This window comes from Myotis daubentonii, chromosome 9 (assembly GCF_963259705.1).
Source record: "Myotis daubentonii chromosome 9, mMyoDau2.1, whole genome shotgun sequence".
NCBI classification, from domain to species: domain Eukaryota; kingdom Metazoa; phylum Chordata; class Mammalia; order Chiroptera; family Vespertilionidae; genus Myotis; species Myotis daubentonii.
Genome location: NC_081848.1, coordinates 7,571,770 through 7,715,948, shown reverse-complemented (window position 1 = coordinate 7,715,948; position 144,179 = coordinate 7,571,770). Strand labels below are relative to the sequence as shown.

The 144,179-nt window shown below is 43.9% G+C and overlaps 1 protein-coding gene and 1 pseudogene across 12 annotated transcripts; both read right to left on the bottom strand.

Annotated features, from left to right (window-relative positions):
- Window positions 1-2,804: 2,804 nt before the first annotated feature.
- Window positions 2,805-4,597, bottom strand: LOC132241710 (protein FAM118B-like; annotated as a pseudogene).
- A 45,746-nt stretch (window positions 4,598-50,343) lies between these two features.
- Window positions 50,344-122,832, bottom strand: USP28 (ubiquitin specific peptidase 28). Of its 12 annotated transcripts, XM_059707826.1 has the most exons (27): window positions 122,667-122,802; window positions 101,213-101,277; window positions 99,820-99,897; window positions 98,963-99,095; window positions 93,207-93,312; window positions 90,751-90,910; window positions 84,256-84,342; window positions 83,174-83,311; window positions 82,243-82,316; window positions 80,542-80,621; window positions 78,749-78,897; window positions 76,852-76,979; window positions 72,697-72,792; window positions 70,484-70,663; window positions 64,036-64,250; window positions 63,222-63,292; window positions 61,634-61,862; window positions 59,776-59,967; window positions 58,822-58,961; window positions 58,476-58,655; window positions 57,363-57,458; window positions 56,511-56,689; window positions 56,316-56,394; window positions 55,465-55,544; window positions 54,815-54,938; window positions 52,841-53,036; window positions 50,344-51,518 (listed from the first exon to the last, which is right to left on the bottom strand). In XM_059707826.1, exons 3-27 carry the CDS (start codon window positions 99,886-99,888, stop codon window positions 51,343-51,345), a joined length of 3,357 nt encoding a protein of 1,118 aa, XP_059563809.1. In that variant the 5' UTR covers window positions 99,889-99,897; window positions 101,213-101,277; window positions 122,667-122,802; the 3' UTR covers window positions 50,344-51,342. The 12 variants fall into 12 exon arrangements, with proteins under 12 accessions (XP_059563809.1, XP_059563808.1, XP_059563806.1 ...); XM_059707825.1 differs by lacking the exon at window positions 101,213-101,277 and having other exon boundaries at window positions 59,776-59,964; window positions 122,667-122,831; XM_059707823.1 differs by lacking the exon at window positions 101,213-101,277 and having other exon boundaries at window positions 122,667-122,830.
- Window positions 122,833-144,179: the final 21,347 nt, after the last annotated feature.

Here is a 144,179-nt window from a genome sequence, read left to right as displayed (position 1 = left end):
CAACTCTGTAGAAACAGATATACCAAGACTAAAGTTACTAGTGAGAGGGGCTCACTCCTGCCTCTGGATACCAGTGAGACTGTGCAGTTTACACCAGATGATATTTTTTTTTCTTTCCTCTAGAGCAGCGGTTCTCAACCTGTGGGTCCAACCCCTTTGGCAGTCGAACAACCCTTTCACTGGGGTCGCCTAAGACCATCCTGCATATCAGATATTTACATTACGATTCATAACAGTAGCAACATTACAGTTATGAAGTAGCAACGAAAATAATTTTATGGTTGGGTCACAACATGAGGAACTGTATTTAAAGGGCCAGAGGTTGAGAACCACTGCTCTAGATTCATTAAGCTTCCCTAGAGACTCGCTCACCATAGACCTACATGTGGGACCATTTTCTCTAACCACATCTACATGCACATTTTTGGGACCCAGAATTAGGATGGCTATATAGATAAAAGTCAACTTTTTTTCAGACAGAGAATGATTCAAGAATACATACTAATATTCCTAATGCTTGAGGAATCTGCAAGTTATAGAAAATACTATGAGGGTTAGATCAAGTTATGCAACTTTACATGGATCTTTTTTTTTTACTCTTACTGAGTTAAAAACACACATGCACAACAGATACAGAACAGGACTTGAGTCAAAGGTCAAAGATCCTAAAAGAAAGTGTAGTGGACACCTGTAAAATCAAAGGAGCATTTCATGGAGCATGTACCTCCCAAGTACTGTGAATTATACATTCTCAATCCATTGAAGGAAATTGGTCTTGAGAAAAAGGAAATTGGTCCACCTTCCAGTTTATAATAGATCCTACCTAGAATCCTGTTACCAGCGGGACAGATTTCATCATAGCCAACACCCTCCAAAATAGATTCTGTCAAACCGTAGGCGTAGGAAGAGATATTAGGAAGAGGGGCTCACCCCTTCCTATGGACCCCAGACAACTATCATTTCAAAATGTTGTCTCCTATCAGGGTATCAACACTAGCCCACCACATTAAGGGCCCTTTTTATGTCGTGTATATTGTATATTGTCAGATTCTCACATCTGAATTTGATTTTAAAAGAAAGCAACATTTCTATATAACATATTGGGGGCCTTAAAATAGCAGATGTTTAGACTTCAGAAGGTGCCTACAGATTCTGAGATGGAGCTAGGGGAACATGGAACAACTGTCAGTACCTTTGTGGTTGCTGATCATGAATTACTCAGGGAGCTTCCATAGGTGCGAACAAGGCACTGGGGTGTGGGGGTGGTTAGTGAGTGACTGCTCAGAGGAACCCTACCCCATTGATTTTACCTGGAATGTTGGTACCTAGAAGAACAGATTTCATCATCACTAACACTCTTCAAAATCAACTCTGTAGAAACAGATATATCAAGACTAAAGTTACTAGTGAGAGGGGCTCACTCCTGCCTCTGGATACCAGTGAGACTGTGCAGTTTACACCAGATGATATTTTTTTCTTTCCTCTAGAGCAGCGGTTCTCAACCTGTGGGTCCGACTGCTGGGCCATTCTTCTGCGTGGAAGAGGGACGACAAAGGAGAGGAGCAGGAAGGAAGTGATACAAAAGGGTCTTTGTACAGTTTTCTCTTACTTGTGGGAAATTGAAAAAACGACAGTTATTTCATCATGAACCAAACTAAAATTTGAATTTGTACAGTACATTCAATCCAAATAGGGAGTGTTTACCCTATTGCTTGGCAGAGCATACGTTTTTCAAACTCATTGATGGTATATGCTGCCTGCTCCTGGGAAACCTCCCCCATTGGTCCTACCTGGAATCCTGTCACCAGCAGGACAGGTCTCATCATACCAACACCCTCCAAAATAGATTCTGTCAAACCAATGGCAGAGGAAGGAAGTTAGTAGAAAGAGGAGCTCACCCCTTCCTCCAGACGCCAGTGAGGCCATGTTGGCTGACACCAGCTCACCTGCTCTTAGCCCTGGATTCCTAGCACTTCCCTGGAGACGTGCTGGCCACAGCACTACTCGTGACCACGTTTTTTCTCACCACACTCTCATGCCCATTTCAGCACCCAGAATAAGGTGGCTATTTAGATGAAACACAACTGAGGTGTTGTTTTAATTCTTCCAGTGAGTGGTTCCAGATTATAGACAAGTATCCCTGATGCTTAACTGCATCTGCAATTGCAGGAAAGAAAACACTAGAAGGGTCAAATCAAGCTGTACATTTTACACAGGCACTTATTTGAACTTGCTCGAGCACCTGCACATGCATGCATGTTTGTGCATGGGAACAGAGGCACACACATGTGCTCACTAAGGGGAAGGACTGGGACACTGGGTCTTTTAGGGCGTGCCCCCTGAGGGGAATGACTGCTGTTTATTCTTTTTCATTAAATGAACAAGCTTTTAATACAGCTCAGGTATGTAAAATACTGCACACTGTAAAAGGTCTAGAAAACTAGAGCGTCACGTCTTGTTTTTAAAAAGCCATTAAGCTTAAGTGAAAAACCAAGAATGGAGTACAAAACTGTAAGAAGGGCCATGGTGGTTCCGCAGTGTCTGCATCCAAAGTCCTTTACTGCAGAGCAGCAACCTACTCAGTGGATATCACACTGATCTGTGCGTGGACACAGCCATGTCCAGCCTAAGGGTGGGGTGGGGAGCTGCGTTGTCAGTTGGGTGTGCTCGAACTGGAACAGACCTCATAAGACCAAGAACCAGCCTGCATAAAGGATTAAATTGGTGATCACACACACACACACACACACACACACACACACACTCCATGTAGGTTGGCTTCTGGGTTTTGATTTTGGTTTTTCCTAGGAGCTGTGACGGGTTCTTGTAAGTTTACTGGTAAACAATGTCCATGGTAGGGCCTTACTGCTTGGTCTAATGTGGTGACTTCTGTAGCACTCTGTACTGTGGCCTCTCCTTTCACTGTGCACTGCAGATGAACCATTTAGCTAACCCTCTCACCATCCCCAATCTACCCTTCGTGGAGAGCTCACAGGTCAGTCGCTTGAAATGTTCTGGAAGACCAGCATATTTATTTCCATAGCAGATGACCTTGATCCCTTTGTCCAGCATGTTTTCTTGAACTCATCTACATCTCCTCTCCAAACAAGCATGAAACATTCTAAGATTTATACCTGACAGCCTCCAGAAAAGGGCTTGGAAAATGGTGTCATCCAAGGTCTGGCCACAATCCAGGGAAAGAAATGACTTTTTTCATAGAGTTTCTGAACCTCTCTCGTAACTTCAGTGTTCCTGAGCACATTCCGGTGCCCAGCCGGATGAAGGACAGTGCATTAGGGTTGGTGTAGCTCCCATGGATGTGTACCACGCTCAGTTTCCGCTTCTGTAGAGCCCACTGTAGAACCTCTTGTTCATCAGTAAGGTCAAGGGACCCAGGCTGTTTCCCCCGCTATGCTGTGTACAGTGCCAGGAGACTGTCGAAACCTGGAGTCGATTCCAGGGCCCCATTTTCCATCAGGTAGAGAACTGACTGAAGTAGCTCCTTTCCAGAGTCTTCCGTCTTTGACTCCAAGTCATCGAATACTTCATATAAACAGCCCTTGAAATACGTGGATCGAACATTGCTAGCACAAGGAGAGAGGTTTCTGAATAAGGTCATGGGCAACATGAACAAGATTCTTGTTTTCATGGAGACATTCCTGAAAATTTTTTGCTCTCCTTATCTTCTAGAAGATCAAAGTCAGTGGCAGCATCACGAAAGCCTGAATTAACTGTTAGGGTTTGGCCAGTGACTTGGGCTGTGAAATAATTCATAACTGAGAGAAGAGATAGATGCAGGGAGAAAATTTATTTTACTTTCCAAGAGAGGAAAGGGCCAAGTATTGCTCATCAATACAGGATGGGGGAAGAAAGAGTGGTTTTCGCTTTTAAAGAGCAACTGGTTGCTGTTGCTAGATGACAAGGAAGGGAGGGAGTGATTGTGTTGAAGTTGAGCAGATACGGGGGTGGGGTGTGTCTTAAAAAGTTAGTTTGTTTGCTTTTCAGGAGATAGTCTGGCAGATGTCCTAAGGAGATGTCTTATCAGTATTTTTCCCAAGCCTGTAAAACAAGCTTAGAATAAAAGTTATGAAGAGTTCAAAAGAGGTTTGAAGGGGAGAGAGAAGGGAACTAGAGAGTCCTTGATGTGAATTCTCCCTGATTGTGAAGACAGCAAGGAGCAGGAAGATGCAAGAATGCAACCTTATCTTGTCCCAAAGTTTGAACAGAAGAGCTGTCTGAATCAGAGGAGCCAAACCTCTTGGGGTTTAATTACCAGGTGTTTTTCATAAATTGTGGAAGGTCACAGCAAAGATGAAGAAAGACCTTTTTCTATCCTTACATAACCCCTTCCAGGATTTCAGGGCTGGAACCTGAGGTGCAACCATCGCACTGATGTGTGTTTTGATCACCAACACAACTTCCCAAGGCTTCTTACTTTTTAGAAGCAGCGTCCTGGGCTTTTTTTTTTTTGAGGGGGGAGGGAAAGGGGGTGTGGGGAGAGCACCATCACTGAAGGATCCAAAAATCTTCGATCCAAAAATCTTCTACAAGGAGCCAATCCTCCTATCTCAGAGGATTGGCTCCTTGTAGAAGCCATCCAGTTTCTGTTGGAAGCATCTGACAATTCCATTCTGATCTCCTCTGGATGCTGTGTATTCCTGGTTTTCCACCCATCCCTCCAGTGCAGCGGTCGCCAACCTTTCGGACCTCACGGACCACCAGTGGTCCACAGACTACCCTTTGGCAACCGCTACTCTAGTGGAAGGTCTTTTTTTTTCTGTTCATTCTGTGTCAGCTCCAAACAACCCCACTCTAACTTTATTTTTTAGAAGTCACTATTTTACTATAATAAATCCTTATTTTTCTTGTGATTGTCACCTTTAAAAATTAAAACTGGCCCTGGCCAGTGTTCTCAATGGTTAGAGCGTCAGCCCACATATTGGGTTGTGGGTTGGCTCCCTGGCCCGGTCCAGGCACGTGCAGATGCAATCAATCAATGATGTTTCTCTCTCTTTCTCCCTCTCCCCCCCCCCTCAGCCCCCACCTTCTCTTTCACACTCTCTAGAAATGAATGGGGATGATGTTTTCATACCTTGGATACTTTTATAGATTAAACAGAATCTGACATTTCCTCTGCTCTCACCACCACTTTTGATGCTTCTGGAAAGGATCTTCAGCTAGAGGAGCCACTAGTTTTATCTAGTAATGGGATTGACTTTCTCAGAGCCCTTTGAGATAACCAGAACACCATGGAGTCAGTATTTAGTTATAAATTGTATGAGAACTTGTACTTTGCAAAAAACACATATTATCTCCTTGGAATTATTTGCCTCTGTTAAGTGGTGTCTGCCTTGTTCTCTGTCTAAATTGTAAACTCTGGGAAGAAGCCCTGGCTTATACTTATGTATCCATCATTGAAAAACTGAAAACACTGAGTAAAAAATAAATAAATAAATAAATATCAATGGGGAAAAAATATCCTCAGGGGAGGACAAAAAATTAAAACTAAGTAATTGCCTTTACTCCATAAATGAGTAATAAATGGATAACATTAGCATGATTTTAATGTTTTTAGAATTACAAAAGCTATGCACTTTATAAAAAATTTAACCACCACCTAAAGGAGAATTGATTTGCAAGTCTCGCCTTCGGAGGTGACCATCATGAGTGGTCTGGTGGTCTCTCTCGGGCTCTCTTCTTCTCATTCTGTCTTTTTCTGTCTCTCACGTGCGTTCACACACATGCATGTCCGCCTGTTGAAATCGCATGTTATGTTGTCTAGCAGGTGGGCTTCTGGATGCAGACGGTCCGCATGTCTCACCTAAGAGAATCACTGAGGTCTTTTTCTGCAGCCCATAGGGACCCCTGCACCTCCTTTAACAGCTGCTGCGCTCCACTCCTCCACGTGAAACAGGGCGGATAAAACCCCGACCCCCCTACATGACATTTCCAGAAGTGTTTTTCCAATCCCCGGCTATTTCACCAGTGCTCTGGTGGGTGGTCTTGAAAACACATCTTTTAAACATTGTGCAAGTATTTCTGCGGGGTCACCTCCTGGAATGAGCATGGCCAGGAGAAGGTGAGCGCCCTGGGGGAGCGTGCAGGGTCCTGCACACTGTCCTTTCAGAGCTGGGCCTTTCCGCCTCTCTCTAGGGGCTCCGCTGGGCCTCTGTTTTCTCACTGTGTCCCAGGGCTGCTTGCCTCCTGACTGCCTGTCTGAGGGACAGTGCTCTCCCCCGGTGTTCACAGGGAGTGCGGGCCCACTGGGAGGCCGGTGTCTGGGACAGTGCGGGAGTGTGCACCACCTCGCACTGGAATGCGTGTGCTTGCTCTCTGCCCACATTTAACCCACTGCCTTCGGGGCGTTTCCTGCATGGCAGGGGTGTGAAACCTTTCTCTGGCCGTGGGCTGTAAGGAACGCTTCTCAGTGTGTGGTTTTTCTTCCCAGCTTCTTGCATTTTTCTTGTTTTTGTTTTGGGCACAGGAAGAACCAGACGTTTCCCAGCTGGCTCCTGGCTCTGGGGCCTCTCCTCTACCCTGAGATTACGCACATACTAACGAAAAGGCCCTTTTTTTTTTTTTTTAGATTGGATCTTTAATTCATCTGGAATTTCCCCTTCAAATAACAAAAATCCTCATGCAAATAAAAACAGAAAACAAATTACTAAAACAAATTAATCTGTCCCTTCTTGAAATATGTGAGCAGCCACAGAAAGGCAACTGTGGTGAGATCCCCTTTATAGGAAACATCCGGAATAGGTAAAGGAACACAGACAGAAAGCAGATGAGAGGTTGCCAGGGGTGAGGAAGGGGGGGATGGGCAGTGAGTCTTTGGGTGAAGGGTTTCCATTTGGGGAGATAAATATTCTGCAAATAGGTTGTAGTGATGTTTGCACAGCCTCGTGCATGCACATAATGCTCATGATTTGCACAATTTAAAACAAAAACATTTTATGACATGTAAGTTACAACTTGAAATAAGTTAAAATATACAATAGTTAAAACAAAAATATTAACACCGAAACAAAAGCTCAAAAAGGGAGGGTAAAGGGAGTTCTGGGTCGGGGAGCAGTTCAAGAGGCTCCATAGCTGGCACTGAGGAGTTTTCTAAAACCAGCTCTTTTTTCAGGGGTGGTGGGTAACGTGCTGGATCCATTGCGGGTGCCGGCGACGGTTCTACCTGCGGAGGGACGGGTGATTTGCCAGCTCGTGGGTACCGGTGCAGGTGATGACTCTCCCAGTGGGTGCTGCGGAATGTGGTGCACATGCCGCCTCCCTGCAGGCCTGCTGATGAAATGGGTGCTGGTGCTGGCTGCAGCTCTGGAGAGGCCGCTGGAGTTGATACTCCTCCCGTTTGGGAGCCGCCTGTACTTATGCACTGTTTTCTGCACCTGTATCTGCTCCTGAGGAAGTGCAGGCACTGGAGCTGGAAGAGGAGGGAAGATCATCCATGTGCCGGCCTTTCCAGGTAGCCCCCAGAGGCAGAGCACAGCCGGAGCCCGCCAGAGAAGCCACAGCCAGGACTCACCATAGGACATCCTCCTCCAGAGGGGTGGTCTGCAGCCAGACTTTGTTCCCGGCCCAATGACAGACTCCAAGTTTCCATTCTGTGTGTCCAGCCCTGCCCCCTGCCTATATGCTCTCATGCACCCCACTGCCTTCTCATGGTTGGCCTTTGCCTCAGGGGGCTCCAGGTTCTCAAATCAAATCCAAGGGAGTGGGCACAGTGCTCCAGGTCAGGGCTGCACATGAAGAAGTACACAAAGACCTTGGGTGGGACCTGGGAAGCACCCAGGGCAGCCTCTGGGCCTGCTCCACCCGTGTCTGGGCCCTGTTTCTGGAGACCCCTCAGTAGCCAGTCAGCCCAAGCTTTCACTGACCCTTGTTGGTTGCATGGTACACCTGCCTTTCACCAGGGGAGATGGAGTGGTCGTCCCCACTGACCACTTCCTGAAGGACCTCCTGAGTGTTGCTCTGCAATGAGAATGGCCATTAGCCCATCTGGAGGCATTAGAGCCTGGGGGACATGAGATCCCCTCTAGGGCTCAAGAGAAACCCCAGGCAGAGGATAGTGCTCTATACTTCACATCCACCCAGCCAGCCTGGACCTGTGGTGTGAACGTGACCAGCCCACCTGGCTTCTGACACCTCCTCAACCTACACTTTTTTCAGGGCAGGCCCTCCCTATGTGAAACCCTCCTGCTTGTCATGCACACGGGGAGGAACCTAGAGGTGTCCTTGTGGGATCATAGTGGTTGTCTGGCCTGGACTGGACCACACCAGGTCTTCCTGTTACCTTTAAGTCCTTCCAGGAAAAAGAACAGACATGCCTGGGGTGAGATCTGACTCAAAGTCTGCAACTTTCCTGAGGCCAAGGCCATGAGACCTGGGGATGCAACAAGTAAACATGCTGCTCTCTGGAGCATCTCTAGCTAAGTGAGCTGGGTAGACGCTTACATAGAATGTGGCTGCCTGGTTACCAGGGCTCCAAGTTCCATTGGGCTCTTTCATGAGGAAGTGAGTTACCTGCCTGGGTTCCCCTACCTGAGCTTTCTCCTGAGACAAGACCCCCAAGTCTTGTCCCTCTGGGCTGCTGACTGCTCCCCTGCACCACACACCACACACAGTTACACAACTGTCCCTACATAGAGTCTGACCAAGTGAAGGGCTCAGTTTACTTTTTTCACGTCTTTGCTGTCCTTTACTCCTTGACATTCGGGAACCACCGGGGCTCCTCTGTGACACCCTTCTCAGGATGTTGAGTGACACCCCTTGGTCCTGACCCCAATGTCGTCCTTCATGCTTCAGAGTGAGAAGCTCACCAAGCAAAAGCCAGAAGTGAAACTTCGAAGGTGGTTGCAGAACCTGCACGGGCCTGTTGGTGACCTGTCGTACCTGCCCCTCACTGGTGCAGGCGGCCGTCCCCGGAGACCGTCTCCCCCTGATATCCTGGGTAGAGCTCTGCAATGACAGCGACTGGCAGCGGGACCGGAGGCAGCAGGGCCAAGTCAGTTCGTTGTCACAACTTCTTTTCAATCTTCTGCTCTCAGATCAGGCCTGGACCTGTGTCTGCCCCGACCTCCACCAGGGGGATGAAATTCACCTCCAGGGATCAGGATAAACCTCGGGCAGAGGGATCCGCCCCACACTACAGACCCATTCTGCCAGACTCGACCTGGAACGCGAGCATGACCAGCCCACCAGCTTTGAAACCCTCCTCAGCCTGCTCGTGCTCAGGGCAGGCCCTCCCCAGGGGAACCTCTTTTCCTACACACACACACACACACACACACACACACACACACACACACGGAGGAGACATTGAGATGCCCAAGCGGGGTCAGAGTGGCGGCTTCGCCTGCTGGGCCTCCATTTGTTTCTTACCCTGAGGGTCTCTCCAGGGAAATAGCCAGAGGCTTTTGGTTTGAGATCTGATCCAAAGTCTGCAACATCTAAAGGGCCTGTCATCGTGGGCTTTCCTCAGACCACGGCCTCAGGATGTGTGGACGCTCTATTGAGCTTCTCCAGCAAAGTGAGCTAAATAAGGGCATCTCTAGAATGTGGCTGCCAGTTCCCAGGGTTTAAAGTTCTGTGCCTGGGTTCCCCGACCTGAGCTTCCTCCTGAGGCAAGAGCTCTCCAAGGCCCCTTTGGGCTGCTGACTGCCCCCCCTGCACCACACACCACACACAGTTTACACCAAAACTATACAGAGTCTGACCAAGTGAAGGGCTCAGTTTACTTCTGCTTGCTTTCTTTTAACCCCCTGCCATTCAGGAACGCATGGAGCTCTTTCTGCGACACCCTTCTCAGGATGGCAATGCTGAGGGATGCCCCTCCCTCCGACCCCAAAGCCATCCTTCCTGCTTCAGAGTGAGAAGCTCACCACGCAAGAAACCATAAGTGAATCTTCTAAGGTGGTTGAAAGCCTCATTCCCAGCCATCTTTCTCCTCAGGCCGTCGCAAGGTGTCCTAAACCTGTTTGCTAATTACCCGCCTGCCTCCTTGAAATGTCCTCGAGGCATTTCAGTAATTGGTAATTACCTCTCTGTTCCTACAACACTGAGACTCCTTTTCCATTCAGTGTGTTCCCCCCGCTAAGGCTGTGCTGACAGGGGATGAGTCATCTCTCCTAAGTCAGCCAGTAGCTGCACCGTCAACCAAGAGGAGAAAGGAGAGAAAATGAGCAGGCCATGCACACTGGGTAACAGAGAATTAGATAAGTATTCCTCGCTGAAAGCATCTTGCAACTTGCATTCAAAAATGAAGATATTTGGCAAACAGATTGCTGATGTCAGGTAATGGGTAACTCTATTTCAGAGAAGTAGCTCAGTGGGGAGAGCTTGGTCATCCTGGTTTGATCCAGCCTCCTCACCTGTCTCCTCCCTTCAGAGTTTTCTCCTATTATCTGAGTTCAGCCGCATCACCAGCGAGAACATTCCCAACACCATGCCACCTTTTTTTTAAGGGGTCCAAAATGGCAGCAGAGTAAGTGGAAGTGACATTCACTCTCTCCTAGGACCAAACTGGAATTACAACTAAAATACAGGAAAAAAAAAAATCCTGAATAATCAACTGAAGGCTAGCTAGAGAGCGTCCTGATAAGCAAGGATGTGAAGTGGAGGCTGCATAAAGCCGGCTAGGAAGTATGGAGGCGCGCGAGGGCTGGCTGGGCTCCCACAGAAGGCAACTGAAGTTCCCAAGGTATATCTCAGCTGTGGGGGTTCCCACTGACAACTCTGGGGTCTAAACCCCAAGCTGGACTCCTCAGCCCAGAGCACCAGAAAGGGGAAAAGTGCCCACCTAACATCTGGTTGTGAAAAGCAGCAGCGTTGCTGTCTGCCAGGGAGAGATGGCTGGAAATGCAGGCACCCTCTTAAAGGGCCAATGCGCAAAATTTTGTGTTCAGCCACTCACCTTGGGCTCTGGCAGAGGGAGGGCAGCGTGGCCTAGAGCTGTGTGAGGAGAGTCCAGGGTTGGGGGCTCTGGGGCTAGAACTCGGAAGGCAGCCGCCCGGTTTCCTGTGCTGAGTTGTTCCCCCATACTGCGGAGCACGTCTTTCTCCGCAGGCATTTCACTTCCAGGCAGCTTTTGCTTGGGGGAAAGCAACCACCCCACCCTGCAGACCCTGAGGCTCATCAAGAGACTGAGAATAACAATCAGCCTGTAGGCTGAGGCGGATCTCTGGAGGGTTTGAGTCTTTGCCTGATCTGCTTCTGGACCAGAGGCTAGGAAAGCATCTTGGTCCTTTCCAAAGGCACCCGGCCCAGCAGAGGGAACCACAAGGTGTGGGTTGCTGATAGCTCCAAACACGGTGCTCAGGGCCAGTCACAAGCAGCATCTGACGTTGTCCTGCACCAGAGACCTTACAAAAGGACTGGGAGTCATAGCAGATCTACATAATACATAGAAACAAATCCAAATAGGCAGCCAAAATGGGGAGACAAAAACACAAATTCCAAAGTCAAAGAACAAGAGAATTCTCTAGAAGAAGAGCTAAATAAAATAAATATAAAAATTAATCAGCTATAGATTTCAGAATAGTGATTACAAGAATGCTCAACAGTATAAGAAAAGATAGAAACTATGAAAAATGATCAGTTGGAAATGAAGAATGATATAGCACTAATAAAGGGCACATTGGATGGAATACATAGAAGATTATGGAAATCTGAGGATTTGATCAGTGAATTAGAAGACAGTGTAAAAAAAAATCAACCAGAATCAGAGAGTAAAAAGCAATTAAAAACTAGAAGGAAAGCTTAAGAGAGCTGTGGGATGAAATGAAATGTAACAATATTCCCATCATAGGAGTTCTAGAACAGTGATGGCGAACCTATGGCACGCATGTCAGAGGTGACACACGAACTCATTTTTTTGGTTGATTTTTCTTTGTTAAATGGCATTTAAATATATAAAATAAATATCAAAAATATAAGTCTTTTTTTAACTATGGTTGCAAATATCAAAAAATTTCTATATGTGACACGGCACCAGAGTTAAGTTAGGGTTTTTCAAAATGCTGACACACCGAGCTCAAAAGGTTTGCCATCACTGTTCTAGAAGGTGAAGAGAGTGAGCAAGAGCTAGTTGAAGAAATAATGACAGAAATCATCCTTAAGCTGGTGGAGGAAAAAAATCACACAAGTTCTGGAAGCACAGAAAGTCCCAAGCAAGAAGAAGCCAAAGAGGTCCACACCCAGACAGATCATAATTAAAATGTCAAAAATTAAAGACAAAGAGAGACTCTTAAAGGCAGCAAGAGAAAAGCAATCTGTTACCTACAAAGGAGCTCCTATAAGGCTGTCAGTTGATTTTTTTCAATAGAAATTCTACAGGCTAGAAGGGAATGGCATGAAGTATTCAAGTTAATGAAAAGGAAGGATCTGAAACCAAAACTACTATAATCCAGCAAGGCTATCATTCAAAATAGATGGTGAAATAAAGAGCTTCTTAGACTCCTAGACAAAAATTAAAAAAAAAAAAGCTGAAGGAGTTTACCACCACCAAACCACTATTGTAAGATATGTTAAAAGGACTGCTGTTATAAGAAGAAACAGTGAGAGAGAGAAATATAGGCCTAAAGAATTAAAATGGCAATAAATAAGTACCTATCAATAATGTTAAATGTGAATGGATTAAATGCTCCAATCAAAAGACATAGGATAACTGAATGGATAAGGAAACATGATTCACATATATGCTGTCTACAAGAGACCCACTTCAGAACAAAAGAATCACACAGGATGAGAGTGGAGGCATGGAAAAAAATTTTTCCATGCAAATGAAAACAAAAAAAGCTGGAGTAGCAATACTCATATCTGGCAAAATAGACTTCAAAATGAAGGCCATAACAAGAGATAATAAAGGTCATCACATAATACTAAAAGGAACAATCCAACAAGAGTATATAACTCTGATAGACATATATGTACTGAATATAGGAGCACCTAAATATATTTTTAAAACTTCTGGAGGACTTTAAAAGAGAAATTGACAGGAATACAGTCACAATTGGGGACTTTAACACCCCACTGACTTCACTGGATAGATCTTCCAGACAAAAAATTAATAAGGAAATAGTGACTCTATATAACACACTAGATCAGATGGGTTTAATTGACATTTACTACAGAACATTTCACCCGAAAGTTGCATAACATACATTCCTCTCAAGTGCGTATGTGTCATTCTCAAAGATAGACCACATGTTAGGACACAAACTAAGTCTCTACAAGTTCAAGAAGATTGAAATCAGATAAAGCATCTTCTTGGATCACAGTGGAATGAAATTAGAAATCAACTACAGTAAAACACTCAAAAACATTCAAACACATGGAGGCTAAATAGTATGTTATTAAACAATGAATGGGTTACCAATGGGATCAAGAAAGAAATCAAAAACTTCCTGGAAACAAATGAAACTGGATACACGGCAACACAAAAATCTACGGGACACAGTGAAAACAGTCCTAAGAGGGAAGTTCATGGCACTACAGGCAACCTCAAGAAATAAAAATTATTCATAGACTATTAATCCTGCAACATAAAGAATTAGAAAGATAATAAGAAAAGCCCAAAGTAAGTAAAAGCAAGGAAATAAAGATCAGAGCAGAAATAAATGACAGAGACTCTAAAATAGTAATAATAATAATAATAATAATAATAATAATACAAAAGATCAATGAAACCAAGAGCTGTTTCTTTGAAAAGATAATTAAGATTGATAAACCAGTAGCCAGACTCATCAAGAAACAGAGAGAGGACCCAAATAAAATCAGAAACAAAAGCAGCAAAGTAACAGCTGACACCACAGAAATACAAAAAATTGTAAGAAAATATTATGAACAACTATATGACAAGTTGGACAATATGGACTAAATGGACAAATTCCTAGAAAAATACAATCTTCCAAACCTGAATCAGGAAGAATCAGAAAACCTACATAGGCCAATAACAACTGATGAAATAGAAGCAGTAATTAAAAAAAAAAACTCCCAGCAAACAAAATCCCTAATCCAGACGGCTTCCTGCTGAGTGGGGGCATTGTCAGGAGCCCAGCAGTCAGGTTTCTGTCAGGAGAGGATGACCTAGGGCCGCAGAAAATTGGATTGTCCGTGGAGGCTTTCATTTCCAGAACCATTTGTAGCTTGATGGATTCTAAGCAAGAGGGTATGAATTGAGTTAGATGGTTGAATATATAGGGGCCAAACAATAGTGCTAGGAACAGGCAGGCCAATGGTTCTAAAAGGGGTAAAAGCCATGAAGTTAACGTGGGAAGCATACCACGGATTTGGGCCCAGATCTCAGGGGATAGAGAGTGCGATGCCTCTTCCCTTCATCAGCCTATTTAAGAATAGCCTGTGTTGTAGTTTCTCTTCAAAAGAGCTATTGACATATTTACAGCAAGAAGTAATGGCAAACATTTAAGAAAACGAAATACATCCAGGGTCCAGTTTAATTCATCGGTGAAAAATAAAACTTTGAAGACAATTAATTGAATGAAAGTCTAATATTCACAACTGTGTATTAGTCTATTGAAGTACAATTCCCTCCCCCCCTCCTAAAATCATCCACATTGTTACTAAAGAGCCAAATTAAGATCAATTTATTTACTGTATTAAGTCTAGTTTCAATTTGGCCTGGTTGCTTGCATGAACACAATTGATTGTATGGGCTCTTTTAAAGTCTGCATTGCATGACTGAGCCTTAACTAGCCCCTCAGTGCAAAGGAGCTGAGCCACCTAGTTGCCAACCAGGTTTTCCTGTAATGCCTACTACACACTTGGATGAATTCCTCAAGTTCTTGAGGTTCCCAAAATGTTGTGAGGTTCCTTCCTTGCCATCTCTCAGGAAAGTAACGCTCGCTCCTTACCTGGAAAGACTGCCATGAACCGTGTGACCGAGCAAGGTACTGCCTTTCTCCAAGGGGCTCTTATTGGCTTCCTGAGGCCTACTGGCAGCATCCAGAGTCCAGGTGTGTCTCTCAGACATGACACTCCAGGAAAGGCTTGGTTAATAAAACAGCAATTGGAAACTGGTCTTATCAAATTCATGCACTCTGCTGGGGCTGGGCGCCAAATAAACCAAAATGAGGTTTGTTCTCCTAATTTGTCCTTGGGTATGGTCAGCAAATAACACTCATTGGATCTTTGCTATCCGTCTCCCCGAGTAGGGTGCTTTACGCCAGCGGTCGCTAACCTTTCGGACCTCATGGACCACTAAATTCATAATTTTAAATCCCGCGGGCCACTAATATGATTTTTTTTAAAAAAAGATAAATACATTTGTAAAATAATGGTCAGAGAACTTCCATTTTATTAATCCGAAATGCACCTATTTAATATAACAACATTATAAATACTTATTTAATCACTAGGGGCCCGGTGCACGAAATTCGTGCACTGGGTGTGTGGCGGGGGGGGGGGGGAGTGTCCCTCAGCCCAGCCTGCCCCCTCTCACATACTGGGATCCCTCAGGCGTTGACCCCCATCACCCTCCAATCGCAGGATTGGCCCCTTGCCCAGGCCTGATGCCTCTGGCCTAGGCGTCCGGCCCGGGCGCGGGGACCTGCAGTGGCAGCGGGGGGGCGCCGCGATCGCGCGGGCTCCGCCCCTGCCCCTGCAGGATGCCTCTGGCTGAGGCGTCCGGCCCGGGCAGCGGGGACCCGCAGCTGCAGCGGCCCCGCGATCGTGGGCTCCACTTTAGGCCCAGGCAAGGGACCCCTAGCTCCCGGGACTGCCAGCTTCGACCGTGCCCAGCTCCCATCGCTGGCTCCACCCCTACTTCCTGCTATCACTGGCCAGGGCGGAAAAGGCGCCTGATTCTCCGATCATGGCTGGGGGGCAGGGCAAAGGCGGCCCCAGCTCTTAGCTCCCCCCTGGGTTTCTGATCACTGTCAGTGGCAGGGGGCTTCTTCCTGCTTTTCCTTTCGCCTCCCTGCATTGTGCCTACATATGCAAATTAACCGCCATCTTGTTGACAGTTAACTGCCAATCTTAGTTGACAGTTAACTGCCAATCTTAGTTGGCAGTTAACTGCCAATCTTGGCAGTTAATTTGCATATAGCCCTGATTAGCCAATGAAAAGGGTATCGTCGTACGCCAATTACCATTTTTCTCTCTTATTAGTGTTGATAACAAAATCTTCAAAGGTTGTTTAATTGTAACAAATTTATTAAAGTAAGCTTAATGTTTACAAAATAATTGAAACTTATTTAAGTATTACACATTTTTAGAGTGCGATATTTGCTCCTATTTGCTTGAAGTAAGTTTATGGATTTTTGGCTCCAATGACGTTACTGCAAGACAGAGAGCCATATTTATTTCAAGCCGAGAATGGTACCAAGTTTTAATTGCTGTGACAGATGAAAATGTTTTTTCGCACAAATAAGTTGTTGAAAATTGAATCAAAATTGTCATTGCTTTTTCACTCCGCAATGGGTATTCACTTTTAATGGAGATCCAAAAATGAGGTCTTATAAGGATGACGAATTTAGCTTTGAGTCTGTCGTCGGATGATAGATCAATGAAGCCTTCTTTTTCATTCGCCCTTAAATTGCTGTCTTCAATGTTTGCCGCAAATGGATCTATTACCCACGTATTCCATGTCTGGGATCTTCTTCTTTGGGTAATAACGACCAAAAGGTTCTGTGAGTGACTGTAGGTGCTGTTGAACCAGGGTTACTAGTACCACCTGCTGGTTGACATCTTTCTCTCTCATATATTCATCAAAATATGAAAGCATATGCAGACCTTCAGCCAACCGCGTTGCCACCGTAATATTTTCTTTTGAAAAGCATCCATTTTACCTCATAGTGTGAACACACCCTTAAGTTGTCCTTGCAAGGATATGTTTAGTTCATTTAATAATGAAAAGATAACTGCCAGGTATGCAAGTGTGGCTACCCACTCATCGTCGGAGAAGAGTTCTTGTAATTTCGGGTTATTGAGCCGCTGGAAACATATTTCGACTTCTTCCCGCAGGGCAAACAGTCGGGTTAGGGTCTTGCCCCTTGACAGCCATCTCACCTCAGCGTGAAGAAGAAGGTGAGTCGACTGGGAACCCATTTTTTCACAAAGTGCCTCAAATATTCGAGAATTGAGAGCTTTGGGTGGAATTTCATTTATTATTTTAATAACATCTGAATACTTCGTGTAGTTCTGGGGACATTTTTTTTTTTCACCGCAAGTTGCTCAGGACGTACAATGCAGTGTGTAGACAAAATGTCTGGGTGACCAACATTTTTCACCTTTGCAACAATTCCTGAAAGATGTCCAGTCATGTTTGCGTCACCGTCTGTACACATCCCAATACATTTTTTCCATTCAATCCCGTCTTCCAGGAAATAACTATGAAGTGCTTCAAAAATCTCACATCTAGTTGTTCCACTGGCAAGCTGAGTGAACAAAGTGGTTCTTCCTGCAACTCTCCTTCACACTCAGCCCTCACAAAAACAAAGAAGTGCTTTGTTACTTACACCCGTTGATTCAAGTTGAATTGAATAAAATGGTGAATTTTTCACCATTTTTATAACTTGATTTTCAACATCTTCAGCCATGTCTTCAATTCTGCGTTGGACAGTGTTAGCAGGCATAGGAATTGCTTTCAGTTTCTGGACAGCCTGCTTTCCCAAAACCTTCCCAGGCTTGTAACATGCAAGACTTAATTAATTCTTCTCCAATCATAGGCAGCTTTTTATTTTTCGCGATCTGAAGTGCTATCAGGCAAGAAGCCTTTAGTAAGGATTTATCTCCAACGGTCATTTTTGTTAGAGCAATTACTTGCTTCCCTTATTTTCACGCATTCTTTGAAAATATTCAAGTGGTTTTTTAGCTAAATCCGGGTGTTTTGATTGCAAGTGTCTTTCGAGTTTTGAAGGTTTCATGGCATCATCGGATAAACTCTCAGAACACACAACACACAGCGGCCGTGGATTCAGCTCACTACCAGGTTCTTGAACAAATCCAAATTTCAAGTAGTTTGAATCATATTTCCTTGATACTTTGAGTGTTTTCTTCTCTCCGCCTCCAGTTCAAATGTTCTTCAAATGTTCTAGTGGTGCCTGATGAGGACTGTGGAGACTGATTCATTGATCAGCTCACGGCTAAATGAAGTACACATATTACTATTGTTACTACTATCGTTAGTTACATTATCTTTTGTATTACTAACGAAATGCAAAATATTCCTTTGCTTTTTTTCACTTATTATGGGTTTATTTCATTTGAATCTAAAACCAAACAAGAAATGATCATTATTAAAGTCAAACTATTTGATGCCATTAAATATAACAGTTAAAGAAAATACACAGTTACATACAATACACAAATAAAACAATCGGATGAGAATCGGTAATCGCAGAGCAGGTGACTGCTGTAATGGTTGAAACAATACTGAAGCTGCTTGCACCTCTCTTGTTTCCCCCTCTCTAGTTACTAGACAGGGGAATTCACGAAATGTACTAGACTCTAGTACTAGTACATTTCGTGAATTTAGTGCAATGTAAAGGCGGAAATTGTCAGTCAGAATATAAGAATTTCTTAGAATATTTTTTATTTTATTATTTATTAGGATTAATAAAACATAAAAAATGCAAATAATGCCCAAATTTTTCTACAGACCACCAACTTTTTCTACAGACCACCAAAATTTTCTTATGGACCACCAGAGGTCCGTGGACCACCGGTTGGCGACCGCTGCTTTAAGCTATTTAGCCTCTGGCTGTGGAGGAAAAATGAAAAACATTTTCTCTTAAGTGTCCCTGGTTTAGGGAAGATAAGATTTAGTATATGGCTACAAACTGCTGTTTAACTATCTCCTATTCCACCATCCTGGCTTACTGGCCTGTGTCATTTATATAACGTCCTTTTAACATTTTTCTTTATAAATCTATTAGAGGCCCGGTGCATGAAATTCGTGCATGGGGGGAGGGGTCCCCTCAGCCCAGCCTGCACCCTCTCCAATCCGGGACCCCTCTCACAATCTGGGACTGCTGGCTCCTAACTGCTCACCTACCTGCCAGGCTGATCACCCCTAACCACCTCTGCCTGCCAGCCTGGTTGCCCCCAGCTGACCCCTGCTGGCCTGGTCGCCCCACACAGCCTGCTGTTCAGTCGTTTGGTCATCCCTCACTAACCCCCCTGCCGTCCTTTGTCGCCCCATGCAGCCTGCTGTTCGGTCATCCATCCAGTTGTTTCGGTCGGTCGTGATGGCCCCTGGCTTTTTATATATTAGGATGACTTTCACAAATCTTTCTACAACTTTCACAAACCTCTTTACATATTCAAAACAACCAGCTTTAGAACAATTCTCTTTCTTTTTCCTTTAAAATATATTTCCATACCTTCTATCTTCTAGTATCAACCATACAATTTCTTTCCAACTAATTAAAATTCTTAACTCTTAGAAACTTCCATTTTTAGTGACCACTGAAATGTAAGCAGTTAGCATTTCTTAGATTGACTTTTATGAACACATTTTAAACATTCTGTTTCAAGAAACACACCTTCACTGAAGCACAAGACATTATATCAACACTTGCAAATCCATTTTATAGACTTTATGCAATAAAAAGCCAAAAGCTGGGTCCAACCCCAGCAGGTCCAGGGGTTCCCAAAAGTGTAGACGGAGTTGGCAAAGAAGGAATGACACAGAGACAGCGTTCACTTGATCAGCAGCCTAGCCAGGATCTCTAGCCAGGATCTCCAGCGAAGTTCTGGTTAGGATCTCCAGCCAGGTTCTGTGTCCATGTTCTCTTGCTAGGTTCTCCAGCCAGGTTCTGTAGCCATGTTCCCTTGCTAGGTTCTCCAGCCAGGTTCTGTCCAGGTTCTTCAGCTAGGTTCAGTCACCAGGTTCTAGTCAGGTTCTCTTGCCATGTTCTATCCAGGTTCTGTAGCCAGGTTCTGTCTCTAGGTTCTTCAGCCAGGTTCTCTCGCTAGGTTCTGTCTCTAGGTTCTGTGGCCAGTTTCTGTCCAGGATCTTTTGCCATGTTCTCTCGCTAGGTTCTGTCTCTAGGTTCTGTCTCCAGTTTCTGTCCAGGATCTTTTGCCATGTTCTCTCCAGTGAAGTTCTTCTGTCTCTAGGTTCTGTGTAGGTTCTGTGCCTAGGTTCTGTCTAGGTTCTGTGTCTAGGTTCTGTATCCTGTTGTCTTGCTACATCTGTATTTATACCAGTTGATTCCAATCCTATCAATCTCTATTCCAAAGGTTAGGGCGTTTCTTATCTCCATTCCAGGGAGTAAAGATTATGTAGCTTAAGCATGATTGTTTGTAGTTAAAGTGATTAATTACCCGCCTGGCACTTAGTTAAGGGGTTTTATTCCCTCCCTAACTTCAGGGGAAAATCCCTACCTGGGGAAACAACCTTTCTCAGAGAGGTGACCTTGGTTAAAACACATAGTGCCAAGAAGGTGAGCAAACATATTAAGAACAGTATGCCATATATGCCAGGTCCCTTGAAACAGCAATGATGGACCGGCTCCCGGCAGGGGCCCTGACCAGAGTACGCTGGAGGTTAAGGCCCACTCACCATAGGCATGTGTGCAGGCACTGACATGGAAGTATTGCTATGTTAAAGGCCCCTTTGCCCTACACATGCGTGAGGGCAATGACTCCGCAGTAGCACTATATGTACTGTGCAAGCACACCCTTATATAACCTGCTTATGTTAATGTAGCACGGAGTCACTAATTGGCACAAGGCCTCTTTTGTTTGAGCGTGTATATAAGGTGCCACTGACCAGCCAGTTGTTGGCTGCTTTGTTTGTGAAAGTTACAGATTTGTAATAAAGCATGCCTCACCTACTTATGGTCACTCGTGTGTTCTTCCAATTTCCTGCACCCAGAGGGCTCAAGTCCCTGGCTGAGGAACTTGCACCCAACAATGAGTGTAGTCGGCAGGATTCTGGGGTAAGTACCCCATCCATCCCGCCAGAGGGCATGTGGCCTCCGACTGGGTTGTGGTATCAGGTAGCGGCCACCCTGATACCTTGGGAAGCCCCTTCTCCTCCCCCAAGGACTGGGAGCAGGTTGAGGTAACGCAGGAGGCGTTAAAGAAGACTTTGTCGTCCCTGATGGACCCGAGTCCCAAAGATCAGCGGAAGGCTGCCGGGCAGGTAGGCTGGTTGCTCCTAATGGCCTTGAAACTGCAACACCGTGAGATGCTGGCTTGGGACACTAAGATACATGAGTTACAGAACCTGGAGGAGGCATTAGAGGCTTGGGTATGCGTGCGAGAGCAGAAGGTAGCCTCCTTGGGACTGGAGGGACCAGGAAAACAAGCACCAGGAGACGGCTCAGAGGACAGTGTTATCACTGGTGTAGTGGCCCTTGTCTTGCAGGCGCGGCCCATTGTGAAATGGCCTCTGGAGCGCAATCAGCCTGTGGCGCCAGGAGGTGGAGCTCAAGGGCTGCTGACAGCTTCTGAATTAACCAGGTACACCACCTCTACCCCACAGAACTGAGAGAATTAGGAAAACAGAGCAGGCAGAGGCCGAGGAGCTGGTTCCAGTGTGGCTCCTAAGGTTGTGGGATGACGAGCAGATAGCTTGCAGCTGTCTCCACCCGAAATGGAGAATTAACCTCCATATGATCCATCCTTCCTAGTGGCAACGACTGCAGATCAGTAGCTGTGTGAAAGTTGGGCCGGGAGATCCTTCCCTGATGGACTGGCTAATGGCGGCATCTCAAAGCATTTGGCAGGATGCTGGAGAATTGCCAGAAACCACGAGTAAATAGACTACGTATGTAGATTTAGTGCAAGTTATATGGGGAATGGGCATGAGGCAAGCCATGTTTAATTTGAATACTCATGGTCCTGATGATGAGTGTTTTGTAACGCGTATGAAAGACTTGATTCTCGCTGCAGCCTGTCGGGCGGCGTTGGGCCCACTAGCAGCCGTTTTGACCCCTTTTGTGGACCGCCATGTACATGAATCACTACGGCCATGGCCAGCTTGGAAGTCAAGCGGCGAGAAAAGGGGGTGGTGAGACCCATGGCTGTTCATAATGCAGAAACCGAAGGTATGTAAGGCGTGTCTAAGACAGCGGGCTCAGGATCCAGAAAAGCAGCGGGGACAGAGCCGGTGAAAATATCCTGCAGCAAATGTGAGTAGACCTGCTGGCTGTAGGGGTTAAGAAAGAGAAAGGACCAGCAGCCCTGTGACGTGCTGCTGGCCCTATAGAGGCGATTGCTGCAGGACAGTGTTTCCAGTAGCTGCCGAAGAAAAGCAGTTCCCCTAGACCCGTGGTCGACAAACCTCGGCTTGAGAGCCACATGCGGCTCTTTGGCCCCTTGAGTGTGGCCATGAAGTTTCAATCATACTGTATGTGCATGCCCGCACGTGGTATTTTGTGGAAGGGCCACACTCAAGGGGCAGTAGTTTGCCGACTACGGGCCTATACCATGTATATCTCTCCCACACCAGCATACATCTTGGGAATGGATGTGCTGAAAGGGGTAAGGATTGCAATGACCCCAGGTGAATTCTGCTTGTGGGTTCATGTGGGAAAGCCCATCCCAAGAGGACACCTGCATCACGAAGCCATGAAACTGCCTAACCCCTGCTGGGTGGTGTGGGTGTGGCAGTACCGCCTCCCAGGAGGCCAGGACGCAATTGGACAGATAATATTGCAGCTGGAAAAGACAAAGATCATCCATCCCATGCACAACCCCTACAATTCTCCAGTATGTCCAGTGAGGAAGCTTGACGGCACCTGGCGAATGACTAGATTACAGAGAACTGAATAAAGTGACTACCCACTATGCTCTGCAGTGCTGGCTATAACGGATCTCCTAGACCGCCTTACACTGACGTCGGGGTGGTACTACTATGTGGTGGACTTGGCTAATGCTTTCTTTTCCATAGATGTAGCACCAGAGAGTCAAGAACAGTTTGCTTCCACCTGGGAAGGTCAACAGTGGACTTTTGTCGTTCTCCCTCAAGTATATTTGCACAGCCCTACCATCAATCGGTCTGGTGGCACAAGATTTAGCGACCTTGGGCAAGTCTCCCACAGTGACAATGTTCCGTTATATTGATGACATCATGCTAATCTCTGATTCTCTTGCAGATCTGAATGCAGCTGCCAGTAGCCTACGGCAAGCTTTCGACTCATGGAGATGGGCAGTGAACAATTGCGAGGTCCAGGGACCTGGCTTATCTGTCAAATTCTTGGAAGTTGTCTGGTCGAGTAAGACCAAGGTGATACCTGGAGCAGTCATCGACTAAATGCAACCTTATCCCAAACCTACAACAGTGAGACAGTTACAGAACTATCTTGGTCTTTTGGGTGTTGGCGAGTGTTCATTCCCCACCTGGCACAGTTGTTGCAGCCATTGATTCAGTTGCCCTGAAAGGGAGCAACATGGGACTGGACTCCAGAGATTGAGGAGGCCTTTCTAGCTGTCAAGAGGGCGACTGCCTTGCAGGTGTCGACCTGACACAACCATTCCAATTGAACATAATTGTTACTCCATTGGGGTTTGGTTGGGACCTGTGGCAACAGTATGGGTGGAGAAGGGTACCTATTGGGCTCTGGTCCCAGCTGTGGAAGGGGGCCAAAAGTCAGTACTCCCTCACTGAGAAACAGTTGGCAGCCACTTATGCGGCCTTGTAGGTCTGTGAGGCAATCACGGCACAAAGTAAGGTGCTCCTGAGGACCGCCTATCCTATAGCCAGTTGGTGTATGTCCTGCATGACCACGCCCAAGTTGGGAGTAGCACAAACCTCAACTTGAGCAAAGTGTGGGGCCTATTTGGAACAGAGGGCAACAGTGAGTATCGGCCCTCTGTCACAGGATTGCAAGGTCCCATGACTTATGAGACCCTGTGAAGGGATGAGACTCCTATAGAGGAGGTACTCCCTATCCATTCCGAGAGCGTACACCACCCGTCCCAGAGACCACGTGGTACACGGATGGGTCTAGTAGAGGAAGCCCCGCTACATGGATGGCAGTGGCTGTCCGTTTGGATACAGACAAACTGTGGTAGATTCTGGTACTGGGCATAGTAGCCAAAGGGCTGAATTGCAAGCAGTCTGAATGGTTTCAACAAAGGAGCCTGGCCCTGTGGCCATTGGAACAGACAGCTGGGCTGTCTTTAAAGGCTTGACTCTGTGGTTGCCGCAATGGCACAAGCAGCAGAGGATGATAGGATATCGGCCCCTGTAGGGACAGGAAATGTAGAAGGATATATAGGAAGTAGGGACTTCCAAAGAAGCAACAATATACCATTTGATTGGCCATCAGCCCCTAGGAATGATAAGGCAGGTGCCTTGGCAAGGGTCCCAGAGGTAGTACCTTCCCCTGAAGATCAGGCTTGGTGGCTTCAATAGAAATTGGGGCACGTGGGACCACAAACAATGGTGCAGGTGGCTAGGCGGTGGGGCCTGGCCCTGTCCACAGGGGAAGCCCTCAGTGCATACGAGGATGTCCTCACTGTGCTCAGGCACACCCTCATTGATACGGCCTCCAGGGGAAGGAGGGCCATGTCCTCAGAGGAGGGGGCCCCCCTGCAACATTGGCAGGTGGATTTCACTGGGCCTCTCCCTCTGTACCGGGGTTGTAAGTATGCCCTTACGGCTGTGGATACTACCACTGGCCTAATCTTTGCTTACCCTATGAGGAGGCCACCCAACAGACAGTTGTCTGAGGTTTGGAACATTTTGGGGCCACCTATGGGTGACCCCTTAGCATAGCAAGTGATAATGAAACCCCTTTCACAGGGAGAGGTACAGAGCTGGGCCAAGCCAGGACATAGTTTGGCAATCTCATGCTCCATATGATCCTCAAGCTACTGGGGTGATTGAACAGTGTAATGGCCTGTTGAAAGACAAGCTCCACCCAGGGGCAGACCCACCCAGCCCAAAAGGTTGGGCTAGCCAATTGGATACGGCCGTCAGATGGCTGGATGAACAGTCCAGGAAGACAGGTGCCTTTCCCTTAGATTTGATGATGTGGAGGTCTCCTTCGACACTGTGTGTGCAGGTGAAAACAACAGATGAACTGTTGTGCCCCAAGGTACACCCATCTGGAACTTTGCTGCTACCTACACCTGCCCCCTTGGCAGAGAGGGAAGAGGCAGTGTGGATCTGGCCATGGACTGTTGCTAGGGAAGGGCTGTTTCTACCCCAAGTATGACCACCTGATCAATTCGTGAGGAGGTAGGGCTAGCCATACCTTCCACACACCCATAAGTATCCTGGGATCACATATCTACAGGTTTTGTTCTGGTATAACACTTCCCTTTTTAAAAAATATATTTTATTGATTTTTTTACAGAGAGGAAGGGAGAGGGATAGAGAGTTAGAAACATTGATGAGAGAGAAACATTGATGCCTCCTGCACACCTCCTAATGGGGATGTGCCCCCAACGAAGGTACATGCCCTTGACCAGAATCGAACCTGGTACCTTTCAGTCTGCAAGCTGATGCTCTATCTACTGAGCCAAACTGGTTAGGGCGGTATTACACTTTCTATTCCATTGCTGCTGGACCTCAACATTAGTGGTTATGTTACGTCACAAGTCTGGAGGCAGCCAGCTGACAATGAGATTCTTATCCCATCGCTGCTGGGTAGCTCTCCTATCCCCCTGGGGAAGCGGGTACAACTACAAGGTACAGTTGCACCCCTTGATCCAGCCCCGGGCAGTAACTGTGCAAGTCCAAGCCAGAAAACAAGGGACAGGAACGTTGTTAAAGGGGACGTGCGCTGTTGCCCTCTGGCCAGTGCCCACATTTCCCATTGCTTCCCCTGTGAAACCGGGCCCCTATGAAGGAGGGATCCCATTTGGTATCACCGGCCAGGTCCTCTGATTACAGCCACAGTGCTGTCTAGAGGAGACACAGTTCCGTGCATCTTGCCCTAAGGCCGTGATCTCCCTATGATGGTCTCTCTTTGTCTCTCTGACCAGGGTGAGCTTGGCTCACAGCATAGTCATGTGGGCGCGCACCTATGCTCGAGTGCATAATGTCCCCCATTGTTGGGTGTGCACAGAAATTCCCCCAGGAGCGGCCGGCGGATTTCCAAGGCTCATCCATCTGGCCACCGCTGCCAGTTGAACATGGGTTGCTGCTCAAGACTTTGGCAACATCTCCTGGGACCCTGTACGCCGAGCCATTGAGGCTCTGATCCAGCGGGACCATGGCACTACTCGGCCCTTTACAGGTGTCAGAGCAAGTTCCTCCTTGAACCCTGCTCACTGTGCTAACTGTTGGGAACTCAGTTCCTTCATCCTGCTCCAGTACACCAACTGTGGGGTCTGAGCCCCTCTGCCAAGGGCTGGCCTTGTACACTGGGTGGTAGACGGAGAAGCCATGAGAAGTTGTGGGTGTATAAGAGAATTGTAGGAGCTAGGGCAGCCGTGGGCAAACTACGGCCCGCAGGCCAGATCCGGCCCATTTGAAATGAATAAAACTAAAAAAAAAAAAAAAAAAAAGACCGTACCCTTTTATGTAATGACTAGAGGCCCAGTGCATGAATTCATGCACAGGTGGGGTCCCTCTGGGTGGCCTGCAGTCCAACACCGCCGGCAGCTCCTACTGCCGTTCTCGCTCATCCCGGTCCCACTGTTCCTGCTGTGGGCTTGCGCTCAATCAGTCCTGATCAGGAGAGGCTCCTGTTGCCACAGCAGAGCTCATCAGCCATGAGCCATGCACCTGGCACCCTCCCAAGGGGAGTGGCCTGAGGGATTGGGATGAAACCAGATCTCCAACATCCCCCAAAGGGTCCTGGATTTCAAGAGGGTGCAGGCCAGGCTGAGGGACCCCACTGGTGCACGATCAGGCTGGAGAGGGACCGCTGGAGGGCTCCAGGATGTGTCCGGCCCATCTTGTTCAGTCCCTATCAGTCAGACCCCAGCAGCAAGCTAACCTACCAATCGGAGCACCTGCCCCCTAGTGGTCAGTGCACGTCATAGCAACTGGTTGACCAGTTGACTGTCTGCCCCCAGGTGGTCAGGGCATGTCATAGTGAGCAGTTGAGCAGCCTTAGCATTTCATTAGCATATTACACTTTGATTAGTTGTTCAGTTGTTCTGCCGTTCGGTCTATTTGCATATTATCCTTTTATTATATAGGATGTTTACTTTGAATTTATATTAGTTCACACAAACACTCCATCCATGCTTTTGTTCCAGCCCTCTGGTCCAGTTTAAGAACCCATTGTGGCCCTCGAGTCAAAAAGTTTGCCCACCCCTGAGCTAGGGGCATATAGCCATTGCTAACAAGGAGTCACTATCCAAAACAGTTCTTCAAAGCAAAGTCCCATACAGCAGGTAGCTGCACGCTGGCCAGGTAGCAATACTTCTTTCCTACATAGTAGCAGTAGCCCCTGTACCCACAGCTATTATCTGAGCAGCCGCGCCTGCTGGTCATGGATGCATCTTCCCCATAGTTCAGCCCCACATAACAGCAGCCTGCCTTACATAGGAGCAGCCTCCCCAAGCAGCTGCACTGGCTGGTTAGTAATCATTATACTACTGAGACAGAAGAGGCTTTTTTCCAAATTGTGACCTCTTTTGGCTTATAAAAGGGAACACTGTGTCCTTGCATCTGCGTATAGCATCTTAGCCTTGAACACCCTGATTAAGATTCCCAGGCTTAGAGTGGCCTTGAACACCCAGCATATCTGAATAGGGCCTTAACATTCCAATTGGCCTTGAGCATCTGGCATACCCTACACAGGGCCCCACAATAGGTTCTACAGTTTGGAACAGATGGGGATAGTTGTTCAAGGAACAAGTAGAATTAAGAGAACCCACAGACATGTGTATAGAACAGCAGCAATGCAATAAGAATTGCATTGTCAGCTGGTTGCCTCCAGATTTGTGCCGTAACATAACCACTAATGTCCCTAACCCTCAGCTGGGAATTTAACTGTCTCTCTGTAGATGAGGAACCAATCCACCATGCCCCAAGCTACCTGTTGGGTGAAATTTGACCTGAGTCCCTCAAGCTTCTTTTGCAACACAGCCTGGCCCCACTATAAAGTGGACAAGGGAGAGGTTTGGCCAGTTAATGGCACCATTAATTTTAATGCTACCCTGCAGTTACACCTGGTTGGCCATTCCCAGGGAAGTGAATGGAGAACGAGGCCTCCTTAGATCAATGTGTCTTTTCCATACAGGCAAGCCCTTAGGATTCTCAGAAGTGACTCTCAGCTACATGCTACCTGTAAACTAGATCTCTCAGTAATTGCTACAGATCTTGAAAGAAAAATATACCCAAATGGAAAGAAACATTCCAAAAAATGGATGAATTAATTTGTTAGTCCTTTGCCAGCACTTGCCCATCCTTAAGGTGTCAAAAATGATTGTCTTACTGGCTTACTGGCTGGTCAGTGGCATCTTATATACACACTCAAATGAGAGAGACTTCATGCCAATTAGTGACTCCGTGCTACATTAACATAAGCAGGTTATATAAGGGTGTGCTTGCACAGTACATATAGTGCTGCTGCTGAGTCATTGCCCTCACGCATGTGTAGGGCAAAGGGGCCTTTAACATAGCAATACTGCCGTGTCAGTGCCTGCACACATACCTATGGGGAGTGGGCCTTTAACCTCCAGCGTACTCTGGTCAGGACCCCCCACTCCATTCCTTCTGCTGGTACCTTGATTTCAACCCAGTCAAACCCACTTTGGACTCTAGTTCTGCAGATTGCAAGATAATAAATTTATAATGCTTAAACCACTAACTTTGTAGTAATTTGTTGCAGCAGCAATATTAAACCAATGTATAGCTCTCTTCGCTTTATAGTATTTTTTTAAGTTTCCAAAATATTAAATATAAAAATTAAAACAGAAGTCCTGAGACAGGCCAGGTGTAATGCACTTCAACAATAAGACACTTTTCATATGAAATGAATCTCATATATACGAGATTTAATTCTAACAGTGGGGAATGATAGGGGAAGGATGTACAGTAAGAATAGAATCACAGTTGATTAATAACTATTCCCTATATTAAATATAGATAAGAGCTTTTCTTACCCTGGGAAACTATGGGGATGTGTTGTAAGAAGAAAAACAGAGTCATAAAGACAAGTCGACCTTGAAGCCCAGGTGGCGCCATCACTCAGAGAGAAGGTAAATTTTGAAAGCAAATCAAGGACAGGTCACACCTGAAGGGAGACAAGCATCTGGGCTACCCTGTATGAGGGCAACGATGGAAAACAGACCACTGAAACTCAAGTAGTTTTGGAGTCTTCCCCACCCTCCAACCCTACCCAATGGCTGGCTTGAGATGAGATGTTAGGGTGGTGTTTCAGGGTTCTCTCGGATCACTGGCATCTGGATGAAAGCAGCTCAAAGATTCAACTTTGTTTCTACTTATCGACTCTGGTCCGTCACACTGTTTTCAAATTTTGGTGACTCTGTGTGGAGAACAGCAAGACTGTGGGGTGAGTGATTGGTAACGGTGGGAGTCCAGCTGGCTGCCTGGACTGGGGAAGGGGCGGAGGGGCGGGGGCAGAATTGGAGTTCTTTCTTTCAGGCTGCCAGGAATTTCTCCTGCAGAACTCCCCTCCTGGCTGTGATGCTCCTTCCCCTCCCCCCTTGCCTTGCTAAGAGTTGATTTTGGTGCATTAAGGGGTTTTATTTGTTTGTTTGTTTTTCTCTCTGAATCTGAAAGTCCTGGGCTGAGGCTAATTGGCTCCAGGTCACAAACGCTTTTCTGGTTGCAGGGGCCTGTTCAGTTTAGAGAGGGCACAGGAGCCGAGAACTCCATCTCTGGTTGCACACAGCATACTGCTCTAGGCTTCTATATTTCCGCCACACTGTAACATTGCTTATAGATATACTAGAGGCCCAGTGCACAAAATTCATGCACGGGTAGGGTCCCTAGGCCTGGCCGGTGATTAGGGCTGATTGGGGCCTTCCTTCATTTTGCGCCGCCCCCTGGTGGTCAGCCCATGTCATAGTGAGCAATAGAACTCCCCGTCTCCCAGTCGAACTCCTGAGGGGACCCTTTGCATATTAGCTTTTTGTATATAGAGATATGTGTAATGTTTCTGTCTGTTTTGCTAGTTCCTAAGGGAAATTAATAAGATAGGCAAACACCTCAGTTCCTGAGAATAGTCCCTTGGGATGGATTTTATCTGAATGGACTCAATATGCTTGTCCTCCCATGACTAAGAGGATGATGGTATTTTATTGTAAGAGCCTGGGCTGGGGGGGCCCAGCTGCTCCTGGAAGACTGAATCCATCACAGGGACTTCAGGGATCTCCCAGCAGCTGCCCAGAGGTCTTTATCTCAGGGACTCTCCCTGCTCTCCCTCTCAAGACATCAGCCATCTAAAATGTTTAGCTGGTGAAAGGAAAACTGTGAAGCGCTTTTAAATCCAAGCACAGGGCCTGATATTTCCCCTGCCTGCTCTCCAGCCTCCTAAAAATGGCAAAGCACCCTAGATGAGTAAACAGCTCACGTTTAAGTACATTGAAGGGATGCAATAATCACCAGGAATCCAAGTGGGCCATTTAAGTTTAATTGATGTCCTTTAAGTTATTGACATAAAATGTAAATTTGTTTGCCTGGATTTGCAAGAATAAATTAATGTTATTTATCTCTGTTAAAAAAATTTGTCAGGGTAATAATTGGCTTTAAAATTTCATAAAGTTAAGAACGAATAAGTGGATGTAACTAAAATGAAGGGGTTTAAGAAAGCTTTTCAGTAATAATTATCTATACCTAAACATAGTTTCCCAAAGTCTTTGATAACTTGGAACTTTGGTGTTTTACTGGGTTAAGTGATGAAGATCGTTGAATATCTAGATATCTTAAAATAACAGCTAACCGAAATATTAATCCAAGTTTGCCTACTTTTGGCTTATTGCAGAGAACCTGGAGGATGGATTTAGATCTGTTAATGAATATATCTTGTATTTTATTTTAAATATGTTTCTTGAAAACGTGAGTGTATTTGCCAATGAAAGAACCTGTTTCTGGAAGTTCTATAATGTATTTGCCAATCTGAGGAATGTTACTTACTTATCACTAAAAAGATCAAAATTTCTAAGAATTAAGAATTCTAATTAAGCTGGGAATTGCTTCAATGTTCGGTGAGGTATGCAGATGACTCTAGGATGGCTCAATGGTTATGACTGGGATCAGAGTGTACGATTACAACACAAATCACAGCAACTTTGTAATAGTGTGTCTTCATCCTGCTTCACCCATGTGTTTAAAGGGGTGGATAAACTTTTTTCATTTTATATTGACAATTTTTTTCACTCAAAAATACTTTTTGTCTAATTACTCAGTTCTAGCTCTTTCCAGGGGTTTGAGTGCCACAGCAGTGAAACAATATTGTCTAGTCAGTGGTCGGCAAACTGCGGCTCGCGAGCCACATGCGGCTCTTTGGCCCCTTGAGTGTGGCTCTTCCTAAGCCTTAGGAATGCCCTAATTAAGTTAATAACAATGTACCTACCTATATAGTTTAAGTTTAAAAAATTTGGCTCTCAAAAGAAATTTCAATCGTTGTACTGTTGATATTTGGCTCTGTTGACTAATGAGTTTGCCGACCACTGGTCTAGGTCATGGGCATCTTTGGGTTTTAATCTGAATCAGTGTTAGAGAAATTGAGATGATGTTGTCTGTAAATCATTCAGTCAAACACATGAAGTACAGGCATTAGTACAGAACTCTGAAATTAAAAACAAGAACTTTGCTAGAAATATACATATATAATTCATTACAGTTTCTGAATGCTATTGTAATGACATTTGTGGATTAGTTCTCCAAGAGAAATAATGATAAAGCAGGTAGAATAATAGTAGCACATAGTAAACGCCACAGAGGGATCTGCAAAGTAGTTAAAATAATTAATGAACTGTGAGTAGTTGGCTTAGGCAAGAGATCTGGGATACTGTGTCCTCTCCCCATCCCCTTCCTTGCAAGTTCAACGCCCCTGCACTCTCCAGACTCCACCCCATCCTAAAGCACAGCCCATACCTTGTGTGGGGACCCATTCGCCCTGGTGTCCAGTTTTAGAGCTGTGGCTTCCTGGATGTATCCTGGGAGGGCTGGTGCCCGCGATCATCTTCCTCGGGGTGGAAGAGCAGCAAGAGAATAATACAAGTCTCTTGTGGAAGACGTCCCTGTGCATTTTTTAAATGTTGAAAAATCATTATTGTTGAGAGTATTACAGATGTCCTCCCCATTCCCCCACCACCACCGTTTGCCCCTTCCACCAGGATCCTGCCCCACCCCAGGCCTTCGCCTTCCTATTATTGTCTGTGTCCATGGCTAATGCATGTATGCATGTAATAAGTTCTTTGGTTAATCTCTCCCCCCGCCCCCCCCCCCACCCCATGTCTTCCCTCTGATATTCGTCAGTCTGTTCCACACTTCCACGCCTCTGTCTCCATTTTATTCACCAGTTTATTTTGTTCATTAGACTCCTTGTTCATTTATTTTGATTTTTAGATTCAATTGTTGATGATATGCATTTACTGCCATTTTCTTGTTCATATTTTTTATCTTTTATTTTTTCTTCTTCTTCTTAAAGAAAACCCCTTAACAATTCATCTAATACTGGTTTGATGGTGATGAACTCCTTTGGCTTTTTCTAGCGTGAAGCTCAGTTCTATAATAGCTTTGCTGGGTAAAGTAATCTTGGTTGTAGGTCCTTGCTTTTCATCATTTGAATATTTCTTGCCATGCCCTTCTGGCCTGCAAAATTTCTGTCAGGATATGGGCTCTCCCTTGCAGGTAACTGCTTTTCTCTTGCTGTTTTTAAGATTCTCTCTTTGCCTTTAACCTTTTGCATTTTAACTATGATGTGTCTTGGTGTGGGCCTTTTTGTGGTTCCTCTTGTTTGGAACTCTGTCCTTCTTGGACTTATATGTCTATCTCTTTTACCAGGTAAGGAAAGTTTTCTGTCATTATTCCAAATATGTTTTCAATTTCTTGCTCCCTCTCTTCTTCTTCTGGCACCCCCATGATATGAAAGCCAATATGCTTGAAGTTGTCCCAGAGGCTCCTTACACTATCTTCATATTTTTGAATTATTTGTTTATTTTGCTGTTCTGATTGGGTGTGTTTTGTTGTTGTTGTTGTTGTTGTTTTTGCTTCCTCATATTCCAAATCGCTGATTTGATTCTCAGCATTCTCTACTCTACTGTTGATGCTCTGTAAATTATTCTTCATTTGAGTTAGTGAATTCTTCATTTCTGACTGGTCCTTTTTTATGTCATTAAAGTCCTCACTAAGTTCCTTGGAGTTCTCATAAGTTCCTTGAGCATCCTTATAACCACTGTTTTGAACTCTGTATCTGGTAGTATTTTTGCTTTCATTTCACTTAGTGTTTTTGTTTTTGTTTTTCTGGAGATTTCTTCTGTCCTTTTATTGGCAACATGTTTCTTTCTTAGGCTGATTCCCTGTGTTTGTTCTATGTATTAGGTAGAGCTGCTATGTCTCCTGGAATTGGTAGAGTGGCCTTGTGTAGTAGGTGTCCTGTAGGACTCAGTGGCTCAGCCTCCCAAGTCACCTGAGCTGGGAGCTCTAGGTACAACCCTGCGTGTGTTGTGTGCATGGTCCTATTGTAGGTGAGCTTTGATCTCTGTGTGGACCAGCTGTGACTAAATCAGAAGAGCTGCTGCGCAAGATACACCACAGTGGAGATGGACTTGCTTCAGTGGGGCTTTGGTGCTCAAGGAGTCCACCCCTTGAATGTGTTAATCATGGATGTGGTAGGTTGTAATCTGGGTTAGTCTGAAGCTGACCACTGGGTGCACTGGCTCTGGGGCCTCCTGGAAGGTGCAAAGTCAGCTACTGCCTATGCCCTGCCTGGGAAATGAGCTACAGAGCAATCTGCAGATGGCTGCAACTTGTGTTGGGCTTGGAGGTGCCCAGCAGAGGCAAAGCTATGTGCCAAATCAGGCTGCTGCTAGTGCCAGGCCTAGGACCACTTCTAGAGAGGTATGGGGCACGCTGAGGCCAGTTGCTGCTTGTTTGAGAGATTTAGGAAACTCTGAAGCCTGAGCCAGGAGGAAAAGCCACTGCAAAAAGTTGGGTGGAGCTGCAGTTGGGGTGGGGTCTCAGGGAATCACCAGGGCAGGGTGAACAATGTGGGGTAGGTTGATGGAGACTCAGATATGGCAAAGGCCTGTAGGTATTATGGCAGGGAGGTCTCATTAAAGGAACAATGGGCTCTGCCAGCACTTTTGTCTGGGAGAAAGCTGCCCCCAGCTCTTGCCCTGATGCCAGGCAATTTAGTTCCTCCCCATCTGTCCCTGGAGCCTTTCAAGCTGCTGCCCCAGTGCTGGAGCTCAGAGGGAGTGAGTCCAACTAAGTCCATGCATAGGCCATTTAAGAGGAACTGTCTGGGACTCCAGCAACCTCCATCTCACTCAGCCATAAACCCCACTGATTTTTACAGCCCAAAGTTATGGGGATTTCTCTTCCCGGCTCTGAAACCCTGGCCTGATGGGTCTGGTGTGGGGCTAGGGCCCTTTGATCCTCACTGGGACTTCTGCAGCCAAGATATCCCTCTGATTAAAAACACATATGTGGGTGTTGGACCAGCCCATCCCACGCCTCTGCCCCTTCTACCAGTCTCAATGTGGCTTCTTCTTTAATTCTCCTAGTTGTAGGATTTCTAGTCAGCCAGATTTCAGGTGGTTTTGAAGATAGTTGTTCTATAGTTTAGTTGTAATTTTGGTGTGGTTGTGGGAGGAGGTGAGTGCTGCATTTACCTACACCACCATCTTGACCCTCCCTACCACTTTCCTGTGAATTTGTATGTATGGATCCTGCCTCTTCAGAGTGAAGATAAGGGCAAGTGAAGAGGGTTACGGAGACTGGCCTCCATGTTGGGAAGTGACATGTGATGAGAAAGAAAAAACCTGGTGCCTTCAGGCCCCAGATAGAGTGTGTGAAGGGTGTGAATGCCCTCTGACCATCTGCTCACTGGTGCAGATTAGCCACCTATGGCCCCAAACACATAATTACATAAATGCTGGGAGGAGCACAGGACGACTTTAGGATGAGGTCACCTGCAGCACAATCGGGAGCCCTGGGGGATGAGAAGCCCCTTCTGTGTGGGGTGCGCAGTGTGTCAGGCAGGGCTGAGGACCAGAGTCTCACTCTCTTCCTGCTCAGCAACTGCACATCCATTCCATCAAAGTGCATCTGGGGGAGGGGGTGGGGTGACTGGATAAAGGAGGTGAAGAACATATATGCAGACCCCATGGGCACGGACAACAGAGTGGTGAAGGCCAAGGGAGGGGGATAAGGGGGAGGTCTGGAGGGGGTAAAGGCGGGTAAAGTGGAACACCTGCAATAATGTCAACATGAATTTAGTTAAAAAGAAAGCACAGGTTTTAAAAAACGTGCATCTGGACTCTGAGACAGCAGGGGGCACTGTGGGCCTATCCCTGAGGGTCTGTGAGGGCCTTCAACTGGGAAACCCTGGCAGGATCCCTGCCTTGGGCTCTGCTCTGTGCTCACTGGGGACCAGCTGCTGTGATGTCCCACAGCCCCAGGAGCGGCTCCCCAGCCACACCCACACGCGGCTTTCACCAAATTTAGGCCCAGGGACACCAGGAGGAGGGAACATTTTGCATGAAGGCTTCCTCTGTCCTCCCACGGGAGGGGAAGAGAGATTACACAGCTCTCCCACTTGTGAGGCTCAGAAGCAGAGTGGGGTCATCTCCACCTGGTCATCTCCTCCTCACCGCCCTCCCTCGCTGCTCAGGTGCCTGGCAGTGGAAAGCAGGAGAAGTGATTATGGGGAACATGCTGCAATAAACGATTCCAGACTCACCTCTCTGAGTCTCCACTCCTCTGTGGTAGGGTCCTGGGCACAGTCTGGGCTGTGCAGAAAGCCTGTGTCAGAGTCTTGGGGCAGAAATTCACCCTCTTCTGCACTGGAAACAGCAAAAATGTTGGAAGCTATGGTGCCGGCTGGTACATGTTCCTGGTGCGGCCCCCGAAACTGTGATGCTCAGAAGTTCTCAGTCCTTGGGGATCCCAGGTCAGATCTCCGTCCCTGAGTCCAGTCACAAAGCCGATTTGATGATCATCGGCCTCAGTGGAGGACAAGGCTATTACTGCCCTGCTTTTGACAATAGCTCTACGGTAACACAATGTTCCAAGTCCATGAGAAACTGAGACCTAAACCTGCCCCCGTTCCCCTGGTAACCCTATGGCTGCCTGTGACAGACAAGGAGGGTGTCTCAGGGGCACCCCAGCGGGTCTGAGGTCCTAACTCTCCTGGCACAGATCAACTTCAAAGTGTCAGTGACCGTTGCTGCCTCTCATACTGTTCCTTTTCTTAGTAGCTTGGGATATAAGCCACATGTCATAAAGGTCGCCCATTTAAAGTGATCAACTCATTGCTGTGCAGTGTGTTTACAGAGTTGTAAAGCCATCACTATAACCTGTTGTAAAGCATTCGGAGCCCCTCTCAATGTAGATGCTCCTTTCATGTAAATGTAACCAGAAAATACATGGCCCTTTGTTACTATTCCACTGCATTCTTAGTTGTGTGTGAGGTCCATCCATGCTGTGGCAGGGATCAGCAAGCCAGCCACTTCTTCCCTAGCAAGTCGCACTCATTGCCTCGACATACCAGGTGCCGCTGCTCCATTCATCCCTCAATGGACCTTAGGGTTCGTTTTCACCTTGTGTGTGTTCTGCATGACTCTGCGAGGAACGTTGGTGTAAGTGTTTTTGTTTTTGTAGGTGCGTGTTTTCATTTTGGGAGGCAGCGTGGAATGTGATTGCTGAGTCATATGGAAACGTTAGGTAGTGTTATTTGGGGAGCTGTCAGGTGCTTTCCAATATGGCTGCACCGGTTTCATTTCTGCAACGATGTATGAGGCCCCAAGTTCTCCTCATCTCCCCAGACAAGTGTTGTTCTCTCCCGTTTGTATCAGCCCTCCCAGGCGGGGTGAAGCTGTGCCCCACTGCAGTTTTGACTTGCAGTTCCCTGGAGATCAACGACGCTGAGCTTCTCTTCGTTGCTGTATTGTTTTTCTCGAGTTGTCAGCAGCTAAGCCGTGAGCACGCTCATCACTGACATGAAGAACCTGCTGAAATGGCACCTTCAAACCGCACACCTGCACACAGCACTGTGTCCCTGTTCAGGAACAGAACTGCTCTCAGAGACAGTGAAATGGACCGCATGAAGCCAGCCTGGTCATGTGAGGACCGTAAGACAGGGACGTCCCGTGGAATCGGCCCGTGACAGGGGCTGCAGCCTCAAGGCTCGCACGTTTATTCCAGGATGGTTGTACAGCCTCCTCTCGAGCATGTCTCTACTTCAGTCACCACTTCACACCATCCCAGGCCTAGCCCCTGCCTCCGCCCAGGCAGTGCCCCTGGGAACCGGGACTCCGATGGAGCCTGACCGTGGCCCTTCACCTCCCTCCCCACCCCGCACAGGACATCCTCAAGGACCTCACAGCCACGTGGCCTCCAGACAACCACATGGCAAAGCGTGCCAGTGGACATTTTAGGACAGAATAAAATCCCTACAAAGGGGAAAAAACAGACCCAAATTAATGTAGAAATAGATGTGTTGATGTAAAAGATTAATATCCAAAAAAGTATGAGAATTTTGCTTATCTATGTTAAAAATTTGTTTTAACAAACACCAGTCAGAATTTTTGGAAAATGTGACACTTTTTTCTAACATTTAAATGGAAAAATTTAAGTCTAGGAATACTGTTGGCAAATACATTTTGCAAATGAACAAAAAGGAGGTGAAAATACATAATATATTGAGATATCTTTTAAAACAAAAACAAATTAAAGATGCTGAAGCTGTTGCAAAAACAAAGCAGAACAAACAACCAAAAATCAACGGACAGTGACTGAGAATCACAGTATCGAGGAGTCAGACCATGGGTGAGGGAGTAGAGACAGTGTCCTGCTGAGCAGCAGAAGGCAGCTGGGCTCCCAGGGCCTAGGGCAGTGGTCGGCAAACTCATCAGTCAACAGAGCCAAATATCAACAGTACAATGACTGAATTTTCTTTTGAGAGCCAAATTTTTAAAACTTAAACTATATAGGTAGGCACATTGTTATTAACTTAATTAGGGGACTCCTAAGCTCAATCTGATTGAGGTACGTTCACTGAGGTCGACCCCTTCCAACTCTCCCGTCCACACTCATCTTGTATACTTGTTTCGTCTATCTCCTTTCGTTCATCCTCTCTATATGTCCAAACCATCTCAACATACCTTTCTCAGTCCTTGACACTACATCTTCTTTCACTTCACAACGTTCCCTAAAATTAACTTAATAAACTTAAAGTTTTAAGCCAACTTCGCACTGTACGTGCGCACCTGCATGCGGTATTTTGTGGGAGAGCCACACTCAAGGGGCCAGAGAGCCGCATGTGGCTTGCAAGCCACGGTGTGCCGACCACTGGCCTAGGGCCATGGGGAAGTGTGTGTCCTGTGACCACCAGGGGGCACTGTGAGATCATCTTTCAGTGAGGATGTTCCTTGGAAGGAGCCTGGGCCTGGGGGCTGAGCCAGGGGCTCACAGATGAGGACCCAGTTGGAAGTGTTCTTCCTTCCACAACTCTCCCAGGGGGTAAAGCTAACCATCTCCCTCAGTCTGGGGTGTGAGCTTAGCTCCGGCACTAGGGCTCAGGGAGGGGCCGGGCAGTCGGTGGATGGACTGTCTCTCCTCTGGCAGAGACTGGAGAAAAACAGGAGGCCCCAGGCAGCCCAGCCCCAGTGTGCGGCTCCGGGTCTGTGTGCACCAGGTTCTGGTCCCCGCTGCACCTCATGCGCCTCCCTCGCTGCACAGGTAGGGAAGGCCTCAGGGACAAGGTCTTCATTCTCAGTTTTATTCCTTACATGCTTCGTTTCCTAAGAAACTTGACCCTGGTTCCTGCCGCATCGCTGGCAAGTGTCTGTGTTGGCAGGTGTCCTCTTTCAGTCTGTGCTGACTCGGCCATCCTCCCTCTCTGCACCTACAGGAAAGACAGACAGACTCACATGCACCCTGAGAACTGGCTTTGCTGTCAGGTGATTTAAGCAGGAGCCTGGGAGCCCTTCCCAGGATCTCCTGGTGTTTAAATCAGATCAGATAAGCATCAGGTTTTCAGGGTCCCTGGCCAATTCTCTGGATCCAAAGATGCCTCAACGAACTCAGATGTTCTGCACATCCCTGGGCTGCAGCCTGAGGATAAGGCTGAGTAGTATTATGGTAGATGGGTTGGCAACTCTAAGACGTACACAGGAAAAGTGAGACAAAACCCCCTCTCTGCTCTCCATTTCTTGTGCAGTCATGCACTCATGGCTCTGACCAAGTCAAGCTCAGCAGTGACTTGTGTTGTCAGATCTTCATTCAGCACCTGCTTGTCCTTGGACCAGTAGTTCTGACAATGACATGCTTTTACTTTTTAAAAAATACGTTTTTATTGATTTCAGAAAGAAGAAAGGTGAGGGAGCGAGAAATCGAAACATCGATGAGAGAGAACTATTGATCAACTGCCTCCTGCACAGACGCGCTGCTGTAGTTCAACTTTTAGGTTGATTTATTGCTTATACATTCTCACTTTGTTCATGTTTGCACAAGCAACATTTTCTTGCCCAGAGATAAAAAAAAAATTCCAATGTAGATATTTGAGATCAAATCAGCTTGATCCAAGCCATGCCCACTCTGATTTTTTAAAATAAGTTTTTATTGTTCAGATTATTACAGTTGTTCCTCTTTTTCCACCCAGAGCTCCCCTCCACCCAGTTCCCACCCCACCTCCTGCCTTTACCTCCCCCCCCCACTTCCTCGTCCATAGGTGTACAATTTTTGTCCAGTCTCTTCCCACACCCTCCACACCCCCTTCCCCCTGAGAATTGTCAGTCCACTCCCTTTCTATGCCCCTGATTCTATTATATTCACCAGTTTATTCTGTTCGTCAGATTTTTTATTCATTTGATTTTTAGATTCACTTGTTGATAGATATGTATTTGTTGTCACTTTGTGGTTCACAATTTTTATCTTTACCTTTTTCTTCTTCCTCTTCTTAAAGAATACCCTTCAGCATTTCATATAATACTAGTTTGGCAGTGATGAACTCCTTTAGCTTTTTCTTATCTGTGAAGCTCTTTATCTGACCTTCAATTCTGAATGATAGCTTTGCTGGGTAGAGTAATCTTGGTTGTAGGTTCTTGCTAGTCATCACTTTGAATATTTCTTGCCACTCCCTTCTGGCCTGCAAAGTTTCTGTTGAGAAATCAGCTGACAGTCGTATGGGTACTCCCTTGTAGGTAACTGTTTTTCTCTTGCTGCTTTTAAGATTCTCTCTTTGTCTTTTGCTCTTGGCATTTTAATTATGATGTGTCTTGGTGTGGTCGTTTTTGGATTCCTTTTGTTTGGGGTTCTCTGCGCTTCCTAGACTTGTAAGTCTATTTCTTTCACCAAATAGGGGAAGTTTTCTGTCATTATTTTTTCAAATAGGTTTTCAATATCTTGCACTCTCTCTTCTTCTGGCACCCCTATAATTTGGATGTTGGTACGCTTGAAGTTGTCCCAGAGGCTCCTTGCACTATCTTCATATTTTTGGATTCTTTTTTCCCTTTGCTTTTCTAGTTGGGTGTTTTTCTTCTTCATATTTCAAATCTTTGACTTGATTCTTGGGATCCTCTTGTCTGCTGTTGGATCTCTGTATATTATTCTTTATTTCAGTCAGTGTATGCTTAATTTCTAGTTGGTCCTTTTTCATATTCTCAAGGGTCTCACTATATTTCTTGGGGGTTTCTAGAAGATTCTTGAGTAACCTTATAAGTGTGGTTTTGAACTCTATATCCAATAGTTTGTTTTCCTCTATTTCTGTCATTTGTGTCCTGTTTCATTGTCTCCGCATTTTGGCTGCTTCCCTGTGTTGATAGAGTGGCTTTGTGTGCTAGGTGTCCTATAGGGCCCAGTGGCTCAGCCTCCCCAATTACCTGAGGTGGACACACTTAGTACATCCCTTTGTGGGCTGTGTGCACAGTCTTGTTGTAGTTAAGCCTTGATTGCTGTTGGTATCACTGGGAGGAATTGACCTCCAGGCCAATTGGCTGTGAGGACCAGTTGTGTCCACAATGGGAGAACTTCTGTGCTGGAGACACCCTTATGGGGCAGGACTTGCTTCAGTGGGGCTTTGGTGCTCACTGAGTCTGCTCCCTGAGTGTGTCTCTTATGGATGTGAAGAGTTTTAATCTGGATGGTCTCACTCTGATCACTGGGTACACTGGCTCTTGGATCTCCAAGGAGGTGCAAGCAAAGTCAGCCACTGCTTGAGGCCACCCAGCAGGAGCTACAGAGAGATCTGCAGATTCCTCCTCTTTGTTTGGGGTTTGGAGGTGCCCAGATGAGGCACAGCTGTGAAGCAATGCAGGCTGCTGATGAGCCTTGGGCCTTCTTTAGGAAGCTCTGGGGTTGTCTGACCCAGCTGCAGTATGACAAGTTTTTAGGTGGAGAAAGGCCAGGCCATTCATATGCAAAAGCCTCTGCACACAGCTTGGGTGGGGTTGTAAATTGGGAGGGCGTGGTCTCAGGGAATCATGGGGCAGTGCAAACAGCAATGGTTGCCCAACGGTCCTGCCCTGGATAGATCCCTGGGTCTCTGTGTCCTGCGGCCCTGTGCAGGAACAATGACTGCTGCAAGCACCTCTGTGAGAAAGCCACCCTCACATTCTGGCCCTATGCCAGACAGTCCAGTTTCTCTCTGTATGAATCTGGGTCCCCAGATTCTCGCCCGGAACTGTAGTTCAGAGAAGTCAGGAGCTTGTATCTCCCTCCTGATTCAAAAAGACAACAGCATACCCAGCTGCCAGTCCCTTTTACACGTGCCTCTGTACCTCCGCACTTCCACACCTCTGCACCTCCTACCGGACTCAATGCGCTTTTCTCTTTCCTTCTAGTTGTAGAATTTCCACTCAGCCAGCCTTCCCGTGATTCTGGATGCTATTTGTTTTGTCTTTTAGTTGTAGTTTTAATGTGGTTGTGTGTGGCAGCAAGTTCAGGTATTTACCTATGCTGCCATCTTGGTTGTCCCTCCCCACTCTGATTTTTATTATTTCCTTCCTCCTACTCACTTTGGGCTTTGTTTGTTCTTTTTCTAGATCCACTAGGTATAAGGTTAGATTGTTTGAGATTTTTCTTATTTCTGAGGTATACACTTTTAGGATTGCTTTTGCTGTGTCTCATAGATTTTGGGTGGTTGTGTTTTCATTTTCATTTCTCTCAAGGTATTGTTTGATTCTTCCTTGATCTCATTGTTAAGTAATATGTTATTTAGCCTCCATGTGTTTGTGTGTTTTTCAGTTTTTTTCTTCTAATTGAATTCTAGTTTCATGCCATTGTAGTCAGAGAAGATACTTGATATGATTTCAGTCTTCTTAAATTTACTGAGACTTGTTGTGTGGCCTAACATGTGGTTTATTCTGGAAAATGTTCTGTGTGCACTTGCAAAGAATGTATATTCTGCTGATTTGGGTGAAATGCTCTAAAAACATCAATTAAATCCATTTGGTCTAATATTTCATTTAAGGCCATTGTTTCCCTATTGATTTTCGGTCTGGAAGATCTATCCATTGATATTAATGGGCTATTAAAGTCCCCTACTATGACTGTAATATTGTTGACCTCTCCCTCTATGTCCATCAACATTTGCTTCATAAATTTAGGTGTATTGGATGTTAAATGTTTACCAGGCCTATATCCTCTTGTTGGATTGATCCCTTTATCATTATGTAATGCTCTTCCTTGTCTCTTATTATATAGCCTTTGTTTTAAAGTCTATTTTGTCTGATATAAGTATTGCTGCCAGTTTTACATTGATTCACAATACCGTCCAGGTTTTAAGTGTACAACTCAACAAAACATCATCTGTGACTGCATTGTGTCCATCACACAAAGCAAAGTCTCTTCCCATTCCCTTATTTCCTTTGCCCCACTTCTACCTACTTCCATCTTCCTTTCCCTCTGGCTATCACCATACTGTTGTCTGTGTGTACATGGCATATATATGTGGGTTGTTGTTTTTTCATTTTTGGTTTATTTTTGTTATTTTTTGCTTAAATCCTTCACCTTCATTCATTCAGCCCCCTCCTCCCAACCTGTTCCATGTATCCATGCCTATTTCTATCTTGTTCATCAATTTAGTTTGTTCATTAGATTGCACATATAAGTGAGATCATATGATATTTGTCTTTCTCTGACTGGCTTCCTTTTGACCCAGTGATCCCACTACTGGGACTATATCCAAAGAAACCCAAACCACGAATTTGAAATAATATATTCATGAACTATATTTTCCCATACCTTTACTTTCAGTCTACCAGTATGTGTCTTTTACTCTGAAGTGGGTCTCTTATAGTTAGCATATGTACGGGTGTCGTTTTCTTATCCATTTAGGTACCCTATGTCTTTTGATTGGAGCATTTAATACATTTACATTTAAAGTGATTATTGATAGGTATGTAGTTATTGCCATTTTATTATCCATATTTACATTCTTTATTTGCTTTCTTAAAGAAATCCCTCTAGCATTTGTTATAATACTGCTTTGTTGGTGATAAATTCCTTTAGTTTTTTCTTATATGGGAAGATGTTTATCTCTCTTTCAATTTTAAATGATAGCCTTGCTGGGTAAAGTAGTCTTGGTTGTAGATTCTTGCTTTTCATTACTTTGAATATTTTGTGTCAATCCCCTTCAGGCCTGCAAAAGCTTCTGTTGAAAAATCAGCTGACAGTCTTATGGAAGCTCCCTTACAGGTAACTACTTTTCTCTTGCTGCTCTTATGAGTCTCTTTAACCTTTGCCATTTTAATTATGATGTGTCTTGGTGTGGGCCTCTTTGAGTTAATCTTGTTTGGGACTCTCTGCACTTATTGGACTTTTATGTCTATTTCCTTTGCCAGGTTATGAAAGTTTTCTTCAAATAGGTTTTCAATCTCTTATTCTTTCTACTCCTTCTGGTACCCCAATGATATGAATGTTGTTACACTCGATGTTGTCCCAGAGGTTCCTAAACTATCCTCATTAGTGGCGGTGAACACCTATTCATGTCTTTTGGCCATCTGTATATCCTCTTTGGAGAAGTGTCTATTCAGGTACTCTGCCCATTTTTTAATTGTATTGTTTGTCCTTTTGGTGTTGAGTTTTATGAGTTATAAATTTTGGAAATTAACCCCTTATTGAATGTATCATTGACAAATATCTTCTCCCAATAAGTAGGTTGTCTTTGCATTTTGTTGATAATTCAGGGAAAAGTAATGTTAATGACTGAACAGCTGAGAAGTTGAGCTGTGAGCAAACTTTAGGGAACTGATGTGTTTATGGAAATTAAAGGGTAGTTTAATTATACAAAAATTATTTTTCGGTACTTCATTGAAGTTGATTTTATCATGAGGAATGTGCCAAAGATAAAACATTAATTCAGAGAGCATGAAAGTCTATAAACTATTACTGAAAAGGTTCTACAGTCTTTTAATGAAGCCATAGAATTCAGTGAGTTGATGACAACGTAAAAGCCACTTTCTTAGTAACATAAAACTTCTATGAAGTAGGTCTCAGCCATGACAGTACCAGAATCACCTGTGATGCTTTTTCTAAGCATGAAGGCATCAGAAGCCCGGTCCAAATCTAACAAGTTAGTATCTGTATGGTTGAGGCCTTGGCAACTGTTTTTGTTTTAAATTGATTTGAGAGAAAGAGGAATGGGGAAATAGGAGAGAGAAACATTAACTTGTTGTTCCACTTATTTATGCATTCCTTATATGTGCCCTGGCCAGGGATCAAACACCTAACCCTGGCCTATCGGGACAAAGCTCTAACCAACTGAGCTACCTGGTCAGGGCCTTGGCAGCTGTTTTTAAATGTGATATAGCTGATTCTGAATCGGTGGCCAAGGTTAAGAATTACTGAAGCAACCTTGCAAAAGAGATTAACAAACATAAGTTCTTTGAAAATGCCAAACAAAAGCATTCTTACAGAACACAAACAATTCTAGGCTTAGATGGTTTCCATGATGAATCCTCCTGGATATTAAGGAATAGTTCTACATTACTCAAACTCTTTCAGAGAATAGAAAATGGGAGAATATTTCCCAAGTCCATATAAGAAAAAAAAAATTAAAGGCCAATATTTCATGAATATACATGTAAAAATTATACATATACTAGAGGCCCGGTGAATGAAATTCGTGCATGGGGGTGGGGGGTGTCCCCTCAGCCGGGCCTGCATCCTCTCGCAATCCGGGACCACTGGCTCCTAACCGCTTGCCTGCCTGCCTGATTGCCCCTAACTACCTCTGCCTCAGCCCCCACCACTGCAGCTTCATGTGGAAGGATGTCCAGAATGACGTCCAGAAGGTATTCAGCTGTCTGGTCTAATTAGCGTATTACACTTTTATTATTTACTAGAGGCCTGTTGCACGAAGAGATTCGTGCAATAGGCCTTCCCTTCCCGTGGCTGCTGGCACCGGTTTGCCTCTGGCCCCCAGGACCCAGACCTTCGCTCTGGCTGGGCTCTGGCTGGAGCCGGCCCCAGAGCCATCAGGCTTCACTGCTCAAAACTTTAAAACTCTTTGCAAACTAGGAATGGAAGGAATCAGTCTTTATACAATAAACAGAATTTACAAAAAAGCCTTTATCATTCTTAATAGTAAAATAGTGAAAACTTTTTACCCTGATATAATTATGGGAGGAGGAAGCCCACTATTGCCACTTCTATTCAGTGTTTTATCAGAGGTCCTAGTGTGACCAGATAAGAAAAATGAATGTTATAAGAACTTGAAATAAATAAAGTCATCATTCACAGATAGCATAATTGTGTGCATAGAAAATCTAAAAAGAAACCAAACTACTGATAATTTGGTTTTAGATACCAGCACAATAAAGAAAATTGGAATTTTAAAAATGACATTTACAATAGCTTGAACACACCCAGAAATACATTTTATGGAAGGTGTGGAAGACTTTTATACAGAAAATAAAAACCTAAATAAATAGAACATACCATGTTCATAGATCAGAGGATATTCTCTCCAAATTATCTATAGTCACTATGAATCTAACCAGAACCCCTGGAGATTTGTGTATGCATGTATGAAATTGACAAACTGATTCTAAAATTTATATGGAAATATAAAGATTAAGACTAGCCAAGATGCTCTTGAAGAACTCAAAACTGGATTAATTTATTGTACTGAAAATCAAGATTTCTAAGTAGTTCAGACAGTGTGATGGTATAAGTAGACAAAACAGCCCAGAAACAGCCCCCTATGTAGACCCTTGATCAATGACAAAGGCATAGCACTGGGAAATAGAGTTTTCAATAAATGGTTTGAGTCAATAGCTAACTGTGAAATATAAAATAGTTAACAGATATCTTTATGACCTTGGTAACAATTTCCTCAAATTGGCCATAAGTAGGCATTAACTATGAAGGAAAAGACTGATAAATTGGAGTGCATTAACATAAACGTATTTTAATTGAAAGATATCAAGTGTGCAAAACCAGAGTGGGAAAAGATATATGCAATATGTATAACCCAAAGCTTCCATAACTGGAATATTTTTTACTCGTATCTATATACTAGGGGCCCAGTACATGAATTCATGCACTTTGAAAGGAACTGTGAGTGTGAGGCTGTGATGGGCACAGAGGTGGGTCTTGGCCCATCCTCTGCTCCCCCACCCAACCCCTCCTGCTGGTCCCCACATCCCGTCTGCTGGCAGCCCTGCTCTTGCCACCACAGCTCTCACAAGCTGACAGTGCTGGCCCCACTTGCACCCGCTGACGGTGCAGAGCGATTGGGGCCAGCGCTGTCAGCGGGTGCGAGCGCGGTGCATGGGTGCAAAGAATTTTCAGTAACCACCAGAGGCTCACCCTGAAGACAGAGACCAGCACCCTGCCTTGGTGTGGCACCCCCACTCACCTGCTCCACCATCTCGCCGCGGCCGATGCCCACCATGTTCTGTGCTCTGCCGCCTGCTGCCGATGCCTGCCTTGTTCCGCGCACACTCCCTGGTAGTCAGCACACGTCATAGTGACTGTTTAGTTGTTTGGTTTTCCCACTGTTAGGTCTATTTGCATATTAGTCTTTTATTGTATAGGATATAAAAGGCTAATATGCTAAGTGTCTGACAATCCGACCAGTCGCTATGATGCGCACTGATCACCAGGGGCCAGACGCTCAATGCAGGAGCTGCTGTGATGCGAACTGGCCACCTGGTGACGACAAAGCAATTCTCGGCTTCCCCCAAGTGGGACACAGGCCCCGCTACCACTCTGGGGTGACAGCCCACCAAATCACAGCCAATGCTGCCAAGACCCCAGGGCGCAAAATGCGGCCCACAGCCCAGCCCAGCCCGGAAACAGTAGCTGTGGGTGCCGGGTAATAACATCATGTAGCAACACCCAGCTTCCTCTCCTTATCGACAGGCCATTTAACAATAAACGGCACCGCGGACCTGGTGCCCACAAAGCAACACTCGGCTTCCCCCAAGTGGGACACAGGCCCCACCACCACCCTGGAGTGACACTCAACTAAATTGCAGCTGACGCTGCTGAGACCCCATGGCTCAAAATGAGGCTCACAGCCCAGCCCAGCCCAGCAACTGTGGCTGTGGGCAGCAAGTAATGATGTCACATAGCAACGCCTGGCTTTCTCTCCCTAGCGACTAGCCTCCTTGGAGTTTCTTCAGCCCAGGAACACCACTTGCTTTATAGCCAGGTGGAAACATTTTACACTGTAATCAAATGTCTGCGAAGCATTTTCCTGTGCCTCATCTCATTTGATCCTCATAGAAGTACTGGAGTAGGTAGATAGGAGACTCAGTGGGATCATATTTTCTTTTTATTAACCAGAAAGTGGAGATTTAGAAAGTATAGAAATGGTGGAACTTGAAAATGACTTCAGGTTTCTCACTGCGCAAAATAAAGTCAAACACTGCTGCAGTTAAATATTTTACCCTTTGTTCTCCCTGCATGATCTACAATAATCTGCTTCGTGTTGATATTTACTGCTGTGTTGCTGACAATTACCTGACAGAGAAGTTGGGGTGCTTCACTGGGCTGGAAAAAGTTTAGCTAAATCAGAAAACAGGTCCAATTAAGCAAGTTTATCTATACATATAAAGCTCTCACTGGCGCCAATTGCATAGGTGTGTTTCGATCTGTCATTGTTGATCGTGAATTTGGTTGACACTTCTATTATAGAGAAAGGGCGAATAGTGATATTCAAATATTTCTCCTAATTAATTTCCTTTCAATGTGCACGAGTTCATACACTGGGCCACTCTAGTAAATCAATAAGTAAATGATAGTAAATTCAATAAAGTGGACCAAAGACTTAAATAGGTATTTCATAAAAGACTCTAGACAAAGGCCACTAAGAGGTGCTTAACATTATTAGCACCTGAGAAATACAAATTAAAACATCATCACACATCTATCAGAAAGGTAAATTAAAAAAATATTGACAAAAGCAAATCTTGACAAGGATATAGGGCAACACTGAACTCTTATAAACTGCTAGTGGGCGTTTAAATTGGTGACAGTGCACTGGAAAACTGCTTGGCAGTACCCAATAAAGATTTATCTATCTATTTCCATGACCCAATGATTTCACTTATAGTTACATACCAACAGAAATGCACTCCTGTGTGCATCAAAAGACATACATTTAATGTTCCTGGTAGGAGTATGGGTAGTAGCCAGAAACTGGAAACGACTCAAATAAAATTAGGGAATAAATTAAAAGATATTTAACCACCAAACAGTGAAAATGAATAAACTATAGCTACAATGAATTCCCCCTTCTGTCCTATCCTTGCTACATCCCAGGGCCACATTCAATACCAGACTCTAGTTTATTCATTATGTAAATTGTCCTATGTATCCACTTCACATCTATGAGCTTATATGCCTCATAGTTCTTTAAGGAGGTAACAATTCCAAACAGAGGAGGACTGCAATTCCAGTTAGCCAGAAGCCTGAACCCAGTCTCAGGGGGATTTATGCTGAGGTCAAGTAAGTACCCTGCCCAACTCCTGAATCATTTTAGCTAAGGGTCACATAGGTTTCTTCCTCCTCCTGCCACCCTCCTCATTCTTTTTACACAACCCTTTAAACACAACCCTTTAAACACGTAAGTCATCCCTAGCTTGAGGCAGTTTGTGAACTCTAAGGAACCAGGCTGACCGAAGGCAGCCAGCTAATGTGAGGAAAAAGAAATTACTTCTCAGCACGCCGCCCCTGGTGGTGTGAGTCCCAAGCTTGCACACTACTCAACACTGCACACTAAAGACAGCCAGCTATTCCCTCCTTGGACAACTGCAGATTCCCAGTATCTGACCAGGAAATAGCTAATGTGGAAAGGTTCAAAGCAAAAGATTTTACAAGACTACCCGGTACAGCTGAGCAGTTGTTAAAAGCATAGGCTGTGAAGTGAGACCACTAAGGGTTAGTGTCCTGGCTCCACAGCTTATGACATCTGACCCATCATCATCCCAGGTTATATGAAGTGAAATAATACAACTGTGCATAGTATTCAATAATGACAGGGATTTAAAAGTGAAAGGCAAATAGTTTATAATTTTAAACAGTAAAAGGTAATCAATAGGTAAGATAATTGATTGATTTCCCATGAAACAAATCTTTGCAGTAACCTTAAAGCACATATACCTCTGAATATCTATAAAATATGACCAAACCATTAATTTAATAAAAACATAAAAAAATCAGCTAAAAACATTTTTTTCCTTCTAAGTTTGACAAATACAAAGTGGATCACGTACATGCAATACCAGTAAACGAGATGAAAAGTTATCAGTCACCACTAGGTGCTGCTCAAGAAGGCCTGTCGCGTGCTCTTATTTTATCCCCATTAAGCTTCTTAACCCTTTAATCTACTTTTTTCTTTTAAAAAAGAAAAACTGACCCATGACAAATGATTACCAAGTCCATCCATTTCCAAAATAGAAGACATATATTTAAATAAAGGCCTCACTGCACACCAAAGGTAAAACAAATGCTTTTATTGCACATTTATAAAATCTGTATAGTGGTATCAAGTGTTCTTCCCTCCCACAATTCCTTTAATTTGCAAATTCCGTTAAAACACAATATCCAAACTGGAGCCTTTTAAAAATGGTCAACAGGAGATATTTCTCTAAATATACACATAGATTTTTTTTTTTCTTTTTACAAACCAACATCCTTTATTTTTCCAAAACAAAAAGGGAGAGGGCATCAAAATGTTCTTTTGGGTCAGCAGCAGCCTTAGACATGTTTCTGACAATTTTCAGGCCCTCGAAAATTAAATGGTTAACAATCATAAAAATGCCATCTTTAACCATCAGTTTGATCTCTGTTTCTATGGGCCTGTTTTTGTTTCGTTTTTGTTGGGGATGGTGGTACTGGGAGGGATGAGTGAAACAGGTAAAGGGAAATACAGCCAGTAATATTGTGGTAAGTTTGCATGGTGACAGATGGTTACTAGACTTAGCACGATGATCACATCATGGGCATATAAATGTCGAATCCCTATACTGTACACCTGAAACTAATATAATATTGTATACCAACTATACTTAAATTAAAAAAATAAAATAAAGGCTCCCTCACCAAAAAGAACAGGATCAACAGTAGGAAACACCCGAGAGTTTACATACATTCACTTTCCCATTTAAAAAAGAAAACCACACAAACCCACTACCGTTAGTCAAGTTTCACAATGTTATTCCATCTAAAGTCCTTAATGCTTTCCTTTCTGTCACTCAGGAGGTTTTCTGGTTTAATTAAAAATATAAATAAAAGAGAGAGAAGAAAGGAGAGGCAGCTTTCTTCTGATTTTTCCGCATCTTCTGGCCACATGACCTTGTATTCTACCCACGCGTAAAAGGGCAGTGGCTTATCAGTAACCCGACTTGCCATCCTGCCAAGAGTCAGGCAAGGTTTCTATTTCTTATCTCTGGCAGTTAAGAATTTTCAAATGTCACCTGTAATAAGGAGGAGCTGTTCATCTGGTTCAGGTTCCGATGATCACCCTTCTATTCTACTGTCAAAAATATTGATGGCTGAAGGGCAATTTAAAAAGTGGCAGAGGCTTAGAAAAGCACACGCATTCCTGTGGGTAGAAGAGGCCCCCTCGGGTCTCCCGCATAATTCAACACCCCTCTCGCTGCCCCTGCCTCTTTCAGGAAAGCCGCGGCAGTGAGTCTGCTCCTGAAAAGGGCAGTTTTATTTCCAATCCTGTTACACACACAGCATGGTTGGGGTCTGGATCTGGATCTTCCTTTTCACCTAATTCCTCTCCCAAGGTAAACACTGGGCAACAGACTTCTGTTCAATGGGCAGGCAACCAAGACCAGGGCAGGCCCTGAACACATGACTGCTTACTTCACGGTCACAGCTGAAACCCCTTGAATCGACTCCATGACGGCTGCAAACCGGCTGCAAAGGTCATAGGGAGAATTGGGTCGAATAGTTGGAGGCTCCTTCAATACAATGATTTCTGCAGAAGGATCTAGAAGCCTGGGTAGAAATTCCCCTAAGCACAGCTGCAGATTCTCTGTGGAGAGAAGATGATGGTTACATATACAGTTAAGTAGAACTCTAGTGAAAACTAATTAAGTCTGAAACTCTATGGGAAGGCCCTCCAGACAGCCCACTGCCCAACCGCAGAGCATTGCTCTGGCCAACTAACAACAGATGGTGACGCCCTCAGGCCCAACCTGGAGCAAAGACCGACTTGTCAAGTACACCAGAGCTTTAGGCAGAGCTGGCCGCCACCTGGCATATGGAAGAACCACACTGTGCTGACTTCATTACTGACAGGACAGATCTTCCAATCACCCTTTTAAACTTTGAGAAAGCAGATGGAACACTCTGTGCCATAAATATAAGGGTGCATGGTCTTTCAAATGATTAAAATATACAGTGTGTGCACAGCGCACTAAATACAGCCATATATCACACATGGCCTACACAGAAACTGAAGACATTAAAAGGAAAGTCACACCTACTAATTACAATAGAATTTTCAATAAATACTATAAACTTGGAGCACTTTTACAAGTCAATAGAATATATATATTTTTTTATTGATTTCAGAGAGGAAGGGAGAGGGAGAGAGATAGAAATATCTATGATGAGAGAATCCTGTACACCCCTTACTAGGGATCGAGCCCACAATCCAGCCCTTGACTGGAATCGAACCTGGGACCCTTCAGTCCGCAGGTTGGCGCTCTATTCACTGAGCCAAACCAGCTAGGGCAGTCAATAGAATATCTTTACATCAGTGAGAAACTAACAGAGAAGATTCATATTAGAATATACACCAACTTTCTAAGTCTATCAAACTCACCTAAAAATAACTAGCCTCACTCCCTAGAATACTTTGGACAAGCACATCAACTGGTTGCCTCCTGCATGGACCGGGGCCAGGGATCCCACCTACATCAGAGGTATGTGCCCTTTACCAGGAATTGAACCCTCAACCCCTCTGTCCACAGGCTGGTGCTCTAACCACTGAGCAACTGGCCAGGGCGCAGCATGAATGAATTTTGATTTTTAAACTATGCAATTGGAGTCCAGATTTTGGCAACTGAAAAGTCATAGAGGTCGGACACTCCTGGAGAGCAGTGACGTTTCACCCAGGGCTTCCTGGTCGTCTGGAGATGCCTCAGCACCGCAGAGGAGGCAGGGAGGTTAGAGGAGCAGAGGCCCTGCCTCCCCACCCCAGGAGAGCAGGTCCACTTCTCACTCCCTAACCCCAGGGGCTCCCATATCCTTTGACGAGGTTTGGCAACATGTGCTATAGAGTGAGCCCACTGTAATTTCTGTCGTTCCCAAGAGCCTTAGAGATTACTGGGAGTGCTAAAAGCAACACACCTGCAATATCTTGCCCCAGGTAAGAGCACCAGTGTTTTCTCATGACCTCAATGGCATCCAGGTCATCCTTGGAGATGTCGTTATTGATGATGAGGTGAATGCAGGGAATGATCAACTCATTCATCATATTAATGCCCTCTGTTACCGAGTGGTCATCATTGGTTTCAAAGAGAGAAGCCGCTTTGGCATTCAGCTCCTACAGATAAAAGCATGAAAAAAAGTCTGAAAAGATAAATAAGAACTTTAGAAGATCCTAACAAGTGGCTGCCAAACTTTACTGCCATTGGAATTGCTGGGGGAATCTCTACAACAGCGGTTCTTAACCTGTGGGTCGCGACCCCTTGGGCGGTCAAACGACCCTTTCACAGGGGTCGCCTAAGACCATCCTGCATATCAGATATTTACATTACGATTCATAACAGTAGCAACATTACAGTTATGAAGCAGCAACGAAAATAATTTGATGGTTGGGTCACAACAGGAGGAGCTGTATTTAAAGGGCCAGAAGGTTGAGAACCATTGCTCTACAAACTATGTTGCTCCTCCTCCACCCATTAGCTGCTGTCACTGGTATGCTGGGCACTGGGACTTGATAAAAGCTCCCAAGGTGATTCTTAGGCAGCTAAGCCTCTGACCCAATGGCCTGAACTTCCAAGTCAAGATCGTGCCTAACACCTGCTTCCACTAAAAGTGGTTCTCAACCTTGGCTGCACCTTAGACTCACCTGGAAATCTTTTTAAAATCCGGATTTCTGGGCCTCATCCTCCGGAAATTCTGTTTCTTTGTTACTAATGTTGTGGCCTCACCCCATAACAAAAAAACAGAATTTCCGGAGGATGAGGCCCAGAAATCAGAATTTTAAAAAAAGATTCCCAGGTGACTGTGATGTGCAGCCACGGCTGAGAACCACTGGTCTATTCAATGGCCTCTGTCTCCACGGAGCAGCAGAACCACCTGCAGAAGACAGGAGGCCGCGCAGGCCCCAGTCTGGCTGCCTGGGAGGGGCCTGTGCGTCTTCCTCGCGTGAAAGTTCCCCGGGTGATTGTGGCGCACATCGAAGGTGGAGAGCCAGCCGGGGAACCAGCCAATTCACTATTACTGCCTACCTGTGGCAGCTGAGCAGGACAGGCCAAATATAACCTGCGTTTGGTGACTTAAAAAATAAAAGTGTACCTCTAATAAAATTCAGATACACCCAATCTACAAGCCTTTCTTCAGCTTCCAAATGCTCCGCCACACCTATAGCCAGTACAGAAATCAAACATAAACCAGAACAAGAAGCTCTTGAGGTCAGTGTATGTCATGACTTAACCTCCTCCACTTGGCAGTAACAGGGCAGCGGTGGAAAGGCCGCCTGACCCCGGGAGGGGGCGGGGCTCGGGAAAGATAAACACAGCACACAACCTGCGGGCAAGCCGCCCTGTGTAGTTTTCTGAAGGGCGAGCACCGCTTTAAACCTGGGGTACACGGAGGGGTGTCGGTCTGCCTTTCCTCGTGACTGCCAACTGTGAACAGGCCAGGAGGCCTTCCCTGGAGTGTGACAGCGACAACACCGGGGGGGCAGGCCAACTCTTACGGCTCCTAACTTCAAAACCTGGAGTCTCTTTAGAAGTCACTAGAACTCTTATCTACCAGCAAGGAACACAGAAGAAACACTGCATTCCTTCAACACACATGTATTACATGTTCACTATGTTCCAGACACAGAGAACATAGCTAAGAGAAAATCTGTGCCCAAGGCCTCACAGGCTGGTAGGAAAGCAATGCGATGAAATGCAGGTACACGTGACAAGCACAGGGACTGAAGAAGAATGATATCCACTAAGCAATTTTAAATAATCTGTTCCAACGTTAAGCTCCTCTTGAGAGTTTGGGAAGATGTGAAAGCTGTTGGAGACTAACTTCCTCCTGGCTTGCAGGACAGTGGTAAAGACAACGAGCAACAGAGATCTGAGGCGTCACAGACAAACACACCAGAAGGCATTTCCTTCGGTATAAAGCGATCACCGACTCCTTCACGCCGCGGCGGGGCCCCTTGGTCAGCAGCGTGGCGTTGCTCTGGTAGGCATACACCAGGTAGGAGAGGGCTTCTTGGTACCTGAGGAAATGGCAGATAACAACAGCTGAGTGTCCTCCAAAACCCAGGGCTTCCACCTCCCTGCCCCTCAGACAAGGACTTCCGTGGCTGCATCATGGAGTCTGAAAGGAGGAGCGGCACCGGGGACTGGGAGAAGCCTGCGGCCAAAGACGGCAGCCAGTCCCAGCTCCTCCACAAACTGGCCCCAACCCAAGGCCAGTCCTGAAAGCTCCCTGGGCCTGGGCTTCCCGACACAGACGTGGGCTAGCTGCTCACGGAGGGCTGCACCAGCTCGCAGGTCCACTGAGTCACCTTCATTTATCACAGAGGAGATCTGGCCACGACGTCTCTTCACTCATACATCTATCACTACTGAAGGATGAGCAGTGTGACATTCAGAGCAACACTGAGGGCAATACTGGGACAACAGAGGCAGGCTGCGCACGTGACAGGGTGGTGTATGCCCGTGACTCAGCATTCCTGGGTGGGGATCGATACATCACAGAGTCCCGACCAACAGTCTTAGCAACATGGAAGGCCAACTTACTTTTCTTTTTGATAGAGTTCCAGGCCTGTCAGGAGATACACAGACACCTTTCGAAACAAACTATAATCTTCATGCCACCTCTGTAAAGGGATGACTCGTGTTAATGATTACGACCACAAACTACTTTCACACGGCCCACCACGTAAGTTTTACACTCTGCACATGTGGCCAGGCACAAAAGCAACAAACACAAAGATTTTCACATAGAAACATATTCAACATTTAGAACAAGTCTACTTTGACCTTAATTTTTAATGTCCTTTTCCTTCCACGGTATTTCGTATGAGCTTTAGAATTTACCATCTTAATTTGCAGCACCCATGTCAAAGTCACTCAGCTCTGGTTTAAATGAATGACCTCTCTAGTTCTGAGGAAACCATCCAGATGTGAGGAAGATGAAAGGACAGGCCGTCCCGTCACAGGACAACACTCAAGCTCAGTGAGTGTGGTGGGCACACCTTAGCTGGCACATAACATTGTTTTACGTACAATACAAAGCTTTAAAAAAAAAAAACTTGTAGTTATATATGCACTTTAATGCACAGAAATTGAATATCCAATATAAAAATATTATTTCCAATATAGGAAACTATTATTTAAAACAAACCCAAACTGTGAGTTCAAGAATTATATGCCTAGAACAGGGCTAAAGCGCGTATTTAAGAAAAGGAAGTGCTGACTCATCTGATGAAGATGGAATAAAGAAGCCTGCTGTGCTGAGGGTAAGAAAAGATCATTCATCTGTTCTTATTCAGGTGGTTTTTTCAGGGGGGAGGACAAGTCACAGAATTGTAAGTTTTGCCTCAGGAATGAATGCTGGAGGCTTTGCAGATTGGAAGAAAAGACCTGACCTTGTACTCCTCCATATTCATGTCGTCTGGACCGATCTCCTTCAGCTTAGCTTGCGCCACCTTCATGATGCTGATGGACCTGTGTGGAACAAGGTTCAGGAAGCAGTGACAGCAGCCAGGGCACAGCTTCCGATCAGGGAAGGCAGCCACTCCAGACCCAGAAGGGGGGGGTTCACCTGAGTAGCCCCTTCTCACCTTTCATCATAGCTCAGATTTTTATCGGCAAACTGTTCCAGAAGGGTCCGCTCCACCACCCTTTTGGGTGCTTCATTCTGGAAGAAGTAGACGAGCACGTGCTGCAGCCGAGGGTCGCTGTGAGAGGAGGGCGCCTCCTTGGCCAGCTGGTAGAGCCTGGAGTACTCTTCGTGGAATGCCTAAGACGACAGCTGGGAGTCAGAAAGGGCGCGCCGTGGGCTCCTGCACAGACACTGATGCCTAAGTTGACAGCGGTTCCCTAACTCTGAGAAGACGCCTAAGAAACCCTCACTGAGGAATTACAGAGGCAACTATGGAGTCTGTAAGGCGTGTGCATTTCATAAGGGATGAAACTCTTCTAGCGTCCTGGCATCAAAGATATACCATATTCATAAGAGACAGTTTTTCATAAAGTTCTCAGAAAAAAAGGTTTAGTTTTAATTATTTCAGGCATATCCTCGAGTCCCAGGGACCACATAAATACAATTTATTTATATACCTTAAATTTTATTCAAGTACCTTAAAAAGCATGGCCCACTTTCTCATATGACAGCCCCTAAGTACAAAGGCAATGTCTCATTAGCTTTACTGCTAGACATTCCCTAAGAACAACAGCAAGCCCTCCCGGCTGGGTGACAGATGGCACTGCTCACCACGGCTGCGTCAGTGCCAGGAGGGGAGGCGCGATCGGTCTGGTGGGCAGCTTATTCATTAGTTAGGCAGGAAAGAGAGTTTTATGCTTTACTTCAATGAAAGACCTCTTTAATCCTATTGTTTACCAACTAATAGAATTACTGCTCCATTATTATAATACCTGTGGTATAAGGAGGAGAAATTAAAAAACGGAGATACCTTAATAAGCCCTGCTTCAGACCCATCTCGGTCAAAGGTCTGACGGGCTTTAGCTATGGCCAGGATGACCCCTTGCATGGCAGGGCTCAGCATCACCTACCACAAGAGGGCACAAAACAGACAAAAAGGAGAGAGGAAAGGTTCAAAAGAAGAGCATGAAAAGACAGGGGAGCAGCCTGCTGAAGAAAGCATGGCCTTGGTCAGCATCCACTGCCGGTCAGGTTCTACACCCATTCCTGTGCACACGGACAGCACTGCCCTCTACACAACGTCACGGTCCACACACTTACTCCTATGCACACGTACAGCCCAAGACAAGCTATTCCTGTGCACCCTCTGCAATGCACAGATGACTACACATGCATGTCTACAACTATCTGTTATGGCACTGCTCAAGGATCAGCTGAGTTAGAGCTCTCGGTGAGGAAGTGTCTCGGTGAGGAAGTGTCTGAGGTGAGAATTCAATTTAGTTCTGTAGTTTGGGTGTATGTCCTAAACACACAAATATGTTAGACTTTTACTAGGATGAACAGGGCATTTAAAATAGTCTGGAAACTAGGGGATACACAAATGTGCTTTATAAGATGAAAACCTTTCAATAATTTAAAACTATATCTCATAGGAAAAAAAAAATCTAAGGGGCAGGATTCATGATAGTTTCTGTGCAGTGACAACTGTGAGGAGCACCTCAACCACGTGGGATTCTACAGCTTCTTCCTAAAGCTTTAGAATGTAAAACAACTCCAATGTACCTCTGTTTGGCTCACTGTACCTCTGTAAATTTTACATGTGGAGGAAAAACAATTAATACTACCAAAGACAAACACTTAAAAAGCAGTTTTTGTCCTAATACCAAACAAGGGACTAAATTCCATCTTTCTGAGCCTTCTAAACTGCAGTGGCCCCCTGGGTAGACATATACTGGGAGCAGTGCACAGGGGGAACAAGGCTATCTTTGTGAAAACAGTAACTAAGGTCAAACCAGAGAGGCCTCGTGTCATTTGTTTCGATAAGAAAGTGTTACTCATCGCTGAACACCTTCAAGCACATGCAGTGACATGAGAGGGGGTAAGACTGACAACAAGCAGCTCAACCCTGCCCTCGGCTCTGTACCTCCTCATCATATCCGTCTGCATCAGCTCTAACCAGAATCCTCCCCACACTGGGAATCTCGACTTCAGACACCTCAGAATGAGGCGGGGCAGCAGAGTCTGCATCGTGAGCCTCTGGGGGCTGCTCTGACTGCTCTGCAAAGTCTGTTTCCGGGGGCAGGGGATTCTTGGGTTCAGCTTCCTTAAGCCGCAGCAGCAGAATGGAGAGAATGAGTAGAAAAAAATGGAGAAATTAAGAGGGACTGGTTAAATGCAGCAGAAACACAGAATCACAGAATGTGAGGGAACTGTGGAAATTACTGAGGAAAGCCGCCCTCTTGAATCAGGGCTCCCTCGGTCATTCTCACCTCACTCAAGGCTGCCTCGACGCCACTCTTCTCATAGGCATGTGCGGTGTTTGCAATGGCCTGGGCGGTCTGCTCCTTGACAATCACAGCGTGCTCGGACGACAGGCAGCGAACCCCGTGGGCAGAGGCTCCTGAAGGCTCTGATAAAGAGTTGGACACAGAAATTAGTGTCTGATGATACGTAATGTCTAGAACGCTCTGTAAAGGCAAGCAGGATGGACACAAAGTTAAATGTACAACCTTTCTAACAAACCTTTAAAAAAATCTATGCAAGTTTCCCCTAGAAACTGTGACTACAAGGAATGGCTCCTTCAGCAAAACCACACTGATGATCCTGTAAAATTTAATGTGCTCCTCCTGACTGGGTCAGATTCCTTTACGCCAAGGTTTCCTACAAACAACATCTGTTAGGAAGATGGACTTTTAAAAAAATAAATTTATATATATATATTTTTTAAGTTCTTGAGCTTTGACACATTTACATTTGCATACAGCATTACAATTAATGCTGTTATAATTTTTTTAAATTTATATGCATAACATTGGCTAATAACATTATAGAATTTTAGGTGTATAAGATTATAATTCAACATCTGTGTAATCTATTGCATGTTCCCCACCCAAAATCTAGTTTCCTTTCATTACCATGTATTTGACCTGGTGGAAGGTCACCTTTGGATAATTGTTTTCATAAAATCCACCTATTAATCCTACCATAATTCCTCTTACAACCTGGGAAATAAGCAAAACTAAACAGAGTAATAGTACAGGTAGCTAGTCTTTCTGCTATTACTCCTACTCATCAGAAATCACGTTCTGAACCATAAGTTATCCCAACAGGTTGTGCAATATCAACTCTATTTGAAATGTATTGTGCACCACTCCATCAGCACAGGGCTGGCTGAAAGAGTGCAGTGTGAATACTATCGCTGGCACACTGCCCTTCTCGAATACCTTGTGGTGTAGAGAAATCCTGTGATGTGGAGTTGGTAGATTCCATTTGAGGAATTTTGCAAGACTGCTCTTCTTCCCACTCCTCTACTTCCTGTTCAAATCTCCAGTTATCTTCCTGAACGTAATGCTTAAGTTCAACAGATAAGGCTTCCAATTCTCCTAACATCTGATCTGATTCATTTGGGACTGCTTCTGAGAAAGAACAAAGATGGAGAAATCAAAAGGTCTTTCCTAATGAAAAATAGATATACACATAATCCATCAGAAGTATTGACAATATAAGGCCAACAGTCAGAGCACATCAATAACAGAGCCTGGCATATTAGTAGGTAGGCACATATTGAATCATCTGTTAAATGAAGGAACGAATGAATGTAAGGATTTGGAACAGAGGCCAATCACTGGTAAAATAGTAAGAATAGACCAAATATTTCCTGGAAATTCAGAAAAATCATTAGATCCACTGAAAATTTCAAACAAAATAATTTTATCAATATAACCACTGCATCTATTATTGATAAGAATATCTATCTAAAGATGGTTAGAGATGAATTCCAATGCATTTATGCTGTCTCAAGTTTCAGGCAATGAAGTGCTATCAGAAAGCAATTTGATACAATAGTTAGATGGTCAATAATACCTGGGTCATTAAAAGCTATAATGAAAAATGGCGCTCTAACCGGTTTGGCTCAGTGGATAGAGCGTCAGCCTGCGGACTGAAAGGTCCCAGGTTCGATTCCGGCCAAGGACATGTACCTTGGTTGCGGGCACATCCCCAGCAGGAGGTGTGAAAGAGGCAGCTGATCGATGTTTCTAACTCTCTATCCCTCTCTCTTCCTCTCTGTAAAAAAATCAATAAAATATATTTTAAAAAACAAACAAAGGAAAATGGCAGGATAGCCCTAGCTGGTTGCTCAGTGGTTAGAGCGCCAGCCCACAAACTGAAGGGTCGCAGTTTTTACAGTTATAAATTATTAGAGAAATAAAAATTGAAAGCATGCAGTAAGGAATAAAGCACCAATATATATTATAAGCATAACTGCTCTTAGCATCAATGTTGATATCTCTCTACCCCTCTCTTCCTCTCTCTCTAAAATCAATAAAAACATTTAAAAATGTATACAAAATGTTACTAAAAAAGGAAAAAACTAGAGAAAACTTAAAAGTCTTTCAATGGGAGGTTGGTTTAATAAATTATATACATACATAATATATATATATTCCATGCAATGGAATGATTATGGGGTTAAAAAGAAAGAGCCCTGGTCGGGTGACTCGGTTGGAATGTCCTCTGTGCCAAAAAAGGTTGCAGGTTTGATTCCCAGTGAGGGCACATATCCAGGTTGTGGGCATGTAACAGGAGGCAATCAATTGATGTTTTTCTCTCTCTCTCTCTCTAAAATCAAATAAAATCAAATAAAATCAAATCAATAAAAACATATTCTCAGGTGAGGATTAATTAAAATAAAATAATGAGTCAATTTTATTTATGAAAATATAGAGGTCACTACGATACACAATTAATAAAAAGGAAGCAAAACAGAATGGAAAATATCCCATTTGGGGGAAAATGGGATGGAGGAGATGTCAATAAGTAAATGTAGTCACTGCACAGAGCAGTTTCTGAACACAGCATCAGAAACCTGACAATGGATACCTGTTGGGCTCAAGGATAGAAGCTGGAGAGCAAACTTATTTTTCCTCTTTATTCTCTTTTGTACAGTTTGTATTTTTAAAAATGCATTATTACTTCATGATAAATTCTAGGTTAAAATTATTTTAAACTATAAAGAATGTTCCCTCTTCCCTGAGCAGTACAGATTTCCCCCATTTCTGGCTCCTGTGAAGATATTTTTACCTGCATTGAAGTGGGGTAGCTTATCGTTAATGTACATCAGACAGTAAGCACTGACATTTCTCAGGCCTCCGTAGGAATCTCTTTCAAGTTCTTCCCAGGAAGATTCGGTCACAGAGATGTCATTGTACTTGAGCCAGACCTGCCGGGGCTGATTGTAGATATAGGCCCAGTAGTGTCCAGCGTTTGCTTGTCCTTCATGAACAAGCACCGCATGCAAGCGATAAGGCACCTACAAACCAGAAAGCACATTTCTGAGTGAGATTCAGTAAAGTAATCTGACAAAGCTTAGGTTACTAAAATTCAAGATTATTCCCAACTACCAGACGTAAGGAAGGTATATATATATTTGTTCACATTGAAACATCTTGGTGATTCAAGATGAACTAACAAAACACAGCCTTGGAATCTACCAATTATGCTGCAGTTCCCAAATCTTTAAAATCAGACAACTGAACTAGATAACCTCCTCTGAGACCTCGTTCAACTCTAAACTCTTACAATTATAGATCTAAAACCAAAGATAACACAGACCTATTTATTCTCCAATTCCAAACACAGTTTATGTAAAAATAGAATCATCCTGATCGATATGCTGAGAAAATGCTTACCACGTTTGGGACCTACAGCTAGTTTAGCAGCCATCTTGTTCTCTGTCTATTGTAGTTGGCACCGACATTTAAGTTAGCATATGTCATTATGAATCAGTCATATGGTCCCTATATTTCCTCTTGTTCACCTATCTAGGGTGAGACCCTTTTAACTACATACTTGTTAGTTTCCACACCTTAAAGGCATTTCTTTTTACAATATGCAGAACATAAAGCAATGCTTAAGTGCCAAGTAACTACTGATGGGAAAAGGTAAAGTTGGCCATAGACTCAAGTTAAACTTACATTTAATCAGTACCTTGACATGTTTTTTACTGGTAGAGAAATTTTTGAAATAATACAAAAGAAAAAATGGGGAAAAACCAAGATTTACATGATGCATTCCCGCCATGCAACAGAACCATGCCTCCATGCAACCCTGGAGACAGCTCTTTCCTCTGGCCACTGACCCCGAAGCCGCTAAGAGGCCATGCCCCTGACTGGAACCTCTCTCACCTCCATGCCAGAATGTCATTCTAAACAAAAAATTATGTGGACAATGAGAAGTGCCCGCCTACCTCCCTTTCAGAGTCATAGGAGAAACCAACCTTGAAAGCATGCAGGTAAACAAAGGACCACAGAACTGTGAAAAGGACAAGTAACTGGTCCCTAGTTCAGGTTTCCCCACTGTACTACCTAAATTACTAGGCGTGACAATTTTTATTAATATCTGATAGCAAGCCTTTCTAATATATCAAAAAGTAACACGTAGCAGAAGCAAAACAAATATATTTTGCGTTCTACTGGTGGCAGAAGATATATTACTTTTTTCTTTACCTAAAATAAAAATAACAGAACACTACCAATTTCTTTCCTAAGTGTATTCTTATATCTCAGGAGGTTCTCATTGAGTTGCAAAGAAAGCCATCCAGTTTCCTTTTTGTATCTGCCATTAGCACCAGTAGAACATGCTCGACTACTTTCCCATCAATTCATTCTACCTGGCGAAGGAGAGGATCACAGTACATCTGCTCGATAGTCTGGGTAGTGCTTGCAATACAGTTCTTTAAATCTGTTAAAAGAGAAGACTTAGTTAAGATGACTTCACTCCACATCACAGAGGCTGATTCCACTAAGCAATGAGCAGTGCTTGTCTGTGCCAGGGTCCCGATAACTTCAACTCCACTCGATGAGCCACGAAGGAAGACAGTCTTAAAGCAGCTAGTGCTTCAGGTTATGAAGACTGTTAGTTTAATATAATTACATTAAGATTTAAAAAATCATCTCTTATAATTGGCACCAATATTTCTTAAAGAAGAAACAGCATACTTGGAGAAAGACCTTAATGGGTCACTTGGGTGCAAATGTCCTAGAGATAAGACCGGAAAGAAGGTGGCAGAGCAAGAGAGACTAAATTTCTGTGAATAAGAACCTGGAAGGAATCTGAATTTTAATTTTAATTTTTTGCTCCCCAGATAAAAGGAGAAAGGGGAAGAAAAGTCTGAGCAACATGACCAGGAGGCCATATAGAAAAATCCCAACCAAAGGAGACATGAGCAAGGGAGCTGCCCAGGAAGCCCAGAAATGTTGAGGAGGGGTCTTTCCACAGCTATATAATGGAAGTCTGTGATCCAATCTTACAGGGAACTAAAGGAAGAAGTCACAGTCCCCATGCCAAAATTTAACGGCATATACGGCAAAATTCAATTATATAAGGCAATAGCAGCAAGTGTACCCAAGGTGCCAAACTTCCAAATACTCAAACAAACAGAGAAGGCAAAGAATAGCTGTTTGACAAGTTTTAGAAGAGCCAACCTTGTATATCCTGTTCAATCTCACTCCTCCACCTCTGAAGACAGGTCTTAACGAAGCTGATCTCCTCCTCGGTGACTGCTCGGGGAGCCGGGTGTGCAGGCATTGACACAGGAGGCCGGGAAGATGCCAGTGGCGTAGTCACTGTCGTAGACTTGTGCAGACAGTTTCCAGAAAGGGTGCTTTCAACGTCCTGAGAAGAGCTTTCTTTACTTGTGCTGAAAGAAGACACATCATGCTCATATGATAACTTCCAAAACATGCCTTGAAAGCAAGCTGCCATGTGGAAAAGTACCACTCCAAGTTGGTGAGTATTCACTCCGCACAGGTGCAGAGCTGAATCTTCCTTTACATGTATCGTCTCATTTAACACACCTTGTTTATGAGACAGATATTATTACTATACAGATACTATCCCTATTAAGCAATTAAAACCTAAGGTTTGGAGAAATTAAGCAACTTGCCCAAGTTCACTCAGCTAGTAAGCGATGGAGAGGTATTAAGCCCAGACCTGCCTGAGTCTATGGCTCATGCTCTCTCACCTCTTGTTATACTGCATCCTCATGAAGAAGAGAGGAGAGAGAGCATGGAGAAGGAAAGACTGGGCCTGGAAGAATCGAGGAATCAACTATAGAGTTCCCAAGATTAAGCCAACCAAAGCGGGATGGATAGACAAGCTCAGGAACACAATATACAGAGCAAGAAAAATGAAATATCAGCTGAACATCCAAGTCACAGGAATACAAACTAGGTAACACCCTGGAGAAGAATGGGGGCTGGGCTCAAAGGCAGACAATCCCAGCTCTACCACTCTTTAAATACCCAGGTAAGCAATCTAACACTCCGCTCCAAATGTAAATGTTAACTTCTTCACACGATTGCCCTGAACTAGCTGAGAATAAAGTATGTAAAGTAAATGTTAATTTATCTACTAATTAACTAATGTCAAACAAACTACACACAAACCAGCAGAAATATAAACTAAACTTCTAAATTGTACTTAGGTTTCAACTTCACATCAAAACTGAAGAACATAAACTTCCTGTAACTCTGACTTAAAGAAACCCTCACTCCCTACTCTTCCCACCTGCTCTCTCACACACACAAAATAATGGAGAAAACCTCTTCCCCAAGGACCCATATATATGGAAAAATATTCCAATATAAGCAAGAGAGCAGATATCTCAATTTCAGAAGGGAGCACACACACAGAATAACTTTAAAATCTAATACACACAGCCCTAACTGGTTTGGCTCAGTGGATGGAGCATCAGCCTGTGGACTGGAGGGTCCGGGTTCGATTCTGGTCAAGGGCACATGCCCAGGTTGCAGGCTCGATCCCCAGTGGGGGGCGTGCAGGAAGCAGCGGATTGGTTATTCTCTTTCATCATTGATGTTTCTCTCTCTCTCTCTCTCTCTCTCTCTCTCTCTCTCTCTCCCTTCCTCTCTGAAATCAATAAAAATATATCTTAAAAAATTAAAAATAAATAAATAAAAGCTAATACGCACAGTAGGCAGTATTACTGTATGTGTTTAAACAAACTGCCCAACTGCTTTTTAAAAATTAAAACAATTATTAAATAAAGAACATGAAACCATTCTAGAAAACATCCAAACACACAGGTAGAGTATAAAAGGTAAAAAACACCTCCATCCCTTGACTTGTGCCACCCTGAGGGATACACACTTCTATGCATACAAGGATGAATAATTATTAATATGGGGGGAGTTGGGGAAATGGGTGGGATTTTTTAAACATAAAAAAACTTAACCTTTTTTAGTCAGTAACCAGGAGGCCGCAGGGTCGGGTGGGAGCTTCTGGCTGCCGTGACCAGAGCCTCCCAACCCCCACGGCTCCCCTTGCAGGTGCATGAGGTTCTCCTTGGGAGGTGCTGCACGAGTGGAAATGCTCTGTGGTGGAGAATGGACTGGACCATGGGCTGCTACCCCAGTCGTCAAGCAGCAGCTAGTGGGCTCCATGAAGGCACTGCAGCAGCAGCAGGTGTCCTGGGACACCAGGTTCACTAGCAAAGAGATGCCAGCACCACATGCAGCACCCCGGAGGCGTGGTCATCCACGGCCTGCACACCAAGCACTCTGAGCTGAATCCAGTGTGTGGGTGAGAGCCCACCAGAAGCCTCTGCCTCAGCCTGTCTTCTGGCCCCTCCTGAAAGCCGCCACCCACAGACAGAGCATCTTGGAACTGGAGCAGGGACGTGGGCAGCCGCTGGGCCTGGCTCGGCTGGCCCTCAACAATGGCCTGATGGAGTGCTTCCTGCAAGTGTGAATACTACCAGCTCCCCCACTGCCTGGAGACCCTGGGGAGGGCGAGTTCCTCAGCTTCCTACAGGGACTAACACCCTTACCTTACAAGCCCACCACCTTAAGGGAGAGGACTCACCCACTCTCGGAGCTCGACCCTGCCACCACCTCTGGTACAGAGGAAGGAGTCTCTGGATTCCATTTCCCTTTCCTCAGGCTCAGAGGACACTGAAGGCCAGAACTTGGGCCATAAGACCCGATGGAACGGACAGCTCACTGCCTCCTTCCTCAGCCTGGACACACCAGCTCCTCCCAACTGTCCTGCAGCCTAGACTCCGATAGCTGCCTACTCCAAGAAAATGGCTCCAAGATCCCAGATCCTTCTGAGGAGCTCATGTCCTACGACTCAGACCTGGGAACAGTAAATGCTGATGATTCAAACTCATCTCTGCAGGAGGTGTTGTCGGAGTTCAACAAAGCCCAGGTAAACTCGGTGCCAACTAACGGACTGAGCTGAGACAGATTCCCATGCTGCAGGCCTCCCCGACCCTCCGCCTCTGCCTGACACCCGCCAGCACACACCCGCACTTCGATGTGCCTGTGGAGCCCCGCCCTGCCCAAGCAGCCTCTCAAACTCAAGACGGTGGCCACAAGCAGGAGCCACTTTCCCAGGCACCTGGCATCCTGGGCCTGCAGCACCTGGGCACTGCACAAGCTGTCACTTGGAAGCCCTTCAGACCCCAACCCTCTATCCTGTGAGCACAGGTGGCGAGGGAGGAGCCAGCAGGTGACAGCGCTGGGCTGAGCCTCGGGGCTTCCTCACTCATCAGTCCTGAAAGCAAGAACTGGATCTCACAGGATGACGCTCCAGGCCTCCACAGGAACAACCCCAGGGGGTCCTTCAGATCAGCTCCATAGCCTCTTCCAGGGGGTCCTTCAGATGGCTCCGTAGCCTCTTCCAGGGGGTCCTTCAGATGGCTGCATAGCTTCTTCCAGGGGGTCCTTCAGATCGCTCCGTAGCCTCTTCCAGGGGGTCCTTCAGATGGCTCCGTAGCCTCTTCCAGGGGATCCTTCAGATCGCTGCATAGCTTCTTCCAGGGGGTCCTTCAGATGGCTCCGTAGCCTCTTCCAGAGGGTCCTTCAGATCGCTGCATAGCTTTATCCAGAGGGGCTTGGGAGTCCAGGCCTGGTCTCCTCAGGCATTTTCCTTAAGGCCCGAGAAGAAGCTCCATCAAGGGGGCCTTAGATAAAGCTGTGTGCCTTCTCCAGGAGGCAGGAAAAGCCGGGTGGGAGCACCAGAACCCTAGGGGTGCACCTCAGGAGACTGCACGGTTCCAGCGTCTCTGAGGGCCTCTTCTCCATTACCTACTGGGTGCTGTCTTCTCACAAGGAAACCCTCATCCCAAAATGTAATAAGGAGTACCCTTGCTGAAAAGTTCTATATTCTCTCACACAATCTTAATAAAGTAATGCCCAAAACTGCCCAGAGTGCAAAAATACTGTTTCATATATTGAAATGGAAAATACTTGCCCTGAAACCTCCCCATAAACCTTTTTATACAGAACTCTTGATTCTGTCTGTGGCCCAGAGCAAGCCCTGCCTGTTAAAGGCCCGGAGTTTCGAGTGCTCCTTCCCAAGGCCTCCACCTCAAATGGTGTATTTATCAGCTGTTTGTTTAGTGTCCATCGTGTGCTGTTTGCAATGAAGCCAGCTTGATCTCCACCCCATCCCCCACCTGGGGAAATCCAGAACAGGTTAAATAACCAGAACCTAATTTGTCTGTAATCCTCATAAATGGCTTCTTCAAACAAACAAAAAAGTGTGCCCCAAAATCAGTCTCTTTCTCTCATTTTCTGTTTGCAGTGACCCAGTCCAGAATTCTGGCCTGGGAGCATGGGCAGAGGCCAGGTCTCCATGCTGGCTCCTTTTAGGTGTTTCTGTCGGCTCACGGGATGGTGGTAATTATGCTGGGGAAGGTGTGCTTTGTGCCGGGGTCGTCAGGATCCCTGAGGAGGAGGCAGACCCTCTACAGTGGTTTGCAATCCCCAAGGCTGGTCCAGGCTGGGAGACAGAACTGTGTGTCCTTTGGATCTCCTAGCTGGTGGCAGACCCCCAGGAGCAGGGAGCATTGCGCAGTGTGTGGTACATGGGCACCCACTCACTCATTCGGCAAATATCTGTTGAACACCTGTGCTGTGCCAGGTGCTAGGGACACAGCAGGAAACAAAGCAGAGTCCCTGGCTTCAGGGGACTTATATATTAAAGAGTAAGCATATGGCATGGGCAGATCCTAACTACTACAGAGAACAATAAAGCTGGGAGTGCTACGCTGGGGAGTATACTGCTTCACACAGGATGGCCAAGGGAGTCCCACAAACAAGGTGACATCTGATGTGAAGGAAGGGAGAGAGGAAGCCATGAGGCGAGCTCTGTGGTTCAAGCAGGAAGACAAAATGCAAAGACCCTGCCATGGGAACATCCCTGACGCACCAGGAAATAGCAGAGCCCAGAGGCGGCAGCCAGAAATAAGGTCAGAGGGATGGAGGGGCTGTGGGCCACAGGAAGGACGCTGGCTTTTGTGCTGAGGGAGAGAGCAGCCCCTCCAAGGCTTTAGGCAGAGGGGCATGATCAGACCTGTTTTAAAGGGGGGAGTCATCCTGGCTCACATGCTGAAGGACTACAGGGTGGGAGAGACCAATTAGGAGGCCACTGCCGTAAGCCAAACCATGGATGTTGGTGGACTGAACCCATGAGGTGATGTAGGTGGTAAGAAGTGAAAGATCCTGGATAGGCCAATGGATTCGATGTGTGGTGTGAAAGAAAGAAAATCAAAGATAACTCCTTATCCCCATCCTACCTGCCACATACACACACAGCGGCATTACTGCTCCACCGCAAACACAGCCTGATCGGAGCCTGAACTGCCGCAGATTCCTGAGTGGGCAGGAGCCTGGTCTGGGGTGGGCAGTGCCGCCTGAACCTGGCCTTGTTTCTTTGGCCCTGTGAATATATTCTATATTCCAGAAAGTGCCCCAGGAGATGGCAGGGGTGAGGCCTGGAGGCGCTCACTTCAGTCCACCTCATCCTTGCCCCCTCTCCCCCCGAGAATACCAGCATTAGAGCTGACCCGCTCCCCATCACCAAAAGTGCTGATGCTTTCAGATGAGCTGACTTACCCCTCCCCTTCAATGGAAAGCTGATGTGAACCTCAACAGTGGCCACACTACTTTTACGATGTCACTTTATCAAATAAACTACGGTGTGGGGCCCTGGCCCTGAGAAGTACTTTGCAATGCACTGAAGGAAGTGCTGCTGTGTGATGTTTGAATGATCTTACAGTAAAGACCTGATCTTTCTTTTAAAAAAAAATCTAGCCCGACTGGCGTGGCTCAGTGATTGAGCATTGACCTATGAACCAGGAGGTCACGGTTCAATTCCGGTCAGGGTACACGCCCATGTTGCGGGCTCCATCCACATTGTGGGGCGTGCAGGACACAACTGATCAATGATTCTCTCTCATCATTGATGTTTCTATCTCTCTCTCCATCTCCCTTCTGCTCTGAAATCAATAAAAAAATATTTAAAACAAACGAACAAAACAAAAAATCTAACCTTTTTAAACAGGTTCTAGTGTTTTGTTTTATTAGTCAAGGCACACGTCAAGTTTACTCCGAGCTGACCCTAATGGTTCCTCCAGGGTACAAAGGTTGTTGCATGTGGCTGGGCCAGAGGGCTCCTGAGCGTTGATCTCCCCGTTTCCTTCCCTAGATAAGCCCTTCTAGGCTGTCCTCTTCAACTGCGAGCCAGTTCTTTTCACGTGTTAGTTTTCTATTTATGAATAAATCTCTTTCCTTAATGTTTACTTAGTCATGTATATTTTCAGCAGCAAGAATAAGATGTTTGGAAGAGCAGGGCTGAAGTTTCCTCTTAGAAAGACCGCTGGCAGCTAGTCCAAAACACGTTCAGGAAGCTCTGAAATAAACCCAACCCTCCTACGGGCAGGTGAGTGCACTGGTGGGAATTAGGAACATTCTCTCAAGGGACAGTTGGCAAAATCCTTCCCTTTAAGACAAAGAGTTCAAGACCTCAAGCTTATATGGGGTGAGTGTTAATCAGATGGAAAGAAGGTGCACAGTAAAAATAAACCAAAAATATATATACATATACAATAAAACTTTTTTTCATTACCTTTCCTTGGATGTCAGGTCAGACACCGGGCAATGCACTGGAGAAAGTGGTGATGTCATGCTTGTGTCACTCTGAGACGTAGAGCTTTCTGAGGCAGGTTTTGTACTAGCAAACTCAATCACGTATTTCAACATGTCGGGGAGTGGGAACCGAGCTGGGCCCGAGCCATACTTCACGTACCTAAGAGTCAAAGACAATGGTACTCTATTGGCCTTGTCTATCTTATATTTTGAGGCTTGCTGACAAAAGATCTGTTGTGGCGTGAAGAGTTGATGGAAAGGCTATTTCTAAACACTACACAATATTTAACCCATTATTCAAACAGTGTGTAGGGCAAAAAATCTCTAACTACAAAAGTAAAAATTTGTAACAATCTAAACTTTTATACCTGGCAGAAAATATTACAAATGGGCTTCTAACCAAAGTCATGCCAGTTATGTTTTTTCTTGATATCATGTCACATTTAGGCTCTGGACATAAAAGTAAATGCTGTTTCTTAAAGGAAAATAGAGATATTACCAGTACTCAAATCTGAAAATAATGCTGGTGAACTAGTACCCACGGGTTTTCTCTTTGCTGCCCTTTAGATCAACCACTTAGCAATTATTAGGAAAAAATGAAAGAAAGCTGGAAATGGTAAGTAGGTATTTAGGTATTGATAAAGGTCATAGTTTACAAAAACTAGCAAATCTTTTTTTTGTGGAGTCCTAAGTACCCTATTATTCATACACTCAAAAACAGCATAGGCCAGGCATAAATTATTAAAGATTTCTTTGGGATAATTAATACCTGAAATATGTAGCCAAAATAACAAATTATTTTAATAATACCCAATATTCTGCCATTACTAACATATGTTAGAGTCATTAAAGAAATTTACTTTAATGAATTCTACAGTTCACTATAGTAGACAAAGTTTAAATGCTAAAATAATTAAATTGACCGATTGATACAGGTAAACTCTGTAATACTGCGATTCTATGTACAAAGGATAGAGTCACTTCACATTTTTCTACTCTGAATAAAATGAGAGGTAGGGGGAAGAAAGGGGTATAGACCTAGGAAGAAGGAAAATTGTTTCTATATTTAGAAGGACATTATGAAATGAAAACACTAGTGGAAAATATGTACAGAGCAATCAAAGTCAACCACATTAGAGGGTATGCAGTGTTGCCTCTCAGGAAAATTAATGACCTAGCAATAGAGTGGGTAGAGATGGGGTGGTGATAGCAGCAAAATGGGGGAAAGCCACTAACATTGTATGGGATTCTTTCTGAAATGCTAAATCAATAGGTTCTATCTTGACTAAAAAGAAATTACATTGACTCCCCCTTAGGAAGTCATAGGAGTGATCCCACAGAAATAATGTAAACAAACAAAAGGGACTGAATCCTCTATAAGATAAAGGACTTTGTCCGTGTCAGAAATATTAGCCCTTTTAATCAGTTAGCCCTACTCTAGGTAGAGCAGCATTGTTTTTTGTTTTTATCTTCCCCAGACATTCAGAAACTGCTTTCCCAAGACAACGGGAGAGGAACACAACGACATTACCTCTCTCGTGTTTGTGAAAAAGATGGCAAGGACAGTGGAAAAAAGTAAAGGGCTATAAAATCAGAATGTGGATCCTCTGAAATACACTGCCAATAACTGTGCGGCTCAGGGTCACTTAAGTCCCCTGTTTGCCCATGGATACTCTTAGCTCATCTTGAAAACTGCTTCACCCTTAGGGAAAAAAATTCTTATTTTATAAGATACACTAGTTAATACTTAAACTCTGAATTAATCTATCTATATATATATAAAAGTCTATGTGACTATTATGACTGGTCGACCAAATGACCGGTTGCTATGATGCGCACTGACCACCAGGGGGCAGATACTCAATGCAGGAGCTGCCCCCTGGTGGTCAGTGGGCTCCCACAGCCAACCTCCCGCAGCCGGCCAACCTTTCTCGGTCCCTCCCCCAGCTGGCTGGATGGTCAGTGCACTCCCACAGCCAACTTCCCACGCCGGCCAAACTCTTACAGTCCCTCCCCCAGGCTAGCCAGTCCCAATCAGGACTGGGCGAGACAACCCCAATCACTGGCCAGGCCAAGAGACCCCACCTGTGCATGAATTTGTGCACTGGGCCTCTAGTTTTTAAATATAAACAAATTATCTGATTTTAATGTTCTACTCTTATATTTATAAGCACAGAGTTATCCATAACTTACCTTTCCAGTTTTTGCTGCAGGACTTTCACTTCCTCCTTCAACTTTCGAATACTCTCTCTCTTACTTCGAATAAGCTCTTTGCTTCTGTACATGTATCTAAGCAAATAAGCCCAAAATCACAATTTATATTTAAGAACATTAATAACACAAAATCTCAGCAAACTAGGGACACAAGGAAACTTCCTCAATTAGACAAAGGGGATCTATGAAAACACACAGTTAACATCACAACACTTAATGGTTAAGACTACTGAAAGCATTCCCTCTGGAGGCATAGCCTGGAGGCAATGAGATAAAAAACACACAATTATAATAAAATTAAACATGAATTTAGGGATAAACAATTAGATATGTGCAAGACCTGTACACTAAAAACTATGAAACACTGTTAAGAGAAATTCACAAAAAAATTAAATAAATGGAGCTATACTATGTTCATGGATTGAAGAACTAAGAATTGTTAAGTCAATTTCCCCACACTGATCTATAGATTCAATACAATCTCAATCAAAATCCCAATCATTGACAAGCTTATTCTAATATTTATATAGAAATGCAAAGGATGCATAACTTGTGGACACAGACAATGGGTGGTGAGGGCCTGGGGGGGTGGAGGATGAGGATGGGAGCGGGCTGGAAGAGGTTAATGGGAGGAAAGAAGGGCCTATGTAATACTTTCAACAATAAAGATTAAAAGGAAAAAGAAAAAAAGAAAGAAATGCACAGTTACCAGGATAACCAAAACAATTTGAAAAAAGAAAAAGTTTGAGAACTTATACTGAGGTCAAGATTTATATAATAAAACCACAGTAATCGAGACAATGTGGACCTGACATAAGATTAGGCAATAGACAGAACAGAGACTCCAGAAATAGACCCACAAATATAAATTTAATTAATTCTGACAGAGTATCAAGGTAGTTCAATGAGGGAAAGGAGTGTCTTTTCAACTAATGGTGCTAGAATAATTGGACACCCACATGCCATCTTTCCCCTCCTATTAAAAAAAAAAACTTTCACACTTTATACAAATATAAACTCTAAAAGAGTCATAGACATGAATTTAAGAGTTAAAATTACAAATTTTCAGAAAGGAAAAAAAAAAGAAAATCTTTGTGACCTTTGGTTTGGCAAAGATTTTTTAATTAAAACATAAAAAGCACAAACTATTAAAGAAAAACTGATACATTACACTTCATCAAAACTAAAATTCCTGCTCTTCTAAAAACACTGGAAGAAAATGGAAGAGGCAAGCGGACGGGAAATAATTTGGATTTGAATCTAAAATATATTTTTAAAAACCCTTAAAGTCAGTACGAACACAACAACTCAGTTAAGGAAGTGGACAAAAGGTTTGAACAGACACTTCACAAAAGAAAATATACAGATGACCATTAGTTACGTACATAAAAAGATGCTCAACATCATTAGTTATCAGAGAAATATAAATTTTAAATAATAAGATATCCCTACAAACCCACTACAATGGCTAACTTTAATTCCACATATTGGTGAGGATTTGAAGCAAATGGAGCTGGTAGAAATACAAAATTGTACAGCCACGTTAGAAAACAGTTGGGAGACCGAAAAGATGGAGACCGGCAAGAAGACAGGGAGGGAGAGTGTGTGAGAGAGTGAGGGAGCAATAGAAGAGTGTGTGTATGTGTGTGTGTGTGTGTGTGTGTGTGTGTGTGTGTGTGTTAGCTAGGGACAGTTAGATCCTGCGGGTCTTCCTGGGGGGCTGGCGGACCGAGCAGTCTTAGACTGCAAAACCCCGCTGCCACTGCCACGGGGTTGGCCAGTGCCTGCACAGAAACCAGGCCATCTTGAAGGGCAGAACTGTTTGCGACTAGGATGTGAGTCTCACCACCACCCAGTCTGGCCTCAGATGCAAACTGGGACCCTACAGCCACTTGGGACAAAGACCTGCTACCACAGCAACAGACCCACAGACACCAAGACGACAGACATCCAGGCCGCAGATTTCTGAGAGCCACAGAGCCCAAGCCCCTCCCTGTCAGCTCACCGCAGCAGAACAGAACCTGCTAGACCCCCGGTGTGCCAGCAAGCCTCCTGCTGACACAGGGCGGCTCTGCGACTTGACTTTGACTCTGGGCACGTGCGCACACGGGAAATCTGTTTCCTGCAGCACGCAACCAGGCCTCCTGTCGATGCAGGGTAACTGTGCTACCTGACTTTGACTCTGGGCGCAGGCACATGGGGAGTCTGTTTCCCGCGGCGCACGACACACGGAGGCTGTGCAACGCAGCCCCCCAAGCAGACCGGGGACCCTGATTCTCGGCGCCAGAGGCCACACTGCGCACCAGTGACTTGACTCTCGGCATGCACACGCGGGGACTCTGTTTCTCACCGCATATGCACGGGAACCCTAAATATCTTAGAAGAAGCCATAGGCAGCAAAATAGCAGACATGTCATAGCAATATCTTTACTGATACGGCTCCTAGGACAATGGAAACTAAGGAGAAAATAAACAAATGGGACTACATCAAGTTAAAAAGCTTCTGCACAGGAAAAGAAACCATCAACAAAACAACAAGAAAGCCCACTGCATGGGAGAACATATTTGCCAATGTTCCCTCCAATAAGGGTTTAAACTCCAAAATTTACAGGGAACTCATACAACTTAACAAAAGGAGGATAAACAATCCAATCAAAAAATGGGCAAAGAACCTAAATAGACACTTTTCAAAAGAGGACATACAGAAGGCCAAGAGACATATGAAAACATGCTTAAAGTCACTAGTCATCCAAGAGATGCAAATCAAAACAACAATGAGGTACCATCTCACACCTGCCAGAATGGCTATCATCAACAAACAGACAAGTGCTGGAGAGGATGTGGAGAAAAAGAAACCCTCGTGTACTGCTGGTGGGAATGCAGACTGGTGCAGCTACTGTGGAAAACAGTATGATAGTTCCCTCAAAAAATTAAAAATGGAACTCCCATTTAACCCAGTAATCCCACTTCTAGGAATATAGCCTAAGAAAGCAGAAACACCAATCAGAAAGGATATATGCACCCCTATGTTCATAGCAGCACAATTTACAATAGCTAAGATTTGGAAACAGCCTAAGTGCCCATCAGCAGATGAGTGGATTAGAAAACTGTAGTACATCTACACAATGGAATAAATTTGTTATGGAGAAAGGGCTTTGAGCTAGAATTCACATAATAATAAATTTGGGCTAAAAATAGCCTCAAGCAAAAAAAAAACCAACCAAATAAACTGTAGTACATCTACACAATGGAATACTACGCTGGTGTAAAAAAGAAGGAATTCTTACCATTTGCAACAGCATGGATGGAACTGGAGAGCATTATGCTAAGCAAAATAAGCCAGTCAGTGAAAGATAAATACCACATGACCTCACTCATTTGTGGAATATAGAGAACGTTACAAACTGATGAACAAAAATAGATAGAGGCAAAGAAACATTGAACAGACTGTCAAACTACAGTGTGAAGGCAGGGGAGGGTTGGGGGGGGGGCGGTAAGAGATCAACCGAAGGACTTGTGTGCATGCATATAAGCATAACCAATGGATACAAGACACTGGGGGTGAGGGGCGGAGGTGTGTGAGGGCATGTGCCAGGGGTAGGTCAATGGGGAAAAAAGGAGACATATGTACTACTATTTATAAAACTTTAAAAAATAAAATTTTAAAAAAATAGTTGAAAATTTTCTTATAAAGTTAAACATACACTTTTCATACAACCCAGCAATCTCACTCCTACATATTTTTACACAGAAGCACTAAAACCCACACCAAGACTTTTAAGTAAATGTTCACAGCAACTTTATTCATAATATCCTAAAAATGGATACATCTGAAATGCCCATCAACTGCTGAATAGAAAAAATACAGTGGTACATCCTTACAATGAATGAAATACTACTAATATTTAGGGAACAAATCACTGACACATGCAAGGAGAATCCCAAAATCATAATCATAAACCAGAGACCAGAAGCACCATTAGCATAGCCCTGAGAACTTCTTGGTAGTACAAACTCTTGGTTCCCAGCCTAGATCACTAAATCCAAGCCTGCAGGTGATTCATGTGCACAATATACTAGTATGGGCTCACTTCTGCTGCGATGTATCTTAAAACAATCAATCACAGAACTCACCTGTCCATATAAATAATCTGAGGAAACTCCAGCTTATTGTGAATTTTCTCTGGCTGACCAAGGGACTGATTGAACTCAAATCTTGAGAGTTCAAAGGTTAACACTGGAGGTAGTTTTGTAAACCAACACTATGTCAGGAGTAGAAATGTGAGAGAAACAAGTTATTTTCAGGAAATGGCAATAGCTAGACTTAAAATATCCCTCATAAATCTGTATTTTTGGTATAGAATTTATATTCAAATCAAACTCATTCTACACTCGTGTTTAATCTCAAATCCTAAAGGAAATGACCATTTAGAATCATGCCCTCATTGAAAATATGGTTAAACATTCCTCAATACTCCAGCTCAACTATTATCTCAGAAATAACCACCCTTAAATATGTGAATGCACAAGCACCTATGCAATTTATTCATTAAGTCATCAGTACTCAAAATAGATTCGAAACCTAAAGAAAATGGCAGCCTAACCAAAGAATTAGAAATTATAATCTAAGCAGCATATAAGGGGACAACTGTCTCCATGAATCAGCTAAAAAGACCAATATGTGTGCATATATAATGCACTATTTATTTACAGTCTATTAACCATAACTTGAATCCCCTTTCTGTCTAGAAAGGAAACTTGAAGTAGCCTTATGATAATGAGTTCTCAAATTCCCGAGAAAATCTCTCAATTCCAACAATTTAGACTTCTCCTAACATATGAACCTATAATGTTACCTTGAGTTTCAAGAAAAGAAAGCCCTGACTTTTAAAAACGATCTCAACTGTCACTGACCATAGATGAGGAAAAGCTAGAACAGGAAAGGCCTTTCTGTTCAATTCACCGGTAGGCCAGAGGTCTGCATGACAGCTTTAAAATATTCCCTTTACCAAAGGTACAAACAGCGGTTCCCTTCGCATGCCCTCATCCGGCCGAGGTGAATCCAGATAGCCTGTCTGACTACCTCAGGGCTAAATCTAAACAAGCATAATGATTTTCTTATATATATATATAAAGTGTTCCCATCCTGGAATAAAGGTCTCCAGAGGGCGAAGTAACTGGTGAGCATCCCTTCTCTTTTGAAAGCACACCATCAGCTCCATGCAGCTCCTCATAATCAGGAATTGGTTAACTTCCTTGCAAAGCTAGGGAAGCAGTTCCTCTTTCCAGACCCTAGCCCTGCCCCACCGCTAATGCACTTTGACAAGGCTCATGCTATGCTCCCTATTTTAACTCAGGAAAGCTTTCCTTCCTCCTATAGTAATTATTGAGCTGGACTCATCATTTAAGCCATAATTTTGTCTCAAAATGGATGATGAGAAGAGAATAATCCAAGTTGTGTGGTACTGACAATAATGCTACTGCAAATGCAACTCATTAATTCTTAACCCAGCTGAAGTCTTGAGATATTAATTACCCTTGTTCTCCCTTTAATGTCCCATTTCTTTCCAACCCACAAAAATAAATAAATGCAAAATTAAAAAAAAATGAAAGTAAAGGCAGAAGTTACAATGGAAAACAGTAAATACTATAATAGGGAAAATATTCTAAATGGCATACCATAGGAGTTAATCACTGTACTTTTACCCTCCGAAAATATGGAGGCAGTGCGCTCTCCCTACTCAGGTACAGGTAGGCTTCAACAGAAAGAGAGAAACTTGATCACACTTGAAATATCAGCAGCAGCATACAACCTTATATGAGTAACTCAGACTCCAAATTCATACTTTCAGTAAAGAATTTATTTATCCAAGAGTAAGACTCACCAACACATATCAACTCATGAGAGATCTCAGACAAGTTTAAGTTTTGTTACATGTAAAGCTGTGTGATGGGAAAACGACTGGCCAAAAAGCTCAGTTCTAGTTAACTGGCTTTGTGGTGGGTGCGCCAAATAAAAGACCCAACTCACCTCTTGTCCGTACTTCACTGCATGGTCGGAAGGAAGCAGCTCAATGTCACCCTCCACCATGGCCCCTTCCAAACACTCGTCCAAGTTGTGATAGCCATTTACCTGAAGGGGATACTGGCCGAAGGTCTCGTTGTTACAAAAGGGCTTTCCTAGACAAAGAAACAGATGGATTTTTAAAAGACATCACTAGCATAGCATAATCTAAAGCCCTTTTTTCTGGTACCAGAGACAATGTCTTCTTAATTCAGCAACATCCTGACAACTGATCTGTAGTGCATTTAAGCCTGTGTGGCAACCGCTAATGAACCAGTGAATCCAGGCCCAGACCACTGGCAACTGCTAACACTGCAAAAAGAAACGCAAGCAGATAGTAAATGCCTCCTGACCAAGACTATCCCACGACCTATGAATTTGTCTCACCTAAAAAAGCCTTACCCAGCCCAGCTGGTGTGGCTCAGTAGCTGAACGTCGACCTATGAACCAGGAGGTCACGGTTCCATTCCCAGTCAGGGCACATGCCCAGGTTGCAGGATCGATCCCTAGTAAGGGAAGTGCATGAGGCAGCCGACCAATGATTCTCTCTCATCACTGATGTTTCTATCCCTCTCTCCCTCTCCCTTCCTCTCTGAAATAAACAAAAATATATTTGGGGGGGCGGGGAGGGGGAACCTTACCTGAATCCAGTCAAAGTCTAGATCCAACTACTAATTTATATCATGGATATGGAAGCAGCAAAATTTCAGAGTGTGGGAAATACAAATACTAGAGAACAAACAGCCCGCTTTCTTAAAAACCAAAACAAAACAAAAAACATTTCAAGGAAAATAGATTGAAGAAGAAGAATCTACAGATTCTGAAAAGAGGCTTATAAAACATATCAACGAATCATAAACACACCACATTCGGATGCTAATTAAGAGAAACTGTACTAACAAAAATAAACACTCTACCTCCATATGTAACTATACAAGTTAACAATTTGAACGCTGACTAGATATTTGATATAAGAAATGCTATTTTTTGGTGTGAAAGTGATATTGGATTGTTTTAAGAAGAATGTCAGAGAGATAAGAGTAGGCAGGGGTTACATGGAGAATGATTGGCCATAGGCTAATGGTTGCTGAGTTTATGGAGGTTTTTATATTGGTCTATTTCTATGTGTTCAAAATTCTCTATAGTTGAAAAAAAGAAAAAACCTCATGTAGCCAACATGAAGCTTCTATAGTAGACAAACATTTCTGGCAGTCTAACACAATAAAATCTTTTCAGATTAGATATTACATTTGAAAGAACAGAAAAATGAGTAGCATCACTGTGTATCTAAAATTAATACTAGATTTGGGTAGTACAAATATTACACAATTTAATATAACATCTCTGAGATAATGATCAGGCCCATCTTTTTAAGTTTTTTATTGATTGACGAGAAAGAGAGAGAGAGAGAGAAAGAGAGAGAGAGAGATATCAATTCGTTGTTCCACTTATTTATGCATTCATTAGTTGAGTCTTGTATATGCCCTGACCAGGGGTCAAACCCACAACCTTGGTGTATTGAGATGACATTCTAACCAACAGAGCTACGTGACTGGGCCCATCTTATAGATGAAGACACTGAGGATCCAGGACCTCACATAATTTGTTCACAGTTATACAGCTTCTAAGAGGCAGAACCAACACTCAAACCTGCATCTGTCTGATTCCCAAGCCTTTTCACTACACTGCCTCCCCAAATTGTCACAGTAATATAGATTTGGTCACAGGACTAGCATTAACAGTTACAGCAGAGAATTTACCTTCACGAACCCCTTCAGTGAGGAAAGTACCGTAGAATAGCTGCACCATTGGATTTTCAGATTTGTTCTTGGGATTGCTGCTTTTAAAAAAAGGAGACAACTTGGTATCATTTGGATCAGATAAGCACTACACTAAACCCAACCATCATTCAAAATCAAAAACACTACCTTTTCATTTAAATAAAGAGCCAGGTATGGTCTAAAATAAGTGATAGATTATTTCAGTCCACACATTCATTGGACAAGTAGATGCTAAAACCTGAAAGCACAAGGACAATAAGGCCTGATCCCTGGCTGAAAGCCTAATACATGGATCTGTACACATTCGATACATACATAAGAGACATAGATACAGCTCTCCAAGGCATACAGGGTATAAAAGTAGTACACAGATGAGAATGAACCTTCTTGTGCAGTTCCGCAAATAAACAGAAAAAGTTTTCCCAGTGGCATGATAGTCAAGGAATGAAAACACAGTTGGCCCTTGAACAATGAGGACGTTAGGGACTAAGTTGAAAATCCATGTATAACTTTGACTCCCAAAACTTAACTACTTATAACCTACTGTTGACCTTAAGCTTTACCAGTAACATAAACAGTTGATTAACACACATTTTGTATGTTATGTATTACTTACTGTATTTTCATAATAAAATAAGCTAAAGAAAAGAAAATGTTAAGAAAATTATAAAAGAAAATAATACACTATTTTCCACATTCATGACATACCTAAGTTTTTCTTAATTTTTTTTTTATATATATCTAGGCTATATGGTTCATCTCAAGCTTTTTCAAATAGTCGCCAATCTCCAAACATGTTTTCTAGTATATTCATTGAAAAAAAATTCATGTATATATGGATATGCACAGTTCAAACCCATGTTGTTCTAAGGTCAACTGTAGTTTATATCTACAAGCCTACCTTAAATTGTTAATTATGTACATTTCCATTTGCAAAGCTGTTTAATGATATACATTTCTTCTACCCAAAGTTATGACAATTTAGAAAGCAAATTCCTCAGCATATATATTGGGTGAGGGATACTTGTATTTTTGCCCTGAATTTCACTTCTGCCAATGACTGACATGACTAAAAGCTGTTCTCTAACAGTCTACACAGATTACACCAGTTGTCTTAGATCAAATTTAATGATCTATACTATTCCACCATGTTCACATCTACGATTTAACCTTTTAACACATTTTACAGCACAGGCTATGGCTGTAACAAAGTTAATAATTATGGCCCGTTTAGTAAAAAAATTGTGGGTTAATATGATTATCTATATCCTCAAAGAGAAAAGCCAAAGGCAATGGGGATGCACAATGACAAATATGAGTAGCTACCCCATGAAGTTTGGTAAAAACCAGAATTTCTTTTCTTTTCTTTCTTTTTTTTTTCCTATTGATTTCAGAGAGGAAGAGAAAGGGAGATAGAAACATCAATGATGAGATAGAATCATTGATCGACTGCCTCCCACATGTCCCCTAGTGGGGACTGAGCCTGCAATCTGGGCCTATGCCCTGACCAGGAATCAAACCATGACCTCGTGGTTCATAGGTCAACATTCAACCACTGAGCCACACCAGTTGGGCAAAACCAGCAATTTTTACTTAAGATGAGTATTGTTCCCCCTTATCATAATTCTCACTGGACCACTGTGAGCAGGAAGGATGTACAAACAGATCCTCGACACTCACTTAGCATTAACAGCGAGCTGGAATGCATCCTCCAGCCAATCCAGAAGCTTGTGTGTGAATTCACTCACATCTTGCTATAAGAAAGGTAACAAATTGCATAGGAGTTAGACCCCACACTATACTTAGGGAAACAAACGTTTACTTTATCCCACCAATCACTACGATTCTATTACCATGCAAAGATTTCTATTTTAAGGCCACCTATCAAGAAGGTACATGGAACACTGGGACCAGCTACCAAAGGTGCAACAAAAGGCACACTAGGCAGCCTCTAAGTCGTGGCTAGGAGGAAACTGGAACACTGCCACTTCCAGCCACCTCTTTTTGTAACAAATAAACTAAATCTTCCAGTTAGGACTTTTTAAAAAGGTCCAAAGAACACATTGTAGTGCTTTAGAATGTATGAGATCTGAATGGAGAAAGAAAACTTTTGTAAAATGTTTCGAGATTTTGCAGAACTGTAGGACTTTTAGAGATAAAAAAATACTTTTATGAGGAAGAAGCTGCACTAATAATGAGAGTTTTGTTTCCAAATAGGAGGTGGGGAAAAGAAGTTACTAATATCCAGAAGATTGCTCAGAGTTGCTGAACTCAGGGTTAAATGGTCTGCACCCCAGCAAACATGTAGACAAAGGACTTTGTTTTTCTCAGTGACTCTTTGCTAGCACTCACTGTGCTATTTTCCAATCTCCTACTTCAACAGCCTCTTTGTAATTGTTATTTCTACTGCTACTTCTTCCTTTTAGAACTGCCAGCCTTCCCAGACAACACACCCTTTTTACCACCTGTTCCTTAGACATTATAAAGGGCAAAGGTAGGCACTCACAGGCCTGCTTACTCATGTTCACAGTTTATTACACGGTTAAAATAAACATGACTGCAATGTTAGGCATGATTTCAAACTCCAAGAGTTTGAGGGAAAACCTTGTACCTGCTGTTCCTCCGGTGATCGGAATGCTCCCTTTAAGAGATCGAGGGCTGCCGAAGGGTCTACAAATTTGCGATTTGATCCCATCATCAGAGCAAACAAATACTGAAGCTCTTGCATAAACATGATATTTCTCTTTTCCTGTAGAAAACACAGCAATGTGTACTCTTACAACCTCTTACTTGGAAAATTACAACATATAAAGAGAAAAGTTGTCAACGATCACTCCTTACATTTATATTTACCTAGATCTAGACCAGGGTCAGGTCTCAAACTATGTTACAAGTACTCTGAAAGGTCTCTATAGGGGATTACCCTCAACTGAAAGAGTGTCTACGTAGAAGCAAGGGAGTTAATGGTGTAATTGTTTTCTGAAGCTGCCGTCCTCCCTCCTGTTAGGAAGATCTGTCACCCAGGTGAAATCCTGGAAAGGGTCAGATCGCTGGCGAGAGGCTTCATCCTTCTCGTCTTCTTTGTTAATCCTCACCCAAGGATGTTTTTTTCATTTATTTTTAGAGAGAGAGTGGAAAGGAGGCCGGGAGGGGAGAAAGAGAAACATCGATGTGAGAGAGACACATCAATAGGTTGCCTCCTGCACCCACCCTGACTGGGGCCCAGGCTCGAACTTGCAACCCAGGTACTTGCCCTTGACCAGGAATTGAACCCTTGACCCTTTGGCTCAAGGGCCGATGCCCTAAACACTGAGCACACCAGCCAGGGCTAAAGCCTCTTCTGAGCCCAGACCTCCAGCACTAGGTGGCCTCCTCGGCACCACTAGGGCTGAGTGACTAATGCAGCTCACTCTCACTGCCACAACAGAAGTGATTTCTACATCCCCCGTGCTGAGGTCGGCAGATAACTCAGCACTTTCGTGGAACTGTTTTTCTCATTTTATTCCTACTTAACTTTACATTTTTGCAAACCCTTATTTCTTGTCACAAAGAAGGAAAAAGAGCCATCTGGAAGTGAAAACAATATTAGTAAAAATCAAAGAGCATCACAGTTATCAGCTTCAGCCAAAAAATTAAAAGCTTTTGGAATGAAAGGAACTAAACAGTGAAGATTCCTCAAAAGCAACAACTTACAGTGTGACTGGGACAATTTTCAAGTACACTCTGTGGCAGGCTGTAGCTGAGAACAAGTCTTCGAAATGCAGGCAATTGAAAAAGAGACTGAAATGAAGAGAGAAATGGGTTGATAGCCTTTCTTTCAAAATAACTGCAGCAAGAAAATACTGCTTTTATCTTAAAAGTATGTATAACTGTCCACATAGTAATTCTACTTCTATTACGTTGAAGGAAATAATAATGGCTATGTATAAAAATTGAGCTGAATGCTAATTCTTTTAGGAAAACAAACAAACAAAAGCTACCTGATGGCTAACAAGAGGAACAGATTAGATAAACCATAGTACATTTATACACTAGACAATTATGTAATCATTAAAATACTTTTGGAGAAAAATGTTTTCATAAAAATTGACTAACACACAGCAGTGAAATAAATGCTCAAGAGCCACATGAATTACCATAGATAAATCTCAGACATATGTTTTGAGTGACCAAAAGTTACAGAAAAATAAAGTGTTATATTGTTTATATTAAGTATAATGTATATATATATAAAGAGCCAGAATCGGGGCAGGCCGGCTGGCCAACCTCCCACCATCTCCTCCTCCCGACAGGCCTGGCCCCGATCCACCGAATTCATGCACTGGGCCTCTACTTATCTATAATAATACTACAGGTTGTTTAGGATTCATACATATATGGCTATATTTGCGGGGAAGGGAGGAGCTGACAGGATGGGAACAACAGGGACTCAATAGCCGAGAGATTCATAGCATTTATTTCTGAAGCTGGGTAGGAGAACAGCAGTGTTTACCATTCCCCACTCATCATAGTATTACATTTAAAAAATTTTAACAACAGATGTCTCTGGCTGGCAGAGTTAGGATGAAGGATTCTTTCCATTGTTTTGTAAACCATACATTTTTCTACTATGAATATCTTTTGAAAGATAATGTTTTCCCAATCGGTCATGTGACTGTAACTCCTCATCCCAACACGCTCCTCAAACAAAAGCCCCTGCAGTCTGCACCCTGGACTCCTAAAGCCGCAACCTGGGTGGACAACAGGCCCCTCCCCTCCCTTGGTCGCAGGCCTACTGGGACTCACCCGCTAGGGCGGGAGCACAGCTGGGCTGGGAGTATCAGCCCTCTGCCTTCTCCTTCCTTCCACTCCGACTGTCGCCCTCACACACCTCCATTCCTCCCAGTTTCACTTTTGCTCTGCTCACTACCCCGTAACCTTTTCCAGGACTGCGGTTCTACCACGATAAAACGGCTTTACATTTTCAGTCACATCACTCCACCTCCTCACCTTCACCGAAATCGGGCTTCACCCCATTGCTCTTAAAAACCACAAGAGGGCACTCCCATCTCCCAGCACCTGCTTCTTCTGCGTTCTTTGTACTACTTAATTACATCCTCCTCCTCCAGTTTAGAAATTCGGAATCATCTTGGAATCCTTTCCCTTTCTTAACCAGCCACATCTAACACAGAGAGGTGCCTGGACTGAGCCCCTGGGGTGCTGTATCCAACCACCTCCTCCAATCGCTGGCTGTGATCACACTCTCATCACTGCTCACCTGGATCACTGCACACAGCCTTCCTGCCTCCAGAATGTCCCCTGTACCAGTTCACCTGCCAGCAGGTTCTTCCATCTTTCTAAAATGACCAAAATTGAGCTCCCAACTCACTGAAGACTATTCTCTGGTAATAGTTCTTACAATCCCAAGTCCTGTCATCCTACTAGGTAACTTCAGTCAACATTCAACCCATGGGACCTCCTGTCAGCTCTCCCTCAGAATAAATCAGGAATCCAACCTCTTCTCTACTTCCACGGCCACCAGCCTGCTCCAGGCCCATCACCTCGCACATGGATGACTGCAGTAGTCGCCAGAGGTTTCTTCACTGGTTCTTGTCCACTCCATCCATTCTCACAGTAGCCAGAGTGAGCCTTTAAAACTCGGGTCAGAGTTCATCACCCCTCTGCTCAGAACCCTCAGTGGCTCCCATCTCACTCAGAATGAAAGACAAGTTACCTTTCCAATTTCATCCCCGAGGACTCCCCCTTCTGCCCCTAGCATTCCTGCCACTCGGGACTCCAGGGTGTCCTGTGCACACAGCAACCCCATGAACACACTCCCACCTCAAGGCGTGCACCTTGGTTTCCCCGACCTGGAATACTCTCCCCGCTCAGCTGCCTGGCTCACTCCCTTGGCATTTGCTCCAATCTCATCTCCTCAGCCTAATATCACCATTTACACTGCAACCTGCTCCAGTCTCTCCTGCAGCAACTGCAAGCTCCCTTCACCTGCTCTTTTCTCTGTCACACCAATCATAGTCTCACGTAGTATATAAATTTACTTACATCTTAATTCTGTAAGGGCAGGGCTCAGTCTTGACTGTGTTCACTCCTGCATCTCAAGGACCCACAGCAGTTCTAGACGTACAGGAGGTGGGATGTCCAACTAGGATGTGCTGCTAGAACACATGCTCATCCACTCAGCCCAGGGACCTGTCTCCTGACACATTCCTCCAGTCCATCTCTACACCCACACCACGGCCACACCTGGGATATGCCAACACCTGAAAAGGTGCCAGATCACAAATGCAGAAAATTCCACTCTTAAACCATAGCCTGTCTTCTGGCTTATCTTTTCAACTACCTACAGGACATTTGTCTCTTGATTTCATCAGGAACCCAAGCAAACTGACCTCTTTCCTTTTTCCCTAATAATTAATTAGTTCCTTCCTGTCTTCATTTTCCCCACTTTCTACCTTTAATTCCCTTCATTAAATTCTCAAATTGCTCTTTTGCCTTCACCAGACCCAGAAACTCCTCCAACCTAAATGAATTTAACTTTCCAGTTTCAGAGCGCTGCTAAGAAGTTCCGATAAAAACAGGACATACTGTTATCACGGTACTATTATATTCTGCTGCCAACCGGTTGCCCACTGTCTGCAACAACTCTTAAACTTTCGCTCCATTTAAAATCTGACTCTATCATTCCTCCGCCCAGTCTCAGATAAAAGCTGCTTATTTCACAGAGGAAAAAAGGACTATTAGAAACTATATCAACTTTATTTTCAGTCATCATTTCTTCCTTGTTCTTTCCCTATTAGTCTTCCCGTTTTCCTATTCCCTCCCTGTATGTGCCATAGCCTGTCCTCTCATGCTCTCAGAAACCGTTCTCAATTATCCCCTCTACCTGCTAGTTCTTTTCAACATCTCTCACAGAAGCAAAGGCTGAGGGGGTGTGGATACAGGGAGGGGCCCCAATCTCTCTAAGAACTGACTGATGTCCTTAATTCTACACTACCTTCCTACATTCCGTTCTCAACATAGATTCCAGTAGTCCTCTTGAAATGGAAGTAGGATCCTATCACTTCTCTGCTCTGTTCCCAATACTTGCCCACTTCATATATATCCCCTAAATCATCATCATGACCCCATGCTCCCCACCCCACCTCCACCTTTCTGACCTCATCACTATCAGTCACCCTCTCCCCCATAACTCAGTTCTAGCCTTTTTCCTATTTCTCAACTCATTAAGCAAGCTTCTGAACCTGGGTCTTTTACTTGCTGTTTCCTCTGTCTACAATTACTAGAGGCCCAGTGCACAAAATTCATGCGGGGGGGGGGGGGTCCCTCAGCCTGACCTGCACTCTCTCACAGTCCGGGACCCCTCAGGGGATGTCCCACTGACGGCTTAGGCTTGCTCCCCTAAGCCAGCAGTCAGACATTCTTAGCGCTGCTGTGGAGGCTCTCGTCACCACTGCTGCACTAGCCAGCTGTGAGCCCAGCTTCTGGCTGAGCGGCGTTCCCCCTGTGGGAGCACACTGACCACCAGGGGGCAGCTCCTGCATTGAGTGTCTGCCCCCTGGTGGTCAGTGTGTGTCATAGCAACCAGTCCTTCCACCAGTCAATTTGCATATTAGTCTTTTATTATACAGAATATGGTTCATTCTCTCACCTAATGCAGGCCTCTACTCAGATGCCCACTTTATCAAAAAGGCCACACCTAACTACCTTACACAAACAGCAGCCTCTGTAGCTGCTTCCTTCCTGGGCCCCTTACCCTCATCCATTTGTCTCTATGGCACTTGTCACCACCTGACATTTTATTTACCGTCTGTCCCACCCTTTTCAAGGTAAACTCCATGGGCGTGAGGGCTGTTTATTCACGGCTGTTTCCCCAGTGCCCAACAGTGCCAGGCACAGGAGGCCATAGATTTTACGTGTGGAAAGGGAGGATCCCGTTTCTGGCTGAGCAGCTGGGTGGATGTCCAATGCTATGATGGAGGAGACTGCAGGCGCAGGATCGAGTCAGCCCTGTGGCCATGTCCGGTGCAGATGCCTGAGACAACTCTAGGGCCGCTCTCTCTACAGGGTTCATCCACTCCCTTGGCTTTATCTCCACCCATGCCACTGATCCCCAGAACGTACCTGCAGCCCAGATCTTTTTACTGAACTACAGATTCAGAGTTCATTGCCTACATACCCTCAAACTCAGCAAGTATAAAACTGAACTGATCTCAGAGGCCTGCCTCACAAAAATCAGATTTGAGGTGCTGGATTGCCAGGAACACCCCCAATATCTGACTGGTCTTGTTAGAGGAGTTGGGCCACATGATGTTTTGGGACTGAAGGCCATGACCACCTCACAAACCGCATAGCTCCACTCTGTTGAGAAGGGGGTGGCTCCAAGACTGTGATAATGATGGCGGCAGATGGCAAGATGATGGCCCATTCAAGCACACTCAGCAGCCACGTTGTTAGCTAGTTTCACCGGGAATTGGAAGGGCCAAAAGGCTGCTCTGTGGCTTCCTGCTGGGTTTAGGCTAAAGGTGGAAGCCCACTGATGAGTTAATCCTAAAAGCACTCCTGGATGGTCACACAGAAGCATGAAGGTGGCAGAGGAATCCCTTTCTGCGAGATTTTAGTTGGAGATTCCTAGGGGGAAATCTGCACACGTGTCAGGGAAGACAGGAAGCCCAGTCACATCACTGAGAGAAAAACCCAGCAGCTAACCTGGGGACTGGCAGTGGGATGGGGCAGGCAAGGCCATCCGCCTGCATGGGCAGCAGCCCAGATGCTGTGTTCACATCACTCCAGTAAGAGGACAACGGGGTCACATGAGGGACGACAAGGCCGTGATGGGGCCACAGTGAAGTCAGCCCTGGAGGGGTCAGGTGGCTTCCCAAGGCTTCCTCAACAACTCAACCCCTCTGTACCACAGTGTTCCTTCACCCACTCAATTCACTCCGTTATCTACTCAAGAAACCCTGAGAGGTGAATTATACACTGGCTTTGCCTTCAGGGAGCCCACTGTCTAGGACAGTGGTTCTCAACCTTGGCTGCACATTAGAATCACCTGGGAATCTTTTTAAAATCCTGATTTCTGGGCCTCATCCTCCGGAAATTCTGTTTCTTTGTTACTCATGTTGTGACCCCACCCCATAACAAAGAAACAGAATTTCTGGAGGATGAGGCCCAGAAATCAGGATTTTAAAAAGATTCCCAGGTGATTCTAATGGGCAGCCAAGGTTGAGAACCACTGGTCTAGAATATGGTGCTGTTGTTAAGTGTTTAGAAGTATTGTCATTGAAAAGTGCTATACATGGAATCAGAGAAGGTAAAAAGTTAAAATGAGGACTCTGTACTGGAATACAGTGGGGCCTTGACTTATGAGTGTCCCGACTAACGAGTTTTTTGAGGTACCAGGTGTCTCTCGGCCGATTTTTTGCATTGAGTTGATAGAGTAATTTGAGTTAATGAGCTCCTTAACGAGCTCGGTCTCCGAACGAATTAAACTCATAAGTCAAGGCCCCACTGTACCTTAAAGGTTCCTCTCTCCTCCACAGTCCATGATTCTTTAAGTGTTGACCTATCCTATTTTTGTCACATATCTTGGTCTGCCACCTAACTATTGGGGGGAGGAGGGACTGAACAGCAATCCCACCCTTATACACCCAAATCAGCCCTCCTGAAGTGTCAAGAGGTATCATCCACCTGTATACCAACTAGAAACCTTGGGAGTCTTTCTCCGCTCTCTCCTGCAGAGAACCTGAATCTAGTCACTCCCCAAATCCTGTAGATCTGATCTCCTAACACCTCCCAAATGCTTTACTTCTCTTCTCTGTGGCTTATGTCACTTCTCTGTTGCAGACCACCGTCATTACCTGCCTGCATGCATGACAGCCTCCAATTGGCTTCTCCTTAGTAACTCTTGCTCCGCTACAACACAGTAGTCACTGAATGCTGATCTAAAACACCGACTCAACATATTCACAGCCACAGAGGACCTTGTTGTTAGTACTGCCCAATGTAGACACCAGACCATGTAAATCCAGAACACAAGAAGGCAACCAAACACGATGCTGTGGGGGACACTCCCCAGTCTTATATATGTTTCCATTTTTTTAAAGCTATGTTCCTCACATTTTGGTCTAGTAAATTACAATATTGTTTCAAAATTACAAAATTACAGTTTACTCTTTAAAAATATCATACCTGAATAACAGCACTAAACCAACATGTATTGCCAACATTTTTCAGCCCAACTGGCCAACCATCAACTCGCCTCCAGTCATTGGGATTGGGATTTTCTCCCCAGACTTCACAGCGTTTCCTCTTTGAGCGTTTAATTTCTGCAGAGGTTGCCTCGTGCATCCTGCATGGTGCCAACATACCACACATCAGAAAAGGAAAAAGTTAAAGAACAACATACTACATGGAGGATGTTGGTAACCTTTCATAGGTAGTTTGAAACACCAACTATTTTCTGGGTAATCACTGGCTATATACTAATTATAAGATTACTAGGGGCCCGGTGCACGAAATTCGTGCACTGGGTGGGGGGGGGGGGAGAGTGTCCCTCAGCCCAGCCTGCCCCCTCTCACATACTGGGAGCCCTCGGGCGTTGACCCCCATCACCCTCCAATCACAGGATCGGCCCCTTGCCCAGGCCGGACGCCTCTGACAGAGGCGTCAGGCCTGGGCAGGGGACCCTCATTTCCCCGCATCACTGGTTCTGCCCCCAGCCCAGGCCTGATGCCTCGGCCAGAGGCGTAGACCCCCATCACCTTCCGATCGCCTGATCGGCCCCTTGCCCAGGCCTGACGCCTCCGCCAGAGGTGTCAGGCTTGGACAGGGGACCCCCATCTCCCCCCGATCACTGGCTCTGGCCCCTGCCCAGGCCTGAGGCCTCTGGCCCAGGAATCATGCCTGGGCAGGGGACCCCCATCTCCCTCTGATCGCTTGCTCCACCCCCCGCCCAAGCCTGACGCCTCTGACCCAGGCTTCAGGCCTGGGCAAGGGGACCATCATATCCCCCCAATCCCCAGCTCCGCCCCCCACCCAGGCCTGATGCCTCGGCCAGAGGAGTTGACCCTCATCACCCTCCGATCACCAATCACCGGATCGGCCCCTTGACCAGGCCTGAGGCCTCCGGCAGAGGTGTCAGACCTGGGCAGGGGACCCCCAGCTCCCCGCGGTTGCAGGCTCCGCCCCTGCCCAGGCCTAACGCCTCTGGCCTAGGCGTTCGGCCCGGGCAGCGGGGACCCGCAGCTGCAGCGGCCCCGCAATCATGGGCTTCGCTTTAGGCCCAGGCAAGGGACCCCTAGCTCCCGGGACTGCCAGCTTCGACCGTGCCCAGCTCCCATCGCTGGCTCCACCCCTACTTCCTGCTGTCACTGGCCAGGGTGGAAAAGGCACCTGATTCTCCGATCATGGCTGGGGGGCAGGGCAAAGGCGGCCCCAGGGCCGCCTTTGCCCTGCCCCCCAGCTCTTAGCTCCCCCCTGGGTTTCCGATCACTGTCAGTGGCAGGGGGCTTCTTCCTGCTTTCCCTTTTGCCTCCCTGCATTGTGCCTACATATGCAAATTAACTGCCATCTTGTTGGCAGTTAACTGCCAATCTTAGTTGGCAGTTAATTTGCATATAGCCCTGATTAGCCAATGAAAAGGGTAGCTCGTACGCCAATTACCATTTTTCTCTTTTATTAGTGTAGATAACATAAGTGAAAAATAAGATTTAAACACATAGGTGTTAATCCTTCTATAACAGACAGTATTACTAATAAGGTGCTTCATGGAACTGAGTTGAGACTCAAGACTATTTATGGTAGTGTAGGAAAAGTTTTAGATTTCAGCAACAGTGCCCTCTCTCAGACCATGTCATTGAAAGAGGCAAGAGAGACACCCTGCTAAAGATAAGAGCCTCCGGCCCGGCCGGCATGGCTAAGTGGTTGAGTATCCACCTATGAACCAAGTCAGGGCACAGGCCCAGGCTGCAGGTTCAATCCCCAGTGTGGGACGTGCAGGAGGCAGCCAATCAATGATTCCATCTCATCACTGATGTTTCTATCTCTCCCTCTCTTTTCCTCTCTAAAGTCAATAAAAATATATTTTTAAAAAAGAGCCTCCAAACTGTCTAGTACCCAAACCACAGCCCTGTGTTTCCCTGAAAGAACAACTCGACAGTACAAGGGAATAAACATATATGGAAACGGATAGGCCACCATGGGAACTGGATATTTGTGACAATTCCAGCCAGTCACCAAATTAGTACCAATTCAAATACTATCCCTGTTCACTTCTGAGACAGGGTAATTGAATCATTATTTCATTTTTAAAAATCAACATAACCCTCAAAGTTTACAAAGGCTCAATGATTATAAAGGGCATACATATTTATTGGATACTTACACTACCATAAATTAGCAATTATGAACTATATAACCTGCAGGCTTCTGCCCAAAGACACAGGCTGCAATAAGACACTTATCATATTTGGCTTTTTCAAAAGTGAACCAGAGTAAGCTAAATTTAGTAAATTTTCCTTAAAAAATTTAATTCAGATGCAATTGAAGGAGCCTGAAAGAATAGTTCTTGAGTGGCACTCACAGAGCTATTGCCTTTGACCTACACACTAATGTAGGGAGCAAAGATTATAAATTAAATCAATTACCTGTTAAGATCTCTTCCATCAGTTTGAACTTTGGGGGACTCCAGTAGACTCAAAGCAATGGCAGCCTGAAGATCATCTTTGTTCTCATGAGTAAGGTCTATTACTTCTGCAAGATACATTGAACTTCAATTAGTCTACATGCAGGAAACACTGCCCTCCTGTCTGTATTGCAGGAAAAAAGTAAAAGCATTAACAAACCTAGATATACTCAAACTCACACATGTTTACAAATGCCAAAAACTTAACCAAAACATTAGCAAACAGAATTCTGCTAATGTACAAACAAAGATTCTATATTAAGACCAAGTTGAGTTCATTGTAGGAAACACTGAGTTAACATTAGAAAAGAGACCAGTAAAATTCATTATCTTAACATTTCAAGGAAGAAAATGATAATCTCAATAGATACAGAAAAAGTAGTTGATAACATTCAACCTCTATTCAAGCATAAAAACTCTAAATTAACTAGAAAGAGAATATTCTTAGGCTGAGAAAGAGTATCCATGAAAAGCCCACAGCACACTTTGTACTTAATAGTGAAATGTCAAACACATTTCCTTTAAAACCAAGACTAAGATGTCTACTATCAAGGCTTTTTTGTTCACTATGGTTCTTAAAAGTTCTGGTCAGTGCAATAAGAAAAGAAAAAATAAACTTTTTGAAAATATGAGAATTGGAAAATAAGAAACAAAGCTGTCATAACTCATAGATAATGATCACCTACAAGAGAAGCCGAAAATAATCTATAGACAATAGCTGTAATTAATAAAATGTGGTTAGAAAAAAGTTAAGTAAATTTCTATACATGGACAATGAAGAATATTTAATTTAAAAATAAAAAACCCACAAAATTGTAGTAATCAAGATTGTGGGCTACTGGCATAAAGACAACATACAGATCAAGGGAACAGAGTTCAGTGGAATAGAAACAAACCTCATATTTATGGTGAACTGCTTTTCATCACAGGTACAAAGATACTACAGTACAGAAAGACTATATTTTCAACAAATGGTACTGGAACAACTGCATATTCACACACAAAAGAATGACTTTAAACCCCATCCTCACACCATTTAAAAAAATGACCTTGTGACCGCATGATAACAGCTAAAACTGTAAAACTATTAGAAGAAAACACTATAATTCTTTGTGATATTGGATTAAGCAATGGCACCTTAAAGATGACATCCAAAGCACAAATAACCAAAGCAAAAAAAAAAAAAAATAGAAAGATAAATTTGACATCAAATTTTAATTTTTATTTTTTTAATTTTTTTTCACTTTTAATAAATCTTTATTGTTCAGATTATTAGTTGTTCCTTTTTTCCCCCCATAGCTCCCCTCCACCTAGTTCCCACCCCACCCTCTGCCCTTACCCACCCCACCCTCTGCCCTTACCCCCCCCACTGTCCTCATCCATAGGTGTACGATTTTTGTCCAGTCTCTTCCCACACCCCCGACACCCCTTCCCCCGCCCCGCCACGAGAATTGTCAGTCCACTCCCTTTCTATGCCCCTGATTCTATTATATTCACCAGTTTACTCTGTTCATCAGATTTTTTATTAATTTGATTTTTAGATTCACTTGTTGATGGATGTGTATTTGTTGTTCATAATTTGTATCTTTACCTTTTTCTGCTTCCTCTTCTTAAAGAATACCCTTCAGCATTTCATATAATACTGGTTTGGTGGTGATGAACTCCTTTAGCTTTTTCTTATCTGTGAAGCTCTTTATCTGACCTTCAATTCTGAATGATAGCTTTGCTGGATAAAGTAATCTTGGTTGTAGGTTCTTGGCATTCATCACTTTGAATATTTCTTGCCACTCCCTTCTGGCCTGCAAAGTTTCTGTTGAGAAATCAGCTGACAATCGTATGGGTACTCCCTTGTAGGTAACTGACTTTTTTTCTCTTGCTGCTTTTAAGATTCTCTCTTTGTCTTTTGCCCTTGGCATTTTAATTATGATGAGTCTTGGTGTGGTCCTCTTTGGATTCCTTTTGTTTGGGGTTCTCTGCACTTCCTGGACTTGTAAGTCTATTTCTTTCACCAGGTAGGGGAAGTTTTCTGTCATTATTTCTTCAAATAGGTTTTCAATATCTTGCTCTCTCTCTTCTTCTGGCACCCCTATAATTCGAATGTTGGTATGCGTGAAGCTGTCCCAGAGGCTCCTTACACTATCTTGATATTTTTGGATTCTTTTTGCTTTTTGCTTTTCCGGTTGGGTGTTTTTTACTTCTTCGTATTTCAAATCTTTGACTTGATTCTTGCGATTCTCTAGTCTGCTGTTGGATCTCTGTGTATTATTCTTTATTTCAGTCAGTGTATGCTTAATTTCTAGTTGGTCCTTTTACATATCCTCGAGGGTCTCACTAAACTTATCGGTGGTTTCTAGAAAGTTCTTGAAAAACCTTATAAGTGTGGTTTTGAACTCTATATCCAGTAGTTTGCTTTCCTCCATTTCTGTCATTTGTGACCTGTTTCTTTGTCTCTGCATTTTTTATTCTTCCCCGTGTTGATAGAGTGGCTTTCTGTGCTAGGTGTCCTATAGGGCCCAGTGGCTCAGCCTCCCCAATTACCTGAGGTGGGCACTCTTGGTGCACCCCTTTGTGGGCTGTGTGCACAGTCTTGTTGTAGTTAAGTCTTGATTGTTGTAGATATCACTGGGAGGAATTGACCTGCAGGCCAATTGGCTGTGAGAATCAGCTGTGTCTACAGTGGGAGAACTTATGTGCTGAAGACACCCTTATGAGGCAAGACTTGCTTCAGTGGGGCTTTGGTGCTCACTGCGTCTGCCCCCTGAGTGTGTCCCTTATGGATCTAAGGAGTTGTAATCTGGATGGTTCCACTCTGACCACTGGATACACAGGCTCTTGGATCTCTAAGGAGGTGCTAATTTAGCCTCTGCCTGAGGCTACACAGCAGGAGCTATGGAGAGATCTGCAGGTTCCTCTTCATTGTTTGGGTTTTGGAGGTGCCAGATGAGGCCCAGCTGTGAAGCAATGCAAGCTGCTGTGGGACTTGGGCCTTCTTTTGGATGTTCTGGGTCTTTCTGACCCAGTTGTAGTTTGTTAGGTAATTTTAGATCTCAAAGGGCCAGCCCATTCATATGCAAAAGCCTCTGCACACAGCTTGGGTGGGGCGGGGTCTCAGGGAATCAACAGGGCGGAGCAAACAGCTATGCTGATCCTCAGTCCTACCCTAACAGGTCCCGAGTCTCAGTGTCCTGGTAACCGCTGCAAGCACCTCTGAGAGAAAGCCGCCCTCGAGTTCCGCCCACTGCCAGACAGTTCAGTTTCTCCCCGTATGAGTCTGGGTCCCCAGAGACTCACCCAGAACTGGAGTCAGGGCCGCCGGGAGCTTGTGCCTCCCTCCCGATTGCAAAAGACAGTGGCGTCCTCCGTTGCCAGCCCCTTTCTGTGCACTCGAGCCTCCGTACCTCTGCACTTTACTTCCGCACCTCCTCTGAGTCTCAGTGTGCCTTTCTCTTTCCTTCTAGTTGTAGAATTTCCACTCAGCCAGCCTTCCTGTGGTTCTGGATGATGTCTGTTTTGTCTTTTAGTTGTATTTTTGAAGTGGTTGTGCGAGGCAGCAATTTCAGGTGTTTACCTATGCCGTCATCTTGGTTTCTCCAGCTCAAAATTTTTAAAAACCCACAAACCTTGGGCTTCAGAGGACACCAGCAAGAATGTGAAATGAAAACCCACAGAATGCAAGAAAATTTTTGCAAATCAGCTATCCAATAAGGTACCTATATACAGACTACCTAAATTATTCCTGCAACTAAATAATGAAAAAAACAAATGCCCAGTTTTAAATGGGCAAATAATTTGGATAGGCATTTTTTTGAAGAAGATATACAAATGGCCAATAGCACATGAAAAGATGTTCAACATCATTAGCCATGCACACGTTACATGAATCAAAAGAGCTCATAGCAGCGTTGCTTATAATAGCAAAAAATGTGAACAAACCCCACAGTCAATAAATACATAAACTGTAGTATATTCAGACCATGAAATACTACACACCAGTGAAAATACGTGAACTACAGTTATAACTTTCAACATGAATGGGTCTCCCAAAATATTGATTTAAAAAGATCAATATGTGCACCAGACATATATACATATAAATGTATATGTATACATATATACATACACACACACACACAAAGAATATTCATACCAGCATTATTCAGAATAGTTCAAAATTACAAATAGACCAAATATCCATTAACACCATCTGACCCAGCTGATGGTTCCTTTCCCTTGGAAGCCTCCTTGACTTCCACAGTACCACTCTCCTGGTTCTCTTGGTCTTCCTGATCTCCCTGGACACTCCTGATCTCCCCAGACCACCCTTCACTGCCAGTGCCGGCTTGTTTAGTCACTGAAACTTTTCTCTTTTCTATACTGACTCCCTTGACAAGTTCATCTAGTCCCATAACTTTACATACCATTTACAGGTTTATGATTCCAAGTTGTATATCTATCTCCAGCCGATCTCTCCCCTGAACTACACATGTGGATCTCTACTGCCTCTTTTTTTATATATCTATTTTTATTGATTTCAGGAAGAGAGAGAGAGAGAGAGAGAGAGAGATACAAACAACAACAATGAGAGAGAATCATCAATTGGCTGCCTCTTGAATGCCCCCTAATCCGGGCATGTGCTCTGACTAGGAATCAATCTGTGACCTCCTGGTTCATAGGTCAATACTCAACCACTGAGCCACATCGGCTGGGCTCCACTGCATTTTGACATTCCACCTGAATGTCTAACAGGCACCCAAACTTAATATTGCCAAAACTGATCGCTTCATCTTCCACCCCAAATTTGCCCCATCTACAGTTATTCCCATGTTGGATAAGTGCAACTCCATCATTTCAGCTGCTTAGGAAAAAACCCTGGAGTCACCTTGAACTCCTCTCTCACACACCCCTCGTCTCCTCTGCAAGCAAAGCCCACATAGCAGCACTTCTCACTCCTTAAACACTACATCCCAGTTCACCCAACACCGTCTGCTATCGCCTCCTCACTGGTCCTGGGCTCCCTGCTCCAACCCATTCTCATTACCCACTACCCAACAGAGCAGTCAGTGACCTTAGAAAATGGGGACAGTTTACATCGCTCTTCGGATCCAGATTCTCCAGTGGCTTCCATCTAACTCAGAGGAAAGCCAAGCACTTACGCAAGCTATGCGTGATCTGCCTCCTGTTCTCTCTACGGCCTCATCTCGTATTGCCCTCCTCACTCACAAAGCCTCAGCTCTGGCCTCCTTGCTGCTCCTTAAGCAAACCAATGTATATTCCCCCCCTAAGGCCTCACATGACTTACCCATTCTCAAAAGGCTCATCCTATTTCAAATCTAATCCTCAAAACTTTTTTCATTCCATCCTTTACTTTTTCTCTATGGTACTTGGCATGTTCTCATATGCTATATAATTTGTTTGTTCGTCTCCTCTTGGAAAACTAAGCAACATAAAGGCAGGGATTCTTATTCACTTTGTTCATCTTGTTTATTTTGTTCATCAGTGCCTGAAAGAGTGCTTGGCACATAGCAGGGGCTCATTAAATAAGTGTGAATGAATGAATCACAAAAGTGCTTACAATTGTGCCTGGCACATGGTAACGGTTTAATCATTAGCTATCATTACCATTCTTTCCGAAGGGCTGATGCGGCAGACAGAAAGTTCACACACACTCATCGGTTATTTTTTGCGAGTTCAAGCAGGACTGAGACAGGATGTACTTACTTGCTAATACTTCTTTGCTGGCAGCACTCCGCTCTGCTTCAGATGGTTCTGTAGCAACAGGGTCCTGACTGGGCTCCTTCACCCTTTCATCTGTGAGAAGACTGACTGCCAGAGTGATGTCACCGTTACTGGCCTAAGGAGAGGGGGGAAGACTTCACAAGTAAAGCATCACAGCATTTCAAATGAGGGCGTTGATTTCTTGCTTGGTTATAACTCTTTACTACCTGGAGAGTCGGAGTAAGTCTAGGCATAAGTCTGGGGGCGGGGGGATATGGTGCATGATAGTAAGGCACTGTGTTTAAAACATTCTGTGGTGGTGACCACACTTGTAATTGTTTCTAAGATTGTATTAGGAAGACTGTCTAACATTTACAATAGTAGAGGGAATGTATAATTGAACCCATGTACCAAGGTGGTCGATCTTGTTTTATCTATTCTGCCAGTCTCTCCCGGATACTTTGAAGCAATTCTTAAGCATCGTATCAGTTTATCAGTTAACACTTCAGAATGTATCTTTTTAAAACTATAACCCCTTAACAGTAAGTATCACGTTTTTAAGTAAATTACTTCAAAGTTCCCTGACTCAAATATCCTTTAGTTTGTTTGAGTCAGGATCCATACCAAGTTTATACTGTGCAATTGGTTGATATGTTCATAAACCTCTTTTACCCTGTCGGGTTCCCTGCACTGCAAGTCTCCCCCATCCATTTACATGTTGAAGATACTGGGTTATTTGACCTGTAGATCTCTGTCCCTACATACACTTTCATTTAGGCGTTAAAATAGCTTGAACTGACATACCACAATAGGGACAGCTGTTTTAAAGCCTCCTGACTAACAGAAGCCTTGAAACTAACCTTCAGAGCTTCTTGAAGGAAGGAAGGGTCCTGAATGCCCGTGATTTCTCTCAGCTGATTTAACAGCATTTGGCAGCTCTGTTTGAGAAACAAACAAACAAAACCGCAGACAAATGTCAGTCAGAAAGTAAACCTGGATACATTTAAAGAGTATAAGCATCTTAACAGACCAGAGGCTCGCTGGTCTGACTGTTGTGGGGTCTAGTCTCTCAGAATGTGCCCGGCTGCCACGCAGGCTATTCTGAGCTGAAAACCATTACAGCCTAACAAAACAGGAAGTCACCTTCCCCTTTCCCACCTAAAGAGATTCCGACGAAAGCCTGCTTCAGGAAGGGACCCGAGCATCATCACCACACTCACGTCAGCACATGTGAATTAAGTGCAACCCACTGTTTCTGAGTCCATCTAGCAAGAATTTGCTTGCCACTTGGTCATCGACCAGTGAATTGCCTATTTCCCCTCAGGAATCCCAGACTCTTCTCCAAACTGGCATATCTGCCTCATTTTGCCTCAGTCTTTGGAATGTGCATGCCTATGTGAATATTCTGTGTGCACGTTATTAAAATTTGATCTTCTCCTATTAATCTGCTGTACGTTGTCTGAATTACTCAATCAGCCAGAAGAACTAAAGGAGTAAGGAAAAAGTGTCCCCAGCCCCAACACTGTCAAGACACATTCTGAAATGCCACATCTATTACTCTCTTCAAAGTTTACTCAAGGAAAATACCTACAGAAGAAATATGAGTAAACAGTAAAACTGGAAGTATATAAAACATTTACGTGTAATATCCTAGCCTTAAGGGATGCTTAAAGCGCCTCTGTGAGCAGCACATAAAGTAAGGAGGTCATACACGGAGTGCAGGGATTCTGCTGGGATGTGAAGATGTGCTATTTTAAGCTTCACTGCACATACCATTTGTATGTGTCATTTTTTTTTACTGACAATGTTTCTAATCATGTGATTAACAAATGATATCACCAACATCATATTTAAAACTTAGGTTTAATTGCTTAAATGAAATATAAAGCTAGAATTTTCTGAATTACAAATAAAATTCCAGGGGGACTACACTATGAAATGTTTTCACTGATCTGAATCATGGAAAACCCCATCTTGTGGTAACTTCTGGCTACCTCAAGATCAGTTTATAACCCCTTTTCAGCCTTAACATCTTCACTGGAACACTCTGTCCTCTTTTGCTCAGACAAAAGTTAACACAAAACAACTATTTACAAGTAAGCTCAATTTAAACAATACGCTGTCTAACTGAAGACAATGATCATTTAGATGAATATTGAAAACAAAATAGTTCAAATTTACTTCATTGAGAAGACATCTAATTTATAGCATTCCTAAGGTTATCCCAGAGCTAAGCTGGGCCTCAGTACTTACTGCTTCACCACTGACTGTCTTTCAGCTCGTAATACGTCTCAAGTGGCACTGCCCATTCACTGCCGCTGTAACAGAAACAGTATCCCATGTTCCTCAACAGCTGCGGCCCAGGACAACACTTACGTGTCATGCGACTAGAAATAACTAAGTGCAACACCCCTGTAGGCAGTCTTTCTGTTCTAGTGCAGGTCACAGTCATAGGCTAGAAATGGAACCGTCGCTGCTGAGACCAGCAGTCTCTGAGGCGGTGAGCCTTGTCAAAGGAAGTCACTGCCTGTGGACTGGAAAGGTGACTCTCAGACTAGCAGGTGTCCAGATTTAGCCTTGGCAAATGCCGAAAACACAAAGCATGTGGTTTTTAGAAAAATAAAATATTAAAACGTTTTCTCCAAACGAACTCTAATTCCATTTTATTTTATTGGGTAAAGGTATGTGAATCTATACATCTTAATCATACTCAGTTTTCTAAGAATCAAAATCAACATATCCCAAAAAGAGGGGGGGTAATTGGGAGGGAAATGAGTAGAGCATTAAACCTATATCACATCTTCACCTTAAATTACTCTGAATATCAGCTGACACTTAGGATTCACAGAAAATAATCCCAACAAAAAGTAATAAGTAACAGAGGCTGCTTACTTTTAGCCAGGTGTTCTTCTAAACACTTCACATGTATTAATTAATTTAACTCAGAGTGCCAATGTCAATCAGTGAAACATGGTATTCAAATATTAAATAATTTACTAATCATTATATTTGTCCATGGATTAAAGTCCCTTTCCCCTTTTCCCACTTTGTAACAGGTAGCAGTGGACAGCAATACATCTAGAAAAATACACCCAGGAAAGGAAAATACTCTTAGTTTCCCTTTTTTTATTATTTTTTTAAAATATGTTTTTATTGATTTGTAGAGAGAGAGGAAGGGAGAGGGATAGAGAAACATCGATGAGAGAGGAAGTCATCAATTGGCTGCCTTCTGCACAGCCCCCACTGGGGATCAAGCCCGCAACCCAGGCATGTGCTGTGACTGGGAATCAAACTAGCGACCTCTTGGTTCCTGGATCAATACTCAACCGCTGAGCCATACCAACTGGACTTAGTTTCCTTTTTTTAAAGTTATTGGGCAGAGATGACAACTTTGTAAAATCATTTTGTACAGCTCTAAGAATGATGTTCTACATGTAAATTCAAATCTAAATTCCTCATCTTGCTAGTTTTCAAAGATTCTACCCTGCCCTACTTACTCAACCTTTTCTCCTACACCATCCCTTACCTCACAAACTCAATTGAAGTGTTTATATTATTTTTAGTAATACCTCCTACATTTGACTGACCATGGAATGTTAACCTATTGTCAATGGTTAGATTCATCTTTTTTTTTTTTAAGTGTTTTTATTGATTTTACAGGAAGAGGAAGGGGGGAGAGAGAGAAAGAGAAACACTGATGGGTTGCCTCCCACACACACCCCGACTAGGGACTAGGGATAGAACCTGCAACCCAGTTACATGCCCTTGATTAGGAATCGAACCCAGGACCCTTCGGTGCCTGGGCTGAGGCTCTAACCACTGTGAAACACCAGCCAGGGTGCATGACTCAATCTTAATTAATATTCAACTAAACCTAATTTCTTAAATAGTACACACAACTAAAATCCTATTAAGTACTATATACTAAAAGTTGATTTTATAGTACATTCCAACCAAGAGCACTAGGACCCTGCTGTATTACTAAGTAATGGTTTCTCCTGGGACTGCACAGGAAGCTGATTTGAATATTAACTGCACCACCACCGTGCTGCTATATATAGTACACACCCACGAGACAGGATAGAGCTTGTGCTCCAGTCGTGATCAAGTCAAATAACTGGCAAGAGTCAACAGGTCTGCATTTCCTTAGATGAATTCACATTATTTTCGTAAAACAAGAAATACTCTCACCTCGGCCCAGGTTGCTCAGTGGTTGACGTCGACCTATGAACCAGGAGGTTACAGTTAGATTCTTAGTCGGGGTAATATGTCCAAGCTGTGGGCTCAATCTCCGATCGTGCAGGAGGCAGCCGATCAATGATTCTTTCTCATCATTGATGTTTCTCTCTCTCCCTATCCCTTCCTCTCTGAAATCAATAAAGGTACATGTAAAAAAAAAAAAAAAAAAAGTACTCTCGCCCAGAGGCAGTGAAGAAAGAGGCACCAGAAAGAAGGAGCTCCCGCTCTGGACCTGGGCTACTTGGCGGTTCTGTGTAACCCAGTCCACTCCTCAGGACTGAGGTCTGCTTACAGCAACACAGTAACTCATCCCTAACAGGCAGTAAATAGGATTAGCAGACAATAAAAACATTAAGCATCAAGTTGTTGTAATAAACAATAACTGGCCTAATCCTACAGCAACTAATTAAAACTCTTTGTTCAGATGAGGCAAATTGGTGAGACCATTAATTAAGAATTTTATCTTAAAATGTCCAGTTTAGTATTGGGACAAGGAGCAGCGAGGGATGCTATTTCATTACTCTAATGCATGCATTTCCTGAACTCAATTGTCTATTCTTATAAAGACATTTCTATAAAGATAAATTAAAAAATAACACTAAGTGTTTCTACTGGTTGGAGCACCCTCACGTACACCAATGGGTGGTGGATTCGATCCCCCATTAAGGACCTGATTGATGTTTCTCATTTTGATGTTTCTCTCTTTCTCTCTCCAACTTCCTCTCTCTAAAATCAAATAAATAAAAAAAAAACCCTAAGTACATATTGATAAATGTTCCTTTACTCCAAAGAACTTCTAAGGTGTGCCTAATAAAATTTCCTCCAAAATTAAAGATCTGGCTTTCTAATTTTAAAATAAAACTTAAGTACACAAGAAAAGCAAAATAATCATTTTAGGAGTTAAAGAAAATATATAGCAACAACTCCAGAAGTCCAGTATAGACAACAAGGTCTTAATGTATGCTGAGACTGCTGCTCATCTTTCCAACTTCCACAAAACAAGAACAGTCCACAAAAGCCCTGGTGCTTTTTCCGTTTTTCTTCCAGCAACAACTCCATGTTGGTCCAATTTACTGATAAAGCAGAAAGCTAACATACAAACAAGAAAAAAGTTCTGAGATGACCTAAATTAAAATCGGAGAGGACAGAAAAAGGGACAGAACAGTGGCCGGCTCATAACTGTGGACCAGCTTTGATTAACTAACGGCTGCTCACATTCCGGTATATTTGCTGGAATTTAGGATTAATTTCCAGGTGGCTATAATCCACAGGTTCGGACACTTCTTCCTTACAAACTCGGTTACACCTATCCCAGATCTAGCCTCTTACCTTCTCCCATCCCCTTTGTCTAGAGCAGCCGTGGGCAAACTACGGCCCACAGGATCCGGCCGTTTGAAATGAATAAAACTATTGAAAAAAAAAAGACCGTACCCTTTTATGTAATGATATTTACTTTGAATTTATATTAGTTCACACAAACACTCCATCCATGCTTTTGTTCCGGCCCTCCGGTCCAGTTTAAGAACCCACTGTGGCCCTCGAGTCAAAAAGTTTGCCCACCCCTGGTCTAGAGCAAATGCAAATCCTTTCAGAAGGGCTTAGATCTTTCTCTCCCCACCCCCAGTGATGTATAAAAACATTGCAAAGTTCCAGGATGATGGATGGACATGCTGTCCCACGTGGCCAAGCTGCTGTGGCTGGTTTACACTCCATGCCCCAAGACGGCCCTCTTTCTCTTTATTTACTTTTTCGGCTCACAATGACCTGATATACCCTTTTATTTAAAAACACTTCAGCAGTACAAGTTAAGATTCTTTGTTTAACAGTGCCATAAGGCTCTGACTCTCTAAAAATGACAAACAGCAGTTTTTTGTGGACCCAATTAAATCCCCTGAAACAGGGTACTCTATAACTTATGTTAATGATGCAGAAAGTCATTTGAAAATGACAGTTTCAATTCATTAACTGGCTTAAAGTTTTTCAAAAGCTTTAAGAGCTTTTAAAATTTAGGTCTGTGGTGGGAGGTGGGTGCAGGCTAGAAGGGGCCAATGGGGATAAATAGGGGAAAATCTGTAATACTTTCAACAGTAAAGATAAATTTAAAAAAATTTAGTCACTCATACAGTATAGAGGGGTTTAAGTTGGAATTAAAAGAAAAAAAAGATTCTACAACTAGAAGGAAAGAGAAAAGCACACTGAGACTCAGAGGAGGTGCGGAAGTAAAGTGCAGCAGCTATCTTTTTCAATCGGGAGGGAGTCTCAAGCCCCCGACTGCTCTGAACTCCAGTTCCTGGTGAGTCTCTGGGGACCCAGACTCATACAGGGAGAAACTGGACTGTCTGGCAGCGGGCAGAACTCAGAACTCGAGGGCAGCATTCTCTCAGAGGTGCTTGCAGCGACTACTGGGACACTGGGACACTGAGACACAGGGCCCCTTAGGGCAGGGCTGAGGATCAACCATAGCTTCTTGCTCCACCCTATTGATTCCAAGACCCCGCCCCACCCAAGCTGCTGCAGAGGCTTTTGCATATGAATGCCCTGGCCCTTTACAATCTGAAAATTACCTAACAAACTGCAGCTGGGCCAGACAGACCCAGAACTTCCAAGAGAAGGGCCAAGGCCACACAGCAGCTTGTATTGCTTCACAGCTGGGCCTCATCTGGGCACCTCCAAACCCCAAACAAGGAAGAGGAACCTGCAGATCTCTTCGTAGCTCCTGCTGGGTAGCCTCAGGCAGAGGCTAAATTAGCACCTCCTTAGACCCAAGAGCCAGTGTACCCAGTGGTCAGAGTGGGACCATCCAATTACAACTCCTCAGATCCATAAGGGACACACTCAAGGGGCAGACTCAGTGAGCACCAAAGCCCCACTGAAGCAAGTCTTGCCTCATAAGGGTGTCTTCAGCTCAGAAGTTCTCCCACTGTAGACACAGCTGATTCTCACAGCCAATTGGCCTGCAGGTCAATTCCTCCCAGTAATATCTACAACAATCAAGACTTAACTACAACAAGACTGTGCACACAGCCCACAAAGGGGTGCACCAAGAGTGCCCACCTCAGGTAATTGGGGAGGCTGAGCCACTGGGCCCTTTAGGACACCTAGCACAGAAAGCCACTCTATCAACACAGGGAAGCATTAAAAATGCGGAGACAAAGAAACAGGTCACAAATGACAGAAATGGAGGAAAGCAAACTACTGGATATAGAGTTCAAAACCACACTTATAAGGTTTTTCAAGAACTTTCTAGAAACCACCGATAAGTTTAGTAAGACCCTCAAAAAGACTGGTGACACCGCCGATAAATGTAGTGAGACCCTCAAGAAATCTAGTGAGACCCTCGAGGTTATGAAAAAGGACCAACTAGAAATTAAGCATACACTGACTGAAATAAAGGATATTATGCAGAGTTCCAACAGCAGACTAGAGAATCGCAAGAATCAAGTCAAAGGTTTGAAATACGAAGAAGCAAAAAACACCCAACCGGAAAAGCAAAATGAAAAAAGAATCCAAAAATATCAAGATAGTGTAAGGAGCCTCTGGGACAGCTTCACGCATACCAACATTCGAATTATAGGGGTGCCAGAAGAAGAGAGAAAGCAAGATATTGAAAACCTACTTGAAGAAATAATGACAGAAAACTTCCCCTACCTGGTGAAAGAAATAGACTTACAAGTCCAGAAAGTGCAGAGAACCCCAAAAAAAAGGAATCCAAAGAGGACCACACCAAGACACATCATAATTAAAATGCCAAGAGCAAAAGACAAAGAGAGAATCTTAAAAGCAGCAAGAGAAAGACAGACAGTTACCTACAAGGGAGTACCCATACGATTGTCAGCTGATTTCTCAACAGAAACTTTGCAGGCCAGAAGGGAGTGGCAAGAAATATTCAAAGTGATGAATGCCAAGAACCTACAACCAAGATTACTCTACCCAGCAAAGCTATCATTCAGAATTGAAGGTCAGATAAAGAGCTTTCACTGATAAGGAAAAGCTAAAGGAGTTCATCACCACCAAACCAGTATTATATGAAATGCTGAAAGGTATCCTTTAAGAAGAAGAAGAAGGTAAAGATATAAATTATGAACAACAAATACACATCTATCAACAAGTGAATCTAAAAATCAAGTGAATAAATAATCTGATGAACAGAATAAACTGGTGATTATAATAGAATCAGGGGCATAGAAAGGGAGTGGACTGACTATTCTTGGGGGGGAAAGGGGTGTGGGGGATGCTGGAAGAGACTGGACAAAAATCGTGCACCTATGGATGAGGACAGTGGGGGTGGGGGTTGAGGGCAGAGGGTGGGGTGGGAACCAGGTGGAGGGGAGCTATGGGGGGAAAAAAGAGGAAAAACTGTAATAATCTGAACAATAAAGATTTAATTTAAAAAAAGAAAGAAAGAAAGGAGCCCAGCTGGTGTGGCTCAATGGTTGAGCATCAACCTATGAACCAGGAGGTCACAGTTCGATTTCCAGTCAAGGCACATGCCCAGGTTGTGAGCTCGATCCCTAGTAGAGGGCGTGCAGGAAGCAGCCGATCAATGATTTTCATCATTGATGTTTTCCTCTCCCTTCCTCTCTGAAATCAATACAAATATTTTTTAAAAAGAGGAACTAGTCATCTATTTTTAAATTTTCTCCTCTCTTTTTCTCAAATGCACTGAGTGAGGAATTCCAACAGTATAAAAAGATATAAAATGAATAGAAAATTTCCCTCTTCTTTTCATCCCATTCCCATCCCCCAGGAATAACCATTACTAATAGTTTCTGATATATCTTCCCAGAAATGGTCTATGCCAGTGATGGCGATCCTATGACACGCGTGTCAGAGGTGACACGCAAACTCATTTTGGGTGACACGCATCGACAGACAAAAAATTGCATAATTCAAATATTTGTCTCTCTCAATGGCCAGAGTTGGGCATCACTCGAGTAATATTATTACGTTACTCATGATCAATAGTGCAATTCTAAAACAGGATGTAAACATGTACATCGGTGTTGCGTAGCAAAGATACATAGTGAAAACATCCAAGATACACTGTTCCAATATTGACATTAAAAAGGTTAAGAAAAACACTATAAAGAGATTAATCTTTACTCATGACATTTTATTTTTACTCGAGTGACAAAATGCCCAATTCTGGAAACGGCCTCGTTATTGTCAACATGTGCCTCGGGTAAGCTTCCCGTGCGTTCCGGTGCATTCGGCAAACGGATGCACTTGGTCGCCATGTTCGTCAGGAGACAGGAGTGGGAGGGTTAGCAGAAAAAGATATACAGTGCAACAGTGCTCAACAAGACATTCTGCGTGTCAGATAATTGATTACAGCACCATATATTTGTTGGTTAAACATACTATCTTTGAATTGTTTTGCACCAGGAGTCAGTACAACAACACTGCAAAAAGTTAATAGGTAAGAAACCTATCAACCTTTTATAAAAAAACGCTGTGATTTATATTTATTTATTTTTGCAGCCTTGTGATGGAGAATCAAAAAAATAAAAAAGCAAGATTGAATGATAAAGGAAGTGGAAGTAGCAGTAGCTGACCCTTTCAAGACATATGGACCGAGATGTACAGGATTGTCGACAAACAACAGATCATTGTGCATACTGTGTAATGAAACGGTAGTAAGCAGAATGTGGACTTAAAGAGACATTTTGAAACTAATCATTGTCAGCTCTTGAAAAAAAGTATCAATGAAAGGAAGGAATACATTTCTAGGCAGCTACACCTCTATAAAAGTCAATCAAATTCCATCATTACATTTGTAAGATGCTCTACAAATTTAACATCAGCAAGTTACTGTATTGCTCACTCCATAGCTCAGCATGGAAAAGCCCTCAGTGACGGAGAATTTATTAAGGAAAAATTTCTAAGATGTGCACCAGCTCTATTGCATGATATGAAAAATAAAGATGACATTATTAAAAGAATTTCTGAGTTACCACTCAGTAGAAATACTATCAAAGACAGAATAATAGATCTTAACAAAAATGTACGTCAATTAAAAAAAACACTTAAATAGTTGTAAATATTCTTCGATTTCTCTTGATGAAACTACTGATGTCACATCAAATGCTCGGTTGGCCATTATTGCTAGACATTCTGATGGTCTCACAATGAGAGAAGAGTTGATAAAGTTAGAATCAGTGCCAATAAGTACATAATGAAATGAAATATGTATAGTTGTTATAAAAACATTCAGTAACCTAAACACTGATATCTCTAAAATTGTGTCAGTCACGACAGATGGAGCACCAAATATGGTGGGAAAATGTGGGATTCCTGAAATTGTTTATGGAAGCTATTAGACATCCACTTGTACCTTTTCATTGCATTATCCATCAGGAGGTGTTGTGTGCCAAATCGGGATTCTCAGAATTGAATGATTTAATGTCAGTTGTAACAAAAATTGTGAATTTTATAGCTTCTCGATTCCTTCACAAGTGAGAATTTTCTGCACTTTTACACGAAATCTACAGTGGACTACTGATGTTCAATAATGTGAGATGGCTGAGTCGAGGTAAAGTACTTGAGCGATTTGTGGAGTGCTTTGAAAAAATTACGGTATTTATTGAGAATAAGAATCTGGCAAACTTTCCTCAGATCAATGATCATAAGTGGGTCAGCAATTTGATGTTTTTTACAGATCTCTCTGTTTATATGAATGAACTGAACTTAAAATTACAAGGTTTTGGCAAAAGTATTGACATGTTTGGATACATCAAATCTTTTGAAAGTAAACTTAAAATTTTCAAGCGAGATATTGAAACTAAAACTTATAAGTATTTTCCTGGGATAAAAAAGTATTTCGAGAAGGCCACTACAACAAGCGTAATGGAGTCCATACTTATGTACCGGAATATAGTAAACTCGTTATTTGAACAGTTCAGCGAAAGATTCGACCAATTTAGAAGCCTAGAACAGACCATTAAAACAGTTAAGTATCCGGATGTAGTTGTTTACAGTACTTTGGAATTAAAGGATTTCCAATGGATGCAAATTGATGATTTAGAGAGGCAACTTGCAGATTTTCAAGGTAGCATTTGGACTCATGTGTTTGTCAACTTAAGGTCGAAACTTGAAAATCTGGAACGAAATCATCTGAATAATGAAGAGTGCAACTATGAACAAGAAATTTTGAGTGCTTAGAACATAGTACCTGAAACTTTTAGCGACATAAAAAATCTAGCAATAAGCCATAACCGGTTTGGCTCAGTGGATAGAGCGTCGGCCTGCGGACTGAAAGGTCCCCGGTTCGATTCCGGTCAAGGGCATGTACCTTGGTTGCGGGCACATCCCCAGTGGAGGGTGTGCAGGAGGCAGCTGATTGATGTTTCTCTCTCATGGATGTTTCTAACTCTCTGTCCCTCTTCCTTCCTCTCTGTAAAAAATCAATAAAATATATTTTTAAAAACATCTAGCGATGGCTTTGCTAACAATTTTTTCATCAACATATTTTTGTGAGACTTTGTTCTCAGCATTAAATAATATTAAAACGAACAAAAGAAACCGGCTAACAGATGAAATTAGTGGCGCTTGCTTGGCCTTGAAGTGCACCAAGTATGAACCTGCAATCGAAGAATTAGCAGACAAACTTCAGCACCAAAAAAGTCACTAATTTCTAGTTTTCATACCATTTGATTATCATTGTTTTTATGGGTTTTTTTTCCTAAATGTACTTTGTTTTTCTATTTGTTCATTTTATACATATTTTTGGTTGATTTTTCTTTGTTAAATGGCATTTAAATATATAAAATAAATATCAAAAATATATTGCCGAAACCGGTTTGGCTCAGTAGATAGAGCGTCGGCCTGCGGACTGAAGGGTCCCAGGTTCGATTCCAGTCAAGGGCATGTACCTTGGTTGTGGGCACATCCCCAGTAGGAGATGTGCAGGAGGCAGCTGATCAATGTTTCTCTCATCAATGTTTCTAACTATCCCTTCCCCTTCCTCTCTGTAAAAAAAATCAATAAAGTATATTTAAAATATATATATATAATTTTTTTACTATGGTTGCAAATATCAAAGAAAAATTATGAATATTTCTATATGTGAGACGGCACCAGAGTTTAGGGTTTTTCAAAATTTTGACATGCCGAGCTCAAAAGGTTCGCCATCACTGGTCTATGCACATGAATATATCTTCACACTATCCATCATGTCCTGCATCTTGCCTTTTTCTTACTTTAGAAGACATTAAGACAACATTTTTTCATTTCTTTGACCACATGACCAAACCAAATACAAATTAGGTTGGGAAGGTCATTTGAAATGGATCTTCAAAGATTATATTGCTAAGGTTAATTGAAAAACTAGAAAAGTATGAGGAAAGATTTAAGAAATCAAGTTTACACACTTAGAGTTTTAGAAACCCAACGACAGTCAAATTGTAAGTTATTATTAGGTGGGCCTCAGTGTGTTGTTTCTACTTTTGATAAATAATAGGGACCAGAGAAGTGATGTGGGATTAGATTAGAAAGGGCACTAAACGTCAGGATAAAATAAAAGCAGTAAGAAAACCAGCCAATGTAATATACCACACTAACAGAATGTAAGAGGGGAAAACACAAGATCATCTTGAATGATGCAGAAAAAGCATTTGACAAAAACCAACAGGAAACTAGGAATAGAAGGGAATTTCATCAACATGATAAAGGGCCTTTACAAGTCACAAACAGAAATAACTCTCAGCTGACATTGCATCAATGGTAAAAGACTGAAAGTTTTCCCACTGAAATCAGGAACAAGACAAGAATGCCCACTTTCACCAATGCTATTTCAATACAGTGCTAGAAGTTCTAGCCAGAGCAATGAGGCAAGAAAAATAAAAGGCATCAAACTGAAAAGGAAACCGTAAAACTATCTCTATTCACAGATGACATAATATATAAAATCCAAAAGAACCCACACAAAAAGTTACTAGAGCTAATAAACAAATTCAGTAATTTTGCAGGAAACAAGATCAACATGCGACAATGTTGTGTTTTTATAAAGCAGTAATGAACAATCTGAAAAGAAAATTAAGTAAACAATTCCATTTACAACTATCCAAAAGAATAAAATACCTAGGAATAAATTTAACCAACGAAGTAAAATACATTGAAAAGTACAAAACATTGAGACAGAAGTTAAAGGAAATCTAAATAAATGGACAGATATCCAGGTTCCTGGATTGGAAGACTGGATTAGTCAGATTTCTCCGGAGAAACAGAACCAATACGGGATGTGTGATGTGTGTGTGTGTACAGGAACCCTGGATTCCCGGTTTCCTGTGTGGGGGGTTAAATTAATGTAGTGTAAGGAAGTGGCTTTTACAATTATGGAGGCTGAGAGGTGCCAAGATCTGCAGTTAGCAAGCTGGAGACCTCGGAGGGAGAGTGAGTGGTGTCATTTCCAAGTCAGAGAGCCTGAGAACCAGGAAAACTGATGGTGTAAGTTCCAGTGCGAGAGCAGAAGAAAACTGATGTCCTAGCTCAGTAGTCAAGTGAAGTTCCTCTTAATCAGTCTTTTTGTTATGCAGGTCTTCAATTGATGGATGAGGCCCATACACACTGGGAGGGCAACTGATTCAAATGTTAATCTCACCCAGAAGCACCCTTACATACAAAATAATGTTTGACCAAATGTCTGGGCACCTCACAGCTTAGTTAAGTGGACACATCCAAGTAATCATCACAAAGACTTAATATTGTTAAGACAGCAAAACTACCCAAAGTGATTTACAAATTCAAGGCAATTCTTATCAAAATTTCCAACCGCCTTTTCTTCAGAAATGGCAAAGCTGATCCTCAAATTCATATGAAATTTCAATGGACTCTGTAAAAACAATATTGAAAAAAGAATAAAGTTGAGGTCTCACATTTCTTGATTTCAAATATGACTACAAAGCTACAATCATCATGACAGTGTAGTACTGGCATAAAGAAAGACATACAGACCACTGAATTCAATTAAGAGTTCCAACAAACCCCATACATCTGGTCAACTGATTTTTGACAAGGGTTCCAAGACCATTTAATGGGGAAAAATAGTCCCTTCAAAAATGGTGCTTAGGACAAGTAGACATCCACATGCAAAAGAATGAAATTAGACCTCCTAACTTACACAAAAACTAATTTAAAATGGATCAACAACCTAAATATAAAAGGTAATCCTATAAAACTCTTAGAAGAAAACATAAAGGTCTGTCTTCATGATCTTGGATTTGGCAATAGATTCTTAGATATGGAACCAAAAGTTTGAGCTACAAAAGAAAAAAACAGGTAAGCAGGACTTCATCAAAATTAAAAACTTGTGCCTTAAAGGATATTACTAAGGAAGTGAAATGGCAACCTATAGGATGGGAGAAAATATTTTCAAATCATAAATCTGGTAAGGGTCTAGTACCCAGATTATATTTAAAAACACTCATAATTCAGCCATAACCGGTTTGGCTCAGTGGATAGAGTATCGGCCTGTGGACTGAAGGGTCCCAGGTTCGATTCCGATCAAGGGCATGTACCTTGGTTGCGGGCACATCCTCAGATGGGGGTATGCAGGAGGCAGCTGATCGATGTTTCTCTCTCATCGATGTTTCTAACTTTCTATCCCTCTTTCTTCCTCTCAATAAAATATATGTATATTTTTTAAAACCTCTCATAATTCAAACAACCAAGAACAAACAAACCAAAAATGGGCAAAGGAATGCTCTTCTGCCACAGCAGCCATGGTTCTGCCCTACTACCCCAGGGCTGTTGGCCTCAACAAGGGCCACAGGTGAACAAGAACATGAGCAAGCTGAGGCACGGCCACCACTGCAGGTGCCTCACCAAGCACACCAAGCTCATATGGAACATGATCCGAGAGGTGTGTGGCTTTGCCCCCCATGAGCAGCGTGCCACGGAGATACAAGCACGCCCCAACGTTCATCAAGAAAAGGCTATGGCCTGGCCAGTGTTGTTCAGCGGGGCGCATACAGAAGGCAACCAATCCATGTGACTCTCTCACATCAATGTTTCTCTCTCTGTCTCTCTCTCCCACTTCACTCCCTCTCTTCTACTCTCTCTAAAAATCACTGGAAAAATATCCTCCAGTGAGGATTAACAACAACAAAAGAAAAGGACGCAGACACATATTCACACCAAGAGGAAGAGAGAGGAACTGAACAATGTCCTTTCGTCCATGAGGAATGCAGCAGCTAAGAAGGTCTGAGTCCCATCCCCTATGTGCGTAATAAAACTTGTTCAGAAACCTGGGCTTCCAATGGTGGCACTGGGAATGGAGGTGGCATCTGGTCCATTATCTGCTTGAGACTCCCTCCTGGAGCAGTGATGTGGGGCATGATGGTGGCACAGAAAGAAGCAACAGACTGGCAGTACTGACAATGGTTTTACATCATAATTCAGTAAGTTCGTGTGTGCCAGAAAAAAAAATGGCATAGGATTTGAATAGACATTTTTCCAAAGAAGATATACAAATGGCCAATAACCATATGAAAAGATACTTAACAACATTCTTAGCCATTAGGAAAATGCAAATCAAAACTACAATGAGCCCTGGCCAGTCTGACTCAGTGATAGAGCAGTGGTTCTCAACCTTCCTAATGCCGCGACCCTTTAATACAGTTCCTCATGTTGTGGTGACCCCCAACCATAAAATTATTTTCATTGCTACTTCATAACTGTAATTTTGCTACTGTTATGAATCGTAATATAAATATCTGATATGCAGGATGTATTTTCATTGTTACAAATTGAACATAATTAAAGCATAGTGATTAATCACAAAAACAATATGTAATTATATATGTGTTTTCCGATGGTCTTAGGTGACCCCTGTGAAAGGGTCCTTCGATCCCCAAAGGGGTCGCGACCCACAGGTTGAGAACCGCTGGATTAGCGCATAGGCCCACAGACAGAAGGGTTGCAGTTTCAATTCCCAGTCAAATGCAGGTACCTCAGTTGTAGGTTCAATCCCCAGCCCAGTCCAGTCTGTCAGGGCATGCAGGGGAGGCAACCAGTCTATGTGTTTCTCTCACATCAATGTCTCTCTCTCTCTCTCTCTCTCTCTCTCTCTCTCTCTCTCTCTCTCTCTCCCCTTCCCTCCCTCCCTCCACCCTCTCTCCCTTCCACTCTCTCTTTAAAGGTCAATGGAAAAATATATTGTGAGGATTAAAAAAAACAACGAGATACCACTTCACACACAGGAGAATGGCCATTATAAGACAAACAAAGAACAAAAATGGAAAATAAGCGTTGGGTGAGGATGTGGAGAAACTGGAACCCTTGTGTATTCTGGTGGGAATATAAAATGGTGCAGCTGCTGTGGAAAATAGTTTGGCAATTCCTGGGGCAAAAAGTTAAACATAAAGTTACTAAATAACCCAGCAACTTTATGTCTAGGCATATACCCAAAAGAATTGGAAACAGATACTCAAAAACTTGTACATGAATGTTCATAGCAGCACTATTCATAACAGCCAAAAGGTTGGAAATAACTCAAATGTCCACCAATGGAAAACTGGATAAAATGGAGTACACAGAGTAGACTATTACTCAGTCATTAAAAGAAATGAAGTACTGATAGATGCTATAACTTAGACGAATCTCGAAAACATTATACTAAGTAAAAACAACCAGACACAAAAGGTCACATATTGTATGATCCCATTTATATGAAATATCCAGAGCAGATAAAAGCAGAAACAGAAAGCAGACTGGCATTGCCAAGGGCTGGGGAGTGGGGAGTGACTGCTTAGTGATATGAGTTTTCTTTTGGGGTGATGAAAATGTGTTGGAACTAAATAGAAGTGGTGCTGCACAATATTGTGAATATACTAAATGTCACTGAGTTATACATTTCAGTTAATTTTATATGTGTTTCACCTAAACTGAATAAAAATCAAGAGATTTGTGTTCGCTCATGTACATGCACATGCTGCACACACACACAGAAAAAGAACACCAGGAAATTACTAAGTTGGGCAGTAATGTTGAAAAAAGAAAACATTTGTTTAGGACATCCCAAGTTTAAACTGACTACCAGCCATCACGTAGCATGTTGCCAGCACCTATTCACACAGATCTTTGATATGGCTTTGTATGTCCAGTACTCTGACCTCCCCTTTTATTTAGAAACTAGGGGCCCGGTGCACGAAATTCGTGCACTGGGTGTGTGTGTGGGGGGGGGGGAGTGTCCCTCAGCCCAGCCTGCCCCCTCTCACATACTGGGAGCCCTCAGGCGTTGACCCCCATCACCCTCCAATCGCAGGATCGGCCCCTTGCCCAGGCCTGATGCCTCTGGCCTAGGCGTTCGGCCCGGGCAGTGGGGACCCGCAGCTGCAGCGGCCCCACGATCGTGGGCTTCGCTTTAGGCCCAGGCAAGGGACCCCTAGCTCCTGGGACTGCCAGCTTCGACCGTGCCCAGCTCCCATCGCTGGCTCCACCCCTACTTCCTGCTATCACTGGCCAGGGCGGAAAAGGCACCTGATTCTCTGATCATAGCTGCCCCCTGGGTTTCCGATCACTGTCAGTGGCAGGGGGCTTCTTCCTGCTTTCCCTTTGGCCTCCCTGCATTGTGCCTACATATGCAAATTAACCACCATCTTGTTGGCAGTTAACTGCCATCTCAGTTGGCAGTTAATTTGCATATAGCCCTGATTAGCCAATGAAAAGGGTAGCTCGTACGCCAATTACCATTTTTCTCTTTTATTAGTGTTGATAGCATATGTAGCCCAGATTCCAGCACACACTAGCCTCAGAGCAACTCTCAATTTTTCTAAGCATCAATTTCCACATCTGTAAAATAAAGTATAGCATCAGCTTTAACAGACCCGGTGTGACTATCAAATTAAATAACACATATAGGAATTGTTAATAAAATTTAAAATGATACATAAATATAAAATTTTGTGACCTGCCCATCCAATGAAACTCATCCAAAGGTTGGAGGGAAAATACTGATATCCTAGGAGAAAATTACCTGTGCTATGGGTTTTGGTTTTAAGTATTAGCTGTGTCACTTTGCAAGCTCTACTTCCCAGTCACACTAACTTTTACTTCACGGGGTTGCTATATAGGTTCAATGACAACATATGTTGAAGTGCTTCATACATTGTCAAGTGGTAGTCAAAAAGTTTGGCTTTAGAAAGGCACCAATGGCAGTGGGGGAAGTCAGTGGCTTTAAGTCCCAACTCTGCTACTTAGAATTGAATCTTGAGTAAGAGTAAGACACATTTTTTATCTGCGATATGGAGGCAAACAGACTTCAGTTTAAAATCTCATATTAGGCCCTCATTAGCTATATTAGTATCTGAGTTTGAGTTTCCTCATCAGTAATAAGATACAATAATTCATACCTTGCAGGGTTTTTGTAATTAGAAATGTACAGAAAGTGCTTAAGGCAGTAACTGGCAAATGGCCAATGCTATTACTACAAGTATATCCCCTTGCCTATTACAATAAGTGTGGGAAAGTAGCTATTCAGCAAATACTTATCGCCAAGAAAGCTGACGTACAAGCTTAAATGTTCAACAAGCATTTCCAAAAAGAGGGGTAGAAGAGTACAAAGGCAGACAGGGAAGCAGTTAATAAAAGGACAGTAACAGCCAAGAAAGCAAACAGGTTAGCCCATAGCAGAGAAGATGAAAGAACAACATACAGAGCCAAGGGAAGAGCGCTCAGGAAGTAAGGCAGCCTAAAATCAAATGCCAAAGTAAGTAACAACAAACAAGTGGCAATAAGGAATCATTGCAAATGAAAGCATGAGAATGAGGGGTACTTGAATAACCAAAGGAACAAATGGTAATAGGAATTACTACTGAAAGACCACTGATTTGACCAGAAGGTGGTCAGTCACTGGTTACTTCCCACAGGTCTGTTTCATTTGCTAATGACAAATACTAAAAGCCTACTGCTGGCAAGGCTCTGGTTGGGCCGCCTGGGGCATGCTGATAACATAAAACTACTCACTGCCCTACAATCTAACCCTTCTGCTGCTGCGGCCTCGCTGCAGGCCTGTGGGCAATCACCCTCTTCTTGCTGGAGCCTAGACTGGTCCCCACAGCCAGGTCCTAACTGGGCTTCTGCACAACCTGTTGCTGCTGCCTCACTGTGGAATCTGGTAACCAACGTGCCTCAGCCTCAGGGCTGTGCCTCTTATCAGCCAAGAGCTAATCTTGTTGGGTCTGTGTTTTCCAATTTTTCTACAGTGAATTGGAATTACACTGTAATTGGAAAAATACTTTAAAAAAGAAACAGGGAGATTTAAAACCTGTTCAAAAAGTAAACAAAAGGGAAAAAAAAAAGGAGGTAGGCAAGGCAATAGCTGGACAGGGCAGAAGAGAATTTTGTTGTTCTTATTTTAATTGAGGATTGGGGATATGTGTTCATAACTGAATGGACCATGGGAATTCTGTGTAGGACCGAGCTTCCCAAAGTTTATCACCCAGGAATCTTGTCAAAAGGTAGTTTCTGATTCACTAGGTCTAGGGTGGAGGCCCAAACAGTGGTGTGGTGATTCGAAGAGCTTGTGCATCTCCTTGGTAACAATACTCCCACTGTGGCAATTTCAAGCTACCAACAGGAGGTCACCAAGCAGCTTGGGAAGAGATGTACACAATCAGGTGGAGACCAGTAAAAGCTGGCTCCAGCACATCCACATTACTGCATTTCTAACAGACGCCCAGGTGATACAAACCCTGCTGGTCCGTGGACCATACTTTGAGTTGAAAGGAAGAAGATAACAGTAAAGGGATTAGGCTAGGACCGTGGTCGGCAAACCGTGGCCCGCGAGCCACATGCGGCTCTTTGGCCCCTTGAGCGTGGCTCTTCCACCAAATACCACGTGCGGGCGCACACGTACAGTGCGATTGAAACTTTGTGGCCCATGCGCAGAAGTCGGTTTTCGAGTCTATTTTGAAGAAGTGGCGTTAGAAGAAGTGGGGGGTGTCAGTAGGTCAGTCCGGCGACGGGAGACGGAGACGCAGCGCAGGGGGGCCGCGGGATACGCAGTGCAGGGGAGGTGCCAAATATCAACAGTATTTAAACTATATAGGTAGGTTAATAACAATGTACCTACCTATATAGTTTAAATTTTAAAAATTTGGCTCTCAAAAGAAATTTCAATCGTTGTACTGTTGATATTTGACTCTGTTGACTAGTGAGTTTGCCAACCGCTGGGCTAGGATAAAGGAGACGTGAGATGATTTGGGACAGTAGGGAGAGACATCATCTAGATCAGGGTTTCTCAAGCTCAGCATTACTGACATATTGGGCCAGATAAGGCCCGTACAATGTTGGATGTTTAGCCGAATTCCTGGCTTTCACCCACTAGATGCCAGCATCCTCCTCATCCAATAGTCACAATCAAAAAGGTCTCTGGACACCAGTGACCTAGATTCATCTCTAACAAATGAAGGAGAAGGAATGGGTACCTCTTCTGCTGAGAAAAGAGACATTAAAGAGGAGTGGGTGGAACACAAAACCATGAGACAATGAGCTCTCTTTAGATGTGAGCAAGCTCAATCAAGTAGGAAAAAAAGGTTATCTGTTTAGAAAGAGTGCAAGGAGGATTCAAAGTTTAAAAGATCAGAAAAGTCCTAGAGAGTAACAGAAAGGTTCTGAACCGAGACAATGGGTCCAACAACAAAGAAGTAGAATCAGGGATATCTTTGGCTCTTGGGAGTCAGAATTGCCTGGGTTCAACTCTGGCTGTACCACTTACCAGCTGGGTGACCTTGAGCAAATTATTTAACAAGGATAAGCCTTCTCATAAGGAAACTTCATAGAGCAGTCATAATAATGCATGTTAAGTTCTGAGCACAAGGTTTGGTACACAGTACATGCTCAATGTTAACTACTATTATCAACATCATTATTTTCCTTGAAAAATATCTGCTTCATTTGGCTACTGCTTTAAATTTCTCTGATGAAACAAAACACATGTTAAGACCTGAGGCATTATTTGTTGATGTGCTTTATAAACACTGTAGTCATTGTGGAAACAGAAACTTTGTAGCTGAGGAGGCATGAGAGTTGTAGAAGCCAACCAAGCACTCATTTACTGATGCTCCCAAAATCACAATGAATGAGACAAGGTAAAAGGGAATGAAAAGCCAATAAATCCAGGGAAAACAAAAAGTTAAAGTTTACCTGCAGCTGGCAGGTTTTCATAGGACTCCAGTTAGCACAGAGAATGTGTGATGAACCCTAGTACAGCCGCCATAGAGGGCAGGTTTATAAGAACCAACCTGACTTCAAGTTGTTCATCCTACAATAACAGTTGCTGTTGCTGCTGGGTTTTTATCTAAGTCAAGAACTGATTAAAATAGAATCTAAAGTAATCCCTTTCAGAGGTTCTCAACCTGTGGGTCGCGACCCCTTTGGCGGTCGAACAACCCTCTCACAGGGGTCGTCTAAAACCATCCTGCATATCAGATACTTATATTACGATTCATAACAGTAGCAACATTACAATTATGAAGTAGCAACGAAAATAATTTTATGGTTGGGTCACAACATGAGGAACTGTATTTAAAGGGCCAGAAGGTTGAGAACCACTGCTTTAGATACTCAAATAACAGTCTACAGCGTGAAGGATTTAGAATCATCACAGTGTTCTCTTCTAGGTTTGAGTAGGTACTGAACACCTATTTCAAGAGTACGACATTTTCCCTCTACTAAAATTCTTGGGAGGTCATGGAGGGTTCTGTCTGTCCGTATAGAGCTGACCAACGAGGGATGGGGAAGCACGCCGGGTTCAAGAAGCTTCTCAGTGTCTGTGCAGGAAAGCTCTTCCCGACTAGGAAAATTAAAGATCCTCCAAGAGAAATGTAGAACGCTACAGAGAATTCAAAAATAAAGTCCATTCTAACATGAAACTTATCAAGATGAGGATATAAGATCCCCATATAAGACTCCTTCAACCTAGCCTGCTGACTTCAAGCATTTTACATCAACAAAAGAACAAGAGCCAAAAGGGCAAACATTATCACGCATACCGAGCTTATCAGCTGTCCGTATGGGGGCGAAACACCGGGAAGAACAGTTGATGTCACCACCGTGCAGGTGGCCAGGAACCAGGGTCCTCAGCCAACCACAGCCACTGGATTCCCAAGCTTCCAAAAATAGCTATGACTTACACACGAGCGCTCGGCCAACACCTCCCAGACGACAGTCTCACATAGACGGTGATGAGATGGGGGTCACTTCTCCAACGGTGGCCAAGGGACGTGAAGATGCCCATGGTTAACAGGCACGTGGTCTCAACTAACAGGAGTCCCGAGAAATGTACAGAACTTGCTCTCCCTGAAAACAGTCTCTTCTCTACATCAACGCCACTGTCTCAAAACTAAGACTTATTCCCACCTGTTTCCAGTCCCTGCCCTAAAAACTGATAGAACCGATCTCTGAAAGCAGAGAAAACGCTGGCTCGGGTGCCGGCAGGCACTGGGAGCACCTAACAAAGCCATTTCCATTAGAAAGCGGCATACTCTCATTTCCAGGTCTCTTTCACTTCCGAAGTTCTAAGAGGAAGTAAGCGTGTCCACCTTCTACACTACCGGCCTCCCGAGTGCAAGAGGAGAGTAAAAAGGCACCGAAGGTCTCTCGCGCCGAGGCCTCTGACAGCTCTGTGTTGCAGATATGCCTGAAACCCCTCGCTTCCAAACTCGCGTGTGAACACCCGGCCCACTTCCCCGGTTTGCTCGCTGGAGGGGCGATGGGGAAGCGCGAGCGGTGACATCCCGGAGTCGCAGGGCAGACAGTCTCACACCGCCCGCTTCCAGGTTCCCTCACACCGACGTCAGCCTCGGGTTTCCTCCCAGAGCGCGTTCCTTCCCTCGCGCCACCGGAGCCCAGAGACCCTGGTGCGGCTCGGGGTCCTCGCAGACACCGGGACAGGCACACGCCCCCGCCTCGGCGCGACGCCCCCTCCCTAACCCCGGCGACCAGCGCGCCCCTGCGGGCGCTGCGGGGAGGCAGGCGGGCGGCTCTAGGGAGAGTGGCCGGCGGCGAGGGCGCAGGGGGGGTCGCCAGGACCCGGCCTCTCCCCGGTGCTGGTAATGCCGGCTTCCGGTTAACTTCTCCCGGGGTGAGACTCCCTCAAGCGGATTTTAAAATAGAAACAAAGCGCCAAGACCACCAAAGCCGCCCCTGGAAGTTCCTCGGCCCCGGGCGCGGCCCGGGGCGCTCTCCCCAGACACCGCGGTGCAGACAACCCCGCGCCCGCCTTCCGGCTTCGTTTCCCAAAACATCTGATGCCCCGCGTTCGGCGACCGAACTAAAGTCTCGGAAAGACTCCAGCCTCCTCCCGAGCCCCTTCCCCGCGCCCGCCCACGCCCCGCGGTGGCCCCTCGCAGCCCCCGCCCCGCCCGCAGGCCGCGCCCGCGCGGCTCCCGCCCTAGCCCCCCACCCCTCCTCTCTCCGATCCGGAGCCCGCCCCGCCGCTCCCCGCTCCCCGCGCCGCCACGGAGCCCACCGAGCCGTGGCCATCGGCTGCTCCGGCCGCGTCGTCCTGCTGAAGTTCCGCAGTCATGGCCGGGTCACCGGCCTCCCGCCACCGCCGCCAGCGCTGCCTCGCAGGAGGAGGAGGAGGAGGCGGAGACCCTGCCACCGCCTCCGCCTCTGCCCCAGCGCGCGCCGGAGGCTCCGCCCACACGCCGCCATCACCGCCCATCATCCCGCTCCGGCCCCGCCTCCGCCCCCGCCCCCGCCCCAGCACGCGCCGGAGGCTCCGCCCACACGCCCCGCCCCGCCCCCGCCGAGGGCCGCGGTGCTCTGCGTGCCGGCGCACCCGGCTTGACCCCGGCGTCGGCCACGTGACCCCCGCCCCGCCCACAGCTAGCGGTCGGCATCGCCACTCGGGGAGGTTACGTTCTCGGCGGGGTGCCCAGGGCACGGTTTTCTGGCGGCGGCCTCTGCGTCCCGCGCCCCTTCTCCGTTCTCTGCTTCCAAGATATGCTCAAGTCTAGGACCCGCCGCCCGCTCAGCCTTCCCCTCCGAGGAGTGAAAGCTGCTCCCCAATTTGGGACCCGGTCTAGGGGCAGCGTAAATAAAGGGCTTCCCACCTGGTCACGTGGTCATTCCTAAGTCCAGCGACACGAAAAATTATTAATCATCTTTTAACAAAGGCGAGAAGTTGGATGAGTGGCCTTCCGAAACTTAACGAAACCTCTTCACTGCTGCCCAGCGTGGTGCCTCACACTGGCGTGGGCATGGGCAGTATGGACAGTAGCCACTGTGTTTTGCCACCAAAAAGGACGAGGTGGAGGGAGAAGGGGTTGCAACTCAGTCCCTGCAGACCCGGCCAGCCACGTGCACACGCTGCACTGCTGCCGGGATGGAGAGGAAGAAGTTAAGGAGAGGCATTTGCAGCCACAGAGCCTGATGTAAGCACAGCTCTTTCTGCAGGGTTCCCCAACGGCCCGGCTTGAGAACTGCTCCCAGGAGCACTAGTTCCAACCACAGTCCCTCCCACCGATCTTGTTACTTTAAAGCTGTGGTTCTCAACCTTCCTAATGCCGGGACCCTTTAATACAGTTCCTCATGTTGTGGTGACCCCCAACCATAAAATTATTTTCGTTGCTACTTCATAGCTGTAATTTTGCTACTGTTATGAATCGTCATGTAAATATCTGATATGCAGGATGTATTTTCTTTGTTACAAATGGAACATAATGAAAACATAGTGATTAATCACAAAAACAATATGTAATTATGTGTTTTCCGATGGTCTTAGGCGACCCCAGTGAAAGGGTCGTTGGACCCCCAAAGGGGTCGCGACCCACAGGTTGAGAACCGCTGCTTTAAAGTCTTAGTCCAGATATGTATCAGGAGCAAGTGCACAAAAACCCTACCGAGACCAAAGCCGTAAGTCTAGCGCCTATGTTTTTTTCCATGTCTCGCGAGCTTCAGGTCTTCTATTCAAGTCTTTAATACTTTTTGAGTTAATTTTTGTGTATGGTGTCAGTGGCTTCCCATTTTCTCAACACCATTGTACTAGTATAGTTTGAAGTCAGGGAGTGCGATACCTCCAGCTTTGTACTTTTTTTCTCAGGGTTGCTTTGGCTTATTGGGGTCTTTTGTGGTTCTATATAAATTTTAGGAGTATTTGTACTAGTTCTGTGGAAAATGCCACTGGGATTTTGATGGGGATTGCATTAAATCTGTATATGCAGTGGTTCTCAACCTTCTGGCCCTTTAAATACAGTTCCTCATGTTGTGACCCAACCGTAAAATTATTTTCGTTGCTACTTCGTAACTGTAATGTTGCTACTGTTATGAATCGTAATGTAAATACCTGATATGCAGGATGGTCTTAGGCAACCCCTGTGAAAGGGTCGTTCGACCGCCAAAGGGGTCGCGCACCCCACAGGTTGAGAACCGCTGGATTTCTTTGGGCAATGTGGCTATTTTAACAATGGTAATTATTTCAGTCCATGAACATGGACTGTTTTGAGAGTATTATGTTAAGTGAAATAAGCCAGACAAAAAGAACAAGAACTGTATGGTTACACTTATATGTGGGAAATAAAACAACAAATGAACAAATAAATTTAAAACCTAGATACAACAGAATGGTGGTTACCAGAGGGGAAGGGGGTTGGGGAAAGGACAAGGGGGCAAAGAGGGCCCAATACATGTCAGAAGGAGACTTGGCTTCAGGTGGTGGGCACATGATACAGTGTACAAATGTCGTATTAGGAGGTTTTACACCTAATTTGACGGTTGCCATTTTACCCCAATAAATATAAAAACATACTAAAACAGAAAAAAAAATTCTTAAGTTGTCCCATTTTAGATTTTCTGGAGTTCAAACTGAAGTATTGTAGTATTTTGTTAAGTTTGAGCAGATGCTTAGGATAGCATGTTAAAGCTAAGGTGCCCTCTGTTGAGTTGTATTTTGAACAATTTGGTGGATATTGTAACTACTGACCATGTTTCACATTTACATGTATCACGAGGGCACGCTTTGGCTCTCCAAAATCGATGCTCAGGCTGGGTGTAAAAGCGCCTTTTTGAGGGGTTGCTGCTTTTACCATTGCCCTGGTCCTAGCCCTCGGGCAGCACCCTTGGTGTGAATTTTTTATGGATAGTGGCCTTCCCTGTGCTCCCGGCATTGCTGTTCGTGCGACTGTGATGTTTCACTGGCAGGTTTTTCTAGTCTGCATGTGCCCGCGACTTGTGGTCTAAGGACACGGTGAAGCTCCCATGGGAGACCTGATGACTCTCAGGAGCCTGAACTAGGACTAGGGATAGATACTTCTTTTGCCTAGAGATACAGGGGCCCCCTGTCCCTGGCAGGTAACTTTTGAAGAGATCAGAATCTTCCACATTCAACAGGCTGTGTTTATGTCTAATGGTTATAAGACTATTTTTTTGTGTGGCTTTACCCCCTCCCCCTTTTTTAAAAAATATATTTTATTGATTTTTTTACAGAGAGGAAGGGAAAGGGATAGAGAGTTAGAAACATCGATGAGAGAGAAACATCAATCAGTCGCCTCCTGCACACCCCCACTGGGTATGTGCCCGCAACCAAGGTACATGCCCTTGACCGGAATTGAACCCTGGACCCTTCAGTCTGCAGGCCGACCCTCCATCCACTGAGCCAAACCAGTCAGGTTCCCCCCTTTTTTTTAATGAGTAATCAAACCTGTGTTCATGGCCTCAACCCTGGGAGTCAGAGCAAAACAAGTTGATTTCTTAGCTTAGTTTATTTGATTGCATACTTGTACGTTGCTAGAAAGCTCTATTTTTGTGTGTCTTTAGCATGTCTCTGGAGCCACTCTTGTTTCATCTTTGCACATTTGTCATAGGAAATTGCTTATTTATTGTGTATAAGTGGGTGGAGACCTATTATGCTTAATTATGAAAATTTCCTTGAAAGACCAGCAAAGACTCTTTATACTCATGTCTCTGAAAGAGGTATGTACAGACCATTCGGTAAATATTGGCCCCTGAGTTTTGATTAAGCCGCTTTCTGCTATGTGGTTCTAAACAAGACTCCATATTAATAAATTTGACCTAATCAATTTGAGGGCTATAGCCCCATGGGTTTAACTACCAGCTGGTCCTGGACATGGTAATCAGATAGAGATACCCAGTCCAACCAGCGTATTTAATGAACACTCTACGTCAGGGCTCAGCCATCAGTTGGCAAGCTTCATGGTGATCAAATAACCAAAGTGGGTATCATGGAACATATGCTGTCACCTCAGAAAATCCCCTCTCATTCCTCTTTAAAACCCATACATGCAGGCTTCACAATAATTATGTTATTAGTCGATAATCATTTCAAGAGTATTCAGGAAAAATAATATTAATATGGAGCAATAAATAGGTGACCTGTTAAAAAGGGGGCATAGTTTTCAGAGTATTTCCCCAAAGAAGAAATTGAATTATTTTTTCCTTTCTCAGAAAACTTTTTGTCCCAAGGCTCAGTAATTTTCCTAGTTAGTGTATTTATAGTTCTGCTTCTGATTTATCTCAAACTCCAAATATAGTTTGTATTGTAATAAAATGATCCTATTTCAATGTTATTGAATGCTTCTATCAAACTTTGTGGGGTAAGTGAGAAGGGAGGGAAGGAGTTAGGAAAAGAAAAAAGAAAAAGGGAAAGAAAAAATGTATACTTGCATTTCATTGGGGCTTCACTCTATAAATAGTTTTTGCCACTGGCTTCAGACCTACTGGAGTTGAAAACTGATGGCCGAGGCTGATTGACAGGAGTAGCTGTTCTTTGAGCCATAGGATCTTTTCCAGGGATGATCTAGACAGAAATATCCTTAAGGGCCAGCTTCTCGGCAGTTACAAAAAGGGCCTTTCTTACTACAGAGGAAAGAAGGAGGACAGATTAAAGATTTAGATGATGTGTAAGTGTTGAGGTTAAATTATAGGTGTTGTTTTTGCTAGTTGAAAAATCAGTTCCAACCTTCCTGAAATTTGTATGATGTCGGATGGATGCTGGATTTATTGGGGTGATCACTTTATAGGTTATATAAATGGCCACTTACTGAGTTAGACACCTGAAACTAATATAACATTGTACATCAACTATAATTGAAAAATAAAAAAGTATTTTTTAAAAAGGTATGATAAAATAGAGAGCTAGAAGTAAAGCCATTTCTGCAATCTTTATTTTTTTTAAATATGTTTCTATTGATTTCAGAAAGGAAGGGAACGGAGAGAGAGATAGAAATATCAATGATGAGAGAGAATCATCGATTGGCTTCCTCCTGCACACCCACTACTGGGGATTGAGCCCACAGCCTGGGCATGAGCCAAGCCAGCCAGGCTGCAATCTTGATTTTTTAATAGACCAGCATCAAAGACCAGAGAAAATAGGATGGGCTTTTAATAAATGGTGCTCAGACTGATAGTTATCCATATAAAATTTAATTTTGGACTCTTATCTTACATCATAAACAGAAATCAATTTAACAAAAACAAAGTTAAAAACTTGTGAAACACCTTTAGAGAATCCTATGCTTTGGGGATAAGAGATCCTTCTTAAATCAGGTACAAAAAGCCCAACTCATAAAAGAATAGATCGATAACTTCGATTATGTTAAAACATGGAATTTCTCTCCATTAAAAGATACCATGAGAAAAATGAAAACATCCAGAAACTGGGAGAAAATGTTTTTAACACATATACCTGATAACATTAGTATCTAGATTACAGTGGTTCTCAACCTTCTGGCCCTTTAAATACAGTTCCTCATGTTGTGACCCAACCGTAAAATTATTTTCGTTGCTACTTCATAACTGTAATGCTGCTACTGTTATGAATCGTAATGTAAGTATCTGATATGCAGGATGGTCTTAGGCGACCCCTGTGAAAGGGTCGTTCGATCGCCAAAGGGGTCGCGACCCACAGGTTGAGAACCGCTGATCTAGAACAAGGTTTCCCAACTTTGGCACTATTAACACATTGGACCAGGTAATTTTCCGTTGTGGTGGCTGTCCTGTGCATTGTAGGTCGCTTTGCATCATCGCTGGCCTTTACCTTCTAGTTGCCAGTAGCTCTCCCATATCCATTAAAAATGTTTCCAGCCCTGACTGGTTTGGCTCAGTGGATGGAGCGTCGGCCTGGGGACTGAAGGGTCCCGGGTTCGATTCTGGTCAGGGGCATATACCTTTGTTGCGGGCACATCCCCAGTAGGAGGCGTGCAGGAGGCAGGTGAACAATGTTTCTCTCTCATTGATGTTTCTAACTCTCTATCCCTCTCCCTTCCTCTCTGTAAAAAAAAAAAAAAATCAATTAAAAAAAATGTTTCCAGACATTGCCAAATATTTTCAACATTTGTATCTCCTAAAGGGCAACATCTCCTTAGAACCACTGGTCCAAACTAGATAAAAAAAAAACTCTTACAAATTAGAAGAAAAAGACAATGCAATAGAAAGGACGAAAGGCTTAAGCAGGCACTTCACAGAAAAGAATCCCAAGTGTATGAAAAGGTGCTAAACTTACTAGTCATTGGGAACACATGAATTAAAGCCATAAAGATACCATTTTATGCATACAATTGGCAACATTTTTTAAATACCACAATAACATGTTGCTGGGAATGTAGAGTGATGGGAGGACCTTACACTGGTAGTATAAATTAGCACAACTACTTTGGAAAGCAATTAATATCAACTACTAAAATTTTTAGTTGTGCATCCTCACAGCCAACAATTCCTCCCTCAAATATTATTCTAGCAAAAAATTTTTACCAGGATATATGTATACAAATATAACACTTTTAACAGCAGACAAAACAGGAAACAACCTAAATCTATCAACAGTAAAATTGATCAATTTTTGTATAGTCATTTAATGAAACATATAGCAGAAAAATGAGTGAACTACAGCTGTGCTATTAATATCATGGTTGATTCTCAGGAACATGGTATTGTGGGGTGAAAAGCAAATCACAGAAGATAACATACAACATGATTCTATTTATGCAAATTACAAAAGCAATATCTCTCTATATAAAAACCTAAGCGACCGGCTGACCGTTCAACCATCTGACCAGTAGCTATGATGCGCACTGACCACCAGGAGCAGATGCTCAATGTAGGAGCTGCCGAGCTGCGGTGACTTGGCAGCTGCGGTTCTCGGGTGATGCACCCAGAACCAGAGAGGAGGGAGCCCAGTTCCGGGGTGTGTCACCCGAGAACCACCCTCTCATAATCTGGAACCCTTTAGGGGATGTCGGAGAGCCGGTTTTGGCCCAGTCGCCACAGGCCAGGCTGAGGGACCCCATTGGTGCACGAATCCGTACACTGGGCCTCTAGTTAAATAATAATTGTCTAGGGAGATAAAGTACAAATAAAAGCAAGTACATTGTAAACACAAAATTCTGAGGGAAGGAAAGAGAAGGGCAGAAATGGGGAAAGAGAGCATATAGGGGATTTCACAGATATTGGCAATATTCTATTTTCATAAGTCAGGTGGTAGTTAGATACATGAGGGTTCATTATATCATTTTACATAGATTTTATAATTAATAAAACAAGAGATCAAAAGAACACTATTCTAATAATAAAGATTAAAAACATACCATCCTCATTCTCTAATAATATTTTTGTGTCCACCAAAAATACTGAGAAATATAAAGTTTCTTCAGTTTACAGACTATAATTCTTTTATGCTGGCTGAGGCATGAGGCAAACATTTTACATTCTCTCCTATTAAGTAAAAATTATGGTTTAACTGTTTTTAAGAAAATAAATGAATAATGTTACCATTCCATTTTATGCAAAAGTGTGGAAAAAAATCCAGATTTTTGATGATAATCCAAGGAGTTTTTGAAGTCTATTTTGCAAAATATTTTCTCATTTAGCTCCCAAAATTTAGGGGAAGAATTATTTAGAAGCTGACTGCAGAAACCAAAAACATGACTTAGAATGAAAAACAGAAAGCTACCCAGAAAAAGCAAATAGAAACTTGTGTAATGCTGCAAGTGTTGGGACATAAATTGGGACACCAGGTGACTGAATTTTTTCATCCAGGACACCACTGAAGTAAAAAGATCCTCCTTCTCAAAATTTGAAAGAATAGCTGAGGCAAAATGTGAAAGCATAGATGAGGCAAAAAAAAAAAACCAACAAAAAAAACCCCTGCCTTTAGAAATGCAAATGTTTTTATTGAGGTTTTATAGATTCTGATACTTGAATCTAGAAAAAAAAAGAACATTTTTAGAGAAAGTAAGAGCTAACTTTACCCAGCACTTGGCAGCTAGGTAGTGTTCTAAGTCCTTTCCATGTGTGAACTCATTCTATCCTCATAATAACCAATGAAATGATAAAATCTTCATTTGGACATAATCAATTGGAGGGACTGTAGATGAAGCTCTTGCACCCTATGTCCTAGAAAAGCCTTAAGTCTTCCTTGACTCTATGTTCACAACAGAACTCTATAGTGTGGCAGCCCCTTAGCAACAGATGAATGGATTACTCTGACACGTTTCTGTGAATGAGAGGGCTAAGGGGCTGCTTGGCTATAGGAACCAAAACAGTCCCATTCGCCTGCCTCCTTAGGCTTTTATTGTAACAACAGCTTGAACTAAAAGATACTACCAGCAGGGTAAGCATTCTTGAGAAGACACATACATCTGTAGTATTCTTTAAGCAAGAATGTTTTGAAGTCTAAATATAAAGATTCCCATGAAATACCTGGGGGCTCAGACTTGTTTGGAAAAGTCAAGGCAGGGGCTGCCACCTTCGGCAAGGTCCCCTGATCTTTCGGAGATTCCTCCTTACAGACTTTCCAACCAAGTCCTGTGCTTCCCTCCAACTTCCTCTTCCCCTGGATAAAGTACCTCCTTTATCTGGGCATGAAGCTCTACAAAGTTCTCCAGGGCTGCAGGCACTGCACTGGATTGCAGTCTTTTCTAGTTCCTGAATAACTTCTTTTTGGTAATGCAGTACCTAATCAATTTAGTCTTATGGTCAACAAAAGTAAATGCTGTTATTATAAATACTAGAGGCCCAGTGCACAAAATTCGTGTGCGGGTACAGTCCCTAGACCTGGACTGCATTCAGGGCCATCTTCCCTGGCTGCCTGCAGCCAGCCCCACCCGCTGCTGCTACCCACCCCTTGTTCCCCATTCACCATCAGGTGATCGGAGCCTGCTGGCCAGGGGAAGGAACCAAGAGGCTGGCCATTCCGCCTGCTCACCGGCCCCACCCCCCTGCCGCCACCCACCCTGGTTCCCCATTCACCATCAGGCAATTGGAGCCTGACAGCCAGGGTAAAGGACCGAGAGGTTGGCCATTCTCACACACTCACCGGCCCTGCCCCCACCACGGGTTGCCCTCTGTGTGTGGGGCGACTGGTGGCGCAGGGGCCTTGGCCTGGCTCTGCCCGTGTCCCCTGCCACCCACCCCTGTTCTCCATTTGCCATTAGGTGATCAGAGCCTGCCGGCCAGGGAAAGGGACTGAGAGGTGGTCAGTGCCCCTCATAGTGATTGGTCAAGTGGTTGTTCTGGTCATTCCACTGTTAGGGTCAACTTGCATATTACCCTTTTATTAGATAGGATGTGCTTTACAAATGAGTAAACGACCACAGGCAGGTTAAGTAATTTGCCCTTGGTCTTTCTACTAATAAAGGTAGAGCCAGGTCTCTAACCAAGCAGTCTAGCTTTTTCTATGGTGTGGGGTAAAAGATAAGAAGATTTTGGTTTAGGAAAACTCTCACTGGGAAAGATGAGTAATTTAAGAAGCAGCAGCCTGTAAAGACTATTCTGAGTGCCACCTGGGCTGAGCTGAGAGGCAGGGAAAGCTGGTGTGGTTGGGGTAATCACAAGGCCCACCTTGCCTGGGACTATTCTTGTTTATCCCTGTTTTCCCAGCATGATTGTCAGTAGCTCCTCCTTTCTCAAACTTGCAGGTAGGGACGATAAATTACAGGGTCACCCTACTTACAGAGCAGCTCATCTTGAATTTAAGCAATGGTCCTGGAGACTCCTAGCATAGAATTTCCCAGTCTTTCAAATACAGCTAAAATGCAGATCCCTGGCCAAATCTGATAAGCACGTATCATTAACAAAACTAGGCTAATCTGTTTCTAAAAAAACATAGCCAGAGGCAATAGGAGGAACCCCAATGAAAGTGTGTGGGATCACTACCTGGAGTCCTGTGCCCTTAAGGGTTGCAACTTTTCCAATTTTGTAAGCCAACTTCAATCATCATTTGGGGCCAAAGTGTCCTCAGGGCAATCGTCAAAGAGCTGGAGACCAAGTGGTGTTAAAAGGAGGGAAGATAGTGCATGGTCTCTGCCAGAGAGGTAGAAACTAAAGCCAGAGATGAATGGGGCTTTCAGTCCCCACTGGAGAAGAGAGTTTAGAATTTCAGGTCTGGAATGGCAAAGGTACAAACTCTGAAGTCCTGAAACAATTATTTTTTTGTAGTACTTACTGTCTCTAATACTTCTCCAGAGTAATCCATAACATGAAACTTAAAACCAAAGAAACGGGTGCTGAATCGAGTGTCTGGACTCCAGCCATTTTTGTGAAGAGCTGTAACCCTGTAGAGTGGGTGTTGGTGCTTTAAGGAATGCATGTCAAGAATGGAATTCCTTTATTTATTTATTTTTTTTAATATGGAATGCTTCACGAATTTGCGTGGAATTCCTGGGGCCAGCAGATCGGAGAGTTCACTTACTCCAATCAAGGAGCTCCAGTGCCTAGGAGAAAAAGCTTCAGGAAAGTATTTCAGCTTAACATTGTTATTTGAAAGTAGTGGATTCTCAACTTGCATTTCCTCAGCTTTACAAAAAGATGAGCAGTGACCTGAACAACTGTTGTTTTATGCTAAATCTCATTATTTCATTGGCAAGACAAAAAGAATGGGATGAAGGCAAAACCAATGCAATCACTTGATCATGCTGAGTAGGTCTTTTGGTGTCCGATCTGGTTATAAGATTATCTGAAGAACATGAAAATATTTTGAACATTTTGCAGTGATACTTAAATAAGCTTTGATTTTTACAAAAGCTAAGTATGCGTTGCTCAAACTGGATAAGATAAAGAGCCTCTTTTCCATCACTTTGTGGACATTATCAAATAAGCCAAGCCATTCAGAGCAGATTCTAGAGATTGCTTGAGGGAGGTTACTTAAAACAAGGGTATAAAACAAAAAATGTTTCTTTATTTTCATGGCTAGGAATTCGTTCTCAGTGTTTATCCATACTAGAAACGCTAAGATATATCTTTTGCCTTTTCGACTCGTTTCAAGTTTGGTGTTGGCAAAGGATATGCCGGTGGTTCTCTCCTCCAAGGAAATTTTTCCTGCAGGAGACATTTGGTAATGTGTGGAGACATTTTTGGTTGTCACATTGAGGGAATAGGTACTAATGAGCAGAGGTCAGGGATGCTGCTAAATATCCTATAATGCTCAGGAAAGCTCCCACAACAAAGAATCATTTGGCCCAAAATGTCAATAGTGCTGGAGTTGAGAAACCTTACGATAGACAAACATATCAATGCAGCAGAATAGAGAGTCCAGAAATAAATTCAGAGTCAAGTGATTTTCAGAAAAGATGCTGATTCAATTCAGTGGGGAAAGTAAAACCTTTTCAATAAATGGTGATAAGATACTTGTATGGGAAAAAAATGAAACAACTTCAATCATACATCATATATAACAACTCATTCAAGATGGCCATATATATAAATTTTAAACTAAAATTTTAATGCTTCTAGAGAGAAGACAACATGAGATTGCCTTCTCTACCTGGATATAGCAGATTAGCTTGACTTGACATAAAGTACACTAAACATAATAAAAGAAGAAATTGATAAACTGGATTAATCAAAATAAAAAATTTATGCTCCACAAAAGACTGTTAATAAAATCGAAAGGTAAACCATAGACTGGGAGAAAATATAATACATATTCTGAGAAAATTATTCACAACCAGATGTATAAAGAACTCCTACAAATCATTAAGAAAAATACAGTTTGGTTTAAAAATGGGCAAAAGAATCTCGGAGGGAAAGATGGGGAGGGTGGGTGGGTGTTAAGTAATCAACCAAAGACCTTGTATGCATATATGCATAACCCATGGTGAAGGCAATAGGGTGGTGACTGCTTGGGGTGGGGAGCAGGGGCGGGCTGGAGGGGGCCAATGGGGGAAAATGGGGGGCCTATGTAATACTTTCAACAATAAAGATTTAAAAATAAATTAAAAAATAAAAATGGGCAAACAACTTTAACAGATGCTTTACAAAGTAAGATACATATATAAATGGTCAATATAGCATTAGTCATCAGGGAATTACAAATTAAAACTATAATGTACTATTACTACACACCAATTAGAGTGACTAAAATTTAAAAGACTTTTTAAAAAGTTTTAAAAATTGATTTGAGAGAGAGAGAGAGAGAGAGAGAGAGAGAGAGAGAAACATCGATTGGTTGCCTCCCACACATGCCCCTGATCAGGGATCGAAGCCACCACCCTTTGGTATATGGGACGATGCTCCAACAACTGAGCCACCTGCCCCAGCTAAAAGACTTTATAAAGTGTTAGGAAGGATGTGGAGCAATCCAAACTCACATACATTACTAGTAGGATTATAAAATGGTAAAACTACTTTGGAAAACTTTTAGTTTCTTAAAAGTTAAACATTCACATCTTGTATCCAGCAATCCATTCCTGGGTTTTTACCCAGGAGAAATGAAAGTGTGGATCCACGAAAAGACCTGCTCCAAAATGTCCATAGTATCTTTCTTTATAACAGTCCCAGGTTTTAATGACCCAAATATCTGTCTATAGGTAATTAGATAAACAAATTGTATAATATCCACATGATAAAATATCATTCCGCAATGAAAAATCAAAGAATTATTGATATACATAACAACATATGGGAATTTCAAAAACATTGAGAGGAAGAACCCTGACACAAAGGGTACATACTGTATATGATTCTAATTATAGAAAATTCTAAAATAGGCAAAGAACATAAAGGAACTTTTTGGAAATGTACCATATCTTGATAGAGATGTTGGTTAGAAGAATGTATACATTTTTCAAAACTCATAACACTGCACATTGAAGACCTGTGCACTTTAAATTATTACCTCCTTTGAACAGTAACACAACAAAGCACAAGAAGGAAGAAAAGAAAAAGAAGTAAAATAATTAAAAAGTGAGTTGGTCAAACCGAGGGTGAAAACTACAATAAAAGCTTTTAAAAAAACTGTTTCCAAAAGTCACATGATCATATCAATAGATGCAGAAAAGGCATTTGACAAAATGCAATATTCATTCATCATAAAAACTGTCAATACACTAGCAATAGAGGGGAACTCCTTCAACTTGATAAAAACATATCTACAAAGCCTACAGTTAACGTTATACGTAATAGTGAGGAACTCTAAGCTTTTCCACTAAGATCAGGTAGAAGGCAAGGATGTTCCCTCTCACCATTCTTTTTCAACTTACTGGAAATTCTAGCTAATGCATTAAGACAAGGAAAGGAAATAAAAGGTGTACAGATTGAGAAGGTAGAAAGAAAACTGTCTTTATTCACAGATGACATGATCATCTATGTAGAAAACTCAAAAGAATTGGCAAAACAAACAAGCAAATAAAAAACACTTCTGGAACTAATCTATGTTTACAACAAGGGTATAGGGCATAAGGTTAATATAAAAAAGTCAATCACTTTTCTGTATACCAGAATGAACAAGATGAGTTTGAAATTATAAATCACTTATATCCCCCCACCTCAATGAAATACTTTGGTATAAATCTAAGAAAATGTGTGTAAGATCTATGTGAGAAAAACTATAAAATTGTAATGAATGAAATCAAAGAACAAAATAAATGGAGGTAAAATAAATGGAGAGAAACTAGTACAAAGTAATCTTGACTGTAAACTGTAATTTAAAAAATAAAATTTTAAAGTAAGTAAACGCATGACTAAATGGAGAGCTAGACCATGTTTGTGGATAAGAAATCCAATATTGTCAAGATGTCAGTTCTTCTCAACTTGATGTATAGATTTAATGGGACTCCAACCAAATTCTCATCAAGTTATCATGTGGATATCCACAAACTGATTTTAAAGTTGATATGGAGAATCAAAAGGCCCAGAATAGCAAACACAATGTTGAAGGAGAAGAACAAAGTGGGAGGATTGATACTACTCGACATTAGACATTAGAAAGCTACAGGATTCAATACAGTATGGCACTGGAGAAAGAACAGACAAATAGAACAATAGAACAGAATAGTAAGTGCAGAATTAGACCCACATAAATACAGTCAACTGATCTTTGGCAAATGAGTAAAGGTAATACAGTGGAGCAAAGACAGTCCTCTCAATAAATGGTACTAGAGCTACTGGAGATCTACATGCAAAAAAACTAATCCTAACACATGCCTTACACCTTTCATAAAAATTAACTCAAAATGTAATACAGACCTACATGTAAAACACAACTCTATAAAACTCCAATGACCTTGAGTTTGTGGGTGATTTTTTAGAAACAACACCAAAGTTACAATCCATGAAAGAAATAATTGATAAGCTAGATGTCATTAAAAGTAAAACTTCTGCTTCCTGAAAGACAATGTCAAGAGAATGAACAGACAAGCCATAGACTTGAAGAAAATATTTACAAAGTATATGTCTGATAAAAGACTTATCCAAAATATAAAAAGAATTCTTAAAACTTAACAATAAGAAAGCAAACACCCTGATTAAAAAAACGAGCCAAAGACCTCAACAAATCCCTCACCAAAGAAGATAAACTGATGGTGAATAAACACATGAAAAAGGGCTGCACATCATTTGTCTTCAGGGAATTGCAGCCTAAAACAATGAGATGCCAGCACACACCTGCTAGAATGGCCAAATCCGGACACTGGCAGCACTAACTGCTGGCGAGGCCGTGAAGCAACAGGAATTCTCGTGTACTGCTGGTGGGAATGAAAAATGGTGCAGCAACTTTAAAACACAGTTTGGCAGTTTCTTACAAAACTAAACATGCTCTTACCATATGACCCCCAAATTATGCTCCTTGTTGTTTACCCAAAGGGGCTGAAAACTTACATCCACTCTAAAACCTGTGCACGGATGTTTATAGCAGCTTTATTCATACCAGTAAGTGCCAAACTTGGAAGTAACTAAGATGTCCCTCAATAGGTGAACGGGTAAGTAAACGATGGTACATCCAAACAATCGAATATTATTCAGCACTAAAAAGAAATGAGCTATTAAGTCAGGAAAAGACATGAAGAAATCTTAAGTTAATATTAATAAGTGAAAAAAGTCAATCTGAAATGTCTGGAGAAGTTAAAACTATGGAGGCAGTAAATAGATCAGTGGTTGCTGAGGGTTAAAAGGGGAGGATAGACAGAGCACAGAGGGTGTTCAGGGCAGTGAAAATACTATGTATGATCCCACAATGATAGAGATGTGTCATGATACATTTTCCTAAACCCATAGAATGGGCAACTGCATCAAGAATGACCTGCAGTGTAAGCGATGGACTTTGGGTGATTATGACATGTCCATGTAGGTTCATCAGTTGTAACAAATGTACCACTCTGATACTAGGGGCGGCTATGCATGTTTTGGAGCAGGTTGTATATGAGAAATCTTTGTACCTTTCCCTTAATTTTGCTGTGAACCCAAAACTACTCTCAAAAATAAAGTCAATTTAAAAAAATGAAAATAAGGCAATTTTTTTAAAAAACCTGTATCCATGCTAATTTTGTTAATAAAACTGTGTGCTGGGAACTTACCCATTTTTCCGAAGTTTGTAGCCTTAGATTTCCTCCAAGAGTTAATCATGTAATTTGGAGCAATTCAATCTATAAGATGCTTTGAAAGTTATAAACTGACACTATGAAGGAGCTGGCACATTTAGCATTGATTAAAGGCTTTGGTTTGGAGGATCACACTAGGCCTGTTTCATTGCGATCCACAAAAGTATCTGGAGTAAATAAATGAGTGAACATACATTGTTATGGGCTGAATTGTGTCCCCTGCAAATTCTCATGAAGCCCTAACCCCCAGTACCTCAGAATGTGACTGTACCTGCAGGCAGAGCCTTTCAAGAGGTGATTAAGTTAAAATGGGGTGTTAGGGTGGCCCTTAGTCCAATATGAGTGGGGTCCTTACCAGGAGAGATTAGACCAAGGGGCTACCACATGAGGACACAGCAAGAAGATGGCCAAGTGCAGGCCCAGGAGCGAGGCCTCGGGAGAAACCAACCCTGCTGACACCTTCATGAAAAAATAACTTTCTGTGGTTTAAACCACCCCATCTGCAGTGCTTGGCTATGGCAGCCCTCGCACACTAATACATACATATTCTTTGACAAGCCTAATATTTGAGTTCAACAACTACTGATGGGACCTCCACCACACCACTGTAGGTGCTGGGTGATGGCTGGGTGATGACGTGACCTCTGGGGAGGCAGACACACATGGTGGCCAGGAACGTCTACAGGCTCAGGAGCGTATACCCACTATCGCTTACATGCCACTACACATTTTACCTAACAAAGATATTTTTGGCACAAACTTAGGACCTGGCCAAAGTATCATTGTTTTAACAAAGGTTTTTTAGTTGCAAGTAACAGAAACCAGCACAAAGCAGCTCTCATACGTGGAGGGAGGGTGACTTCTTTAGAGGCCACATAGCAATCTCGTGGGAGTCAGCTGGGCTGCAGAGCTGGGACCGGTTCTCAAAGAATCACCAGGATTCGAAATGACTCCTCTCCGGCGGCGGGCCCGGGTGGTTTCTCATCCTCACCTCTCTGCCCAGCATTCTGTGCTGCTCTGTGGAAGTGGTGGAAACTGCCATCGCTCCAGCCTTGGGTCCACAATACTTCCCCAGCCCCAGCACCACTACCCACTGGCTTCCAGTTCTAGGAGGGAGTCTAGAGGTCCACTTGTCCAGATGTCCAGCCTTTGTCCCCTTGTCCTACTGGCTTTGGTCAGAGAGGGTGAGCTAATAGGACACATATGGCCTCTGGAGCTGGAGGAAAAAGGCAATTCTCCGAGAAGGGAGGGTAGACAGGGCAGATATCCCAACAGTTGCCTTTTATAAGCATCAACGTGGAACTCAATAATAACTGAATGAAGGGAAATGTATCCCGTGCATCTGCAAGAGAGTCTATTCGCGTTGGTTTAAACGTGTGTTTTTTAGATCCGGCTGCACATCAGAGTCACCTGTGCAGTTTCAGAAACCCGCCGGCACCTGGTCCGCACCTTGTTCTGTAACATCAGCATCGCTGGAGGTGGAGCCCAGGTAATTTTTTAAAAGTTTTTAAACACCCAGATTGCCGGGAGCCGGTCCATCCTTGCTGTTTCAAGGGACCTGGCATATATGGCATACTGTTCTTAATATGTTTGCTCACCTTCTTGGCACTATGTGTTTTAACCAAGGTCACCTCTCTGAGAAAGGATGTTTCCCCAAGTAGGGATTTTCCCCTGAAGTTAGGGAGGGAATAAAACCCCTTAACTAAGTGCCAGGTGGGTAATTAATCACTTTAACTATGAACAATCATGCTTAAGCTACATAATCTTTACTCCCTGGAATGGAGATAAGAAACGCCCTAACCTTTGGAATAGAGATTGACAGGATTGGAATCAACTGGTATAAATACAGATGTAACAAGACAATAGGATACAGAACCTAGACACAGAACCTAGATAGAACCTAGACACAGAACCTACACAGAACCTAGAGACAGAAGAACTTCGCTGGAGAGAACATGGCAAAAGATCCTGGACAGAAACTGGCCACAGAACCTAGAGACAGAACCTGGCTACAGAACCTGGATAGAACATGGCAAGAGAACCTGACTAGAACCTGGTGACTGAACCTGGCTGGAGAACCTAGCGAGGGAACATGGCTACAGAACCTGGCTGGAGACCCTGACAAGAGAACCCGGCTATGATGATCACCTGAATGCTGCCTCTGTGTCATTCCTTCTTCACCGACTCCGTCCACACCTTTGGGGACCCCTGGACCTGCTGGGGTTGGACCCCAGCACCAGATGATCCTAATGTTCTGTCGGGGTTGCAAACTACTTGTTTAGACTTCACATCAGTATAACTTAAGACTTCAGATTTTATGTTTTCATATCTTATTCTTTTTAAAATTAATCATCACCTGAGGATATGTTCAAAGAGAGGAAGGGAGAGAGAAACATCGATCGGTTGCCTCCTATAGGAGCCCCGGCCAGGAATTGAACCCAAAGCCTTTTGGTGCTCGGGACGATGCTCCAACCAGCCAAGTCACTCGGCCAGGGCCCCTATCTGATTCTTTAAAAACGTGATCAAGTTAGGAACCACGTGCCTCTGCAGTTTTATGGTAAAATCATCACTGAGTATCTTGAGGAGAGAGAGCTTCCTTCAGGAGGAAGAGTATGAATTTGACAATAGCTAATATGTTTATTTCTGTATGATTAGGCTCTGAGAAAGTTGATCACCAGGTTCCTTAGAAAGGAACTGTCTTTGGGGAGATGAGCAGCCTCTCTCCGAAATCTCCGCTGTCCCTACTGGTTTTCCCAGACCTTCCCAGGTCCCCGTTCACGGTCCCTGTGCTCCCTCTTGCGGCTTCTGTGTGCTATTGCTCCCAAAGGCCCACACCTAGAATTCTGTGCCTGGGCTACTCAGTATTTTGCTTGCCCAGGAAAAGAGCAGAAAGTGCCTGGGAGTTCACTACCTGCCACCCCCGCCCCCTGACAGGTATGAGTGGGTGCCAGCCAGGCTCCCTTACTAAGGAACAAACTCTTAGTGTCATTTTCACTGTGAAGTTGCCCTGCAGGGCCAGGCTAACCCCACCTTTTTTCCTTAGCTGTTTCTTTTGTGTGTCCTTCTGTAACAAACACGCATACACAAATCCTTATCAGTTATGCTTCAGAAAAACCCAGTTGCTGGGGTCCAACCCCAGCGGGTCCAGGGGTCCCCAAAGGTGTGGACGGAGTCGGCGAAGAAGGAATGACACGGAGACAGCGTTCAGTTGATCAGCAGCCTAGCCAGGATCTCCAGCCAAGTTCTGGTCTGGATCTCCAGAGAGGTTCTGCTCAGGTTCTCCAGTCAGGTTCTGTCCAGGTTCTAGTCAGGTTCTCCTGCCAATCTCTGTAGTCAGGTTCAGTCCAGGATCCCTGCCATGCTCTCTCGCCAGGCTCCGCCTCCAGGCTCCGAGGCCAGTCCCTGTCCAGGATCCTCCGGCATGCTCTCGCCAGCGAAGTTCTTCTGTCTCTAGAGAACGTTCTGTGTAGGTTCTGTGCCTAGGCTCTGTCTCTCTTGGTCCTGTCTTCCAAGCCCTGTGTCCTTAGTTCTGTGTTCTGAGTTCTGTGTCTTTCTGTCTTGTTACAACTGTATTTATACCAGTTGATTCAATCCTATCAATCTCTATTACAAAGATTAGGGCGTTTCTTATCTCCATTCCAGGGAGAAAAGATTATGTAGTTTAAGCATGATTGTTTGTAGTTAAAGGGATTAATTACCCGCCTGGCACTTAGTTGAGGGGTTTTATTCCCTCCCTAACTTCAGGGGAAAATCCCTACCTGGGGATTCAACCTTTCTCGGAGAGGTGACCTTGGTTAAAACACAGCACCAAGAAGGTGAGAAAACATATTAAGAACCGTATGCCATATATGCCAGGTCCCTTGAAACAGCAAGGATGGACCGGCTCCCGGCACCCAGTCTAAGTCAGCTTTCTGGAATTTTACCCTTTCTATCAATATTGAAGTTCTAGCCCTATCCAGTTTGGTTCCAAGGCCATCGGAATGAAAGGTCGTGGGTTCGATTCTGGTCAAGGGTACATACCTCAGTTGCAGGCTCAATCCCCTGCCCCAGTCAGAGCACATATGAGAGGCAACCAATTGATGTGCCTCTCTCACATAGATGTTTCTCTCTCTGTCTCTCCCCCTCCCTTCCACTCTCTCTAAAAATCAATGGGAAAATATCTTTAGGTGAGGATTAACAAAAAAAAATCTATATGACTTTTAAAAATATATATTTTTATTGATTTCAGAGAGGAAGGGAGAGGGAGAGAGAGAAACATCAATAATGAGAGAATCATTGATTGGCTGCCTCCTGCACGCCCCCTACTGGGGACCAAGCCCACAACCCGGGGATGTGCCCCAACAGGGAATAGAACCATGACTTCTTGGTTCATGGATGGCCATACTCAACCACTGAGCGACACCAGCCAGGCTCTATATGACTTTTAATAACATTGTTTATAACTTCTCAGAGGCAGACAACCAAAGCTTTATTTATTCTACTGTTAGGAAGAGAGTAGAGCAGCTACCCCTTGAGAAGTCGTTGTCTTACTGGGGAACTTGAGAGTTCATAGGGCTAAAATGTTTGGAGGCACGAGAGTAAGAAAGTAAGCAGGGAGGAGTCCATTGACAGTTGTGAGCTGAGTAGAAATAAATTGCATAGTTGGTGTGAGTTGGTCTTGGGGAACCTGAGGAGGGATACTTAGAGCAAAGAGAGAGTGATGGCATGAATAGAGCATGACATGACTTTCAAGTCACCTAAAAGCGCACAGATAATACAACGATGTCCAACCTCTTTCACCCCTGCCCCCCCCCCCCCCCCGCACCCCGGCACATATAAGCTAATTACTAAAATTCTGCAGCACACCAAAGATATATATTTTTTTCGGATATGACAAAAAAAATCCTATATAATAAAAGCCTAATATTCAAATTGTCCCTTTGGGCAGTCGTTTGATGTTTGCGATGATGTGCGCTGACCACCAGGGGGTGATGTGGAATATGCTGTGACCTCTCGCCGGCTACCTGGGAGTGGGGGTGAGGGGAACAAAGGTGCAGTGAGAATGCGGGGTGTCCCTCGAGTTTGCTCTCACTCCCCCTGCTACCCTCCCCCCAGGGCTTGCATGGCCAGGGAAGCCCCCATGCTCAAGTGCCGGGTGCCCGTGAGGAGCCCACCCCACACCCGTGCGGCCTCTTCTGAGTGAGCCAGGCTGCAGCTGCCAGGACCGTAGGGGCTGGTCAGGCTCCTAGTGAGTTTGCACAGAAGCCGGTCTGTGAGGCCGCAAGCACACTGTCTGCCTGGCTTGCAGCGTCTGGCCACGCTCACTGCATCTCTCTGTGGGGACTCGGGCACCATGACTCAGGCGGAGGGGGGTACACAGGGTCCATGGGCCCAGGTGCTGCCCAGGGCCCAGCGGTCAGCTGGGACCTGCCCTTCCATGCCAGATGCTCGTGCTTCAATCGCCAGCCATGCCTAGACACCGCACCCATGCATGTATTTTGTGCACTGGGCCTCTAGTAGGTATAATATTGATTTCTTCACACTGGACAGCTATTGCTGTTTTGGCTGTTGTCATTTATTTTATCTAAAAATCTAAGGAAAGAGAGGTCAGTGTTGCTGACTAAATAGTCAGGTATTGCAAGTAGGACACCAGTTGAAAATCACTGATATAATCCTATCTAATAAAAGAGAAAAATGGTAATTGGCGTACGACGATACCCTTTTCATTGGCTATTCAGGGCTATATGCAAATTAACTGCCAACTATGATTGGCAGTTAACTGCCAACTAAGATTGGCAGTTAACTGCCAACAAGATGGCGGTTAATTTGCATATGTAGGCACAATGCAGGGAGGCGAAAGGGAAAGCAGGAAGAAGCCCCCTGCCACTGACAGTGATCGGAAACCCAGGGGGGAGCTAAGAGCTGGGGGGCAGGGCAAAGGCGGCCCTGGGGCCGCCTTTGCCCTGCCCACCAGCCATGATCGGAGAATCAGGCGCCTTTTCCACCCTGGCTAGTGATAGCAGGAAGTAGGGGTGGAGCCAGTGATGGGAGCTGGACACGGTCGAAGCTGGCAGTCCCGGGAGCTAGGGGTCCCTTGCCTGGGCCTAAAGCAGAGCCCACGGTCGCGGGGCCGCTGCAGCTGTGGGTCCCCGCTGCCCGAGCCGGAGGCCTCAGGCATGGTCAAGGGGCCGATCCGGTGATTGGTGATCGGAGGGTGATGAGGGTCAACTCCT

Excerpts from the sequence above, each read along its gene's own strand:
- USP28 (XM_059707823.1), bottom strand. The coding sequence starts at position 122,723 with ATGACTGCGGAACTTCAGCAGGACGACGCGGCCGGAGCAGCCGATGGC. Across the intron at positions 70,664-72,696 it reads CTGCAGCAAAAACTGGAAAG|GTACGTGAAGTATGGCTCGG; the intron begins GTAAGTTATGGA and ends TTTGACTCTTAG. Across the intron at positions 55,545-56,315 it reads TGAATATGGAGGAGTACAAG|AGGTGGCATGAAGATTATAG; the intron begins GTCAGGTCTTTT and ends ATCCCTTTACAG.